Genomic DNA, 144,179 nt, shown 5'->3' on the forward strand with positions numbered 1-144,179 from the left:
TTAATGAGATAAATAAGTGATTAATTGAGTGATGATTGACCATTATTGAAGACACCTGATGATAACAAGCAGAATCACCAAAGGAGAAAATCACAATTTTTAAGCCACCATCATCGAGGTCAGGGTTTATTTTAGTTGAGCTCTTGACCCTTGACTTTTTAATATTAGATTTTGTTTGGAGTGTTTTAATTGCATTAAAACCAACCAGACAAGCAAAGTTAGATTGTTTTCACATAATAATTACTTGATCTGAAGCACTGAACTCATTTAGAGCTCAATTTCTGAGTTAGATTTACATTATTGATTACAGCAGCACTGTGATTCTATAGCAGAAGATCAGCTTTTACAATATATATATATTTTTTTAAGTTCTGATTTAAAAAAAAAAAAAAAAAAAACTAATTTAAACACACAGACATCAAGAATCAGTCTGTGAATCTCAACAGTGGTGAAAATAATAAACCATGTTGCAGTGCATTCTGGGTGCCACCAATCAAAATTCATCCATGCCTCCCATCATGCATTGCTGCATGAATAAATTATGAGCTGAATTGTCTTAGTAATTTCCTTTATTCTCACCATTTTATTTTTTCTGTTTTTATGTGACTTTTTAGTAGCTTGTTTTCTAATGTTCAGAGTTGATCTGTTGATCAGAATTTGTTGCTTGTCACCATTGTTGAGATTCACAGGCTGATTCTTGATGTCTGTGTGTGCCTAAATTTTTTTTTTTTTTTTTTGTGGTAAGGACAATAAACTCTGTATTGTAAAAGCTGATCCTCTGCTGCAGAATCACAGTGCTGCTGTAATCAATAATGTAAATCTAACTCAGAGATTGGGCTCTAAATGAGTTCAGTGATTCAGAACAAATAATGATTAGGTAAAAACATGACCAACACCACCATCTTTTAACTTTGCTTGTCTGGTTGGTTTTAATGCAGTTAAAACAGCCCAAACAAAATCTAATGTTAAAAAGTCAAGGGTCAAGAGCTCAACTAAAACAAACCCTGACCTCGATGATGGTAACTTAAAAATTGTGATTTTCTCCTTCAGTGATTCTGCTTGTTATCATCAGGTGTCTTCGATAATGCTCAATCATCACTCAATTAATCACTTATTTATCTCATTAATGCTTCAGTGGGTGGAATAAAAATATGGCAGGACTTTTACTCTCTGACCCCTGAATTACCCACCTCTGCCAAAGGTACAAAACTGGTCTCTTAATGTACAAATCACAAGGGTACAAATTTGTACCTTTGTACCATTGTACCCCTAAAGGTACAATTATGTACTTTTTTTTCCTGAGAGTGTATTTTACCAGTGGATTATTTTTTTCTCTAGTGCTGAAATGTCTTGCGGTGCTGGTGAAAAATAAAGCTAACACCACTTAATTTCGGGTTAAAATGTGTTGTTGAATCTTGGATTACTGAGAGTGTAACAAGTATAATATTACCCAAATTTCATTATAAATGCGTTATATTACTGCGTTACAGCAAAACATTACATATTACTGTAATATAATTACTTTTGTAATGCTTTACTCCCAACACTGGTCCTGACATTTGCTACAATTTATTTAACCAAAATCTGAATAGATCATTTGAAATGAATTGAATGTAGAAGAGAAAATTCTCCAACACTGCTTTTCAACTATTAGGCCAAAAAGGGTTTAGAAAGTGTTTTTTTTTTTTTCTTCTTCTTCTTCTTTTCTCTGTCAGTCATACAGTGCACCTCTTATTTTGATGTTATTTTGATTTTACTGAAACATAGTCAAAAATGTTTGTCAGTCCCCCAAGGACAGAAGTAACAACATTACACAATGTGTGATGATTAATTTCCGATTCCTCAATCATACTTTTCTCATTAAAGCTACATGTAAATATGTAAAAGTACACTGGTAATAATTAAAACAAAATGATCAGCTACACAACATTATAGAGTCTAAATAGATGCTATTTTTTATTTTTATTTTTTTACTTGAAAGGATATTTAGTGTAGAAGAGGAAAGTCAACTGCGCCATCTCCTGGACACTTTTAGGCATTCAGGTTAACAAGCATCCAGGCCACCATAGTTATCATGCACTGATCACGCGAAGGGACAGCCAATCAAACCACCGCATTGTAGGGTGACTGTTCAAATAGAACCGTTAGTTTCGTTTTTGCTCAATCAGAAAGAGATGGTTCGTGTGTTGTTTTTCTGCTGATTCCTGTCGAAGTTGTGTGTGTTAATGACCAAAAGTAAGTGTTTATTCATCTTGTATAGTGTTGTTAATGTTGATTAAGATTATTTATCGAGTTGTTTATAAAAGTAGACGGATGCGCGGAAGACCCGCGGTCTGCATTAGCGATCGTTTATGTAAACATTAAGCACTCTAAACCAAATATGTGTATGTAGAATGATAATAATTCAAGTCATTAATGCGATTGTGAGATATTTCCGCCTAATTTAAAGAGTAGTTAATTCAGAAGTGTGGTTAATTTGCCAAACTTATACTTAATGTATACATTCATTTATATGCTGTTCAGTTTCGAAAGCGTATATGCTTAAGGATGCACATTGTGTATGTATATATATATATATATATATATATATATATATATATATATATATATATATATATATATATTGCATTACAGTACAGTTTACATCTAATGATGCTATCTGATAGTTTACACGTGATAATCTTATCCTGTTTGTTCCAAATCACTTAATTTATGTAATTTTATTTTTCCTTTCCTTTGTTTAGACCACACTTACAACCATACACAACCATGCTCAAGATTGTATATCAATGTAACCTGTGAACTGGAAGAACATTAAAGTAACCTAACTGGACTTCCTGTCTCCGTGTCCTTACCGACACTCCATGGCGATGACCAAGTTAACCTAAGAACTAGCACACCTTCCCTACAAAATTGGTCCTTCGAGCCGGAGGCGGGTCGTTACCATGGCAACTCCAGAGTCTGAAATCTCCAAATCAGCTCCTGCCTCATCCCAACGTCCACGCAGAGCAATCCAGAGGCCTGGCTACCTAGACGACTATGTGGTCAACTATGCTGGGAACCCAACAGGTCAGGCTTTTAAACCGAAAGAGAAGGTAATGGTGACTTCGACCCCCATCTCCACTCACCACCCATTCGGAACAGCTAGTTCATCAGAGGACTTTATGCTGCAGATAATGGAAATTACAAAGCAACAGAGCGAGACTGCTAGACGCCAAACAGAACTCTTAGAGAAAGTCCTGCTACACAGCACTCCTCAAGTATCTGCCCGCTCCTCACGAGCATCATCCCGGCATCAGACACCTAGGACCCAGATCCTGAAATCAGCGGAGAAGGGACAGCTGAAATCCGATGCCAGACCTGATGATGTTACCCCAGATCGTCATCCTTGGCCACAGACTACTAAACCCCAACCCACCTTTGTTGAGGAGCTTTCACAAGTGCTGAGAAAAACCCAAATCAGAGACACTCATTTCCAGTCACCAACTCCAGTGAGTAGAGAGACTAGCCTGTCGACACACCATTACACATCACCATGCTGCAGCTCCTTATCAGATCCAAATAGAACCCATGTGCATACCAGCTCAGAGCCCTGGATGAAACCATTACCTCCTCTCCCTGAACAGAGAACAAGCCAAACCACCCAGCTCCCTTTCTATCAAGTATCACCCCCGGAGCCTTATCCAGCACACAGTCAGTTTGCTCCAGAGACAATGCCAAGAACTTCACAACCAGTTACAACATCTCAGCTTAGGGCTGATGCTGTGCCCTACACCCCCCATCACTCATCATACTGGCTTCCAACCGTAGAAGGTCCCACCTTCCCAGATTTCATTAAAGAGGACAGAGCACAATACGTGGAACTTAGGATTGCTCTGGATAACCTACTCCACCCCCAATCACCAGAGCATTATAAGCACTCCATCCTTCTTAAGCATGTGAAAGTCCCTAATGCTCACAGACTGGTGCTGGCACATGCAGAGTCAGTTATGCCATACACTAATGCCCTGCAAGGCCTTGATAGAAGGTATGGTCGGCCCTACCAGTTTGTTCTAAAGGAAATAGAGGCTTTAGAGAACCTGCCACCTATCCGTGCTGGTGATGAGCGGGCATTCAATGACTTTTTCATCCGAGTTCAAGCCATAGTCGGTATGCTTAAAGCCCTAAAGGGGGATGGAATTGAAGAACTGCACAGTGGGTCAAATGTGAAACGCCTTCTTAACCGTCTTCCTCGTTCACAACAGACCCAATTCAGGAGGCATCACCTCAAGAGAAACCCAGATAAGACAAAGTTTTCACTCCTTGAGTTTGCAGAATGGCTGCAGCTAGAAGCCAACTGTATGGAATTTGACCCAATTGATGAGACAAGAACCACGAAGCGAGATCCAAGGGCAGCAATTCGTGGACAAAGTAAACAAACCACCATACTGCATGGCGTGGAACAAAGACAGGTCATGGAACCACTTACCAAAACCAAGGCAGTACATCCTAAAGTACCTACCAAGCCCAAAGCCATCTGTCCATACTGCAGTGCAGAACATTACCTCAGTCAGTGTACAGCATTTACAGCATTAACCAAAGAGCAAAAGGTTGGTTGGATCAAAGATAATAAACGGTGCTGGAAATGTGCACGCTCCCACCTGGCCAAAGACTGTGACCTAAAAAGGCCTTGCCACCTTTGCCAAGCCAAACACCTGTCCATACTCCATGACATTAACCAAAGAAAAGGTGAGGTTACCAGTGAGAGCAATAGCCTTTACAACTCCACTACAGAAACTCTTTACTTAGACCAACCTCGCTGCGGTGGGAAAGTGTTCCTGAAAGTTGTTAAGGTTACCATCCATCACCAACGCAAAGCTTTGGACACATTTGCTGTACTTGATGATGGCTCAGAGCGCACCATATTGCTTGCCACAGCTGCACAACACCTCAGATTAAAGGGCAAACCATAACAACTGAATTTACGAACGGTGCATCAAGACATCAGGACACTGCATGGCACTTCTGTGAACTTCAGTTTATCCACCCCAAGTGACCCCAGGAAAAGGTTTAACATTCAGGGGGCCTTTACAGCAGATCAATTTGGACTAGCAGAATACACCTACCCACTGAGTACCCTGCAGAAAAGGTACAGACACCTCAGAGGGTTACCAATCCCACCTCTGCTCAAAGCTTGTCCCTTACTGCTTATTGGTTCAGATCACACTGAGTTCATCACTCCAATTGAGCCAGTGCGACTGGGTCCACCTGGCGGTCCAGCTGCTGTCAGAACTCGTCTTGGCTGGACCTTACAAGGCCCCTCCAAACATCTGCAGGATCAGCTCTCAGTCTCACAGTGTTTGTTCACGTCTAATTGCTCCCCATCTGCAGAACTATTTCGTCAAGTGGAAAAGTTATGGCAGATGGACATCCTGCCTTACCGCAGTGAAAAGACGGTGATAAGGTCACAACAAGACCAAGAAGCACTGAACATGCTGGAGATACAGACAGTGCGCGTGGAAGTAGATGGAGTTGAACGTTACGCCACCCCGCTTTTGAGAGTTAAAACCATGCCTTTGTTACATGCTCCAAAGGATGCTGTGATGTGTCACCTCCGTAACACTGGACCTGGCCAAGGACCTGGAACTAGCTAACAGGTACCAAGAAGAGATTGAAAAACTGGAGAAAGCAGGTTATGCCACTAAAATACCATCTCAAGAAGCAGGTTTGTCTACAGAGTCATGGTATCTGCCCCACCATATTGTGACACACAATGGAAAACACAGAGTGGTGTTCAATTGCTCATACACCTACAATGGGGAAAACCTAAACAAGCAGCTGTTACCTGGACCTACACTGGGACCCTCTCTCCTTGGAGTGTTAATCCGCTTTAGAGAACATCGAGTAGCCATCAGTGGAGACATAAAAGGGATGTTCCATCAGGTCCGCCTGCTCCCTAAAGACAGACCCCTTCTAAGGTTCTTGTGGCGGGACCTAAATCCTAGAAACCCACCTGATGTTTACGAGTGGCAGGTCCTTCCATTCGGCACGACCTGTAGCCCCTGTTGTGCGACATTTGCATTACAGCGACGTTTTCACCCATTGTCAGCAGGGTGATAAGTTACGACAGTCAGTTGAACGCTGCTTTTATGTCGACAACTGTTTACAGAGCACCGCCTCCTCAGTTGAAGCCCGTGAGCTAATTGATGGATTAAGGTCCCTATTGGCTTCAGGTGGGTTTGAAATCCGTCAGTGGGCAAGCAATGAGACCTCAGTGATTGGCCATCTTCCCAAAGAGGCTAGATCAGAGAGCACTGAGTTGTGGATTTCCCGCAGTCAATCAGACCCTCAAGAAATGACATTGGGTTTAAATTGGCATTGCGTACCAGACACCCTCCATTATCGCCATCGACTGCTATCCTACCGCGAGGTAACAATGCGAAACATCTACCGGATCCTCGCCAGCCAGTATGACCCTTTGGGTTACATAATACCTTTCACAACCAGGGCTAAAATCCTAGTAAGACAACTGTGGGTGAAGGAACGGGAATGGGATGACCCCCTTCTTCCTTCTGAACTGCTGACGGCCTGGCAAACATGGGAAGCAGAATTGGAACATCTACCCCTGATCACCATACCCCGATGTTATGTGTCAGCAAAATGAGATGTTCCAGAGGTGGAGCGAGAACTTCACATATTCTGTGATGCCTCTGAGGCAGCCTATGGGTCAGTAGCATACCTCCGTATTGAACACCAAGGTCAAGTTGAGCTTTCATTCGTCCATGCCAGGTCTAGAGTATCTCCAAAAAGGCAACAATCAATGCCTAGGCTTGAACTCTGCGCCGCTCTCACTGGAGCACAGTTAGCCAAGCTACTCCATAATGAGCTCTCACTGGAGATCAGAAACACATTCTTGTGGAGTGACTCAACAACAGTACTCACCTGGCTAAAATCAGAGTCCTGCAGATTCAAAGTTTTTGTAGGCACCAGAGTAACTGAGATACAAGAACTTACTGAAGGTCATTACTGGCGCTATGTAGATTCAGAAAACAACGCTGCAGATGACATCACACGTGGCAAAACCCTGCTTGAATTATCCCAACCCAACCGATGGTGTAAGGGACCGGACTTCCTCTACCTACCACCTGAATCATGGCCAGAGAATCCTGCCATTGTACTGAATGAGGACCCAACTGAGCTTCGTAAAGCAAAGTTTTGTGGCCTCACTTTGACTGATCCTGGATCGCCAATGCCAGATGCTACCCAGTTCTCAACCTTTGAGGAACTTTCGGAAGCTACTTGCAGATCCATGCATGGGGTGGCGGGAGAAACAGGTGACCCAGGAGCACTGGAGTACCAGCAGGCAGAAACAAGTCTATTGAGGCAAGCCAAATTAGATAGTTTCCCCACAGAATATCAGGCTCTTACAACTGGTAAGCCGATACCTTCATCCAGCCGTTTGCTCACATTGTCACCAGAAATGGATGAAACGACTGCACTCATCCATGTAGGAGGACGACTACGCCAAGCGTCCCACTTGAGTTACAGTACTGCACATCCCATAGTTTTGGACCCAAAACACCCTATTACCCGCCTCCTCATAAAGCAATATGATACCAAACTCTGCCATCCTGGGCCAGAAAGGGTCTTTGCAGAAATTCGAAGATATTATTGGATCCTCAGAGGGAGAGAAGCAATACGGCGCCATCAACATTCCTGTGTCGAATGCCAAAGGTGGAGAGCAAAACCTAACATTCCAAAAATGGCAGAACTTCCCCCCGCCAGACTTCGCCTAATGAAACCAGCCTTCTATTCCACAGGGATAGATTGTTTTGGCCCATTCCTGGTAAAACGAGGAAGAAGCAATGAAAAGAGGTGGGGAATAATTTTTAAGTGCATGACTACCCGCTGTGTCCACTTAGATCTACTGAGTAACATGGATACAGACTCCTTTCTGATGGCTCTTAGGCGCATGGTTGCTCGACGTGGAACTCCTTCCGAAATCTAGCTGATCAGGGCACTAATTTCCGAGGGGGTGATAAAGAACTGCAGACAGCTTTCAGTTCCATGAGTCCACACCCACTGAGCAAATTACGTCCAGAAGACGTCTTTTTGAGGTCTTGTCTCAGGTTGAAAAGACGTCCACTGAGGGGCCAGAATGAAAGTTTTTATGACGTCTTTTTTTGACGTCTTCTGGACATCCGATATAGACGAACACGCAGAATCACCAAAGGAGAAAAATCACAATTTTTAAGCCACCATCGTGGAGATGAGTGTTTGCTTTAGTTGGGCTCTTGACCCTTGCCTTATTAATATTAGAGTTTGTTTGGGCAGTTTTAACTGCGTTATGATAGCCAGACAAGCAAAGAGAAATGAGCAGGTGTTGGTTATGTTTTCACATAATCATTATTTGACCTGAATCACTGAACTCATTTAGAGCCCAATCTCTGAGTTAGATTGACATTATTGATTACAGCAGCACTGTGATTCTACAGCACAAAATCAGCTTTATCAATATAATCTGAAGGCTTTCACATGCAAAAAAATCTTTCTTTTAGGCACACACAGACATCAAGAATCAGCCTGTGAATCTCAACGACGGTGACAAGCAACATATTCTGATCAACAGATCAACTCTGAACATTAGAAAACAAACTACTAAAAAGTCACATAAAAACAGAACAAAATAAAATATGAGAATAAAGGAAATTACTAAGACAATTAAGCTCATAATTTATTCATGCAGCAATGCATGATGGGAGCCATGGATGAATTTTGATTGGTGGCTCCCAGAATGCACTGCAACATGCTTTTTGATGGTCACCACTGTTGAGATTCACGGGCTGATTCTTGATGTCTGTGTGTGCCTATAACGAATATTTTTTTTTTTGTTCAGCACACCTTTTCTGGAATCATTTGAATATTGATAAAGCAGATCTTCTGCTGTAGAATCACAGTGCTGCTGTGATCAATAATGTAAACCTAACTCAGAGATTGGGCTCTTCATGAGTTCAGTGATTTAGGTCAAATAATGATTATGTGAAATCATAACCAACACCTGATCATTTCTCTTTATTTGTCTGGCTGTTATGACTCAGTTAACAGCCCAAATAAACTCTAATATTAATAAGGCAAGGGTCAAGAGCCCAACTAAAGCAAACACTCATCTCCACGATGGTGGCTTAAAAATTGTGATTTTTCTCCTTTGGTGATTCTGCGTGTTCGTCTATATCGGATGTCCAGAAGACGTCAAAAAAAGACGTCATAAAAACTTTCATTCTGGCCCCTCAGTGGACGTCTTTTCAACCTGAGACAAGACCTCAAAAAGACGTCTTCTGGACGTAATTTGCTCAGTGGGCATCTTCAAACCCAATTAGCAAAACAGAAGATACAGTTCAATTACAACCCCCCAAATGCCCCACATTTCGGTGGTATGTGGGAGCGTGAAATCCGCTCAGTTAAAACTGCCCTGCATACCATATTAGGATCTCAGACCCTGACAGAGGAAAACCTCAGAACACTCCTTATAGAAGTTGAGGCTATCCTTAATGCAAAACCACTGGGGTATGTCTCTTCTGATGTAGCGGATCTAGATCCGGTGACCCCAAACTACCTGCTGATGGGGCGGCCAGATGCATCACTACCGCAAGTGATTTACCCAGAATCCGAAATTCTTAGTCGGAAAAGATGGCGGCACTCACAAGTATTGGCAGATCAGTTTTGGACAAGTTTTATTAAGAATTACTTGCCAACCCTGCAACCACGTCAAAAATGGATGAGTGACACCAGCAACCTCACACCCGGGACTGTTGTGATGATAATTGACCACCAACTTCCCCGAGCACTTTGGCCCGTTGGCAAAGTAGTAACCATATACCCTGGATCAGATGGGCGTGTCCGTTCTGCAGAGATTGAAGTGAAGAACAAGCACTACCATCGACCAGTATCTCGTCTCATCACACTACCCGCCATCCCAGATTATGACCATGCAGCAGACTAAACAAGGAGGATAGAAAGTACATTTGCATAGCAAATGTAGGGGCGGCTGTAGAAGAGGAAAGTCAACTGCGCCATCTCCTGGACACTTTTAGGCATTCAGGTTAACAAGCATCCAGGCCACCATAGTTATCATGCACTGATCACGCGAAGGGACAGCCAATCAAACCACCGCATTGTAGGGTGACTGTTCAAATAGAACCGTTAGTTTCGTTTTCGCTCAGTCAGAAAGAGATGGTTCGTGTGTTGTTTTTCTGCTGATTCCTGTCGAAGTTGTGTGCGTTAATGACCAAAAGTAAGTGTTTATTCATCTTGTATAGTGTTGTTAATGTTGATTAAGATTATTTATCGAGTTGTTTATAAAAGTAGACGGATGCGCGGAAGACCCGCGGTCTGCATTAGCGATCGTTTATGTAAACATTAAGCACTCTAAACCAAATATGTGTATGTAGAATGATAATAATTCAAGTCATTAATGCGATTGTGAGATATTTCCGCCTAATTTAAAGAGTAGTTAATTCAGAAGTGTGGTTAATTTGCCAAACTTATACTCAATGTATACATTCATTTATATGTTCAGTTTCGAAAGCGTATATACTTAAGGATGCACATTGTGTATGTGTATATATATATATATATATATATATGTGTGTGTATGTGTGTATGTATGTATATATATATATATATATATATTGCATTACAGTACAGTTTACATCTAATGATGCTATCTGATAGTTTACACGTGATAATCTTATCCTGTTTGTTCCAAATCACTTAATTTATGTAATTTTATTTTTCCTTTCCTTTCTTTAGACCACACTTACAACCATACACAACCATGCTCAAGATTGTATACCAATGTAACCTGTGAACTTGAAGAACATTAAAGTAACCTAACTGGACTTCCTGTCTCCGTGTCCTTACCGACACTCCATGGCGATGACCAAGTTAACCTAAGAACTAGCACACCTTCCCTACATTTAGCATTTTAGCATAAACATATTTTAGATAAATGTGTGAGAAGCTTACCAGGCTCTATGACTTTACGGATGAACTTGTCCTTAAACACATAAGATAATGGACCATGGCCTTAAAGAAAAAAAAAAAAAAAGAAAGAAAGAAAGAAAGAAAAAAAAATAACAGTAAATCAGTCATTAAACGTTTCACATTTTTAACATACACTGTATATCAAAAGAAATTGAACAAACTTTCTCACACTTTTGTAAATCACATATATATATATATATATATATATATATATTAGGGATGAGCGAGTACAGCATTATCTGTATCTGTATCTGTATCTGTATCTGTTAACCATATGAATTATCTGTATCTGTATCTGTACTCGGAGTGGGTGGGGCCTAACCCGGAAGTAGGAGGGGCTTGTCTTGAAATGGGCGGGGCTTTAACCGGTATGTAATTTTAAGCATGCAATTGATATGGGTTGATCAGAAATTGTTATATTTATTGCTGATTAGAAAAAATATTTACCGGACAGCATCAGGATTGAGCTTCAGATCAATGGTTTTGATCACGATAGCAAACAAACTATATTACAGAACAAGTTTTGCAACAATGAAAACAAAACAATGCAGTGCAATTATGAAGTAAAATGTAATGAACAACATAACTTTCTTTTTTAACTTTTAATTTTTTTATGGTCAGTGTGATTTTTTTTATTTTTTTGGGGGGGGGGTTCTTTTTTATTTTTTTATTTCCACACCAGGTGTGTGTGTGTGTGAGTGTATGTGTGTGTAGCTTAATAATTAATTTGTAATATTTATAACACTAGCTTACTACCTTTATGTTTTTATGAAATACAGCAAAAACGTGTCAGACACTCAGTGTCTGGTTCATAGGCGCCGATTTATGTTTCTGCCGGTGGGTGCCCAGTGCCCCACATCCCCATTCGAATCTACCATCATATCGTTTTTCTTCATAAAGTTTAAAGAAGTTAATTAATAACTAGCTAGTTCGATTCTTATTTAACTCAAATCAACGTCAGCTTGATGTTTTATTTGCATTATATCCGTGCAGCAATATGACAATTTCGACCCAAAAGAACATTCTTTTCACGAGCGTTGTCGCGAGTCATGCTCTCACTTATATCTGGTGCAAGGAAAGTTTGAGTTGGAGCGCGCGCATCTGTCTGATCGAGAGCAGAGACATTTGTGCTCGCCATTGTTTGTTTGCCATTAAAATATCGCCATAGAAACGGCCTTAAATAAACTATTAAAAGGGTGAAGATCGTGTCTGAAAGCTACAATTGATTTTCAATTGGTTAAAATCAATGGAGAATATCTCGTATTTTTCCGTGGGTGCTCGACGTGTTTTTACACGGGATCGGCGCCTGTGGTCTGGTTACTGGTTAGAGACAGCTGAAGGTTTAAAAAAGAAAAAAAATCTCTGACAGGCAGAGACGCAATGCGAGTCGCATTCTATTCTACCAAGCAAGCACCACGTCTGAACGAACCCACGTTTACCAGAACTCTACTGGTTAGTAAGTACGTATTATTAACGTTACAACCCGAAGTAAAAAGCTGAAGAAACCCTAAACGTTAACGGAAAAGACCCGCGAACCCGAGTGACTGAGGGAGAGACCGAGAGCTGTTCTGTGTGTGACTGTGAGTGAGCGAGACACAGCAACACAATACATCTGTATGTGTGTAGGGGAGGGGCGCTGTGACTAGCCTATCACAGAACGCAGACACAATCAGCTACCCAATGATGATTTTCATTCAATCCGAGCACAGATATTGACTCGTATTACTCGTATAATACTCGTACTCGGCAGAAGTGCTTTATCCGTACCGGATACTCGTTTCAGCCGAGTATCCGGCTCATCTCTAATATATATATATATAAATCTTTTTCCTACTCACCTAAATTATAGCACAGAGCTGCAACTTGGACACACAGGATTTCTGTATCATCAATGTTGGTATTCTGTCCTTGTAAAATTTTGCCCAGGCATCCAGCTAAATATGCGGCACTTACAACATATAGACAAGACATTGTTTTAAAAATAATCATAATAATTATTATTTATTAATGATTTAATAATTTGGCCTATGCAAATTGAAAAGCTTCCCATCCACAAATAGTGATCTAAATTCAAAATTCTGGTGTCATTTTTTTATGAAATTACATAAAACACTGCTGAATGTGATAAAAGTGGTAGTATATGTTATCTGTGCAGTAACAAAGCCCCTGAAAAAGAGGCGCTTTTTGATTTTTATTGTTATAAATTATTTGAAAGTGTATAACTCAGTCCCTGAGTGCACTAGTTGTTTCCACTAGATGTCAGCAAACTCTGGAAAAAAATAATTTTGTGTCTATCATGTTGTCTGCAAGAGTTATTCAAATGCACCTAAAGGGAAGAATATATATATTTCCACTTAATGTAAAGTCTTTCTATACCCATATACAGTGGTATAAATGCAATATCCCAGTGCCATTTTACAGAAAACCCTTTGAAATTACATAAAGTACTGCTGAAAGTGATAATGGAATGTGTATAATGGAACGGAGTTGATAATGGAACGGAGTTGGAATGTGACACTTGCCTTTTTCTCTGAGTGATCATATTTCACTGTGTGATTCTTGGAACTATAAACTACATGGGCAGAATGAGTGATATATGACTTGACTGTTTTGTGAAAAATATAAAAAATACATTTGCGTTAGAGCTTAGATTCTCTGCCCGAGCCCGAGCCCGGACTCGACCCGACCCGGCCGATATTTCCCGCCAGCGTCCTCGGGCCGGGTCGGGTCGGGCCCTTGATAAAGCACATCACGTGTCATGCGCAGCGTCTCGTCCACTCGCACTCGCAGTCTCGCACGCGTGACGCATCACACCTGCTGTGCAGCTTAAGAGCAAAATGGAGCTTGAAGAAGCAAAGCAAAAAAATTAAAACAGGAGAATTAACTTTGAGCAAGTTTGGAGGAAAATCGGAGGTATGGAAACATTTTAAACTAGTCGTGGGGAGTGACAACAACATATGTGTTGGCTTTGTCTCGTGCATTAAATGCGGCACGCTGCTCGCCTATGACAGCAAAAAAAAAACAAAAAAAAAACGGGGACTTCTGAATAAACAAGCGCAGTTTACATGCTTCTTCCTTGTCCTATTATTCATTAAGATAATAATTAATAAATGCACGCACAATTATGAACTTGATAAATGTTACAGATGTTTTACTATGCACAAACAAATGCCTTTCAACTTACATGTGCAAAATTCAGAATTAAATGAATGTGCTGCAATTTGTACAAAAAGAGAGTCTACGTGTTTTAGCCATTAACATTTAGTTTCAAGTTTGTTAAGTTTTGTTTTGAAGAAAGATTTTTTTTAAAGTGAATTTCGTTTAGTATAAATTGTATCTTAATTTTAATACATTTTTTCATCAACCAATTGCCTGGATTTAATACATAAAAACAATACAGCAGACAATATAATAATGACAGGAGGCGCCGGCGCACTGCGGTCACACTTACACCATTTGAAACTCGTAACACACGCTGTCACCGAATTTACAAATGCACATCTTGCTTGTTGCTCACACACATATTATGCTGAAATAACAATATGTTGAAGTAACGTTATTAATAATAATTAATCTTTAAGAATATTTGATTGAATGCTGAATGCTGTGCTTGTTCAATTTAATACAATTAAAACTTTAATTGAGTGTATTTAATATTGAGTGGCCAATTTTTGCTCATTATTAATAGTATTTATATAATATATATATAGGGTTTAAATTGGGCTCGGGCTCATAATTACAGTGGACGCGTCGGACCGGGCCGGGCTCGGACACAACGTACTCGGGCTCGGGTAGGGTCGGGCTTGATTTGTTGGGCCCGATCTAAGCTCTAATTTGCGTAGAAAATTTTCTCGCAATCGATTTGCGAAAATTCGTAAATGGGACCAATGCAATTGTAAGCTTAATTTTACTGCTTTATGTATCATAAAACCAAAAGTTATGGTATTCTTTGTAAAGTTTAGATTCTAAGCTTTCAAATGATACCAAATATGGGGTGATACCGTATAAGGAAGCCTTATATGGTATCACACATTATAATGTGTGTAAACATTATAAGGTGGTTTTCAAACCCTTATACGGGTTGGTGGAGTTGAAGAGGATATGTAAATATTATGTGCAGTTGAGAACTATAATACTCATGTCAACTGGCTCAAATGGTTTTATGTCAGCCTGAATTATAATGAACACCCCAGCTAACAGAATTTTATAAGGTGTTTATAACCCAGCCAGCAGAGCCATGTGGGGCCCAAATGGGTTTGACCTGGGCTATCTAACTGGGACCCAGCCAGTTTTGCACCCAGTTTCCATGGAGGCCCCACATGGGTTAGCCCAGATGAAATGAACACTGCTCAGTGTGCACACTACAGGCTGTTAAATGAAACACAGAAACATGCTGGAGTTAATGAGATAATTAGGTGATAACGAGCAGAATCACTGAAGGACAGAGAAACAACAAGAACTACGACTTCAGCCACAGCCTTCGATGAAATCAACTGAAGATAAAAGACATTAAATCTCTGAAGATCTGATTAAACATCTCCACAAACAGCTTTACCAGCTTCACTTATCACTAACCAGACTGACTTTATTTCTGACATTCATCTACAAAAGTTGTTATTGAGAATTACCAGAGGTTTAGATGTTGATGATTTGTTGAAAATAAGTTTGGTTTGATGTCACCGTGATCGAGGTCAGCGCTTACTTCAGTTAGGCAGTTTGACTCTTAACTATAACTTTTAATTATTTCTCTGGCTGTTTGTTATGGCAAGAAAAACAAGAGACAATGTGGTCGGCTGCTAAATGATAAAAATATAGTCATCATTTAGAGGCTTAATTCATTGATCTAATGACTGAACTTTATATGAGCAAAATGTGATTAAATTTGTGCTGGATCTTTCCTTGAATTACAACAATAAAATTGTTTTAATCAGAAAATTTGAAAAACACATTGTTCACTAAACACTTCAAACCTCCTGCAAGATTCACTTACACAGACATCAAGAATCAGCGTATGAATCTCAACAATGGTGACATGCTTCATGCTGCAATGCATTCTGGGAGCCATGGATGAGTTTTGTATGAGGCACCCAGAATGCATTGCACCATTGAAGCATGTCACCATTGTTGAAATTCATACGCTGATTCTTGATGTCTGTGTGCGAGTAAAACTCACAGGAGCCCAAAATATGTAAATGGTGTGTTATAAATTGTTTGATGTTCTGATTAAATTCTATTATTCTCTTACTGTTGTAGAATCATAACAATAAAACGGAATTAATAACATACTACCCGTATAAACCTCCCACATAATATCAATGAGTTAAGCCAATATATGATGATTATATTCTTATCATCAATCAGCTTACAGCATCTGATTATATTTTCTCTTGCTGTTCTCGCCATAACAAACAGACACAGCTGTCAAGAGAAAAACTAATGTTAAAAAGTCAAGAGCCTGACTAAAGCACACACTGATCGCCACAATGGTAACATCAAATCAAACTATTACTTTCAAATAAGTAATCAACATCTAAGCCTCTTCTTAATTCTTAATACGAACTTCTGTAGATGTCTGACAGAAATAAAGTCAGTCTGGTTAGTAATAAGTGAAGCTAATGTTGTTTGTGGAGTTGTTTAATCAGATCTTGAGAGATGTAATGTATTTTATCTTCAGTTGATTTCATCCAAGGCTGTGGCTGGAAGTAGTTCTTGTGTTTCTCTTTCCTTCAGTGATTCTGCTTGTTAACAGCAGGTGTTCTTCACTAATACAAAATCATTATTCAATCACTTAATTATCTCATTACCTCGAACACTGATTAAGTGTTACATTAAACAGCCTGTAGTGTGCACACTAAGCAGTGTTCATTTCATCTGGGCAAATCCATGTGGGGCCTACATGGAAACTGGGTGCAAAACTGGCTGGGTCCCAGTTAGATAGCCCAGGTCAAACCCATTTGGGCCCCACATGGCTCTGCTGGCTGGGAAGGTATAATGTTCCTCAAACGTTCTTTCAACTTAATTTTGATCTTTAATTCAACATTGTAGGAACGTTGATTTGTAACATTCCAAGAACATGAAAATGTCCAGTTTCCTTAATGTTAGTAGAATGTTATTTAAAGGTTAGTATGATGTTCCTGAAACATTCTTTCAATCATTCAAACACCTGCTGTGAACAAACACTGAAAGAAAGAGAAATAAGAACACAAACTACAACTTTCTTCAGCCACAGCCTTAGATGAACTGAAGATAAAAGACATTAAATCTCTGAAGATCTGATTAAACAACTCCACAAACAGCATTAAAGGGATAGTTCACCCAAAAATGAAAATTTGATGTTTATCTGCACTCTAAACCCGGATTTTGTCTTAATGAAACATTTTAAGTGGTCATTACTGATTCTTTGTTGTTTTTGAAAAAGCATTGTCATAACTAAATCAAATTAGTTGTTTGCACTAATCAAACGAAATATTGAGTGCACTGATCATGTTAAGCTGTGATAACTCGGAATGTTACGCTTTTGCGAGGGAGGGAGGGGCTTATTGAAACAGGTGACTAACAGTGAGAGGAGCGCACTGTTTGAAAAGTCTGGTCGTCCTGCCGATGATGCACGCTAAACATGGATTTTTGAAAGAAGCTTTAAACGGTGAGTGTATAAATCTTATCTTTCTGACAAAGTGATTACCTCAAATCCGAGCTGATGTTAGTTGAACGCTAAAAATGTAGTGTTAATGTGCCAGTCGACATTGTTTTTTTTCTTCCTTCAGTTCACAGATTAACTTACGTTAACATTTAATTCGCTGTTTCTGTCAGGTCACAGTTTATAACGTTTGCCAGTGTGTTTCTGTATGTTAACAGTTTGCATTTCGTTTTTTTCCCCTGTCTGTTCATATCGGCATGTGTGAATGTATGTACACATGCTTGAGGCTAACATTAGCATAGCCTATGTCTCTTTGATGTATTATGGTAACGGTTCAAAAATTTGCTTTTTAAGGTCCATAAGCCAGATGGTGGACGCTGTCCTGCTATTTTTACAGGAGATCAGGTATGTTCAAGAGTGCTATTACTGATCTATCTTTCTATTATTATTTGATGTCATTGTTCAGTGTCATTTACACACCCTCATGCTTTCCCAGAAGTATATGACTTTCTTTCTTCAGATGAACACAAACAAATATTTGTAGAAAATATTTAATCTCTGAGTCCATATAATGCAAGTATACAGAACCGCCAAAGTTGACGCTTTTACAATCGCACAAAGCGAACACTATAATCCACAAAACCACAGTTGATGAATCAACGTCTTAGTTTGTATGAATTACCATTGTGTTCACTCTGTGTGGTTTTTGAAGCATCAACTACTGTCCCGTACACTTGTATAATATATAAGCTCACAGAAATGATTTATGAAAATCTTTCTTAGTGTTCATCCAAAGAAAGACAGAAATTCATAAACACCTGGAACAGTATAATGGTGTGTAAATGAGCAAATTTTCATGTTTGGGTGAAGTATCCCTTTATCTTTTCTCACACACAACATGGGTACCTTCAACCACAGTATAATTTAGTTTTTAAATGTACTGCTCTGTATTTTTTTTTATATATATATATATTGCAGGTGTTCGTGGAGTTGAACAGGATTGTGGGAAAGAACCTTAAGCAGGATTTCTATGAAAGCATTGATCAACACAGTCTTTATCTAACTGATATCTTTCGATCTAAGAGAGGGAATGTTGCACAGCTGTTGACCCAAACCAGGGTTAGTCCATATCCATTATACACTTGCAGTGTTTTTTTACAGTAATGAAAACGTCACAATAAGTGATACAATCAGAATTGTGCTTTGTTGGTTCAGCTATCTTGTAGATAATTTCTTGTTATTCTAGCTATGTAACTTTGTGATTTATTTTACTACCCAGTAGACATCAGTTGGCTCTTGAATTACGTCACTGGTGCTCAGAGGGCTCCCGATTGTCCTTGGTGACAACCCCACAAACTTCTTCAAAGCATGCTTTGTAAGTAACTTATTTTCTCAAAGGACCATGACAACATAATCCTTTTATTAATTGATAGTCCTTGTGTTTGATAAAATGTATGCATAGAGTTAGAGGGTTAGTTCACCCAAAAATGAAATTTCTGTCATTAATTACTCACCCTCATGTTGTCCCAAACCCTTAAGACCTTTGTTCCTCTCCGGAACACAAATTAAGATATTTTTGATGAAATCTGGGGGTTTGTGAACCACACATTGGCAGCAACGTCATTGCACCTTTTAAGGTACAGAAAGGTGCTAAAGATGTTACAATAGTCCACGTGACAGTGGTTCAACCTTAATATTATGAAACGACAAGAATACTTTTTATGCGGCAAAACAAAAATAATGACTTTATTGAACAATTTCTTCTCTACCCTGTCAGTTTCCTATGCTGTTGATGTAGGAAACGCATTGCAGCACTTCCGTGTTTACGTCAGAACGCCGACTCGGCACATGTGAGCATCACAATGCATGCGTGTGATGCTGACACAGGAGCTGGCCAATACTGAGTCAGCGTTCTGATGTAGAACCTGGAAGCGCTGCGTTCGCTATGTCAACTGTGCAGGAGACTGACATAGAAGAGAAGAAATTGTTGAATAAAGTTTGTTTTGTTTGTGCACACAAAAAGTATTCTCGTCTCTTCATAACATTAAGGTTGAATCACTGCAGTCACGTTTTTAACAATGTCTTTAGTATCTTTCTGGACGTCAAAAGTTGCAATGACTTGGCTGCCTATGTGTGGATCAGAAAAAATCTTAATTTGTGTTCCAAAGATGAACGAAGGTCTTACCGGTTTGGAACAACATGAGGGTGAGTAATTGATGACAGGAATTACATTTTTGGGTCAACTAACGCTTTTAAATCACTGAAACTTAGTAGCAAAAGGTCTTTCTAATCTATTTCTATATTCATAATCTGCTACTATTTATCTATAGTCATATTCTGCAACCAATTCACACATTCCTTATTTTCTCCATCTTTCTGTCTCATTACAAGACTATATTGTTTAACATTATTTATGGTTATGTAATGAGAAATGTCATGAATGTTCTCTGTTGTTAGGACTCTGATGGTGATCACTCATTTTGCCATCTTGAGTTTGGGATCCCCCTTGTTGAGCATGAAGGTGCTGTGCTACCATCTTCTCTTCATCTCAATCAAGCTTCAATTAAGATCATCATTGAGGGAGAAGTTGTGATGGAAGGTATTAAAGACTTGCCAACAGATGTGTGCATTCTCTTTGGACTTGCATATGCACTGTATCTCAGCTACCCCAAATCAACAAAGAACACATTCCAGTTCACCCAACAAGTACTTCTCATATTGGGCCACAGTGAACTAAAACCCAGCTTACAAACATAAAAAAAACTTACAATTTGATATTCACAAAGGAATTATAAGAAGTTACCATGTTTTTTGTTCTCTAGAAGGGTGAAGATTCTTGTTCAGATAGTCCAGTCACTGCAGTAAGTGCTCTAAAGTTTACCAGTGTTCTGCGCTATAAGTGTACTGTATATTTAAACGGAATATTGTTGCTCTATTGATAAGAGAAAAGTTGTCAACAGTTGGAGTGTGTGAGTGCGTGTGTGTGCGCGTGCGGGAGGGTGTGCGTGTGTGGTCTTTTTCTTTAATCTAATCTTATGATCACGCTCTGACAACGGAAGTGATGTCTAGCACTCATTGAAGTATATGCGCGAGACATCACTGCCGTTGTCAGAGCGCGATCAGACATCACGAGTCGAGTGATGAACACAGTTGGACATAGTGGTGTATTAGAGGTAAAAAATGATATAAATACTGTTCGGTTTCTCGCACAAACCGATCGTTTCGTGTCTTAGGACATCAATGTTTCGTCACGAGCTGCAGGGTTTAATTTGGATTTGTCTGTCGTGTTTTATTTACTCTTATAGTCCAAGTTCCCAATGACTTGCATTATATGACTGACAGACGGCAGCGGTTGGAGTTAAAAATCATAATTTGTGTTCTACTGAAGAAACAAAGTCACCTACATCTTGGATGGGCTGAGGGTAAGCAGATAAACATCAAATTTTCATTTTTGGGTGAACTATCCCTTTAAGCTTCACTTATTACTAACCAGACTGACTTTATTTCTGTCACACATCTACAGAAGCTCTTATTGAGAATTAACAGAGGTTTAGATGTTTCATTTGAGGTCACCATCATGGAGGTTGGTGGTTGCTTTAGTTGAGCTCTTGACCCTTGACATTTGTTGGGTCAGCAATTGCAAGTGATTGCACTTAAAGTGGTTTACATAACTTTTTTTTTTTTTAAATTGAAATGTAATATAAGAAAAGCTGAAGTGATTTGTGTAATGTTGTCCAAAATTATTTAGAAGTTAAAAATGGCACACTTAGACATCAGCACTCATCATACAAACTTCATGAATGGTCACAATAATAAAAAAAAAAGCTGCATAATTTATTCATGACGCAATGCATGCTGGGATCCATGAATGTGTTTTGTATGCTGGCATGAAGCATGTCACCATTGTTGTGTTTCATATGCTGAATGTTGATGTCTTCAAACAAAAAGTTAAGAATGACAATGTTATTTCTACACTCACATCAACATTCAGCGTCTGAATTGCAACAACAATATTACAAATATTCTTTTTCATGTTGGTTGAGTTTTATTTTTCTCAATAACATTTTCTTAAATCAGCAATTACAGAAAAAAAATATTTTAAACCACTTTAATGCTGTCATTTGTTTGTTATTAAAACAGATGTTGATCTTTATCAGTGCAGAAATGTTTTCTGAAAACATGCAACTGCTGATAAAGAAGCAACTCAACACTAACTCAAACACAAACTAAACATTTTCAATAAGACATCAACATCTAAACCTCTGTTAATTCTCAGTAAGAGCTTCTGTAGACGTGTGACAGAAATAAAGTCAGTCTGGTTAGTAATAAGTGAAGCTGGTAATGCTGTTTGTGGAGTTGTTGAATCAGATCTTCAGAGATTGAATGTCTTTTATCTTCAGTTCATCTAAGGCTGTGGCTGAAGAAAGTTGTAGTTTGTGTTCTTATTTCTCTTTCTTTCAGTGTTTGTTCACAGCAGGTGTTTGAATGATTGAAAGAATGTTTCAGGAACATCATACTAACCTTTAAATAACATTCTACTAACATTAAGGAAACTGAACATTTTCATGTTCTTGGAATGTTACAAATCAACGTTCCTACAATGTTGAATTTTAGATCAAAATGAAGTTGAAAGAACGTTTGAGGAACATTATACCTTATAAAAACGTTCCTGGAACGTCAAGAAAACTGGACGTTTTTAATGTTCCCAGAACCAACACTGAATATTTAGAGAACGTTCTTATAACAAAATTCTGTTAGCTGGGACTGTGTTCATTGTTGGCCAGAGAAGAACTGGCCACCAACTGAGCCTGGTTTCTGCCTAGTTTTTTTTTTTTTTTTTTTTTCCTCCATTTTTGTCACCTGATGAAGTTTGCATTCTTGCCACTGTCACCTCTGGCTTTCTTAGTTGGTCACACTTGATATTTAGGAGTCAGGGTCACCAAATAGGAGTAATTATATAAGCACAGTTTAGAAAAAGTAAAATATAACACAAATGCAAGCAGCCTGGCATTTATTTTTGTGCATCATATTTAAAGCTATATTAAAACAATACTGTAAAAGCCACTGTGCAAAACATACTGAACCCCAAAGACCCTAAACACTAAAAGAGTCTTAAATAATTACTAATATGGGGATTATGATACTTATGCAAGCAGCATATTTAAGTTTTTCATTTTCTTTAAAAAAAAAAAAAAAAAAAAAAGTTTTGGGAAATGTGAGTACTCAAAAAATTAATGAATCACCCTTACTTAATTTAACTAAAGAAAGATTTTTACACTGTTTAATTCAACTTAAATTAAAATAGTTTAGTTGGACCAACACAATTTAGTTAGAAAAGATCAAATTAATTTTATATTTAACTATTACATTTGTCAGACTATTTTTTTATTGGTGCAACTTATTAATATATTGAGGTATAATTAGTGATCATAAATTTAAATTAAGAAACAGAATATCTGTTATTACCCATAGTATATTTTATGCATAGCTGCCCACAGCCTAAGCACAAGCACCACTCTATTCGACACAGTAGTAACCACAGAATTCAAAAACAGAGGAACCCTTGCATCCACTGCCCAATAGGTACGTCAACAGAAACAACCTACACTCTCAGAAAAAAAAGTACAAAATTGTACCTTTAGGGGTACAATGGTACAAAGGTACAAATTTGTACCCTTGTGATTTGTACCTTAAGAGACCAGTTTTGTACCTTTGGTGACAATTTTGTACCTTTATTTAACAGTACAAAAATTGACCCTTCAAAAAGGGTACAAAATTGCCTTTGACAGCGTACAATTGTTGACTATAATGAGATATATATATATTTTACACACACACACACACACGCTGAATTAAAATCAGAATTTATTAAATCCTTTCATTTTCACATTTTATAACATTTCATTTTAAACACATTTTTAAACATTCCATATGAGTCCATCTTGCCGAGTGTTAAAAAGTAACACTGAAGCAGTGTTAAAGTTAATGAGATAATTGATTGATGATTGAGTGATGATTGACAATTAGTGGAGACACCTGATGTTAATAAGCAGAATCATTGAAGGAAAGAGAGAAAAAAGGTGTTAATTAATGTTTTATGAATGTTTCATTTCAAGTCACCATGAAAGAGGTCAGCGTTTGCTTTAGTTGGGCTCTTGACTCTTTACCTTTTATTATTAATTATTCTCTGGCTGCTCCAGCTTTGTGTTTGTAAAACACATTTGTTATAGTCAGAGAAAATACGATCTGGTCACAATATAATTTGATGATGATATAATCATCATGTGATGGCCTGATGTCGTTTAGAGTCTAAATCTCTGACTGTGTGCTTGATGTGTAGCTTTAGTATTAATGATTGTAGTCCTGTGATTTTACAGCTTGAGACCGAACAGCAGTATTCATTTTTTTTTTCTTTTTTTTTTTATAATAATACATTATGCACTGAAGCTTCAGTGTTTAAACACACACAGACATCAAGAATCAGCATCTGATTCTCAAGAACGGTGACGTTAAATAAATACAAAATACTGACAAACAGATCAACTCTGAACATCACAAAACAAGCTACTGTCACAACAAAACAACAGAAAAATAAAAGCAAACATGATCAATCTATGAAAATTACAGGACAATTCAGCTGCATAATTTATTCATGCAGCAATGCATGATGGGAGCCATGGATGAGTTTTGATTGGTGGCTCCCATCATGCACTGCAACATGAAGCACTTTGTTTGATTGTCACCATTGTTGAGGGTCATATGCTGATTCTTGATGTCTCTGTGTGTTTAAAAAAAAAAAACCTTCAGATCATAAAAGCTCTGCTGGATCTCAAGCGGTAACAGAGATTTACTATAAAGAAATAATATAACATCTATATCACCAGTTCATACTGGATGTCACCAATGAATCTGACCATTTCACAATGAGAAAACACAACCATTATGACTGTGCTTCCCAAAGCATTGTAAACCTAAATTGATCAACTTTGGCTCACAGCACTATTGGGAAACACAGCTCAGATCATAGTTTCTCTGGCCATAACAAATGTGCTTTACAAACACAAAGTTGGAGCAGCCAGAGATAAATTAATGTTAATAAATTGAGTCAAGAGCCCAACTAAAGGAAATGCTTTTCACCATCATGGTGATTTCAATCTAAACTTTCATTAAAACATTAACATCTAAACATCTGTTAATTCTCAATAAGAACTTTTGTTGATGGATGACAGAAATCAAATCAAACTGGTTAATAATAAGTGTAATAATGTTTAATGGCTGGAAGTCAGTTGTAGTTGTTGTGTCTCTCTCTTTTTCTCTTGTTGTTTCTTCAATGATTCTGCTTATTACCATCAGGTGTCTCCACTAATTGTCAATCATCACTCAATCATCAATCAATTATCTCATTAACTTTAACACTGCTTCAGTGTTACTTTTTAACACCCGGCAAGATGGAGTCATATGGAATGTTTAAAAATGTGTTTCAAATGAAATGTTGTAAAATGTGAAAATGAAATTAATTAAATGATTTAATAAATTCTGATTTTAATTCAGCGTGTGTGTGTGTAAAATATATATATATATATATATGTATATATATATAGCATTATAGTCAACGATTGTACGCTGTCAAAAAGCCAATTTTGTACTCTTTTGAAGGGTCAATTTTTGTACTGTTAAATAAAGGTACAAAACTGATCTCTTAAGGTACAAAACTGATCTCTTAAGGTACAAATCACAAGGGTACAAATTTGTACCTTTGAGGGTACAGCCCCAGTGACAAGCCATTGTACCCCTAAAGGTACAATTTTGTACTTTATTTTCTGAGAGAGTACAAAATTGTCACCAAAGGTACAAAACTGTTCTCTTAAGGTACAAAACTGTTCTCTTAAGGTACAAAACACAAGGGTACAAATTTGTACCTTTGTACCATTGTACCCCTAAAGGTACCCCTTTTTTTTTTTCTGAGAGTGTATTTGTGTTGAAACTACATGAATCAAGTAAACTTCAGTTTTAAATACATTAGGTAGGATGAACACAGTGAAATTAAGTTGTGACACAATGTTCCAAATCATGTTGTTTTAGCTCATTTTAATGAATTAATTAAATTCAAGAGGAAAAATGTATTTTTAAATGTATGCTTATTGATTGTTTAACTAGTTTTAAAAGGGTCCAAAAAAAAAAAAAAATATGATGCACTATGAAAGTTTTCAGTTTTAATTCATGTATGTATAAATTGCATTTATTAATTAAATTAAAAAGTAAAACCTTTTACTTGCACTCACACCTTACTCGAGTGAACTGTATATTTAAAACATTCCAAACCTTTACATGTCAAATAAAATCAAAGCTAAAAAAAGGGGAAATTACCCAATGGAGTGTTCAAAGCGAGTGTGAGTGGCGCCCGGATACACCAGATATGTTCCTCCGAGCTGTTTGATGTGACGGAGTCTCTGAAACTGAGGAGTGTCAATGATCTTCACCAGCAGGGGGTGCAGCTCAATTTGACCATGAATGGGGTCGTTGAAGATCTACAGGATAGAAAAAGGGCAAATATAAGTTCATACATTGGCAGGGCCAGTTTTAAATTAAAGAATTAAAGATTGAAAGGTCATTTCGACCATGTCTTAATCCTTTGTTGGAACACTTTCACTGCATGGTAAACTGCCATGTAATTTCAGGTTTGCCAGATGTATAAGGGAATATACCGAGTCAAGAACAGTAAATTTCCAGAAAAACCCAGATACCTGGCGTACACAGACACCACTGTCTGCTCAAACTGTGAGCACACACTGCAAAATCGAATTAGTTAGACATACTTAACAAAGCATGCAAATTGATTGCTTTAAAAAAAAAAAAAAACGAAGTGAAAATGGAATAGTGTTATACTGACAAATACTTAGTATAGTTAAAATGAAATAACTATTTAAAGGGATAGTTCACCCAAAAATGAAAATTTGATCCAAGATGTAGGTGACTACACTGTTAGACCTTGCTGTAGAAAAATGGCCAAATTCTGACAGTAACAAACCATTTTCCATTAAAACAGTAATATACTGTTGAAAACAATGCATTCTGGGTAATATTTGTCATTTTCGAGAAAATAGCCTACAGGAATATACTGTGAGTTAACATCGCTCAAAGTCGACACTCTGAGGCTGTGTTCTAAATCACACCCTATACCCTCATTCACTATTCCCTACATTAGTTCACTAATATAGCCCACTTGACAGAGTGAATGAAAAGAAGAGAGTGAATTCAGACACTGATGTGTTGTGTTTTCTTCTGAACTAATGTAGGGAATAGTGAATGAGGGTATAGGGTGTGATTTAGAACACAGCCTCTGAGTGTCGACTTTGAGCGATGTTAACTCACAGTATATTCCTGTACAGAGGTGGAAAGTCCAGGGGTCAGGGTTTTTTTTTAATATATATATTGAAAAAGCTGATCTTCTGCTGTAGAATCACAGTCCTGCTGTAATCAATAATGTAAATCTAATGGACAAAATTAAACTATGTCTTTATTCTTTCTCTGTGTGTCGTTTATCATGAGACTGTAGTGCTCACAAACATAATGAAAGTATTATTAGCCCTTTTAAATATTCTTTCACATTTCTCCCTTGTGCTTGGGAGTTTGTTGTAATTTTCTCTGTGCTCATAATAATATTCATTTTCCTGTATAATGAGTGTGTTCTATGTCTGTGTTTCATTGGTTGTTCTCTTCCCTCTTCCCCCCCTCTACACTCCCACTTTGCCAGAGCTTTACACGCCCATTTTTACAGACTTTTTCCAGCTCAGAGGTTTGAACGACCAGGATAAAACAGGGGGGTTTCATGGCCCTTTAAAAGAGTTATTAGGAGCCATAAGCTTTGAAAAAGAACATAAAGCGCTACTCACGTTGCCGACTTCAGACCTGAGGCGTGCACACAGAAAGCGGCCTTTCAGAAAGCATGAGATTGCAACATTGGTTCTCTTTCACTGATTATTGTGCTTGTAAATAAGTTAAAATGCAAGTCCTAACAAGTATCCACACAAACACTGCCGGTGTGTCTAAGTGAATGCTGTTAAGAACAGTTTAGAAAGAAATCTGGTGTGTTACAATGTATTGGATCTGTGCATCAGGTCTTAAAAAGATTTATGACTACAAAAGAAAAGAGAAATTAACCCACTGCTTGACTGAATAACTTTAATATATTTATTAAGAGCCAGTTAATCAGTTAATGTATAGAGTGCAGATTGAGCAGTTTTTGTTGCTGTTGTTGTTGTTGTTGTTGTTGTTGTTTTTACATTTGATTAATTAGATTCTTAATTGAATGCTACTGTTGTTAAATAGACATATTGGTGGATTCATGAGTTTTCCGAATCCTGATTGATTTGCACTGATTGTTTCAGAAGAGGACAAATCAGTGTCTCGGGACGAGAAAAGACTAGTCAATAACAAATAAAAAAGTGCTGGTAAAAACTTAAAGGCTGCATTATTTGCATTAGTTTCTAAAAACAGCAGTAATAGAGATGCTGTCCTTTTACTAACAAATAAACATAATATGTTACATTAAATATATTTACAATATGCAGAATTATATTTTTACCTTGTCTGAAGATTGACTACCTCTTCCGCCTCCATCTCCTCCTCCATCTTCGACATCTCCCCCTTCTACATCTCCTTCATCTCCTCCTCCTCTATCTTCTCCATCTCCTCCTTCTCCATCTCCTCCATCTCCTCCACCTCCTCCTCCATCTTCCACATCTCCTCCTTCTCCATCTCCTCCACCTCCTCCTCCATCTTCTCCATCTCCTCCTCCTCTATCTTCTCCTTCTCCTCCTTCTCCATCTTCTTCATCTCCTCCGTCTCCCTCTTCTCCATCTCCTTCACCTCCTCCTCCATCTTGTCTGTCTCCTCCTTCTTCATCTCCTCCACCTCCTCCTCCATCTTCCCTGTCTCCTCCTTCTCCATCTCCTCCAACTCCTCCTCCATCTTCCCTGTCTCCTCCTTCTCCATCTCCTCCACCTCCTCCTCCATCTTCCCTGTCTCCTCCTTCTCCATCTCCTCCAACTCCTCCTCCATCTTCTCCATCTCCTCCGGCTTCCTCTTCTTCTTCTAAAAAGTTGTGTGGTTTTACATTTTAAAGGCCACAATAAACTCTCAAAGTTAGGGGAAAAAAAGAAGTTTGAAATACATTTGTTGTGATATACTGCACACAGTATCTTTTTCTCTTCTTCTTGTTTCTCTTTCCTTCAATGATTCTGCTTATTAACATCAGGTGTCACTACAATTTGTCGATCTTCACTTATTAATCACTTAATTATTTCAACTTTAACACTGCTTCGGTGTTACTTTTAAAAACCTGTAGTGTGGACTAGTGCCATCAATCGATTAAAAAAATAATTTGATTAATCACACATTTTTTCTGTGGTTAATCGTGATTAATCGCAATTGAAAACACTTACATTTTTATATGTTTTTAATACATATAAAGACAAAACAAGACCATTCAATCAAGATAATTAATTAATTGTGTGACTACTGTACATTAACGATGAGCACCTGATGATAACAAGCAGAATCACCAAAGGATAAAATCACAATTTTTAAGTCAACATCATGGAGATGAGGGTTTGCTTTAAGTTAGACTCTTGACCCTTGATTTTTTTAATATTCGTCATAACAGCCAGATAAGCAAAGAGAAAAGTTGGTGTTGGTTACGTTTTCTCATAATCATCATCATCATTGCTCTTCTGCTGTAGAATCACAGTGCTGCTGTAATCAATAATGTAAATCTAACTCAGAGATTGGGCTCTAAATGAGTTCAGTGATTCAGATCAAATAATGATTATGTGAAAACATAACCAACACCACCTGATCGTCTTTTCTCTTTGTTTGTCTGGCTGTTATAACTCAGTTAAATCAGTCAAACAAAATCTAATATTAAAAAGTCAAGGGTCAAGAGCGCAACTAAAGCAAACACTGACCTCCATGATGGTGACTTAAATTTGTGGTTTTCTCTTTCGGTGATTCAGAACCGTTTTGGAACCAGGCTGAAAAAAAAACAAAAACAAAAAAAACCTTTTGTCCAGAAGCCATATCGTTTCATACAGTCATGTGACACGATAATATCGAGACAATTTTGCTATTGCGATACCAAAATTGATAATACCATTACATCCCTATTAATCAGCATATAAATCAAAGCTTTATAATGTTGAATGAAGTGTTGAACCCGCCAAGAGGTGCAAGCTTTGGAGGTGTTGATGGAAGCAATCTACTCCATCTGTTTTAACAATCATTATGAATGTGATCCAGATGTAGCCTTTGATTAAAAAGAAAGTGATTTCCTTAGTTTTTTTTATGAATCCCACATTCAAGTATTGACAAAAACAATGCATGAATAAATTGTTTTGTTGTTGTTGTCATTGTTTGTTTGTTTAAGAGCAGAGACTGTTCTTTCTTTTGATATATTATGTCCAGATATTTTTACAACAAAATATTCTAGGGGCCATGATTTTTTTATGAAAATCATCAAAAATGCTGGCAATGCTTGTCAAATAAAAAAAAAAAAAAAAATAAAAAAATGCTGTCGAAAAGCTAAGATCACGTGATAAATAATTGAAGCTCCGTGCAAGAACTGTTTCAGTTATTAACATAACCTCAGTTCCCCAAGATAACGGGAACTAGCACTCATTGAAGTATATGCGCGAGACATCACTGCCGTTGTCAGAGCGCGATCAGACCTCACAAATTGAGTGATGAATGCAGTTGCACATAGTGGTGTTTTAGAGGTAAAAAAATATATAATTACTGTTCGGTTTCTCGCACAAACCGATCGTTTAGTGTCTTAGGACATCAATGTGTCGTCACGAGCCGCAGGGTTTAATTTGGATTTGTCTGTCGTGTTTTATTTACTCTTATAGTCCAAGTTCCCGCTGACTTGCATTATACCACTGACAGACGGCAGCGGTTGGAGTTAAAAATCATAATTTGTGTTCTACTGAAGAAACAAAGACACCTACATCTTGGATGGGCTGAGGGTAAGCAGATAAACATCAAATTTTCATTTTTGGGTGAACTATCCCTTTAATGAGCGTGGCATTGACTTGGGTGCAGCCCAGGTGAAGTGGAGTGCTCGTCCGAGGAAAGCATATATTTTTTTTATAGAAATTTTGCACACAATAGAACTGATTTTCAACATCTGCCCTGTGAATTTTATAAATAAAACAGCATAAAATACTGAAAGCTATTTTAGCAGGCAAAGTATATCAATTTACTCCAGTACAGTACTTATCAATGGACTCCAACTAATCCAGCGTCTGTCAGATGTCAAATTTTGGTTTAAAATGAAAAATGGGTTGATGACTAAACCCAATGTTTGTTTGACATCAAGCTCCAACATCAGACAGACATCAAATTTTGAATGAAATAAATGCCACTCTGTATAAAATATAAATAAATAAATAAATAAATAAAAAACATGTAACACTGTACAACAAAAAACATTGTAATGCATGCCAAAACATTAAATCTCCGAAGATCTCAGCAGAGGAAGATTAAACAACTCCAGCTCCAGCTTACCAGCTTCACTTATTTATAACCAGATTGACTTCTAACAGACTGACTTTATTCCTGGTGATTATTGAAAGTTTAGTTTGATGTCACCATTACAGACTTCAGTATTTGCTTTAGTAGGGCAGTTTGACACTTGTATTTAACATTAGTTCCCTTTTGAAAGGGAACCTGCATTGCATCCTAGAACACTAATGTGGAATGCCTTAGTGGGGACCGGTGTCTGAAACGCTATCAAATCACAGCAATCGAATTGGTCGGCGACAGCCTATAATGTCACTACTATTGTGACCTGAACACACATAAGGAACGCCTAGAGAACAAGTCATCCTCTTTCGTCTTTCAGGGACTGTTTTGTTTGAAGTGCTATTCAAAGGTAAGAACGGCTGTTTACAGACGTCAAGTCAAGTCACCTTTATTTATATAGCGCTTTTTACAATGCAGATTGTGACAAAGCAGCTTTACATTGATAACTGGTACCCAAAACTCCAACAGGTGACATCAGGTGGCAAACAAGTGGCAAATAGGTGTTAAAATGGAGAAAAAAACCTTGGGAGAAACCAGGCTTAGTCAAGGGGGCAGTTCTCCTCTGGCGAACAGTGCTTTGTTATGATTCAGCTATCATAAGTCTGATAGGATCTCAACATTCAAAGTATTTATTTCAGTTCCATCCAGTTGAGGATCGTATTCATCACAGCGATTGTTTCCTGTGACTGAAGCAGATTTAAATACCTACACATGGGATTTGAACACCGACTGTAATCGCAGCCTGAACGCAACTGGCTCTGACTGGACGCGTTTAAGTGCGATCAGCCATTAGTATCAATTTACATTCATAATCGGCTTTACCATCGTTAAGTGTGTGCGCGGCTTTAGTGAGTGCATCCTTCAGACTGCAGAGTATGACAGGCCACTTTTACATTTAATCCTCTGCTCTTGAAGTCTCAGGTTGAGCTTTAGGTTACCTCTGTGAGAGCCATTACAAATTTAGTGATCTCAGCTCCCTCTATAAAGGAATTAGGGGATGTTTATTCTATGTTTGATGTATTGGGGCATTTAAACTGGGGCCCTGGAGCTCCCATTATTAGGGAAGGTTATCGTGGCACCCTTACTATGTGCCTCTTTTCTTTATGAGGCCTTAATAGCGGGTAGCATTAAGAACGAAATATCACCTGTAGTGAATGGCATGGCCTCCTCTCGATCTGAGAGTTGTTTTTTTTTAGGCCGCCGCTCATCTGAGCTTCAGGTAATTGATATGTCAGGTGTTCTGCCCTCTGGGGCCGCCCTGATAATCCTTCTGGGTTGAGTGGGCTGGTTTTCTCTTGTTAAATAGTCGTTTGTTGAAGCCACCGCTCTGCTGAGCTCCAGGTAATATCACGATTTGAGGTGTTGGCCTTTGTTAGGCCCCCTTGATACCTTCCCTAGGTCGAGTGAAGTGGTTTCCTCTCGGTTAGAGACTAGAGGGCAATATGCCTCCGCTCCCCTGAGCTCCAGATCAGATCATGACAGTAGGTGTTGGCCCTCTCTGGGCCACCCTTGACATCACCCTGTGATTAGCGAGAGTCTCTGTTCAAGGTTGCCGCTTCATTTGAGCTCTAGGTAGTTGATGTCTTTGATGTTGGCCTACTGAAAGGCCACCTTGACAATCACCCTATGATGAGTATGTTGGCTTCCTCTCATTTGAGAGTTTTTATTGAAGCCTCTGATCTACTAAACTCCAGGTAGTTGATGTCCTCAAGTGATGGCCTGTTAAGGCCACTTTTACATTCAATGTAAAAGCCGGCCTTCTTTATTTAGAGTTGTTAGGCTGAAGTCTCCATTTCACTGAGCTCCAGGAAGGTCATGAGTGCGTGTGTGCCGGCCCTTCTTTTGGGCCACCCCTATATCCGGCCTAGGCTTGTACTCAGGAATACGTCTTGTTTGACAGAGGCGGTTAAGCTGTAGCTTTCCGCCTTCTAGCATGCAATAGCCCTGAGTAGGCTACTCCTTGGAGAGCCTCTCTAGCCAAGACTAGCAGATAGTGTTCCTAGTTACGGCCTCTGCAATGTATCTAGGTTGAGCTGAAACTCCTCTTGATATTAGAGTATAGCAATATGCTGAGCTTCAGTTCCCTGGTGGTGTTAGGCACAGACAAATAGCCAGGTGTTGTAGGCTTTCGTTGAAAGCCTCCCCTGTGGTTGTCCTTGAGTGTTGTTAGACTTTTTCCTCTCGTTTTGAGCTTGGAGCATCTCTCCACAAAAAAACTCCTTGATTATTATCAAGTCGCGGAGTCAAGTGTTGCAGGCCCCTCCTGTGGAATTTCTTCCTGTTGGGGCCTCCATTCCTCCAGAGCTGAGCTCAGACAGCCTAAAAAATTCTCGTCTTGGAGCGAGAGTTTTTGCTCAGGTTTTTACATTTGAGCCTTTTCTCTGTTAGCTCATTTTGCTCACAGAGCTCTGTGCCCCATAATTGCCCAACATCAGTGATGCTCAGGTCGAGCCTGTCGAAGTTCTCAGGATGAGTTGAGCATGCTCCCTTAGAGCTCAAGCATCAGCCTCGGGCCTGTGGCTTTGTTATGCTAGAGTAGTACGCCCTGACTGAGGCCTCCTCAACAGCCCGGTTGCACAGTTTTGTACTTCCCTTGTTTTAAGGGTAGAAAGCGATATGCTGAGTACATGGCATGGCAATGTAAACAAGTATTCCAAACCTGCATACCTCTAATGGCTATCTCTGCTGGAGTTAGATTTGCTACCAAGTAGTTGACCCTCCTTGGGTCACCATGAAAGCGATCCTCTGGGTTGAGCTAGGTTCCTGAGTGCCCTAATTCCCTAGAATTGAGCAGATGGTTACAGGTAGCTCAGGTTTCATTGGAGCCTCCCTGATACTAGCCCTGGTCCTAGAGCCTGAGCCAGAATCTGTTTCAACAGCCTTGAACACAAAGCTTTGCAGGATGCTGATCTCCCGGAGCACGCAGATGAGACCCTGGCGTAACTACAGAAGGTCCTTAACAGTCTGGAACACGCAAACGAAGGTACCTTGGAGTGAAGGTTTGCTCTCCTGAGCTTAACCTTGCTGCAGATGTTGTTACTGTCTCGCTGGACAGAAAATCTGATGGCATTGGACAGTTTGTTTGTATTAGTCCACCAAGATCCAATCAAAATGTAGCAAACCTTTGTCCTCTGTTACGGACAGAGAGGGGCCTGGCCATAAACTGGGCCCTTAAAGGGACCCCTTCTTTTGAAGTTGTTGGTTCCAAGCCTTTGAGTGGCCTTGGTAGACCTCTAGATGTTTCTGGAGGCCTCTTTGAGGCTTATAGCTTGGGTGGTGGCCGTAGGGAATGCTGTCACTGACACCTTTGTGACCCTTAGGAGGAGTGTTTTTTGGCATGTCGGGTTAAATTGTTTCTGATTTGTCACAGCCATTCTTTGGCATGCACTCCCCTCAGCATGGTGGTGTGGGTATTTTGTTCCCCATTAGCGTTCTAGGACGCAATGCAAGTTCCCTTTCGAAAGGGAACATCTCAGGTTATGCATATAACCATGGTTCCCTGACAACAGGGAACGAGACATTGTGTCTCCCTGCCATACCTCGGGCTGCCTGCTGAACAGTCCCTTCATACGATACTTGTTCTCTATGGTCGGGTTGCACTAGTAGTGATGTCATAGGCTGTCGGCGGCCAATTTGATTGTCATGATTTGATAGTGTTTCAGACACCGGTTCCCGCTAAGCCATTCCCCATTAGAGTTCTAGGACACAATGTCTCGTTCCCTGTTCTCAGGGAACCATGGTTACATGTGTAACCTGAGATGTTTTTCTCTAGCTGCTCTAACTGTGTTTGTTATGGCAAAGACAGCAAGAGAAAATATGATCAGATGATGTTGGCTACGTGATGATGGTATTATCATCATATATTTTCCAGTATCTATTCTATAGATATAGGTATTAATTACAGTAAGCCTTTAATTCTACACTATGAGATCTAGTAATCAGATAATCTAAAGAAGTTTTAAAAATACATATTACACTAAACATTTTGAACTCCAGCATTTATTAGCCTCACTCAGACATCAATAATCAGCATATGAACGTTGTTGAGATTCATATGCTGTTTCTTGATGTCTATGTGTCTTAATAAGCTCAACACTATCTCAACATTAGATCAGTCTATTTTACTAAATTCTAACTACTATAACCAAATTTTACAATATTATCAAATACAGAAAAATCAAGTCATATTCTGGGAGTAAGCTCCAGTTTGCTCGCAACAGCAGCAAAATATGTAACAGCTTGCCACAATCTAAGAGAGTCAGTAATATTCTTAACATCTAAATGTATGTATAAAAAATATATTAATTTGTTTGTTACTATTTTGTTTATGTATTATATAGTCATTATTTGTTCATTGCTCATGTAATGGCTACTGCTTTGGCAATACTGTGTAAGTCATGCCAATAAAGCTATCTATCAAGCTATCTATCAATAAAGATAAATAGATAGACAGACAGACAGACAGACAGACAGACAGATAGATAGATAGATAGATAGATAGATAGATAGATAGATAGATAGATAGATAGATAGATAGATAGATAGATAAACACAGTAAAGAAACTGGAGTTACCTGAATAATCAATGAAGTCACATACATTGCACCACAAGTGAAAGCATTGCTCAGCAATCTGCTGGAAGTCCTTGAAACTGTTATCAGTGTTTTTATAGTACACCCTTACAAGCCATTCATGAAACTTATTTGGCTTAAGACTGGACACCTGCAGGGATGAGATAAACCAAATACAACCTGTTTACTAGCCTTTCTCTAACCAGGAAACATGTTGATCTACATGTTAATTCTCAATAAGAGCTTCTGTATATTGAGTTGTTTAATCCTCCTCTGCTGAGATCTCAGGAGATTTAATGTCTTCTTTTATCTAAGGCTGCGGCTGAAGTCAGTTGTAGTTCTAGTGTTTTGATTTTTTCTGTTCTTGTTGTTTCTCTTTCCTTCGTTCATTCTGCTATCTTCGATAATTCTCAATCCTCACTTAATTAATTACTTAATTATCTCATTAACTCCAACACTGATTCAGTGTTACATTTTACAGCCTGTAGTGTGCACTCTGAACAGTGTTCATTTCATCTGTTTGTAATAATATTTTACAGTATTGCTGTTTTTTCTGTGTTTTTGATATGCATAATGAACACACAGCATGATGAGCATGAGACTTCTTTTTAATACATTATAATAGTAATGCGTCCAATCTTTTGACTGCTACTGTTAATTAACCTCTTAACCGTCACAATCCCGTTGGTGGGACGCCTCCCAGCCAGCACACCCATGTAGGCTCCACATGGTTTAGCCCAGATGAAATGAACATTGTTCAGAGAGCGCACTACAGGCTGTTAAATGTAGTGCGCATCAGTGTTGGAGTTAATGAGATAATTAAGTAATTAATTAAGTGATGATTGAGAATTATTGAAGATAGCTGCTGTTAACAAGCAGAATGAACAAAGGAAAGAGAAACAACAAGAACAGAAAAAAATCGAAACATTAGAAATACAACTGACTTCAGCCGCAGCCTTAGATAAAAGAAGACATTAAATCTCTCCAGATCTCAGCAGAGGATTAAACAACTCCATATACAGAAGCTCTTATTGAGAATTAAGAGAGAGAGTTTTTTTTGTTGTTCATTTTTAATTAAATTTGTTTGGGTTTTATGTCACCATCATGGTGATGAGTGTTTTCTTTAGTTGGGTAGTTTGACTTGTCTTTGTAATGTTAGAGTTTTTTTCTGGCTGATGTAACTGACTTTTTTATAGCAAGAAGAAACAAGAGAAAACACAATCTGATGTTGTGGCTGCTTCATGACAGGAATATCATCATTGTGTAGTGGCTTAATTCACTGATCTTATGACTGAGTTTAATATGATCAATATCTTACTAACTTTGTTTGATTGTGATTTATGTAAAGATCCAGCACAGTTTCAATCAGAAAATCTGATTGAGCTTTAAAACAGATTTTACTCTAAGCACTTTAAACTATAGTGAGGTTTACTCACAAACATACATCAAGAATCAGAGTATGAATCTCAACAACGGTGACATGCTTAATGCCGCAATAAATTCTTTTGAAATTCATACGCTGATTCTTGATGTCTGTGTGTGAGGAAGATTTGCTGATTTTTTAGATTTTTAAAGTGTTTGGTGTACAATGTGTTTTAAAACTCATTCAGCTTTTCTGATTAAAACCGTTTTATCATTGTATTTCTAGAAGAGATCTAACACAAACTTAACATTTTATTCATATAAAGCTCAGTCATTAGATCAGTGAATTAAGCCACTACATGACAATTATATTCTTATCATAAAGCAGCTGATCACATTTTCTCTTGTCATTATTTCCATAACAAACAGCTACAAGAGCCTCAGAAAAACTAACACTAAAAAAAATCAAGAGTCAAACTGCCTAACTAAATCAAAGACTGACCTTGATCATGGTGACATCAAACAAAACCATTATTTTCAACAAATCATCAACATCTAAACCTCTGGTAATTCTCAATAACAACTTTTGTAGATGTGTGACAGAAATAAAGTCAATCTGGTTAGTAATAAGTGAAGCTGGTAATGCTGTTTGTCAAGTTGTTTGATCAGATCTTGAGAGATTTAATGTCTTTTATCTTCAGTTGATTTCATCGAAGGCTGTGGCTGAAGAAAGTTGTAGTTCTTGTTGTTCCTCTGTCCTTCAGTGATTCTGCTTGTTGTCACCTAATTATCTCATTAACTCCAACACTGATTCAGTGTTACATTTAACAGCCTGTAGTGTTCACACTGAGCAGTGTTTATTTCACCTGGGCTGAACCATGTGCTAAACTTAGGTGTGTGATCTGGGAGGCATCCGGCCAGTGCGACCGTGACAGTTAAGGGTTTAAAACTATAATAGGCCTATACAAAATTTTCTTCACATGTGCAATAATACATGCATGCATAAAATCACAAAAATCATGTTTTCTGTCAAGAGTGGACATTATATTAACGTAAATGCAGCTGATATGATCCTGTTATCAACATGTTCACAGAGGGTTTTTTTCATAGCCTACCTGACCGAAGGGCTCATTATACAGCTCATTATGTGAATCTTTTGTCTTCTTAGGTTTGAATCACAGAATTATTCATGAACATTCACGCCTCCACACATACTGTGTTTCTTGACAAAAAGTGTCTTACAAAATTTAAATTAAAATATTGTTTTATATGAACGAGTAGGCAGGATATTTTTTTTTTACATAATTTTGAAGCAAACATTCTAGTCTACAACCTCCAATACCCAAATGTCTTGTGAATATATATTTTTTGGCTTTATTTCAGTGACTTAAGTTTTTTGTTTTTTCAACAATCACCCATAAACGTTATACCTTCAAAAACACAAACATGTACATACATTTTCTCACATATTATGGTAGCCTAGTTTGTGCTGAATACAGTGTAATGACACTTTTTCCATTAATATGTTTATGAACAGCTGAAAAGAGCACAAATGTCAGGGCATGTCAAAACTTCTCCAGGGCCCCAAATCAGCCTCAGACTCCAGAGGGTTAATACTAACCAGATTTAATTTATGTCTGTTATACACTTACAGAAGCTCTTATTGAGAATTATTAGAGAGAGTTTTTGATGTTTTTTACATCATGTCTTTTTTTTTTTTTTTTTTTAAATGTTAATCATAAATTTAAAAAATGGTTTTAAGCAGGTGTAGTGAAAATTTTGAATTGGGTCAAATTCAAAAAAAATGTAACAGTCAAAATTAGAATTACAAAGGGGTGTGTGTGTCTTGCATTCTCAAAAATGTCCCATCGAACTGGTACTTTTTTTTTTATTTCCAAGGTTGGCAGGTCTGAATCTAAAAAGGCATTGCTCAAATCGCTTTATTTAATTAAAAGTAAAATTTATTCCTTTTCTGTGACATGACACTTAGGAATAATAATTCTGTATGATAAATGCTTGAGATAAGTGAGATTTCATACCTGGTACTTCTCAATCTTGAAAGCTGTGTTTAGGTTGCTCTTGCTGTAGAAATGAACATTATCAATGGGCTCATTTCCCACTTCACCAAAACCCATGTCAAGAACCTGAATGAGAAGACATTTCAAATAGGATAAGAGATTGAAAAAAAAAAAAGTTTTGATTTTGATTATTTTGATTTCTGTTTGATTTCCTTTTATTCTTTAGACATACATGAATGTCAAAATCTTCTGCCTCAAGATCTTGGTTGTAGAACGTGTTGTACTTGTCGACCATTTGCTGCCATTGTTCCAGCAGTTTTTCCTAAAGGTTTTGAAAGAATAAATGTTAAAATAAATGATAAAAGAGCAAAATATATTTAAAAGATTATTTATGAAGATTTTTTTAAAAATATGTCAAGCATTGGTAGGGGAGTGTGGGGTACAACCTAAAGCAGGGTTAGTTGTAACACGCATGGTTTAAATAATTCCACACGTGCTGGCATGATGAAACTTAAGGCGGGCGTACAAGGTGCGATTTTTGTTGTCGTATGAGCTCGCAGGTGATTTTTTTTTTTCAAACGCATGGAAATCGTTAATGCTCGTATAGCCTTGGCTCGTATCACGTGCGAGGAATTACGAGCCGAGCAGAGTGCCTTATGAGCACTTCCCGACCTCCTGATCATTTTTAAACATGTCGAAAAAGTTTGGGAGCTATCGGTTTGAATTTGTGACGTTTGCAGTTGAACAAGCCAATTTTTTTTTATCTACATGAAGTTGACCATCTAAAAGAAGAGAGTGAATTCAGACACTGAACACCCGATAAACAGAATCACTGAAGGATATTGCCAAACTGGTTTGTGAACTGGTTTGACACTCAGTGTGGCTGAAGTCAGTTGTAGTTCTTGTGTTTCTGCTCGTCTCTTCTCTTTTTTCTGGTCTTGTTTCTCTGTCCTTCAGTCATTCTGCTTATCAGGTGTTCATAAAGTGTCTGAATTCACTCTCTTCTTTTCATTCACTCTGTCAAGTGGACTATATTAGTGAACTAATGTAGGGAATAGTGAATGAGGGTATAGGGTGTGATTTAGGACACAGCCTTTGAGCGATGTTAACTCACAGTATATTCCGGTAGGCTACTTTCTCGAAAATGACAAATATTACCCAGAATGCATTGTTTTCTATGGTATATTACTGTTTTAATGGAAAATGGTTTGTTACTGTCAGAATTTGGCAATTTTTCTATAGCAAGGTCTAACAGTGCAGTTACTGATATAATTGGCAAAATTAATTTTTATGAATTTCTGAACGTTTACAAAATATTATTTCAAGAAATGTTCAGCATTTGTACTGGCTTGTCTATTTGTCTTGTGTTCTGTGAGAGCTGTGAGTGGAAGGAGAGGAGTGTTTTGTTCAGCTCTGTGTTTTTCTGAATGTCTGAATATGTTTCTTCTTCTGTTTGCCTGTATTGTTTGACCTCTGCTGTATAGCTATGTTTTGCAGTGTGTTCATTTTCAAACTACAAAATTTAAATTAGAATTTCTAAAAAACTGCTATTATTTTATATGAAAAAAATAAATAAATAAATAATTGTCTTTTTATTGACAAAATATTTTAGTTTGTCATGTATCTTTTTCGTTAAGATAAGATAACATTTTAAGCTGTCATATGGTCATGTTACAATGTGCCCCACATATGGGGCATGTTGTCACATTTTACATCCCTTTTTCAGAGTAGATTAAAAAAAAATAAAAAGTATACAGTGTATTAATAAAACAAAGCCACATATTTGTACCAGACATTTGTGAAATGAATGTGGAACAAAATGTTCATAATACATTTTCTCAACCCTAAGTAGATTTACACAAACTGAGAAAATCAAAAAGCATTAGGTTGTGCCCTGCTCTCCCCTACAATACAACAACGTGAATCTGATAGAACTGACACTTCATATGTGAACATCATAAAAAAAAAAACATGTATACTGGCTATGTACTACTGTACACCCAAAGCATTTTACAATCATATCAGGGGTCTCTCCTCAACCACCACCAGTCTGCATCATCCACTTGGATGATGAAACGGCAGACACAGCATGTGACATGATAATTCAGATATTGCGCATGTGACATGATAATTCTGTACCATAAATCTTTGAATTATGTGACAGAAGAAATTAATACCTGATACTTTTTCATCTTTAAGGCTTTAGTCACGTTTTGGACTACCATGTGTTGGTCTTCCTAAAGGATTCAGAAAAGCAATGATTAAATCATATAAACAAACAAGACCAAGACAGATAGGGAAGATCTTTAAATTTGTTTACCTTCAGTCATACATGCTGTGTACTCTGACTGCAAACTGACAATATATTTATTTGATGTTGAAATGATATTAAACATTTTTAAAATCCTGCTGTAGAATCACAGGGTTGATAACACAAAATACAGTGACTGATTCACTTAGTTTTGTCACAGCCATGAAATATTAACACCATATTAACACTATAACACAATATGTTGTGGCCACAAGATCCTATGTTGAGGGAGCAATATATATTTCTCATGGCCAAGAGCCTATACAATTTTTCATTTTTTTTCAATTCATACTGCTTTAATGGCATGACATATTTAGGTAAATATTGCCAAAGCATTTCATAAAGCGAATACAAACAAGAACACACACACACACATATATATATATATATATATATATATATATATATATATATATATTTCTTTTACACATATTAACAGTAATATGGATGTGTTCACTCAGTACCTCTTAGTGTTTGTGGCAATTATAAATACGGTGTGCTACTTAAGAGAAAGAAGGTCCTTCACCAAGTAATATTTTCAGTTTGTCAGTTTCATGGACTGACTGGAACTCTGGGATAATATGCTGTATTTGACATTACAGTGACTCTCTTAAGGTTGTGTATTTATCACAGTGGAGGAGGAAGTGTGCCTCCATCTCAACTGCCCCTGATCTACATTCATTACAGACTCACTCTTCTTTAGGTAACCTGTCTTGTTATGTCACCCTCTTTCTATGGCCAGCTGGTGGTCACTAAGTCTGTACCCAGCTAACAGAACATTATAAGAACGTTCTCTAAATATTCAGTGTTGGTTCTGGGAACATTAAAAACATCGAGTTTTACTGACATTAGAGGAACGATTTTTATAAGGTATAATGTTCCTCAAACGTTCTTTCAACTTAATTCAACAAAATTCAACATTGTAGGAATGTTGATTTGTAACATTCCAAGAACATAAAAATGTTCAGTTTCCTTAATGTTAGTAGAATGTTATTTAACACTCTGAGGTCTGAGGTATCGCCGGCGATACCACCGCGTTTTTTTTTCTTACCAGTGTGAAAGAGACTCAAAATACTCCGTCAATGTTGCACATACTATTAAGAGTTATACACCATTTTAATCTGTTGAATGTCTTCTTTCATTTGTGTACACTCAGAGTAAAAACAAAATGTTGTGCTTTTTGTAAAATAAAGAAAACTAACATGATGCGTGATCTCTCGTCTCCCTCTGAACGAACTCCAATCTGATAGTTCTCAGAAAATGAACTGTAACTTAGTGAATACTAATGACAAAAAAAATGACACTTTTGTCTAAAGAAACGTTGAAATGTCAGGTTTTAAATCGTGCAAGTCAAATCGAAAACAAACATTTTCTGTTTATGTAATCTGTATGAAAAGAGAGCCATGTCAGAAGTCTGTGATTCAGCTCATTATCCGCTAATGCGGCCACGCCCACGGAGCCAGCGCTATTCAGACGCAAATTCTGAGGCAACACATGCATACATCGTCTCAGTCGTGTATTTATTATCTTGAAAAGTGTTTATCTGGATGTAAAAGTCATGGTAAGCCAGCTCTAGAAGACATGCAGTTAGTTCCTGGTTCCTTTTCTTCTTTATATGGATTTGTGGCCTAAAGGTGCACAGAGAGCGCCCTCCGGCTGCAAGTATGAATTGAAAACACCTTTCCTGAAATGTCCTCTTCTTCTTTATAATAATTTGTGGACTAAAGGTGTACAGAGCGCCCTCCGGCTGCAAGTATGAAATGAAAACGCAGTATCCAGCACTCATAGTGATGAGAATAAATATAGAATAAATATTACTCCTCTGTATAGAAATTTGACATAAATATATAAGAATCCATCAATATTTCTCCAAATGTGCATGCTTTTAAAAGTATATATGAAATGCCATAGAGGTAACATAATTGTTCAGGCACTTTGCATCACAGAAATACATTATATTTTAAAGAATAATAAATAGAATACAATTATTTTAAATTGAGCTGAGACATGATCACAGAGGGTTTTTTCACAGCCTACCTGACTGAAAGGCCTCATTAATATGCAAGTCATTTTAGGTCATTATTATGTGATTCTTTTGTCTTCTCAGGTGAGAATCACCCATTATTCATGCAGATTCACGCCTCCACGCATACTGTGTTTCTTGACAAAGAGTGTCTTACAAAAACTAAATCAATATATTGTTTTATATGAAGGAGTAGGCAGCATAATTTGTACATAATTCTGAAGGAAAAACTCTAGTCTACAACCTCCAATAACCAAAAGTCTTGTGAACACAGATTTAATATACTTTTTTTTTTTGCCTTATTTCAGTGACTTAAGTTTTTTGTTTTTTCAATAACCACACATAAACGTTATTCCTTCAAAAACACAAACATGTACATACATGTTCCTCACATATTATGGTAGCCTAGTTTGTGCTGAATACAGTGTAATGACACTTTTGTCATTTATATGTTTATGAACAACTGAAAAAAGCACAAATGTCAGGGCATGTCAAAACTTCTCCAGGCCCCAAATCAGCCTCGGACTCCAGAGGGTTAAAGGTTAGTATGATGTTCCTGAAACATTCTTTCAATCATTCAAACACCTGCTGTGAACAAACACTGAAAGAAAGAGAACTAAGAACACAAACTACAACTTTCTTCAGCCACAGCCTTAGATGAACTGAAGATAAAAGACATTAAATCTCTGAAGATCTGATTAAACAACTCCACAAACAGCATTACCAGCTTCACTTATTACTAACCAGACTGACTTTATTTCTGCCACACATCTACAGAAGCTCTTATTGAGAATTAACAGAGGTTTAGATGTTTGTTTGAGGTCACCATCATGGAGACCAGGGTTTGCTTTAGTTGAGCTCTTGACCCCTGACTGTTGTACCATTATTCTACAGCAGAAGATCAGCTTTTTCAGTATAATCCAAAGGATTTCACAAAAGTTGTTCTGAATAATTATAATAATAAAAAAAAAACTTCCTTTAAGCACACACAGACATCAAGAATCAGTGTAAAAACAAGCTACTACAAAGTCACATAAAAACAGAAAAAAATAAATAAAATAAAAATAGTGAGAATAAAGGAAATTACTAAAACAATTCAGCTTATAATTTATTCATGATCACTGAACTCATTTAGAGTTAGATTTACATTATTAAAACAGCTTTTACAATATAATCTGAAGGATTTCTCAAAAGTTGTTCTGATCAAATAAAAAATAAATCAATAAATAAAAAATCTTTCTTTTAGGCACACACAGACACCAAGAATCAGCCTCTGAATCTCAACAGTGGTGACCATCAAAAAGCATGTCGCAATGCATGATGGGAGCCATGGATGAATTTTGATTGGTGGCTCCCAGAATGCATTGCGACATGCTTTTTGATGGTCACCACTGTTGAGATTCAGAGGCTGATTCTTGGTGTCTGTGTGTGCCTAAAAGAAAGATTTTTTATTTATTGATTTATTTTTTATTTTATCAGATCAACTTTTGAGAAATCCTTCAGATTATATTGTAAAAGCTGTTTTAATAATGTAAATCTAACTCTAAATGAGTTCAGTGATTCAGGTCAAATAATGATGATGTCAAAACATAACCAACACCTAATCATCTTTTCTCTTTGCTTGTCTGGCTGTTATAACTCTATTAAAGCAGACAAACCTAAATATAAAATCTAATATTAAAAGTCAAGGGTCAAGAGCCCAACTAAAGCAAAAACTCATCTCCATGATAGTGACTTACAAATTGTGATTTTCTCCTTTGGTGATTCTGCTTGTTATCATCAGGTGTCTTCAATAATGGTCAATCATCACTGTTAATCACTTAATTATCTCATTAACTTTAACACTGCTTCAGTGGGTGGGATAAAAAATATGGCAGGACTTTTACTTTCTGACCCCTGGACTTTACACCTCTGCTTCCAAATTAAAATTTTCTGATCATTTACTCACTCCATGTCATCCAAGATGTTCATGTCTTTCTTTCTTCAGTCGAAAAGAAATTAAGGTTTTTGTTGAAAACATTCTCGTTATAGTGGACTTCAATGGACTCCACTGTTGAAGGTCAAAATTACAGTTCCAGCGCAGCTAAACACAAATTATCGCATTGTGAGTGCTTCTGTCTGTCTTTAAAAAGCTTAAGCTGGATGTCCTACACCTTCCCTATTCAACTTACGGACGAAAGTGGCGCCACTTCCATTTTTTCCTTAAGTAGAATAGGGAAGGCGTAGGACATCCATTGAAGTTCACTATAAGTAGAATAATCCTGGAATGTCTTCATCAAAAACCTTAATTTATTTTCGACTGAAGAAAGAAAGACATGAACATCTTGGATGACATGAATTTTTATTTCAAAGTGGACTAATCACTTAATTATCTCATTAACTTTAACACTGCTTCAGTGGGTGGAAAAAACATATAGCAGGACTTTTACTTTCTGACCCCTGGACTCCGCTGGTTAGAACCAACGTTGGATTTTACAGTGTGTGAACGTAGCTCTAATAATGTACCTCTAATAAATCTTCATTCAGTCGGGCCTCTCCCACAAACTTTGGCAGCTGTCTGTTGATGATGTCATTTAGAATATCTTGGGCTTCAACCAGTTCAGGGTTTGAGTCTAACAGGATCTGATCATAGATGTGGTCTGTTAAAAAAGTGGGAGAATGAAGAGAATAAAGGAAAATAATTTAGTATCACATTTATGTATATGAACTAATTTGTGATATCTAAAATAAATGTGTCACTTGGTTAATACAAAATACTACCCAAAAGGAAGTATCTCATTCCCAGCTGACAGAATTCTGTTATAAGAACGTTCTCTAAATATTCAGTGTTGGTTCTGGGAACATTAAAAACGTCCAGTTTTCTTGATGTTATAGGAATGTTTTTATAAGGTATAATGTTCCTCAAACGTTCTTTCAATTTAATTTTGATCTAAAATTCAACATTGTAGGAACATTGATTTGTAACATTCCAAGAACATGAAAATGTTCAGTTTCCTTAATGTTAGTAGAACGTTATTTAAAGGTTAGTAAGATGTTCCTGAAACATTCTTTCAATCATTCAAACACCTGCTGTGAACAAACACTGAAAGAAAGAGAAATAATTCACAGCCTGAAATCAACTGAAAATAAAAGAAGACATTAAATCTCTCAAGATCTCAGCAGAAGTTCTTTTTGAGAATTAACAGGTTTAGATGTTGATGTTTTATTGAAAATGTTTGGTCACCATTTTGGTGGTCAGTGTTTCCTTTAGTTGGGCAGTTTGACTCTTGGCTTTTCATGTGAGTTTGTGCTCTTTGTAACCGTGTTTACTAAAACACATAATTTCCATTAAAAAAAAAATGCATAAAAAAAAAATGCATAAAGTGATCGAGCTGTGTAGTTTTCTGCCTCATAAAGCAGAGTAGTTTACTAATCTTGTTCTTGACTAAAAGTGGTAATTTGTTACTAAAATAGTATATTCACCAATAATACTTGTCACAGATCATGTTCTAATTTTGTTAAAAAAAAAAAACATAATGGGAAAGAAAGTATTTTGTCACACACAGACATCAAGAATCAGCATATGAATCTCAACAATGTTGACATGCTTCATGCCGCAATGCATGCTGGGGGTATACAAACTCATGAATCCCTTGCTGCATGAAAGCATTGAGGCATGAAGCATGTCACCATTGTTGAGATTCATATACTGATTCTTGATGTCTTAAAGATTTTTTGCAAGTATTGTTGGAGAATGTTACCTATTAAAAAACAAATAAACACATTTGGTCAGGAGTACAATTAGTAAATGATTTTGCTCTATGATGATATCTATATCACTTTATCACTCAGTCATCTTTGTTTCTGGTTTTCTCTGCAACAAATAATGTGTTTTAATAAACACTGTTAAAAAGACCACAAGCTCACATGAAAAGCCAAGAGTCAAACTGCACAACTAAAGGAACCACTGACCACCAAAATGGTGACCAAATATTTTCAATGAATCATCAACATCTAAAACTCTGTTAATTCTCAAAAAGAACTTCTGCTGTGATCTTGAGCGATTTATTGTCTTCTTTTATCTTCAGTTGATTTCAGGCTGTGTGGCTTTAAGTCAGTTGTAGTTGTGTTTCATTTTCTGAGAGTGCAAGAATGATGTTTGGTTTAACATCATTCTTGCACTATCAGAAAATAAAACACAATTCCATTGATTTTTTTGTTGTTGTTGTTGTTGTTTTTGTTGAAATTTCAACATTTTTTCAGCATTAATTGAAGGTGCAAAAGTGATATTGATTCAATGTGGTTAACGTTGATACATTAACATTGATTTAATATTGTTTCGACCATTGCTTGCTATCTGGGTAACTTCAGAATAGTGTCACCTAGATTTTTATTATTTTTTCTTAATTCCTTTTTAAAGAAGCATTTCTCTTGATTTCTACTCTTGCTTTAGCTGACCTGTGAGTTTGGTGTACTCCGACATGTCATGTATGGCATCTGAGATTTTGCAACCTGGCACGAGTTTTCTATCAGCTAGAACGAGAGCATCCTTAATCCTAATGCACAAAGAGAAATAAGCACACATCAGCAATAACAGTAACATCTAAAGAAAATATCAGGATACATTCAGAAAAACAGATGATCAGGGGCCTCACGTATCAACCCTGCATACGCACAAAAAACTTTGCACCGCATTGACGGCGTCAGTCAAACTCTCCCACTCATATTTTTTCCTTTTGTTATTAATTCCAGAGGACAAAGTTCCAAATAAAATATTTTTTCTCATTTCTACCTCCGATAGTAGCACCTCCAATTCACTTTCTGTAAAGTTTTGTTTCTTGCCGCTTGCTTTTGCCATTTTCTTACTGCTTTCTTTTGCCAAAGTGGGCTCAATACCATATTTAAATTGATTTAATTAAGGGAGGAGACTGGGTGGGGTATTGTGCTTGTGCATGTGCACTCAATATTACGTTAATTGGGATGTACAAAGAGAATATGTGCGGAATCCTTTGTACGCAGAGATTCATACATCTGTTTTTTTTTTTGTGCGTACACACATTTACAGCTTTGTCCATATGCAATGTTTTAGTATGAATTCAACGCAAGTCTTTGTACATGAGGCCCCAGAACAATCAAATCTGCTTTTGCACACAAAACCCACTTGACATCAATGATGAAGCCAATCTTGTGCTGAAGGGCTTGACGGTGAAGAGTGTATCGGGTGTGAAACATTCCATGTATATTATCTGCCACCTGTGAGTGAAACAAAGAATTTTGTCATCATTTACTCACCCCAATGTCACTCCAAAGACCAATGCATGAGAAGTTCAAGCTTCCTTGTTTACCCTATTTATTGTGTTCTATGTATGTCCTGTCTTGATTGCTCCTGTCTGCCTCGCTGCTCAGAGTGGTTTGCATCTGCAACTCCGTATAGCTTTGTTTTGAATCTCTTACTTTCATACATTGTTGCTTATATTATTATTACCTTATATCTAAAATTGCCTACCACATTAATCTGACGCCACTAGCTTTTAATCTTTTAATCTAAGTCGCTATTACAACGCGTTTGCATCTCGCTAGCTTGTTTACTTGTCATCAGTCTCTCGCATGCTCTTTTCTACGCGTTCATCAAACAGCTTTGGTAACTCGGATCAGTCTACAAACACCGAGTCATTCATCCTCTCCCGGTATTTTATCGTGCTCCATTTGTCACATGTTCAGTATAGCTTTCTCTGTCAGCAACGAGGGATTTACATGTCATAAATGTAGGAAAATAGTCAGGCTGACAGAGAAAATCTCAGAATTAGAGACACGCATCCAAGCTTTAATTGAGGATAGTAAGAATGCAGAGGATTCAGATACTGTTTTGGATGCGACTAGCTTAGTGAACTCTGTACATTGTTCGGTTCCGGCTGTAGAGCCCGCACAGCAGGGCACTTGGGTAACGGTGAGGCGGCCTAGCCGCGGAAAACACCACACTTCTGTTCCAGTAAGAACATCAAACAGGTTCTCCCCACTCAGTGACGCACCCACTGAGAATCCTGTTGAAAGTGCCCTAGTTATTGGCGATTCTATTACATGGAACGTGAAAATAGAGACACCAGCCACCATAGTCACATGTTTGCCGGGAGCCAGAGCACCTGACATCAAAGCAAATTTAAAAGTGCTGGCTAATGCTAATCGTAAATACTCTAAAATTATTATTCACGTTGACACTAATGATGTTCGACTTCGCCAGTCGGAGATCACTAAAATTAACATTAAAGAGGTGTGTGAACTCGCAAGTACAATGTCAGGAGAAGTAATTTGCTCTGGCCCTCTTCCTGTTTGTCGGAGTGATCAGATAGTTAGCAGATTATCATCACTCAATGGCTGGCTGTCTAAGTGGTGTCCGCAGAATAATATAGGTTTCATAGACAATTGGAAAAGTTTTTGGGGCAGACCTGACCTGTTGAAAAGAGATGGTATTCATCCGTCCCGGGATGGTGCTGCTCTTCTCTCTAGTAATATGACACATAGTCTTAGAGCTGAAACATGACAAACTGCGGCCCAGGACAGGAAAAAGCAGCAGACAGCCTGGTTAAACCGACAGTCTGCTACACTGTTAGACTTTGCTGTAGAAAAACGGCCAAATTCTGACAGTAACAAACCATTTTCCATTAAAACAGTAATATCCTGTAGAAAACAATGCATTCTGGGTAATATTTGTCATCTTCGAGAAAGTAGCCTACAGGAATATACTGTGAGTTAACATCGCTCAAAGTCGACACTCAGAGACTGTGTTCTAAATCACACCCTATACCCTCATTCACTATTCCCTACATTAGTTCACTAATATAGTCCACTTGACAGAGTGAATGAAAAGAAGAGAGTGAATTCAGACACTGATGAACACCTGATAAGCAGAATCAATGAAGGACAGAGAAACAAGACCAGAAAAAAGAGAAGAGACGAGCAGAAACAAGAACTACAACTGACTTCAGACACACTGAGTGTCAAACCAGTTCACAAACCAGTTTGACATTATTTCTTTCACACATGTACAGAAGTTCTTGTTGAGAATTAACAGATTTGGATGTTGATGTTTTATTGAAAATAAAAATGTATTGAAGTTTGCAGTCACCATCATAGTGACCAGTGTCTGCTTTAGCTGGGCTCTTGACTCTAACGTCAGTTACCTCTGGCTGCTGTAACTGAGTGTTTATAAAATACATTTGTTATGGCAAGAAAAAAAAAAAAAAAAAAAAAAAAAAAGCCAACAGGAAGTTGATCAGGTGTTTTGGCTGTTGTGATGTTGCTGTAATGCTATAATGCATAAAATATTTTGAGCTTCTGCATAACTCGGACAGCAGAGACATCAACAATCAGAATATGAATCTCAACAATGGTGACATCCAAAAGTTTAACGTTGCAATGCATGCTGGGTGCCAGCATAGTACAAAACTCCCAGCATGCACTGCAGCATGAATAAATTATGCAGCTTTATTGCCACCATTGTTGAGATTGATGTGCTGATTTTTGATATCTGTGTGTGTCTAAATTAAGCTGCAGCTGTTTTTTATTCATGGTGTTCAAAATACACTATTTTTAGCTGAATGTTGTTGGAACACTTGTTGTAGTTTCATAGTGGAGATAATGTCTGTTAATAATGTAACAATGGATAAAACACAGTATGAATTCAGTGAATTAAGAGATTATGTGATGGTTATGTCTTCACCAACACATAACTATCAGCACTCAACAACTTTTTTCTTTTTCACATTTGTTTCTGCCATAACAAACGTGATTTGCAAAAATAGTTTAAGCAGCCAGAAAAAAACAAAACAAAACAAAAAAACTGCTATGTAAAAAGTCATGGGTGAAGAGCTCAACTAAAGCAAACGCTGATCTCCTCAATGATGACATCAAACCAAACATTTTCAACAAAACATCAATATCTAAACTTCTGTTGATTCTCAATAAGATCTTCTGTAGAAATAAAGTTAATCTGGTCAGTAATAAGTGTAATAATGTGTAATGGCTGGAATATTTTTTTCCCGTTCTTGTTCCTCTTTTCAGTGATTCTGCTTGTTAACAGCAGGTGTTCATCATTAATGCTCAATCATCACTTTTATTAATATTAACTTAATTATCTCACTGCAACACAGCGTCAATGTTACTTTTACTCTGTAGTGTGGATACTAGAGGATGTTCCTGTGGGGTTGAAAGGGTTAAAGGTGTAAGATAAAAAGACACACCCACAAAATGTATTTTAGCAGTAACAAACTGTAAGTTAAAAAACAGTTACTGTAAAATTGAGTTTTGTGTGTCACCATTGTGCTGAAGAGTAGAGCCTGTGCTCAAGTTCAGGAGAAGATCAAGAGATGTTGGTGATGTGCTGCATGTTGTTTTATTTAACAGATGGTGACTGTGTAGTTGCTGATGCAGTGATGCACTGTTTATTTAAAATGTTTTTTTTTTATTGATCTTTAAAGAAATAAGTTCATAGTAATAATATGCTCATATTATTAGTACATAATAAAAATTTGTCTGTAAATTTAAATGGCACTCTGACAATTTGAGGCAGTTGGTTTCTGCATATGGAATGAGATGAGGTAACACAGGTTTTAATTTAGTGAATGGTATCTTTACAGTAACATACTGTAGATTACAGTAAATAACTGGCAACAGTGTTGCCAGTATTTTACAGTAAAAAAGCCTGGCAAGGTCTAACAGTGTAGCTGCCTCACGTTACAGAAGTCAGATAAATCCCAACACATAGAAACTCTCACACCTAGATATTATCACATAGAGACTGTGTCTGTACCCCGAATTAGTAAAAACAAAAAACTCCCAAACCCATTAAAGGGTAAACATTTAACTGATGTTCAACAAATAGAAAAAAGAGATAATAATGCTAAACAAATGATAAAGCTTGGATTGTTAAATATTAGATCACTTTCTTCAAAAGCACTTTTTGTAAACAATATTATCATAGACAATAATCTAGATGTGCTGTGTTTGACAGAAACCTGGCTAAAACCTGATGATTACATTACTTTAAATGAGTCCAGCCCTCAAGGTTATGATTATCGACACAATCCTTGTCAGAAAGGCAAAGGGGGAGGTGTTGCTGTAATTTATAGTAATATTTACAGTATCAGCCAGAAGTCGTTCAAATATAATTCCTTCGAAGTGATGGTGCTTTACGTAACATTATGTAAGTTGACATTTGTGCTGGCTACTGTATACAGGCCACCAGGACACCATACAGACTTTATCAAAGAAATTGCTGATTTTCTACTCTCAAAAAGGATGTGTTAATTAATAACACATTTTTTGTGTTATGGGTATTTTAACACATTTTTGTGTCAATTTAAGTTGATCGTGTAGAGAGAGAGAGAGAGAGAAACAACACTGTGTGCAACACAACATGTGTTAACTATCATCCAATCACATTGCTGCTACGTCACTCCACAAGCCGTTAAGCAAGTTTGTGCCTCTTTCTTCATCGGTGGATGACTTGTGTTCATTTTGACACATTCATTGTGTCAGGAAGGTGATCTGCTGTTAACAAGCAGAATCAAAGGAGAAAATCACAATTTTAAGCCACCATCATGGAGATCAGGGTTTGCTTTAGTTGAGCTCTTGACCCTTGACTTTTTAATATTAGATTTTATTTGGGCTGCTGTAACTGAGTTATAACAGCCATACAAGCAAAGCTGATCATGTTTGGTTATTGATTGGTTGTGTTTTCACATAATCATTATTTGACCTGAATCACTGAACTCATTTAAGAGCCCAATCTCTGAGTTAGATTTACATTATTGATTACAGCAGCACTGTGATTCTACAGCAGATTCTAAGATCAGCTTTATCAATATAACCTGAAGGATTTCTCAAAAGTTGTTCTGATTTAAAAAACAAAAAGCTCTTTTTGATTTTGATTGGTGGCTCCCAGAATGCACTGCAACATGCTTTATTATTCTTACCAATGTTGAGATTCACAGGCTGATTATTGATGTCTGTGTCTCTAAATGAAAGAGCTTTAAAAAAAAAAAAAAAAAAAAAAAATCAGACCAACTTTTAAGAAATCCTTCAGATTATGTTGATAAAGCTGATCTTCTGCTGTAGAATCACAGTGCTGCTGTAATCATTAATGTAAATCTAACTTAGAAATTGGGCTCTAAAAGAGTTCAGTGATTCAGATCAAATAATGAATATGTGAAAACATAACCAACATCACCTGATCATACTTTCTGTTTGCTTGACTAGCTGTTACATCAGCCCAAACAAAATTAATATTAAAAAGTCAAGGGTCAAGAGCCCAACTAAAGCAAACCCTCATCTCCATGATGGTGGCTTAAAAATTGTGATTTTCTCCTTTGATTCTGCTTGTTAACAGCAGATCACCTTCCTGACACATTCACTGTGTTAAAATCATTGACTCAGTGAATGTGTCAGAATTAACACAACAAGTGTTGTCCCTAAACTCACACACTGATGTGTAAGAATTGAACACATTTTGAGTCAGTTTTAACACATCCTTTCTAAGAGAGTGTATTGCATTCATTTTAACTGGTCAAAAATAGCACATCTATGACACAAATTATGTGATTTATGACACATTAGTGTGTTAAATATTTTAACACATTGCCTGTGTTAAGAAGAATAACACACTGGTTGAGTTAAAAAAAGTAACACAAAATGTGTTGTCCTTAACTAGACACACGGATGTGTTAAGATATAACACAGGTTGTGTTGTTTTTAACACATCTGTTTTAAGAGTGTACTAGCTACGGATTAAGTCCTTGATGTTGATGATTTTAATATCCATGTAGATAATAAAAAAGACTCATTGGGATTGGCATTTAAAGACATTCTAAACTCTATTGGTGTTAGACAACACGTGTCAGGACCCACTCATTGTCGTAATCATACTTTAGATCTAATATTGTCACATGGAATCGATACTGATGCTGTTGAAATTCTACAGCAGAGTGACGACATCTCAGATCATTATGTACACTGTTAGACCTTGCCAGGCTTTTTTACAGTTTTTAATGCAAAACGCATCGTTAGTGATCTTATGTTCATTATAAAACTGGTGGGACAGATTAGACTATGGCGGGTCACCACTGTAATACAATTGTTTGCATACATTTGATATAGACTGCAATAAAGCAGGACAATCAATTTAAAAAGGCTATTGTATGTGCTGGAAGTCTTCGACACAGACAGCTTTTTAATCATGTTTATTGATTAATGTTTAATCAAGCATAACCTTTACTAATTGATTTGTGTGAAGTGTGAACCTACTCCTGTCCTTTACATAATCATCAGACGATCTCTTCTCGATTAACTGTAAAGCCGCAAGATGCGTGATATAACAATAGATGGCAGTAATGCACAATTTTAGTTCGTGATCTGAAGACGCTGTGCTGCTTCATTGAATTGCAGGCTCGTCAGAAAGCAAAACAGAATGTAGCTTGTAGCTTTTGGTCGCACTACACCGCTACTTGCTGGTAAAAGTAGTTAACTACTGAAAAAGCTACAGTGTTTTAAAAGTAGCTGAACTACATACAAGCTACTGAAAAATGTAGTTAAACTAGTAGTGCCGCTACATGTAATTAACTACTCCCCAACACTGATGACTTCAGTATTCTTTTAAATAACTGATTACTGAAACATTGCTGGATCTCATGCTTTTAAACCACAAACATAGTATAATAAATTCAAATATAATACTCATGAAATCAAAGATTAGAGACAGAAAAGAGATCAGTGAATAAGACAAGTCCAAGATGATTATCACAACAGCCAAAAACCCCCGAACAACTTCCTGTTGGCTTTTTTTTTTCTGCCATATCAAACATGTTTTATAAACACTCAGTTACAGCAGCCAGAGAAAACTAATGTTAAAGAGTCAAGAGCCCAACTAAAGCAGACACTGGTCACTACGATGGTGACTGCAAACTTCAATACATTTGTATTTTCAATAAAACATCAACATCCAAATCTGTTAATTCTCAACAAGAGCTTCTGTACATGTATGAAAGAAATAATGTCAAACTGGTTTGTGAACTGGTTTGACGCTCAGTGTGGCTGAAGTCAGTTGTAGTTCTTGTGTTTCTTCTCTTTTTTCTGGTCTTGTTTCAGTGATTCTGTTTATCAGGTGTTCATCAGTATCTGAATTCACTCTCTTCTTTTCATTCACTCTGTCCAGTGGACTATATTAGTGAACTAATGTAGGGAATAGTGAATGAGGGTATAGGGTGTGATTTAGAACACAGCCTCTGAGTGTCGACTTTGAGTGATGTTAACTCACAGTATATTCCTGTAGACTATTTTCTCAAAAATGACAAATATTACCCAGAATCCATTGTTTAATATGGTATATTACTGTTTTAATGGAAAATGTTTTTTTAATGTCAGAATTTGCTCATCTTTGGTCTAACAGTGCAGGTATTTCAATCATGTAGTTACTTCTGGTTATTGTCATGTTTCCTTTGGTTTGGATGGTCTACCTTAATAGATTGTTTGTTTGGTTTTTGGACCCTCATTTAACCTATATTCCAGCCACTACAGCCACAGCCAAAAGTGATTTAACAAATACCTTGTCTCTGAAGCAGATCTGTTTTTCCCCGTCCACTTCACACACTCGTGCAGATTTTAGCAGACGCTGATGGTCAAAGCTGTTTGGAATGCCAAGATAATGACAGTCTCTGTTAAAAAAAAAAGACAAAAAAAGAGAGGAAATAAACTGATAGCTGATGGAGCAAAACATGGACCACATTGTGTATGTCAGTTCTCCAATTTGTCTTAACTTAGCCTGTTCTCATGATGGCAATTGCCTGTACTAATCATGTATATATATTGTTTTATTATAGGGACGGTCACTGCAAGCCCCCAGTGTATAATAAAAAAATAAAAAAATGAACATACTTTTAAAATACTTTTTTAAATAAAACTTATTATTATTATTATTATTATTATTATTATTATTACTTGTACTTACCGTGCCAAATAGTCCCATTTATCCACATCAATGCCATTCAATTTATTTGCTACAATCTCATACAGGAAAGACTTATTCGGTGGCCGCTGTAAGAAGAAAAATATTTTGAGCTTAAGCACTGTATCCTGATAAACACTAGCTGTAACAGCACCTTCAACTTTTTACCTGACATCTTGAAGTTCTGTTTCCCTTAATTAATTCCTCAGTAAAGGGAATGTCATCATCTAGATTCAGATCATATTCCTTCATAACCTTGTCCAGTCCATTCTTGCTTCTCATGTAGTGAAACATCTTAACAGATGCATCCTCATGCTTGAAAAGATTAACATAAATATACATCAGTGTAATAAGAAACTTAACACAGCCATAAACTACAATCTTGCTTAGAATGCTAATTTTCTTTTTAATTTTAATTTCATCCAAAAGCAATTTGTTGATGAATGTTTAGAGCATGGAAATCATGGTTATTCTCTATTTTGGAGGTAAACATACTGAATGTGTATGTAGTATCTGAATGTGCTAATAGTATCTTTGTGGTAAATTGTACATTTCAACATGTTTCAACATTCTCATCCCCCCCACAAATAACTGGAATGTTATTTTTTATTACTTGGCCCACCCGACCCACTGATTATTCACATAACTACTGGACAGAGTTTGAGTACATGTATATAGATCCCTTTCGAAAGGAAACTCGCACTGCGTCCTAGAACGCTACTGGGGAACGCTCTCACGTGACCAGTGTCTGAAAGAATCTGTCCAATCTCGACAATCCTATTGGCTAGCGACAGCCTATGATGTAATGCAGGTGTAACCAGGAAGTATAATAGGGGCACCTGGAGAACATGTCACCCTCTTTTCGTCTTCAGGGACTGTTTGTCTGTAGTGATCTGTTCAATAATAACAATAATAATAATTCCTTACATTTATATAGTGCTTTTCTAGACACTCAAAGTGCTTTACATACAGAAGGGGGAATCTCCTCAACCCCCACCAATCTGCAGCATCCACCTGGATGATGTGACGGCAGCCATTTTGCGCCAGAACGCCCACCACACACCAGCTTATTGGTGGAGAGGAGTCAGAGTAATGAATCAGTATATGGGGATGATTAGGAGGCTATGATGGACAGAGGCCAATGGACAAATTTGGCCACACACATGACTTGTGCACAGTAAAATCCCCAGTGTTAAATTAACACCCAAAGTGTACATATGAGTCCATTTTACCGGGTGTTAAAAAGTAACACTGAAGCGTTAAAGTTAATGAGATAATTGATTGATGATTGACAATTAGTGGAGACACCTGATGATAATAAGCAGAAACACTGAAGATTCCTTGACCCTGATCTAAAGATTGTAAAATCACAGGACTACAATCATTATTACTAAAGCTACACATCAAGCACACAGTCAGAGATTCAGACTCTAAATGACATCAGGCCATCACATGATGATTATATCATCATCAAATTATATTGTGACCAGATCGTATTTTCTCTGACTATAACAAATGTGCTTTACAAACACAAAGCTGGAGCAGCCAAAAAACAATTAATAATAAAAGGTAAAGAGTCAAGAGCCCAACTAAAGCAAACGCTGACCTCTTTCATGGTGACTTGAAATGAAACATTCATAAAACATTAATTAACACCTTTTTTCTCTCTTTCCTTCAATGATTCTGCTTATTATCATCAGGTGTCTCCACTAATTGTCAATCATCACTCAATCATCAATCAATTATCTCATTAACTTTAACACTGCTTCAGTGTTACTTTTTAACACTCGGCAAGATGGACTCATATGGAATGTTTAAAAATGTGTTTCAAATGAAATGTTGTAAAATGTGAAAATGAAAGGATTTAATAAATTCTGATTTTAATTCAGCGTGTGTGTGTGTAAAATATATATATCTCATTATAGTCAACGATTGTACGCTGTCAAAGCCAATTTTGTACCCTTTTTGAAGGGTCAATTTTTGTACTGTTAAATAAAGGTACAAAATTGGGGCTGTATTCACAAAACATTTTATCTTACCACTAAGAGTTCTCCTAAATAGCAGTAAAAGTTCTTAGCTAAGAGTTTTCTCTTAAAACCTATTCACAAAGCTGCTGAGACAAACTTTTACTAAGGAATAGACTGAAGTCTTAAGCTAAGAGTAAGGGCGGGGTTGACCTCGTTGCTATGGAGTAAACACACAGTGATTGGATGATGGGGGAGGAGTCAGCGATTTAATCATAGAAATATTGTAGAATGAGGTGCCATGTTTCCATATTAAAATAAAGGTTTTAAAATACAAATGTTGCATTATTCAAATAAATATTTTTTAATAAAAATGTTGCCATAATCAAAATAAAATGTTGCCATATTGTTGAAATAAAGGTTTTAAAATGTAGGCTGTGTCACTAATTAAACTAGTACATACAGTTAATTGTCCACCTCTTGGATGTCTTCATGTCAAGGGAATGCAGAATTCAAGCGACAAATTATATTATATTATTATATATATATTTTTTTTACTCTATTCAATCATTTGTAAGTGTGAACTCATGAAAACCATTGCCACAGATAATCAGACAATATTTATTTATTTGATAAAGTTTTTTTTTTTTTTTTTTTTTTTTTTTTTTGGCGTCTCATCGTAGATTCAAATCTATAAATCAAAATGTATTGCATTTATGAAGAAAAGGTTCAGCACCCAAGCCTCTATCACTATTCCCTCAATGGTGTTCAGTGTCTTTGGGTGGATTAGGACTGTTTGTGATTTGGTCTTAATGATTTAGGAGTCCTCTTGTCTACTCCTAACGTTTCACAGATTTAGGAGCTAGTTTTAGCGCTAAAATGCTTTGTGAAATACTCTTAGAGGAAAAATTATTATTATTTTTAAGAGTTTCTCCTAAATTGGCAAGTTATGAGCTACTTTTAGCCTTAAGATGTTTTGTGAATATGGCCCCTGATCTCTTAAGGTACAAATCACAAGGGTACAAATTTGTACCTTTGTACCATTGTACCCCTAAAGGTACAATTTTGTACTTTTTTTTCTGAGAGTGTATAATGTCAAGAAAACTGGACGTTTTTAATGTTCCCAGAACCAATACTATTTAGAGAATGTTCTTATTACAAAATTCTGTTAGCTGGGTTCTTGCTCTGAGGACCATAGACAGGGCCAGAAATCTAGCATCACCCCTCGGGCCCCTCCTCCTCAGAGGAGTAGGTCGCAGAGAAGGCGAGAAGCTAGGAAAAAGAAGCTGGATCTGAGAGAAGTTATATAGTGCAGGCATTTTGAACGCCAGTGAGTATTTCTTTCTTTCTGAGGGTTTGCACACTCCACCCTCCCCTCTTCTTCTGTCCCTCTGTACCCTTCGTCCCCACAGGCACTTTTACATTGGTCCCGAGGCTAGGACAATGATGAGTATGTTCCCTGAGCTGGAACATTTCTGAATGTCCGGACCAGGATTCAAAGAGAAGCGTACCCTTTTTAAACTGCATGAGTATGGCAGGCCACTTTTACATTTATAAGCTGGCCCTTGTTTCTCTGTCTCAGGTTGTTTTTTGTAGGTCGCCTCTAATTATAAGAGCCGTTGCTTTTGCATTGACCTCAAAGCTTTTGGCTCTTTTGACCCTGCTTAAGGCTCTTTGGGGGACAGTTTTTTTTTTTTTTTTTTTTTTTTTTTCAGAACAAAGCTTTTATGTGGCAAGCCATTTTTATGGTTATCACATTTGCCGGAGTCACCTCTTTAGTTGAACTTCAGCAAAGTTCACGATTCAAGTAGCAGGCTGTTCTTAAAGGATTTGGCCTCCTTGCTAACCTTTTTTTAGGTTGTAGTGAAGTGGTTTCCTCTCGTTTTGAGAGTCTAGGCGATATGCTCAAACCTTCTGCTCCCCTGGGCTCCAGATGTATCATGACTTTAGGTATGGCCCTTCTCTTTCATCGCCCTGCAATGCGTGTTGGCTTTAAATGGCCTCCGCTTTGTCTAGGGTTTGGTGTAGTGTGTAGACATTTCTTCTGTTTGTCGCCACCCTTTAGGCCACAAGTGGTTTTCCCTGTTTTAACATACCTACCTGCTCATGTCATAAGAGTCACTAGGCTGAGTTTTTTCTCCTGTTACCTTTCTAGTCATGATGAGGTGTTGGCCATACCATGGGGCCACCCTTTTAATTCTGGCCTAGGTATATTTAGGAATACGTCTGTGTGACAGAGGCAGGTATTGCTGCTGCTTTCGCCTCCTGGCATGCAGTAGCTACAGTAGGCATTTTTTTCTGTAGAAAAAGGCCTCTCCAGCTCTGATACTGCGGATGGTGATCCTTGTATGCCTCCTCTATGTTAGAGTCGTCCCAGCCGGGGCCCGCCCTCTGCATTGGGCAATAAATGTGAGTAGCAGGCCATCCTAACTTTCTTCTGCAAAGTGAGTTTGTGGCCTCCTCTGTTTCGGCCTAGGTGAATGTTGCTCCTCTTAATATCAGAATAGATGCAATATGCTGAGCCTCGGTTCCCTTTTTGGTGTGTGGGATAATCAAACACTTGGGTGTTTTAGGTTCTGTCTTCAACCTCCCTTTAATGTCTTGAGTGTCGTTGGCTTCCTCTCTTTACTGAGACTTGATTACGATATGTTGAAGCCTCCGCTCGTTAGAGCTAGCTGTAACCATATCACTTCAGCCATGTTTTGTGCTCCTTGGGGTTTCCAAGTCACTAGGCAGAATTGTAGGCCTCTATACTATTGTCTAGGCCTCTTTTTGCCTGAGTGTTTTAGACGCTTTCTCATCTACATTGGCTGGTTTTTGTTTAGGTCTGCACCCTTGATTTCTAACTCGGGGGTTTTCGCTTACTCCTAGCTCTTTTGCCCCGATATGCCTCACGCCACTTTGGCTTAGGTTGAGCACATTCGGTACTCCCTTCCTTCATGTTGGTTGAGGTCCCTTGGAGCCACTGCATTAGTCCCAGGCCTGCGGCTGTGTCTGGCTAGGGTTGCAGGCTCTACCCGGCCTCCTCATTAGCCCGGCTGCACGGTTTTAGGGGTTAATAGCTATTTGCTCAGTATATAGCCCATGTTGGCAATGCCAACGAGTATTCCAAGCTTGCTTAGCCCTGGTGGCTCTGGCTCTGGCTCTCTCTCTCTCTCTCTCTGGCTCTCAGGTGCGCGTGCCAGAAGGGAGCGTGAGATTCAGTGAACTGCGAACTGCGATTCAGTGAATAGAGGGTATGCATCGACGTCACTTTCCTGCCGAAAACGTGCTCCCTCAGCTGGACTGAGTGGCAAAAGAACCAGCTGCGTTACTGGATTTAATAGGGGAAACTGCGAAAACGCGATTAAAACTAACGAATACACTAAAGGTTGGAATTGAAAGTGTTCCTTACAACTTGTCAAATAAACCTAATCCATGGATATCGACATGCAGCCATGAGTCGTGTTTCCTGACATTTATATGTGCCTGATTTCGACGGCGGGGAAATACATAAAGCAAATCTGCCTGTGAATATTTTATATAACTACAATATCGGTAGGTTTAAATCTGCGTAATCACTTATATCAATGTTATACCATCATATTGTCCAGCCCTAAAACATATGTTTTATAGTATAGTTTTTGTCAGTGTTGCTGTTTAGTGAAAAACACCCAATTATGCAGAATATAAGATGTAAAATATTTAATTGATCAGTTGTCAACACAATATATAACAATAACATATATACGGTATGATTTTACCTCAAAATCCAACAATTTGACACGAAATGATAACTGCAAATCCACGTTTCTCTGCCTGGAGTCGTTGCTTTCTGCAGTTTTTAAATATATACCTCAGTTTTTGTATCAAAGCTATTTGTACAGTCAATCACAAGGCTCTTTCCCATTTTGGATGTGTTTTGTGTGTTTTTCACGACATTCACGCTGAAAACCAATGCTGCCGCTCAAGGGGCTCGCACACCGGACGTGAAGCTCAGTGCCGCGCTGCGCTGCGACACGTCTTTCAAATTCGAACGCATCGTTTTATATTTTTTCTTTGAGTCGTAGCTGGGCGCAGCAGACAGGCGCCGAGTGTACGCTGGTGTGCGTACACTCATAGAAAACAATGTGTCCGGTGTGCGAGGCCCTTCAGTCTTTTGCCACTCAGTGGGCGTGACCGCAGTCATAACGGTCGACGGTGACGTCACGTGCATACCCTCTATACTTAGTAAGGAGGCCATAATAATTTTTGACTCATGGCTGAAGTTAAGTTTCTCCAGCTCTCCCCAGGTTGGCAAAAAAAAGTATCTTAAAATGCATCAGATTGATGCTTTAAAATATGGAATATTTAAATTTTTCTTACGGGGGAGCATGCCCCCGGACCCCCCTACAGGAGTAATATCCTTCTCACCTTTCTCACCCCTGACCCGTTTTCATGCCTGGTTGTATGTTCTGCTTGGTTGTTTGCCCCAGGGTGGGACCCCTGTGTTCTGTGTTGGTCCTCATACAGACTTCCCACTGTGTTGTAAAACTCTTGTCAGAGTTGTCAGAATGTTTTGTTAACTTTTTCTTTAAGTTATGAAAACGTTATTGAACGTTTTTTAAACATTTTTTTTTAAACTCTTTATAATGAATTAAAAAAAACCCCTAAACATTAATAATGCAAAACTAATAGTTAATACATTCATAGTTTGAGACATCTAAAGCAAACGCTCACCTCCATAACGGTGACTTCAAACTTTATTATTTTCTATAAAACACCCACACAGAAGGCAATGTTCTCGTGACCTTGTGCAACTTTGCCTAACTTTGCCTAAAAGTGACAAAAATTCTGACATTTTACAGAGCATTTGGGACATAAAACATCCTCTTTTGGTAATACAGTGCTGCAGTTCAAGGTTCCTTATATGATTTTAGGGGGACATTCCAATTTTATGGTCACATAAGAACGTTACAATGAGGATATTTGGGACATTAACTGAACGTTGCCACACGGTCCTCTGTTGGTCATTTAATAACGTTCCCGATATGAGTTTAGGTGGACGTTCTTTTTTGATTATTTTATGGTCGCACAAGAATGTTACAAAGAGGACATTTGGGAAGTTAACAGAACGTCCTATAGAAATAGTCCCCTAAAAATTCCCAGAATGTCCTGAATGTTCCCTGTTCCCAAATAACGTCCCCCAACCCTTATAAGAACTCCACATTGTGACCGTCTCTGAACGTTCTGGGAACATTACTAGACCACGTCCTTAATACTAGTGGATGTTTTGTGAATGTTCTGGGAACATAAAATTTCTAGCGGGGTAAACTGTCACCTAGTAACGCTCCCAGAACATTCAGAGAAGGTCAGGATGTGGCTTCATGTTCTCTTCGGTTCTATTTAAAAAAATGAAAAAAAAAAAAAACATTCCAACTAACATTTCAAAAACATTTAGCAAATATTAATAACATCATAAAGACGCTACGGCAATGTTGTTCTAAAAACATTTTCTCTCAATGTTATGAGAATGTTTTTAAGTAAAAATGACATTGTATGGACGTTCCATGAACATTGTTCTCACAACGTTTTCTCTATATAATGAGAACATTCATTAAGTACAGATTACAATGTAAGGACATTTTTTTATAAACGCTGTACTCAGAACATATGATAACATTATGAAAACATTCAGCAAATAATAATAACATTAAAAGGATGTTCTGAGAATGTTATCCAAAGAACGTTTTCTCTCAACATTATGAGAACATCAGTCAAGTACAAATAACGTGATAAAGCCATTACAAGAACATTGTTATGAGAACGTTCTCACTCAACATTATGAGAACATCAGTCAACATGATAAGAACGTTCCAACAATGTTGTTCTAAGAATGTTTCCTGTCAACATTATGACAATGTATTTTAACTATGAAAACATTATAAGAATGTTCCTGAAACATTATTTTAGGAATGTTTTTTTTTTTCTAACATTTACATAACTTTTACATAATGTTAGTGAAAGTTATGGAAACGTTCCCTGTTAGCTGGGATGGAGCTGGTTCTTTGGTCTGTGTTTGGTTGTAGGCTCCTTTCCAAGCCTCCCAGCCGTCTGCTTAGCTTGGTCTTGCTCGCCTCGGTTGAGTCTGTTATTACCCTCTTGTAGGGTGTTTTGTTCAGAGTTCTGCACTCCCGAGCGTTATCACTGGTAGAAGGCTTCTCAGCCTCCCAAGAGGATCAGTTATTACTAGGCTGTAGTTTCTACTAAGGGAGTTTGATGTTTACTCCCTTTAGACCGACTTCTGCAAAAGAAGCTATAGCGACTTTTTTTGGCTTATGTAGAATAATAGCGTAGAATAATAATAGCGTCTTGTTGCCACGCCTCTATTGTGCCTGTTGTCAGTCCCTTCAGACGATAAGCGGAAGACATGTTCTCCAGGTGCCCCTTTTATACTTCCTGGTTACACCTGCATTACGTTATAGGCTGCCGTCGGCCAATAGGATTGTCGAGATTGGACAGATTGTTTCAGACACCAGTCACGTGAGGGCGTTCCCCAGTAGCGTTCTAGGACACAGTGTCTTGTTCCCTGTTCTCAGAGAACCAAGGTTACAGTTACAGTTGTAACCTGAGATGTTTTCAGTACTGCTGCTGTATTGGGTACTATTGCATTTTTTTTTTATAAGAGTTACCTGTAAATTCATCAAAAAAAATATTATAGAGTTATGATGCTTACCTCCCATTTGTCATCTGAGAATTAAAGAAAAAGATTAAAATTAAAATGAATATAGTCTAGCTGACACAAAGGGAGAAAACCCCTGATTTGTTCTATTAGGACTGAAACCACAAACATACATTACTGAATGATTAACTCTCTTTTGTTTGCGCACACACACACACACACACACACACACACTATTACACTAATTGATTTTGCATTGATAAGGGATAACGCAAACTATGGAAACATTTTATTAAATAATCAATGAATTCAGAACATATTAAAATGCTAAAGCTATTTCTAAACCATGCCTAAACTCTTGGCTAAAGGGTAATGTCCGCCACAACCAGCTAAACTGTGTTATGAGTTTCTGGCAAGCTGCGTGCTGGGTAACAAGTGCACTCGCAATGCTGTAACCTTCCCAACTGCCCAAGTAAGCAGTGTAGTATTTCGTACCACATGGACAGAAAAGGCAGTGCTTACAATGTGAATAGGTCACTTCAGCCGGACTTCCTTGACCTTTTCTGTTCTTCTGTTTTTTGTTTGTTTGTTTTGTGTGTGTGCTCAAAATCAGAAGGGGCATGGCAAGTTCTTCTGTGCCATGATCCATTAGGCCAACCTCTGCCTGCCATCTCCCCAAAACAGACAACGAGCTGCTCAGAGTCTCACATACAGTTCAAGTAAACACATAGGGAGTGTACTGGGCACAGCAACAAAAAGGCTGTGTCTGCTTCGTCTCAAGGCAGAGCTTGCAATTTCACCACTTCCCACATAGCAACATTGTGTTGGCCTAGATCTGGCCCATATCTGGCACATGTTTGCCAGATCTGGGCCACAAGAAGGCCACAGCAATGCCACATGTCAGCCAAGAGCAAAGAAATAAACCAGAACTGGACCTTATATGAGCCACAGAATGAGTGTATTATATATTAAATATAGAGTCATCACAGCCCTAATAAGCTGTTAACAAGCAGAATCACTGAAGGAAAGAAGAGAACAGAAAGAGAGAAGCAGAAACACAAGAACTACAACTTTCTTCAGCCACAGCCTTAGATGAACTGAAGATCAAAGACATTAAATCTCTGAAGATCTGATCAAACAACTCCACAAACAGCATTACCAGCTTCACTTATTACTAACCAGACTGACTTTATTTCTGTCACACGTCTACAGAAGCTCTTATTGAGAATTAACAGAAGTTCAACTCTAATGTGTTTCATTTGAAGTCACCATAATAGTGATTAGTTGTTCCATTAGTTGGGCTCTTCACTCTTATACATTTGCCTTTTTTTAGCTGTTGTGACAGTGTTTGTGAAACACATTTGCAGTAGCAAAAGAAGTTAAAGCAAAATGACATCAGATGATGATGGTTGTCTGTAGATTGTTTTGTGGTCATCATGAAATGGCCTGATGTCATTCAAATCTAACAATTGTATTGTGCTATTAATGTGTTTACATTATAAACTCTGCATTATACAGCATGAGCTCCTGCAGCAATCAGAAGATTTTAACAGACATGAGCACTAAAAGACATGATGACACACACAGACATCAAGAATCAATGTATTAATCTCAAATATGGTGACAATCAAAAGTGCCATGCTGAAGTGCATGCTGGGTGTTTTGTTCTCTGCTGGTACCCAGCATGCATCCAGAGGTGTAAAGTCCAGGAGTCAGAAAGTAAAAATCCTGCCATATTTTTTATTCCACCCACTGAAGCAATGTTTAAGTTAATGAGATAATTAAGTAATTAATTTAGTGATGATTGACCATTATTGAAGACACCTGATGATAACAAGCAGAATCACCAAAGGAGAAAATCACAATTTTTAAGTTACCATCATGGAGATCAGGGTTTGCTTTAGTTGAGCTCTTGACTCTTGACTTTTTAATATTAGATTTTATATTTAGGTTTGTCTGCTGTAACTGAGTTATAACAGTCAGACAAGCAAAGAGAAAAGATGATCAGGTGGTGTTGGTTATGTTTTAACATAATCATTATTTGATCTGATTCGTTCAGTCACGCATGCACAATATTCTATAGGTTCTTTACTGCTAGTAGTAGTTCACCTGTTTCAGTCAATGCAGTCTGAGCCGGAAAGAGAATTGATTAGTTCTTTTCGTGAGTCTTTCTGGTTTTGAGTCGTTCCTTAATCACGTGACATACCCATACACTATGCTGTGTGACCCAAGCACATTATATTTCTAAGTAAATAACTTTAACTCTCCAGTTTTATTTCAGTTTGGGTTACAACGGTTAAAGCTGAAGTTATCATAACCTTGATGTTTTAAACTAACATTAATAATTCAAATTCAAAATGTTATTTGCTTTTAATTTATGTCATTATGTCCTTTTTGAGCAATCTTCTTATACATATATTAGACCAATATGTCAAGTCTGCCTAGGAAAAGCAATTATTATAACAGCAAACTCAAAATTGGAGTAAAAATTAACAAACTAGGCTATAAATACTTTGTATTGTAGGCTTGGATTATTATATTATTATATAGCCTAGAGTTTATTTACAGATAGACAGTCAAAAAGATAAATATAATCAATATGTTATTTATAACAGGGCTTTATTTATTTATAAAATAATAACACACCACAGATCCTCAAGAAACAGTAACAAAAACATAGTGACAGAAATGTCAGAAATAGCGTATGGGTCTGTCACGTGATTAAGGAACGACTCAAAACCCGAAACACTCATGAAAGAAATAATCAATTCTCTTTCTGGCTCAGACTCCATTGGTATAGCATACAGGGCTGCTTGTCACGTCATTAAGGAATGACTTAAACTCAAAGACTTGACAAGAGGTGAGATGAGCTTAAATCTTAATGAAGACGCAGGTAAAGAATGAATTAATCTTTTCTGTATCTTATAGCATTGTAGTTTTGTATTGTTTGTAGTGTGATCAACGTTTGCATAAGTAATATATGTGTTGTTGAAGTAACACGTAACATTTCAATTACATTTTGCTAAAATGAACGCAATGACTCGAAAAAAGATTTGTTCATTTTGCTGAACGAGACTCAAAAGTCAGAGTCGGTAAAATGATCCGAACTTCCCATCACTAGTAGCTTCAGATCACATGCTGAATCACACATGCGCAGTATCATCAGCTCACCAGTTCTCAAATTGGACACGTCCGAAAGAAGCGGTTCTTGGTTGTGTACTGATGATCCGAAAACTGTTGCAACCGATTCTACTCGAGAACGAGATTGAGATTCGAGAACCGCGAGAGCGATTCAAAAGGAGTTGCTTGTTTGCTCTCGCTGTAGTTTGATTACGTCATTTTTTATCTTTATATCACCTTGTTTAGAAATTAAATAAGCTGTCCATGGAATATTTATGAAACAAATAAATGTTTCCAATCTTTAAATAAATAAATAAATAAATAACTTGAAAGCACAACTGCACAACTTTCACTATATTGCTTTTTAAATAACATTAATATAGAAAAATAAATTTGTAGAACTATTTCTGAACATTAGTTTGATATATGTACAAAATATTATGTTGGCATGTAGTTTATTATGTACAGTATTATGTACAGTATTTTCTGCTATTAATCTGCTATGGTGTATTTGGAAAAGCACAATAAACATTTGTATTTTTAATTAAGTCATAAACATATTCCCAGTATGTTTCATATTATCACACTGTCCGATGACTAAACTTGACTAACGTGCTTTTCGTTCTCTTGAAAAGTTAAACGCATGCGCAGTATCATCAGCTCACCGGTTCTCAAATCGGACTTGTCCGAAAGAAGCGGTTCTCGGTTGTGTACTGATGATCCGAAAACCGTTGCAACCGGTTCTTGACTCGAGAACGAGAATGGTGACAGGCCGTGTATGTTTGCTCGTGTGCGCAGCGCATGCTCACTCTTATCAGCTACTCTGCTGCTCGTGTTCATCATCATCAGTTCTCTCTTCACAGCAGATTAAGTCACTGTACTGTTGGAGTAACTGAATATCTCCGGGATATTGGTTTATTTCGAGAGGTAGTGTCAGGCACGTCAAAAAGTGAGTAACTTTAGTCATTTGTGGATTCGTGTTTGCTAACTGGAGATGCGAACTGTTTGGAGCGATTCAGACCGATTTGGTGAACTGGTTCAACCAATTCACTGAAAAGAACTGGTTAAAAAGAATAATGTAAATCTAACTCAGTGATTCAGGTCAAACAATGATTATGTGAAAACATAACCAACAACAACTGATCATCTTTTCTCTTTGCTTGTCTGGCTGTTATAACTCAGTTACAGCAGCTCAAACAAAATAATATTGAAAAGTCAAGGGTCAAGAGCCCAACTAAAGCAAACGCCAATCTCCACGATGGTGGCTTAAAAATTTTGATTTTCTCCTTTGGGTGTCTTCAATAATGGTCAATCATCACTCAATTAATCACTTAATTAACTCATTAACTTTAACACTGCTTCAGTGGGTGGAAAAAATATATATGGCAGGACTTCTACTTTCTGACCCCTGGACTTTACACCTCTGCATGCATCCCACTTTTGATTGTCACCATTGTTGAGATTCATATGCTGATTCTTGATGTCTGTGTGTTTCTAAGACTAATCTTTAGTGCTTGTCTTTTAAAATCTTCTAATTGCTGAGATAACACAGGTTTTGTAATGTAAATGTAATAGTAGCACAACACAATGGTAAGATTCAAATGACATCAGGCCATTTCATGATGTTCTCAAAACACTCAACAAACAACCATCATCACCTGATGTCATTTTGCTTTAGCTTCCTTTGTTACTGCAAATGTGTTTATTTAAAACTTTGGGCAAGTAGCTTAGTCGGGGTCTCAAGATTACTTGAGAATATGCTGGACCAAACTCAAGGCACATTTCACTGACAAAGAATGCCTGCAGGTTCCAGACTCTTTTGATTGAAGTGAGCGGGGTAAGGAGTGCCATCTTTAATGAGAGGGTGACTAACTCTAGTGGATCAAAAGGAGCTCCCTGTAGATCCAGCAAGACTACAGACCCAGCTAACAGAATTTTGTTATAAGAACATTCTCTAAATATTTACAAACACTGATCTCCATAATGGTGGAACTAATTTTCAGTTTTTAATTTACTCTTTAATAAGACATCAACACCTAAACCTCTGTTAATTCTCAATAAGAACTTTTGTAGACGTGTGACAGAAATAAAGTCTGAGTGTCGACTTTGAGTGATGTAGACTCAAAGTATATTCCTGTAGGCTATTTTCTTGAAAATTACAAATATTACCCAGAATGCATTGTTTTCTACAGTATGTTTCTGTTTTAATGGAAAATGGTTTGTTACTGTCAGAATTTGGTAATATTTACAGCAAGCTCTAACAGTGTAAGCTAATTATTGTCGAAAACCCCACTACTCTGATAGCTCACTCCAGTGAACCACAAACATTCAAATAACTGAAATGAGGAAACTCAGGCACTTACTTGGCCGGACTTCAGGGATGAACATACCATCAAACAAATGAGAGAATGGACCATGACCTAACACAAAAATAAAGGGAACAAGATTAGCACTGTGTATGTTTGTACAGGTTACCAGATTAAAAAAAATAAAAAAAATAAAAATAAATTACTGTGAAACCCTTAACCTCTTAACTGGCCTCCCAGCCAGCACACCCATGTAGGGCCACATGGTTTAGCCCAGATGAAATGAACATTGTTCAGAGTGAACACTACAGGCTGTTAAATGTAACATTGAATCAGTGTTGGAGTTAATGAGATAATTAAGTAATTAAGTGATGATTGAGCATTATTGAAGATAGCTGCTGTTAACAAGCAGAATGAACGAAGGAAAGAGAAACAACAAGAACAGAAAAAAATTGAAACACTAGAACTGAGTTCAGCCGCAGCCTTAGACAAAAGAAGACATTAAATCTCTCCAGATCTCAGCAGAGGATTAAACAACTCCATATACAGAAGCTCTTATTGAGAATTAAGAGAGAGAGTTTTTGTTGTTGATGTTTTATTGAAATTTGTTTGTTTTTTATGTCACCATCATGGTGATCACTGTTTACTTTAGTTGGGTAGTTTGTCTTTGTAATGTTAGAGTTTCTCTGGCTGCTGTAATTGAGTTTGTTATAACAAGAAAAGCAAGAGAAAACACAATCTGATGCTTCATGATAAGAATATAATCATTGCGTAGTGACTTAATTTTCTGATCTCATGACTGAATTTAATATGAGTAATATCTTACAAACTTTCTTTTATTGTGATTCACTTAAAGATCCAACACAGTTTTAATCAGAAAATCCAAATGAGTTTTAAAATAGATTGTACACTAAACACTTTAAACTACAGCGAGATTCATTTACAAACATACATCAAGAATCAGCCTATGAATCTCAACAATGGTGACATGCTTAATGCTGCAATGTATTCTTTTTTGAATGATGCACCCAGAATGCATTGTGGCTTGAATCATGTCACCATTGTTGAGATTCATATGCTGATTCTAGATGTCTGTGTGTGAGGAAGTTTTGTAGGAGTTTTAAAGTGTTTAGTGTACAATGTGTTTTAAAGGGGTGGTTCAGTGTTTTTTTTTTTTTTCTAGGCTTCATTGTGTTTTTGGGGCGCAGTTTAACATGTCTTAATGCTTCGTTTTTTTGAAAATGCTGTATTTTTCATGTATTTTACCTTTATTCTACACTTCTGATTCCACTGTCATATGAATGGCTCATTTGATTTTCTGCTTCTATGAAGCCACTCCCTTCGAAATACAAAATGTGCTCACATTGGTTAGCAGGTTGGTAGCTGGCCCAGTATATTGTGATTCGCTGAAGCGTCCGGAAACGCCACGCCCCTTACCATTTGTTGCTTCAGTGAAAATATAAATAATGGCGTCTATATTGCTGTATCAAATTGAGCCCGAATTAGACTCCGATGAAGAGGGTCAAGCTGCAATCGTGGCTTTTAAAGGACGTTTATGCATGGTATTTCATTTTTTTTTATTTGTGTCAAAGTGTTTAGATGCTGTCACTGCTGTTTGATAGCTTTCAATATCCAGTTTTACCCCGATTAAAGCTTTACTGTAGCCGAATACATGACTGAGTAGCAGCATTTTTGTAAAGGTAGCGTTTAATTTATAACATGAACAGCTGTTTGTCTATGAACATAGAAGTTTGTTGGCATTTGATGGAGAAGTATGCACTAGAATTTAGCTAACTGGCTAGCGAAGCAAAAACAAGTTGCTCTTTGTATATGTCCTTGATGCAACCAAAAATAACAACAGAACTATACGTTTAAAAGACATGTACAAACAATAAAACATACTTATAGTTTGAAGCCAATAAACAGCAGCTTCTGCTTATAAAGTAGGAACTGCTTCATCTTTCAGTAAAAGCCTTTGTGCAAATCCAGCATTGAACTCGTGTAGATTCTGGAAGCTGCTTCAGCACCGCATTATAGACTCTCAGAAAAAAAAAAAAAGTACATAATTGTACTTTTAAGGGTACAATGTTACAAAGGTACAAATTTGTACCCTTGTGATTTGTACCTTAAGAGACCAGTTTTGTACCTTTATTTAACAGTACAAAAATTGACCCTTCAAAAAGGGTACAAAATTGCTTTGACAGCGTACAATCGTTGACTATAATGAGATATATATATTTTACACACACACGCTGAATTAAAATCAGAATTTATTAAATCCTTTTCATTTTCACATTTTACAACATTTCATTTGAAACACATTTTTAAACATTCCACTTGAGTCCATCTTGCCGGGTGTTAAAAAGTAACACTGAAGCAGTGTTAAAGTTAATGAGATAATTGATTGATGATTGAGTGATGATTGACAATTAGTGGAGACACCTGATGATAATAAGCAGAAACATTGAAGAAACAACAAGAGAAAAAGAGAGAGACACAACAACTACAACTGACTTCCAGCCATTAAACATTATTACACTTATTATTAACCAGTTTGATTTGATTTCTGTCATACATCAACAAAAGTTCTTACTGAGAATGAACAGATGTTTAGATGTTAATGTTTTAATGAAAGTTTAGTTTGAAGTCACCATGATGGTGAAGAGCATTTCCTTTAGTTGGGCTCTTGACTCTATTTGTTAACATTAATTTATCTCTGGCTGTTCCAACTTTGTGTTTGTAAAGCACATTTGTTATGGCCAGAGAAACTATGATCTGAGCTGTGTTTCCCAAAAGTGCTGTGAGCCAAAGTTGATCAATTTAGGTTTACAATGCTTTGGGAATCACAGTCATAATTAGGGTTGGGTATCGTTTGAATTTGAACGATTTCGATTCCGGTTCTTTTAATAGGCAGGGTCAAAAAAAGTTTAAAGATATTTTAAATGAGCTAGCTAACCAAGGGTCTTTCTGAAGGAAATAGTCTGACCTTCTCCATCAATTTTAATTCTTTGAACTTTTTACTTTTTATGAACTTTACTATGAATTTCTCACAGGGCTGTTTTCAACTACAATATAAATATTATAAATTATGAATATATTGAAAACACATTTACACATGAGTGTATGGCTGCATTTACACTGCAAGTCTTAATGCACAAATCCGATCTTTTGACCATATCCGATTTTTTGGCCAGTGTGTTTACACTCACTTTAGATGCGACTGGTATCGATATCTGTGTTTACATTAGGCTACTTCCTGCCCCAAAATGATCGTCACTGATAGTTTTAAATGCACATAGTAGATCCTCGGGTTTTGAATGGCCGTGCTATTAAAATTATTTATATAATTCATGGAGTGGCCATGATTAGCCTGTCAGAATGGATAAGTTAACAGCTGTCATGGATGTATTGCAGCGCGAATTCTGACTGGACGGATATAGACCGGAAAATAAAGGTAATTTGTGTTTGATATTTTATCTACATTTATTAGTTTTAGAATTCCGTTTTTTGAATGAATTCGAGCGAGCAAGGGAGAGAGCGCGCGAAGCTGCTGAATATATGTGTGTGCGCAATTTCTTTCATGTTAGACAAAGTTCCCACATTAATATTGAGCTGCGAATTTTTAGTGCGAGTGCATACATGCACGTCTGCTTCATAATACAACATTGAACCTATATTTTAGTGAGCAAACGTGCCACCCTCGCCGTTTGATGGCTTGGAATTACAATAGCAATCGGATATGCGTGTTTAGACATAGGTCGCATGTTCAGAGATCGGATATGTATCGGATTTAAAACCACATTTGGAAGTGGCTCAGATCGGATACAAAAAAATCGGATCTCGTGTGGATTGCCAGGCTGGGGGTCGGAGCCAGAGGAAGAGGCAGCGGAGGACGGTCGGCGCAGCGCATCAAAGAGATTTATTTATTTCTACTCCATGAACTCGGAGGTGCTTTATCATGTTCGACGTGCACCCTCCTATGCACGAAACAATCTTGCCGCAAATGTTGCATTTTGCAGAGATTTTGTTCTATTTAGAAAATTGAAGCCACACTTTGGACCGCCGACGCACGCTATCCATGTTCGGCTCGCTCGGTTATGCCAACACTTTCGGTGGACGCTTCTTCGTTGGTGTTAAGCGGTTTCTTCTTCCAGTCGGCGGACTGGGAATCGAAACTAGGAATCGAAATTTAAACTTTTGAACGATTCCGGGAAAATCGCAAAGTTAGTCCCGGTTCCAATCGATACTCGATACCCAAGCCTAGTCATAATGGTTGTGTTTTCTCATTGTGAAATGGCCAGATTTATTGGTGACATCCAGTATTAACTGGTGATAGAGATGTTACATTACTTCTTTATAGTAAATCTCTGTTACCGCTTGATATCCAGCAGAGCTTTTATAATCTGAAGGGTTTTTTGAAACACACACAGACATCAAGAATCAGCATATGACCCTCAACAATGGTGACAATCAAACAAAGAGCTTCATGTTGCAGTGCATGATGGGAGCCACCAATCAAAACTCATCCATGGCTCCCATCATGCATTGCTGCATGCATAAATTATGCAGCTGAATTGTCCTGTAATTTTCGTAGATTGTTCATGTTTGCTTTTATTTCTCTGTTGTTTTGTTGTGACAGTAGCTTGTTTTGTGATGTTCAGAGTTGATCAGTTTGTCAGTATTTTGTATTTATTTATCGTCACCGTTCTTGAGAATCATATGCTGATTCTTGATGTCTGTGTGTGTTTAAACACTGAAGCTTCAGTGTATAATGTATTATTCTTAAAACAAAGAAAAAAAGTCATACTGCTGTTGGATCTCAAGCTGTAAAATCGCAGGACTACAATCATTAATGCTAAAACTACACATCAAGCACACAGTCAGAGATTTAGACTCTAAACAACATCAGGCCATCACATGATGATTATATCATCATCAAATTATATTGTGACCAGATCCTATTTTCTCTGACCATAACAAACGTGCTTTACAAACACAAAGTTGGAGCAGCCAGAGATAAATTAATAATAAAAGGTAAAGAGTCAAGAGCCCAACTAAAGCAAACGCTGACCTCTTTCATGGTGACTTGAAATGAAACATTCCATAAAACATTAATTAACACCTTTTTTCTCTCTTTCCTTCAATGATTCTGCTTATTAACATCAGGTGTCACCACTAATGGTCAATCATCAATCAATTATCTCATTAACTTTAACACTGCTTCAGTGTTGCTTTTTAACACCCGGCAAGATGGACTCATATGGAATGTTTAAAAATGTGTTTAAAATGAAATGTTGTAAAATGTGAAAATTAAAAGGATTCTGTCACGCCGGAGGGAGCCATCACCGGAATATTGATCAGTTGCCATTTGGACTACGTTTCCCATGGGCCCTCATTCCTGGGACTGATTGCGCACGCATCTGCACTGCATCACACTTACACTATTTAAGACACACACACACTTTGTGAAGTCTTGATTTGCCGTGGTGATAAATTCTGATCGTTTTCCCGTGGACTGCTATCTGTTATCGTTTGGACTGTGTATCTCTTGAGATCCTACGCTGCCTGCCCTGAACTTTTCCTGTTTCCTGGACTTTGATTGTGTTGCCGCCTGACTTGATCCTTGCCTGTACCCTGACTCTGTTTGTCTGCCGCCAGCCTCGACCCTTGCCTGTCCCTGTTTATGCCTCTGCCTTTGCCCTGTCTGCATTGTAAGTCATTTTCTAATAAAAGCTGCTAATGGATCCACATTCTGTCGACCCATCATTACAGAAGACTTCGCCGCACAGCGATCCAGCAGCCCTCATGCAGATTTCCTCAGAGTTAACCGCTCAGGCCAACCAGCTAGCGGTGCATCAACATCAGCTCAACCACTTAACTTCCCTTACTGAAGAGCTGGTGAAGACGCTACAAGACCTCCGTCTCAGCCCTGCCGAAGCCGCTGCGCCGCCGCCTGCGGCTCCCGCCAATCTGGGTTTCGCGGTCTCCCCTGCTGTCAATCCTCACCTAGCACTCCCAGAAAAGTTTGACGGCACACCCGCCAGATGTAAGGGGTTCCTTCTCCAATGTTCCTTGTTTATCAACCAGCAACCATCTCTGTATCCCACCGAAACCAGTCGGATTTTGTTTGTGTGCTCCTCACTCACTGGCAAAGCACTGGATTGGGCCACCGCAGTGTGGCGAGATGATAGTTCCGTGTTCCCCACCTTTCAAGAGTTCTTACGAAACTTTAAAGAAGTCTTTGAACATCCCGAAGGAGGCAAGAGCCCTGGCGATCAGTTACTTTCTCTCAGCCAAGATAAACAAACAGCCGCCAAATATGCACTACACTTTCGCACTTTCGGCCGCTCAAACTAATTGGGTTGAGGACACTTTCAAACGGCTATTCCAAAGGGGTCTAACACTGGAGCTACAAGCTGAACTCGCATGCCGGGATGAGAGGAGATGTCAACTCCACCTATGTCTCTATTGCGGTCAGGCTGGCCATGTCAAGATAAATTGCCCCGTACGACCTCAATCCTCCAGTTCCAAAACGGTGAGTTCTCCACATCACTCTAATTATTCTTCCAACTGCTTCAAAATTCCAATCCAGATTACTGTTAATGGCCAAAATCTATACACTCACACTCTGCTGGACTCTGGAGCTGCTGGAAATTTCATGTCAGACTCATTCATCAAAGACCATAACATTTCTCTAACTGACTGTAATTCCCTGTTGACAGTGGAGGCGCTAGATGGGAAACCCATCGACAGAGGCAGAGTGGCCCATATCACCACTGAGCTCGCTTTGCAAGTAGGAGCCCTTCACCATGAACAAATCCACTTTTACGTCATTCACTCCCCCAACAACCCTGTGATTCTTGGTTTACCATGGCTCAGAACTCATAACCCTCACGTTTCCTGGAAAGATGGTCAGATTGTACAATGGGACGCTAACTGCCATAAAAGCTGCCTGAAACAAATCACCCCTCTACCAGTTCGAGCTGCTTCACTCCACGAAACTGACACTAAAAAACTCAACATACCTGAAGAATATGCCAATCTGGCCGTGGCATTCAGTAAAAACAAATCCACTGAACTTCCTCCTCATCGTCCCGGTGACTGTGCCATCGACCTGCTGCCTGGTACCACGCCTCCGAAGGGCAGGATCCTTCTCCTGTCACAGCCCGAATCCGCAGCAATGAAAGCATACGTCGAGGAGGAATTAGTTAAAGGGTTTATCCGCCGTCCACTTCACCAGCAGCATCAGGGTTCTTCTTTGTCAAGAAAAAAGACAGCGGCTTAAGACCCTGTATCGATTATCGTGGATTAAATGATATCACTGTCAAGTTCCGGTACCCCTTGCCTTTGGTCCCCCAGCTCTTAAACAGCTCAGGCAAGCCGCATTCTTCACCAAGCTGGACCTCCGCTGTGCATATAATCTAATCCGTATCCGTGAAGGAGATGAATGGAAGACAGCCTTTTCCACAGCCACCGGTCACTACGAGACCCTCGTCATGCCTTTCGGGCTGTCCAATAGTCCCTCAGTCTTCCAGTCTTTCATTAATGACGTCTTCCGAGACATGCTCAATCGCTGGGTCATTGTCTACATAGATGACATCCTCATCTATTCCAACTCCTTCGAGGAACATGTTCAACACATACGGGCAGTACTTCAGAGACTGATTCAACATAAACTATATGCAAAAGCAGAGAAATGCAAATTTCACCAAACCTCCACAACATTTCTGGGCTATGTGATCAGCCGTGAGGGCGTGGCTATGGACGACAGTAAGGTGAAGGCAGTACTGGAATGGCCACAACCACGCACATTGAAAGAATTACAATGATTCTTGGGGTTTGCCAACTTCTACAGGCGGTTTATATTGAACTTCAGCGGCGTTGCAGCCCCATTAACATCTATGACCAAGCGGTAGTCCTCGCGCCTCATCTGGTCTTCAGAGGCGGTACAGGCTTTCCAAGAGCTAAAGGAGCGGTTCACCACAGCACCCATTCTCCGTCATCCAGACCCCGAACTTCCTTTCATTGTGGAAGTGGACGCCTCCAGCACGGGCATAGGGGCCGTTCTTTCTCAACGCCAAGGTAACCCAGAGAAAATGTACCCTTGTGCCTTTTACTCAAGAAAAATGTCGGCGGCGGAACGTAATTACGATGTGGGCAATCGAGAATGATTGGCCATGAAAGCGGCCCTGGAGGAGTGGCGTCACTGACTGGAGGGAGCTAAACATCCGTTCGTCATTCTCACGGACCATAAGAATCTGGAATTTCTGCGTTCTGCCAAACACCTAAATCCACGACAAGCTAGATAGGCTCTATTCTTTACACGCTTCCAGTTCACGGTAACTTACAGACCAGGCTCAAAAAACACCAAGGCGGACGCGCTGTCACGGCAACATGAGGAGGTGGAACGGACAGAGAACACAGAGAACATAATCCCTGACACCTTACTGCTCGCCCCTGTTCAGTGGGACATTATCACAGAGATCACCCATACCAACGAACAGACCGCACCTTCTCCCAGCTCATCTTCGGGACAGGCTACTTCATCATGTACACGACTTTCCAAGCTCAGGTCATCCGGGGGTTACAGCCACTCTTCATCTGCTGCAAAACCGGTTCTGGTGGGACTCCATGCTAACGGACATCCCTCGCTTTATTGTCAACTGTACACTCTGTCAGACCACCAAGGCTTCACACCAAGCACCAGCTGGATTATTACAACCTTTGCCCATTCCACAGCGTCCCTGGTCTCATTTAGCCATTGATTTCGTCACTGACCTTCCCGAATCCCAGGGCCACACTACCATTCTCACAGTCATCGACCGCTTCTCGAAAACATGCAGACTAATTCCACTGGCCAAACTACCCACAGCATTCGAGACAGCCGAGCTTCTAAGCAATTATGTATTCCGTTTCTATGGTTTACCTGAAGACATTGTGTCAGACAGGGGCCCACAGTTCACATCTCGCGTCTGGTCATCCTTCTTCAAGAACCTCAATATCAACGTCAGTCTCACTTCAGGGTACCATCCAGAATCCAATGGCCAAACAGAACGCATGAACCAAGAACTAAGCAGATTTCTGCACATCACCGCTCCCTTCCTCCGGACCACCGGAGGGAGCATCACCGGAATATTGATCAGTTGCCATTTGGACTACATTTCCCATGGGCCCTCATTCCTGGGACTGATTGTGCATGCATCTGCACTGCATCACACTCACACTATTTAAGACACACACACACTTCGCGAAGTCTTGATTTGCCATGGTGATCAATTCTTAGCGTTTTCCCATGGACTGCTATCTGTTATCGTTTGGACTGTTTATCTCTTGAGACCCTACGCCACCTGCCCTGAACTTTGCCTGTTTCCTGGACTTTGATTGTGTTGCCGCCTGACTTGATCCTTGCCTGTATCCTGACTCTGTTTGTCTGCCGCCAGCCTCGACCCTTGCCTGTCCCTGTTTATGCCTCTGCCTTTGCCCTGTCTGCATTGTAAGTCATTTTCTAATAAAAGCTGCAAATGGATCCACATTCTGCCGACCCATCATTACAGATTTAATAAATTCTGATTTTAATTCAGCGTGTGTGTGTGTGTAAAATATATATATATATCTCATTATAGTCAATGATTGTATGCTGTCAAAGCCAATTTTGTACCCTTGAAGGGTCAATTTTTGTACTGTTAAATAAAGGTACAAAATTGCAAAACTGGTCTCTTAAGGTACAAATCACAAGGGTACAAATTTGTACCCTTGAGGATACAGCCCCAATGACAAGCCATGGTACTCCTAAAGGTACAATTATGTACTTTATTTTCTGAGAGTGTACAAAATTGTCACCAAAGGTACAAAACTGGTCTCTTAAGGTACAAATCACAAGGGTACAAATTTGTACCTTTGTACCATTGTACCCCTAAAGGTACAATTATGTACTTTTTTTCTTCTATTATCTTTTGATGCTTCACGTCGCACTGCTCGCGTCCGGTGTACACAACTCTTCCATGCTCAAGCAGCAACATTACACACTAACTAAAGTTAAAAAAGTGAAATTGCAATGAACCACCCCTTTAAAACTCATTCAGCTTTTCTGATTAAAACCGTTTTATCATTGTATTTCCAGAAGAGATCCAACACAAACTTAACATTTTATTCATATAAAGCTCAGTCTTCTTATCATAAAGCAGCTGACAGTAGCTGATCACATTTTCTCTTGTCATTACTGCCATAACAAACAGCTATAACAACCAGAGAAAAACGAACACTAAAAAAGTCAAGAGTAAAACTGCCTAACTAAAGCAAAGACTGACCTCGATCATGGTGACATCAAACAAAACTATTATTTTCAACAAATCATCATCATCTAAACCTCTGGTAATTCTCAATAACAACTTTTGTAGATGTTTATCAGAAATATAGTCAGTCTGTTAGTAATAAGTGAAGCTGGTAATTCTGTTTGTGGAGTTGTTTAATTAGATCTTCAGAGATTTAATGTCTTATCTTCAGTTGATTTCATTTAAGGCTGTGGCTGAAGAAAGTCGTAGTTCTTGTTGTTCATCTGTCCTTCAGTGATTCTGCTCGTAATCACCTAATTATCTCCAACACCAATTCAGTGTTACATTTAATAGCCTGTAGTGTTCACTCTGAGTAGTGTTCATTTCATCTGGGCTAAACAATGTTAAATAATGTGCTAAACATAGGTGTGCTGGTTGGGAGGCGTCCGGCCAGCGGGACAGTTAAGGGGTTAAAGAAAGACTAACTGCATCATGCAACTGCAAACGGGCCTTATAAACACACAGTTACAGAAACCAGAGAAACAATAATGTTATAAAGTCCAGAGTCAAGAGCCAAACTAAAGCAAACACTGGTCACATAATGGTGACTTCACACAAAATATTTTCAGTAAAAAGTTGTGGAGTTGAGTGGCAGCATTGATTTTCAGTGTTAATGCCATAAAAAACATACAATACACATCTAAAAAATGGAAAGAGCTTTGAGATTGATGGTACAAACATATTTGACAAGAATCTATAATATAGTATTATAGTATTTATAAAGTGTTAACAGGCAAATTTGTTTTATGTATTTCCCTGGCATCAAAATCATACATGTAAGGAAACATGATTCCTGGCTGCATGTTATGGAAGCACTAAACAGCCATGTTCTCTCGTGATCATGACTTAATTTTCTTGTGAAGTTGTGTCATAACTTGTATCTTTTTTATTTGATGATTGAAAAAAAAAATGAAAATGTCACAAATAAATACATAAATATTTTCATGAAGCCACTTTTAAGCCTTGCCCTTCAGAGCTTCCAATAAATTCAGAGATCGGGGGAATTAAAATGTTACAATACAAGATAAATATTAATTGCCCCAAAATATGCTCAATTATCTACTTTTTCATAAATAAATAAATAAATAAATAAATGTTTTTTTTTAATTAAAAAAAAAAAAAAAAATTATTGGCTTGCAAAATGGACATGAATGCGTGTGTTCTCACCCAAGTCATGGCACAGTCCAGCAATCTGTACACATAGGGCATCTTGTTTTGTAATGTTGAGCTCTGGCTGATTGTCACGTAGGCTTTTGAGAAGACATCCTGCTAAATATGCCACACTAAAACACACAAAGAAAATATTTGTTTGTTTGTTTGTTTGTTTTTATGGAAAACCATAAGCTTTTGCATTATTTTATTAATTGTTTAATTTGTCTAGGCAAGAGCTCACCAGCCTTAGCCACCATGTGGATTGAAACTCATTGGCATGGATAAGTGATAGCAGAATACATTTATTTGTATTTAAATATAAATCCCTGTGTGCCCCTGCTATTCAAAACCTCGCTAATAACTCAAATCAAACCCAAGAAAAAAAAGCAGAAATTACCCAATGGAGTGTTCGAAACGAGTGTGAGTGGCGCCTGGATACACCAGAAATTTTGATCCGAGCTGTTTGAGGTGACGGAGTCTCTGAAACTGAGGAGTGTCAATGATCTTCACCAGCAGGGGGTGCAGCTCAATTTGACCATGAATGGGGTCATTGAAGATCTACAAGATATAAAAAGGGCAAATATTAGTTCATAAACCTGAATTTATTATTAAATATTTGTCCTCTGAACTTATGGAAAAGAGATTCTGAGATTCATATAAAGAGAGGCATATGTATTTGACCAACTGTACAAATGGTCAGATGTGAATGAACTACACTCTTAGAAAAGGTGTGTTAAAACTGACTCAAACTGTGTTAAATTCTTACTCATCAATGGGTGAGTTTAGGGACAACACTTGTTGTGTTCATTCTGACACATTCATTGAGTCAATGATGTTAACACAGTGAATGTGTCAGGAAGTTTAACCAGAGGTGTAGTCAAGACCAGACCCTCCAAGACCGAGATCAAGACCATTCAAGAGGGAAGTTAATGAGATAATTTAGTCATTAATCAAGCAGTAGTGATGAACACCTGCTGTTAACAGACAGAATCATTAAAGGAATGAGGAAAACAACAACAAAATAAAACACCTGTGCTACTTCTGAACATGAATATCAAATTTGCAATGATCTCTTTGTCAAGTCCAGTCAAAAAACATCACTTACACATCAATGCTTGTGATTTGGGACAACACTTGTGTTCATTTTGACACATTCACTGTGTCAAACACAGACATTCAGGATGTGTCAAAAGCATTTGTTAAAAAAATGACTCAAATGTGTTAAATTCTTACACATCAATGTGTGAGTTTAGGGACAACACTTGTGTTAACTCTCAGGGGTCTGAGGTTTTTTGGGGCCCTGGAGAAGTTTTGACATGCCCTGACATTTGTGCTTTTTTCAGTTGTTCATAAACATATTAATGGAAAAAGTGTCATTACACTGTATTCAGCACAAACTAGGCTACAATAATATGTGAGGAACATGTATGTACATGTTTGTATTTTTGAAGGAATAACATTTATGCATGGTTATTGAAAAAACAAAAAACTTAAGTCACTGAAATAAAGCCAAAAAATATATATTAAATTTGTATTCACAAGACTTCTGGGTATTGGAGGTTGTAGACTAGAGTTTTTGCTTCAAAATGAGGTAAAAATTATGCTGCCTGCTTGTTCATATAAAACGATAGAGAGATTTAAATTTTCTAAAACATCTTTGGTCAAGAAACACAGTATGCATGGAGGCGTGAATCACCATGAATAATGGGTCATTTACACCTGAGCAGACAAAAGAATCGCATAAAGAGCTCTAATGAGCTGCATAAATAATGAGCTCTTTTAGTCAGGTAGGCTGTGAAAAAATCATGTCTCAGCTCATCATGGTGTAAATCAAACATACAGAAAAAACTGCAATACTGTGAAATATTATTACAATTTAAAATAATGGTATTCTATTATATTCTTTAAAATGTAATGCATTTCTGTGATGCAAAGTGTCTGAACAGTTATGTTACCTCTATGGCATTTCATATAGACTTTTAGCTTAAAAGCATGCACATTTGGAGAAATATTGATGGATTCTCATATGTTTGTCAATTTTCTATACAGAGGAGTAATATTTATTCAATATTTATTGTCTTCACTATGAACGCTGGATACTGTTTTCAATTCATACTTGCAGCCGGAGGGCGCACCTTTAGTCCACAAATCCATATAAAGAAGAAGAAGAACCAGGAACTAACTGCATGTCTTCTAGAGATCGCTAACCATTGCTTTAACATCCAGATAAACACTTTTCAAGACAATAAATACACGATTGAGACGATGAATGCATGCATTGCCTCAGAATTTGCGTCTGAATAGCGCTGGCTCTCTGGGCGTGGCTGCATTAGTGGATAATGAGCTGAATCACAGACTTCTGACATGGCTCTCTTTTCATACAGATTACATAAACACAGAATTTTTGTTTTCGATTTGACTTACACAATTTAAAACCTGACATTTCAATGTTTTTTTTAGACAGAAGTCTCATTTTTTTGTCATTAGTATTCACTAAATTACAGTTCATTTTCTGAGAACTATCAGATTGGACTTCCTTCAGAGGGAGACGAGAGATCACGCATCATGTTAGTTTTCTTTATTTTGCAAAAAGCACAACATTTTGTTTTTACTCTGAGTGTACACAAATAAAAGGAGATATTCCACAGATTAAAATGGTGTATAGCTCTTAATTGTATGTGCAACATTGACGGAGTATTTTGAGTCTCTTTCACACTGGTTAGAAAAACAACACGTTGGTCACGCCGGCGTGACCGCCGACCCGAGAGTGTTAATTTTGACACATTCGTTGTGTAATGATTTTAACACAGTAAATGTGTCAGTCAGGAAGGTGATCGGATGTTAACAAGCAGAATCACCAAAGGAGAAAATCATGGTTTGCTAACGTTGGGCTCTTGACCCTTGTCTTTTTTTATTATTACATTTTGTTTGGCTGCTTTAACTGGTTTATAAGTGACCGATTTTAGCCGCAGCAGGGCGCTTTATATTCTAGAGAGCATTTGATTGGACAGAAAATGTGATGAGAAGCTGAAGTGCAGCTTGATGCCATCAAAATTGTTGAAATGAGAAACTGTACGCCAAAAAACCTTCAATTGTGATTTCATGGCGACTTTAAAGTCCACTAGGCTGTTGGGTGCTATTATTTTGGGTTTAAATGAGTTTTCATGAACCTATGTAAAAGGATGTAATAAAGTGTAAATGCCTACACATACAGTAGCTTATTTTGTGGATAAACTCAATGTATTCCACAAATTCCACATAATTTATGAATAAACAAAAAATCCAATTTGTACAAAAATACAAACAATACAAACTAGTTAGCGAGTCACGTGACTTTTGGCACAATTTACTCAGGCTCCAGTTTCATTTTCTTACAAATTCTAACAAATTTCAGATTTTCTCTCAAATGAGGCTTGGCGACTTCCTATTTCAAAACAGTAGATGGCACAGGGCTGGCACATGTTTATTGACATGATGTTCTCCTTTTTTTTTTTATTCTAATGATTTACTTGCCTTCATGATGTCCTCTGTATGTTTCAAAGAATCTGGCTGCCTGATGTTTTCCAAATTTCAGCTGTTTCCATTTGTCATTTTCCTGTGGAAAGAGTGCAATTTTATCCCTGTTTGAAATATTGTGTTCTGTATTTTGTTTCAGCTACACTGTTAGACCTTGCTGTAGAAAAACATCCAAATTCTGACAGTAACAAACCATTTTCCATTAAAACATTAATATACTGTAGAAAATAATGCATTTTGGGTAATATTTGTCATTTTCGAGAAAGTAGCCTACAGGAATATACTGTGAGTTAACATTGCTCAAAGTCGACACTCAGAGGCTGTGTTCTAAATCACACCCTATACCCTCATTCACTATTCCCTACATTAGTTCACTAATATAGTCCACTTGACAGAGTGAATGAAAAGAAGAGAGTGAATTCAGACACTGATGAACACCTGATAAGCAGAATCACTGAAGGACAGAGAAACAAGACCAGAAAAAAGAGAAGAAACACAAGAACTACAACTGACTTCAGACACACTGAGTGTCAAACCAGTTCACAAACCATTTTTTTTTTTTTTTTTTTTTTCGCAAAGCATTGCTGGATGCCAGCATAGTACAAAACTCCCAGCATGCACTGCAGCATGCATAAATTATGTAGCTGAATTTTTATTAAGTGTTTAAAAAAGTTCTTCACTGGTCTGTTAATGTAACACAAGGGATTAAACACAGTGAATGAAGAAACTATGTGATAATTACACATTTTCATCAATACATAACTGTCAGCACTTAATGACCACTTTTTTCCCTCCACATTTGTTTCTGCTATAACAAATGTGGTTTGCAAAAACAGTTAAAGCAGCCAGAGGAGAAGATAAAAAAAAAAAATGATGTTAAAAAGTCAAGGGTCAAGAGCTCAACTAAAGCAAATGCTGATCTCCTTAATGGTGACATAAACCAAACATTTTCAATTAAACATCAACATCTAAACTTCTGTTAAGATCTTCTAGAAATAAAGTCAAACTGGTCGGTAATAAGTGTAATAATACTCTTTAAAGATAATAATCTTTAAAGATAATAATCTTTTTTTCTGTACTTGTTCTTCCTCTTCTCTTTAGTGATTCTGCTTGTTAACAGCAGGTGTTCATCATAAATGCTCAATCATCACTTACACAATCACTTAATTATTGCAACACATCATCAATGTTGCTTTTACTCTGTAGTGTGGACACTAGAGGATGTTCCTGTGGGGTTGAAAGGGTGAAAGGTGTAAGATAAAAAGACACACCCACAAAATGTATTTTAACAGTAACAAACTGTAAGTTAAAAAACAGTTATGTACTGGCAACACTGCTGCCAGTAGTTTACTGTAAAATTGAGTTTTGTGGGTCACCATTGTGCTGAAGAGTAGAGCCTCTGCTTAAGTTCAGGAGAAGATCAAGAAACATTGATGATATGCTGCATGTTGCTTCATTTAAGAGATGATGATTGTGTTGTTGCTTATGCAGTAAAAATCTCTTTTTAAAATATTTTCTGTAGACTCCAATGAAATAAGTTCACAGTAATAAAATGATTAATCACATGATTAAAATATCATAAATATTAGTTTATAAATTTAAATGGCAGTGGGACAATTAAAGGCAGTCGGTTTCTGCAAATGAAATTAGTTAAGGAATTTTAATTTAGTTCATGGTATCTTTACAGTAACATACTGTAGTTTACAGTAAATAACTGTACAATCAACAGTAAATCACTGGCAACAATGTTGCCAGTATTTTACTGTAAAAAAAAAAAAAAAACCTGGCAAGGTCTAACAGTGTATCTAATAACTTATAAACCATCTACTAATGATCTGTTTTATTTATTTCATGATTTTAACATTTTTTTTAAGATAGGGCCTAACTTACAACACATTTGTAAATTGTTAGCATAACAGTATTAATCATTTATGAACATATATTGTTATGTTTTGTAAATTATTCATTAATCATTAACTAATAACTTATAAGTGTTTCATAACTGAATTGATAAAACATTCATAAAATGTTAACATATTACTTATTAATCATTTATGAATGTATAGCCATGTTTTGTAAATGATTCGTTAATCATTAACTAATAATTCATAAATGACTTATAACTGAAGATTATTATAAAAGGTTACCCATAATTTTGTTATTAGAACATTCTCTAAATGTTCAGTGTTGGTTCTGGGAATGTAAAAAATGTCCAGTTTTCTTTTTTTGTAAGGTATAATGTTCCTGAAATGTTCACAGCAAAATCCCCAGTGTTAAATTAACACCCCTCAGTGTCCATATGTGTCCATATTACGGGGTGTTAAAAGTAACACTGAAGCAGTGTTAAAGTTAATGAGATAATTAAGTGACGTAAAATGATGCAACGCTAAAAAAAAAAAAAAAAAAAAAAAAAAAACCGTTTTTTACAGAGACCGTCACTTCTTCAACTAAATTTGTGCCCTTATGTCTCACAAAACATTTTTAAATCCTGCAGTACCTTTTTATATGGTATTTTTGTACAAGGTTATATATTCATCTCGAAAAAATGTTTAACCTGCAATATGCACTTTCAGTTAAAGTTAATGTTAATGAGATAATTAAGTGATTGAGTGATGATTGACCATTATTGAAGACACATGGTCTTAAGCAGAATCATTGAAGCAAAGAGATAATTAATAAATGTATTGTTTCATGGAATGTTTCATTTCAAGTCACCGTGATGGAGGTCAGTCTTTAGTTGGGCTCTTGACTCTTTACTTTTTATAATAAGTTTTTTTTTTTTTTTCAGGCTGCTCCAATTTTGTGTGTGTAAAGCACATTTGTTATAACAAGAGAAAATGTAATCTGATCACAATATGTTTTGATGATGACATTATCATCATGTAATAGCCTGATTCACACTGTCATTGTTAACTTTGTTTAAAACATATTTTGTGTAATTTATATTCTGACAGACATCATTCTTAGACCAGGCGTCTCAGACGTTCTTATTACAAATTTCTGCTAGCTGAGTTGGCTGCATAAAGCCATTTTTGTTCCTTTTGTTTGTGTTGGATGGATGGGGACAGGGAAAGTAGATTTAAATTGGTTTATTTGTATAATAATTAAGTCATATTCTAGATGAGTGTCTAACACAAAATATGAGATGGGTATATTTTTAGACAACCTTTACCAAAAAAAAAAAAAAACATTCTTCTGATAGATTTCAAGCTTGTTGTTACCCTAATAATACATTAATGAAAAGATGTTTTTGAGGATTAAAAAACAATCCTGGAGAAGTATGCTCAGACCCCTCTAAACAGGCTTAGCCTCCCATCCATGAATCTCTAGTGATGTCTATTGAGTACATTAACCTCATTTCAGTACACCATTCACATGGCAAAATAAATAAATACATACATACATAAATTCTTATAATGTGCAATTTAAAAATAATAATTGCACCAACTTATTTTATGCATCTTCAAGCTAACTATAAACTATTACAAATAATAATAGTAGTGATGATAGGTCACCCTTGATTACATTGTACATTGTCAATAATATTAGGTGAAAAAACTTACCTTCACTTTGTCACTCTTTTGTTGTTGTCTTGCTCATGTGTCATTGCCAAATGAGGATGATGGTAAAGAGTTTTTGTTGAAATGTGTAGAGGTTTTACAGGTTCACAGACTCAGCCCACTACACCACGTTATCAGGAAGTTCAATGGCTATATATTTTGAGGGGTGTGTCCATTTTGATGTCACTGATCAATTGTTTGAAATGCTTGAGTAAAGGCAGGTTTTGATATATGAATTTAGATGATATTGTACCAATAAAAGTTTTGTTTAAGTGAGTATATTCAGCAGATTTAGTACAAAACACTTGAATCCAAGACATGTCAGACATTGGTAAAACATAGTTAAAACAATTTATTGTGTCAGCAAATATCATTATCAGCATTATTCTTTTTATTATTATTATTATTAACTTTTACATACATTATTTAAGCCAACAATTTGTTTGTCAGATCAACATTTGATCTAAAAATGTATTTATTCAAATAAAATGAGAAAGAAATTCTAAAGGTATATTTGAAAAAAAAAAAAAAGTCCTACAAAAGAAAGAAAGAAAGAAAGAAAGAAAGAAAGAAAGAAAGAAAGAAAGAAAGAAAGAAAGATCCCTTCATATTCTAAAACTGTATTTGAATATTCAAAATATTGAACCTGCAATTTATGTGTTTTTTTTTTTTTTTTTTTTTTTTTTTAAGATTTCATCAAAAAATAAATGGTAATTGCATTGAATTAATGTTACAGTGTGATGTTGGTTCAACATCATGCTTGCACTCTCAAAAAATGAAACACAACTACAACTCCCTTCAGTCTAACACATTACTTGTTGGGAAGGAAGCCAGAAACAAAGATGATCAGATCATATAATTTTCATAAAGAAAAATGATTGATGAATCTAATCACTGACATAAAGTGTTTATTTGTTATTAATAGATTTTCCCCAAGTGTACTGAGATCTTTGTTAATTTTTTTTTCTAAATATTAGATTAGAGACACACACAGACATCAACAATAAGCATATGAATCTCAACAATGACATGCTTCATGCCGCAATGCATGCTGAGAGCCACCATAGTATACAACTCATGACTCCCAGCATATATTTATTATATTTTTTCAATAAAACATCAACATTTAAAACCTCTGTTAATTATCACAAAAGAACTTATGTAGATAAATGACAGAAATGGAGTCAGTCTGGTTTGTAATAACAGAGATTCAGAGATGCATTTGTTGATGCATTATCATTGTTTCAATGGTTGTTTGCTATCTGTGGTAGGCCTACACCCAAGCTTTACTCTCAGTAACTAAATCACTACTGTCTACTCTGTTGGAAAGAAAAAATATCAGTTATCGACATCCATCAGTCCTACACTACCAGGCAACCAGATAAATTGTCTTTAATTCATTCTATAACTAAAATTATTTTGTAACTATATGCCTATATTCTATATAAGAAAAGAAAAGAAAAGAAAAGAAAAGAAAAAAAAAAATGACGCCACCATGAATAAGATCAGCGTTTGCTTAAGTTGGGCTATGTTAGATTTTTCTTTGCAACAATGCATATGTATGCTGCTTTTATATGATGATGTAGTCATTGTGATATTCCTGGATTGCATCCAAAGAAACTGCTCATACATTGTATCATTTATACTTTTTGGTTTTGCATTACCAGCCCTGTGAAACTAGAGCATGAGGAGAGGGGAAAAAAAGCATTGCAGCGAACAGACATATTGAATAATTTTAAAACTGTGTAATAATAAAAAGTTGAACTACTGCATCACCTAGACACACACAGACTTTAAGAATCAGCATATGAATCTCAACAATGGTGATTTAAAAAAAAAAAAAAAAAAAAAAAAAAAACGCTTCATGCTACAATGCATGCTGGATATCACCATAGGACAAAACTCCCATCATGCACTGCAGTATGAATAATTATTGTCACCACTGTTTAGGATTGTATGCTATATTTTCATGTATAAGCCTCAACGGTAATAGTTACTAATTTTTGCCACTGAAGAGTTAAGAGTAGCATGGAATTTTTTTCTGTGTTGGAAAATCAAGAAACCAGAAAGAAAGAGACCTCTTTGTGATTTCCTTTGAAATGGCTTTCAGCAAATTTCAAGCTGATCTCCTTCAGTCTTTTCATTCAGCAATGTACAAGTGTTTCTTGTGAAACACTATTGCAATTGCTCAAACACAAACAATTTTAAAGACATAAAAGGGTCAAAAGCCCAACTAAAACAAACCCTGACCACCACGATGGTGGCATAATTTTTTGACCAATAAAACACCAACATTTAAACCTCTGTTAATTCTCAATAAGAAATTATTTAGACATGTGACAGAAATAAAGTCAATCTGGTTAGTAATAAGTAAATCAGATCTTCAGAGATTTAATGTCTTTTATCTTCAGTTGATTTCAATTAAATGGTTTTGACTGAAGTCAGTTGTAGTTCTTGTGTTTCTCTTTTTTTCAGTTATTCTGCTTGTTAACAGCAGGTGTTCATCAGTAATGTTTAATCATCAGTTAATTAATAGCTTAATTATCTCATTAACTTTAACTCTGCTTTAGTGTTACTTTAACACTATTTAGAGAGGGACCATATGTACTCTGAGCAGAGTTGATTTAACTCTGGGGATTTTACTGTGTATAAGTCACAGAGAGGAATTATATGTCAGTAGTTCAGCTGTCTATGGGAGTCCAAAATTATCTTTACACCATCTCTGAAAGCACTTCTCCGCCTCTTCCACCTTCTTCTTCTCCTCCTCCTTATCTTCAGCTGTCTGATCATCAGTTCTTCTGTAATAAACTCTGACAAGCTCTTCATTGAACCTCTTCGGCAGGAAACTGGACAGCTGTCAATACAAGACAACAATCACACCATGAGTTTTCTAAAGATACTTGATCATGAAGTAAATGAACTACAATATAAACTTCACTGAGCCCAACAAGACAAAGCTCAAGCTTCAGTCCAGTTGGTTTACTAAAAGCACATCATTAAGGAATGAATGACACCCATTTGTAAAAAATAAAAAAAAATAAATAAAAATAAAACATAAAAATACAATGGTCTAAAATAAAACATGATTACCTGATAATCTTTAATGGTAGAAGCTTCATTGGGTTTCCTCTTGCTGTAGAAATAGACAGAATCAATGGGGTTTTTGTCCTTCATGCCGTGATCCAGATCAACCACCTGAGTAAGAGATGAAGTGATCAGCTTAAGGAATGAATTCACTAAACAGTTGTATGTTTTAATTCAGAGCAAAACCTGCTTCTTAATCACTTTATATCTAGTTTAAGCACCGAATAACTACATAACTTACATAAACTGGTAAATCTTCAGCATTCAGATAAACGGTTGGGTTATCAAGCTTGTACTTCTGTACTGTGGCTTTCCATGTTGTTGTCAGCTCTTCCTGAATTTTCAGATTTGAAAGGGTTAGTCAAGTACTGTACAGTTACTATACAGTAAATACTGTCTTAATAAAGTCACATGTCCATTGATTATGGACACTATCAGTCACTAAACCAACCTATTTTTCTATTCTGACCTTTGACATGTTTTTCTCAGTCAGGCGAGCTTCTCCCACAAACTTTGGCAGTTTTCTTCTGACGATCTTGTCCAGAATGTCTCTGGATTTCTGCAGGTTTTCAGCAGTGGAGGACGAGATCTGCTCAAAGATCTCATCTGACAGAATAAAAAGTATTAACAAATGAATTTCTTCAGACCATTACATTATTTTACTTACAGATAAAAATGGATAATGATGCTTTCAGCTGACCTGTGAGTTTGCTGTATTCCTCTGCCGTCTTTATGGCTTCAGAAATCTTCAGCATATCTTCAGGTTTTCCTTCATGAAGGTCACGATCGGCTAGCACGAGCGCTTCAGCAAACCTGACACATAGAAAAACAAATGAGTTAGTGTGTTGTACACAGCAAAATCCCCAGTGTTAAATGAACACCCAAAGTGTACATATGACTCCATCTTACCGGGTGTTAAAAAGTAACACTGAAGCAGTGTTAAAGTTAATGAGATAATTGATTGATGATTGAGTGATGATTGACAATTAGTGGAGACACCTGATGGTAATAAGCAGAATCACTGAAGAAACAACAAGAGAAAAAGAGAGAGACACAACAACTACAACTGACTTCCAGCCATTAAACATTATTACACTTATTATTAACCAGTTTGATTTGATTTCTGTCATACATCAACAAAAGTTCTTATTGAGAATTAACAGATGTTTAGATGTTAATGTTTTAATGAAAGTTTAGTTTGAAGTCACCATGATGGTGAAAAGCATTTCCTTTAGTTGGGCTCTTGACTCAATTTATTAACATTAATTTATCTCTGACTGCTCCAACTTTGTGTTTGTAGAGCACATTTGTTATGGCCAGAGAAACTATGATCTGAGCTGTGTTTCCCAAAAGTGCTGTGAGCCAAAGTTGATCAATTTAGGTTTACAATGCTTTGGGAAGCACAGTTGTGTTGTGGTTGTGTTTTTTCATTGTGAAACGGCCAGATTCATTGGTGAAATCCAGTATTAACTGCTGATAAAGATAAGTTATTTCTTTACAGTAAATCTATTGAGATCCAGAAGAGCTTTTATAATCTGAAAGTTTTTTTGAAACACACACAGACATCAAGAATCAGCATATGACCCTCAACAATGGTGACAATCAAACAAAGTGCTTCATGTTGCAGTGCATGATGGGAGTCACCAATCAAAACTCATCCATGGCTCCCATCATGCATTGCTGCATGAATAAATTATGCAGCTGAATTGTCCTGTAATTTTCGTAGATTGTTCATGTTTGCTTTATTTCTCTGTTGTTTTGTTGTGACAGTAGCTTGTTTTGTGATGTTCAGAGTTGATCTGTTTGTCAGTATTTTGTATTTATTTATCGTCACCGTTCTTGAGAATCAGATGCTGATTCTTGATGTCTGTGTGTGTTTAAACACTGGAGCTTCTATGCATAATGTATTTTACTTAAAAAAAAAAAAAAAAAAAAAAAAAAAAAAAAAAAAAAAAAGGTCTTACTGCTGTTTGATATCAAGCTGTAAAATCACAGGACTACAATCATTAATACTAAAGCTACACATCAAGCACATTTAGACTCTAAAAGACAACAGGCATAATTTGATGTTCATAAAATTATATTGTGATCAGATCCTTTTTCTCTGACTATAACAAAAGTGCTTTACAAACACAAAGTTGGAGCAGTCAGAGAAAAAATAATAATAAAAGGTAAAGAGTCAAGAGCCCAACTAAAGCAAACGCTGACCTCTTTCATGGTGACTTGAAATGAAACATTCCATAAAACATTAATTAACACCTTTTTTCTCTCTTTCCTTCAGTGATTCTGCTTATTACCATCAGGTGTCTCCACTAATTGTCAATCATCACTCAATCATCAATCAATTATCTCATTAACTTTAACACTGCTTCAGTGTTACTTTTTAACTCCCGGTAAGATGGACTCATATGTACACTTTGGGTGTTCATTTAACACTGGGGATTTTGCTGTGTACCATGTATGCTGTGGAAATTTAAGTGAAGTGGCCCATGGTCAGAGACAGATTCAGATGTCCTGCAGGCGTCTCGACTTTGTTGTTTTGTTCAATAAAGTCTAATTTTGACTTCTGGAACTCTGGAATTCTTGAGCTTCATTTGCAAGAAAGAGATTATTTTTTTTCCTCAACACTGTCTCACTAATGACATGAACACATGAACTTCATCTCCATGTAATAATAATTTTTTTCTTCCATGTTTTAATTTAATCAGTAAATCTATGTTGTGCAGCACTATGTTTGCCAAAAAATGGGTTTGTTTAATTTTAATTTGATTAAAAGATAAATTCATGTTTTATGCCTTCACTTGATTACCAGAATAAAATACACAACAGAAAATTATTTTTAAAAAAAAAATCATGATTTCAATTGATTAGATATGATTTTTGATTAATCAAATTTAAGTTAACCATTAAAATTGAGTCTAGAAAAATTAAAACAGGGGGAAAAAATGGAATTTGGGAGAAAAATAATCAGATTTCATAGAGCCCTCGAGTGCAGTCAATGGTCTAATGCAGAACTTGTGTAAGGTCATGTAAAGAATAATAAGGATGTTAAATTGTGTACAGCGGGACGTTCACTGCAAACAGAGACTCACATTTCTTCAATGATGTTGCAGATCTTGTGCTGGTAGGCCTGGCGATGGAGAGTGTATCGGGTGCGAAACATGTCATAAACATTATCTGCCTCCTGTTAGACACACAAACACCAGTGTCACAGATCCCATGATACAATTACTAATTCAACAGCTTTTCATCTTTTTTTTGATTTTTCCAAAGAAACAAATCACCACATTTTTAAACACACAGCTGATCAAAAAAGATATTATGAAAATTATATAAATAATGAAGTGTACATTTTTGGGTTGTATCATGTACCTTGTCCCTGAAGCAGATGTGATTTATCCCATTGATTTTACACACTCGAGCAAACTTCAGCAGACGCTGATGGTCAAAACTGTTACGAATGCCGAGGTGATGACAGTCTCTGAGAAATGAGTATCAAATACAAAAATAAAATACAATGGACAGATAAATAATATATAAATGTCAGCTTGGCTCTGTTACATTAGTTCATAGGTGCCTTTATTTTAAATGGACCTACTGTGACCTACAAGAGATTAAAACAAGGCTGAATTCAAGCTGTGAATATGGTCTTATTTTTGCTACTATGTGTTCTTGTGTTGCATCAGCCAATCAAAATGTCTAATAATAATTACCGTGCAAAATAGTCCCATTTGTCCACATCAATGCCGTTCTGTTTGTTTGCCACAATCTCATATAGGAACGATTTGTCTTTATCTCTGCCCTCGTATGTCCACTGGAAAGAAAAGCATGTCTGTTTCACTTCAACATTTTCCACTAAAGGTATCATTCAGTTTTATTAACACATCTGTAGTATCAGAATGAACCTCAGCAGCTGAAGCTTTTGCCCCTTCGATTAACTCTTTAATGAAGATGACGTCTCTATCATCCAGTTCGTGCTCTTTCAACACATCTTCATTCTCAGCCTTCAAACTCTTCACAATGTCATCAAACATCAGCACTGACATCTGCTCATGCTGCAGTAAAGACACAAAGACAGATGAGATCTTAAATACATCAAATACAGAGTCCACACAGCAAAAACCACAGTGTTAAATTAACTCTCCTGGGATTATATGAGACCATACTCAAGAGTGTTAAATGAACACTGAAGTAGGGTTAAAATTAATGAGATAATTAAGTGATTAATTGAGTGATGATTGACCATTATTGGAGACACCTGATGATAACAACTTAAAAAGTCAAGGGTCAAGAGCTCAACTAAAGCAAACACTGATTCCCATCATGGTGACTCGATTGTGATTTTCTCCTTTGATTTTGCTTGTTAACATCAGTATCTTCAATAATGGTCAATCATCACTAAATTAATCACTTAATTATCTCATTAACTCTGACACTGCTTTAGTGTTGGTTCTGGGAACATTAAAAACGTCCATTTTTCTTGACGTTACAGGAACGTTTTTATAAGATATAATGTTCCTCAAACGTTCTTTCAACTGAATTTTGATCTAAAGTTCAACATTGTAGGAACATTGATTTGTAACATTCCAAGAACATGAAAAAGTTCAGTTTCCTTAATGTTAGTAGAATGTTATTTAAAGGTTAGTATGATGTTCCTGAAACATTCTTTCAATCATTCAAACACCTGCTGTGAACAAACACTGAAAGAAAGAGAAATAAGAACACAAACTACAACTTTCTTCAGCCACAGCCTTAGATGAACTGAAGATAAAATACATTAAATCTCTGAAGATCTGATTCAACAACTCCACAAACAGCATTACCAGCTTCACTTATTACTAACCAGACTGACTTTATTTCTGTCACACGTCTACAGAAGCTCTTATTGAGAATAAACAGAGGTTTAACACGCACAGTTCCTGCCAATCTCATGTTAATCTTGAGTACCTATAGAGTAACAATGCATCCTTCAAATCTCCTCAAATCTCTTTAGTTTTATCATATTTATAAAAGATAGACACTCTAAACTTAGTCTTTCCAGAAAAAAGATGAGCTCCTGGTGTGCCGAGGGCAGAGTCAGGAGTGTGCGCAGCTTTTGCATAGAGATTGTCTGCAGGCTGTGACATCATTATAAATATAAAGGGAACAAAAGCATTCATGTTGTTTACATTATATGCACTTGCGCCGATTGCCAACAAAACACAGACATCTGATGCAGCTTTACTCAACACCACGATCTGCAAATCCAGCTCTGAACTGGGACTTGTTTACAAAGTATTCATCACCGAATTACTGGGAACAAACAAACATACGTGCTCAACTCTTTTGCTGCCCCAGAAAAACAAACTTCATCCTCTGTTCCCTTGACACTGGGTTCTTTTGGAAACTTTTAATCTTTCCCTCACAACCAAAAACACTCTCCTTCGGTGACAGGAGCTGCGTCTCATTTCAGAGGCTGTGTCCTCCGGAGGTCACATTTGAAGGCTGAATACTTCATCAAGGATGTCATATTTAAGAAAAGTAACTGTAATAAAACTGACTGATATTCATTTTGAGGTGTGAAATACTGTAATTCCTTTCTTACTTTGCAATCTAAAGGTTGTTTTTCTTAAACGAGACTGATGATGTATGCAGCCTTCAAAGGGTGCAGACCCTGAATTGGGACACAGCCATTGTTGAAAAATCTCTCTTCTTCCATATCCCAAACGAAGCGTGTTGATGGGTGTACTCTTGCTCTTGTTCTGGGTGATGTGTGTGTGTATGTTTATCAGAGAAAAGTGCCTATACAAGGAATTTTACTCTTTATTACGTGATAAAGGCCATACCTGAAAAGTGAATTTGCATGAGTTTGCAGAAGTTGTATATTTGCCACAGAAATACACCGTCATACGTCCAACTCGTGTTTTGAAACTTTGGCCATGTTAAACATGACAATCTGATGTCTAAGTGTGTCTTATTCAACTTTCAAATAGTTTTGGATGATCTAACACAAATGACTCAAACATTGTTTGAGTTTATTACTTTCTTTTCATAAAACCTTTCTTAATGTCAAGAAAACTGGTCTGGAACTGGTCAAGATTTTTTTTTTTTTTTTTACATTCCCAAAATCAACACTGCATATTTGGAGAATGTTCTTATAACAAAATACTGTTAGCTGAGTTGGCTGCATGAGCAATGTGTTCATTCTCACCTTCCACTTCTCGGGGATTTCATCAGGCAAGCCTAAGAATAAGAAGCAGGTCTCAGATGATTTGTAAGTCATATTTTGCACATTACTGAACACTTTCAGGTTCACTTATTAGACATGCACACACAAAACAGAGTTTTATTTATTTATTTATTTCAAACATAATGACATGACTAAGAATTTTTCCACAGATCCTTCTGATTAGAATTAATTTCACACTAACACACTTACCTCTTATTTGTTTAATCTTTTTGGCTTTAGGAATAACCAGACCATCAAATACATGGGAATATGGACCATGACCTAAAAATAGATAGATAGATAGATAGATAGATAGATAGATAGATAGATAGATAGATAGATAGATAGATAGATAGATAGATAGATAGATAGATAGATAGATAGATAGATAGATAGATAGATAGACAAAAAGTTAAATATATTAAATGCTTAAATATGTTTCTGTTACTGATGGTTTATATCTACTTTGACATTTATTTTAAAATATATATTTTTTAAACAAATAATTACACAAAGTAATCAGCAGTACTTAAAAAAAATAAATTAACACAAACATGTGATGATGATTTCAATAATAAAGTAATAAAGCATCAGTGTTACTCACCCAAGTCGTGACACAATCCAGCGATCTGAACACACAGGAAATCCTGTTTGGTGATTTTGAGCTCCGGCTGATTGTCATGAAGAATCTTGACCAGACAACCTGCTAAATACGCCACACTAACACACAAACAACACCACTTCATGACCACAAACACTGAATCCAGCAAAAATATTTTTGTTTACTTGCATGTCATGTGACCGTTACCATCATCAGTGAACCATGAAAATTTATTCTTCTTTCTTTTATGAACCACAACAGGAGAAAAAAAAAAAAACAGCGAATAGCGACCAGAATCCAGCTTTTAAAAAAAGACGCAAAAGCATCACAGAATGATCCCATGTAACATGTGTCGTATATTCCAAATGATCTGGTGTATAATATATGAAATTGAATGTATTCTTAAAGAAAATAAAAATATGAGCTTGACCGTTGTTCTTCTGTGCTCAACTGTGCATTTATGAGACACTATTACCGCCACAGTTGACTCCGACACCACAAGTTGTGAGAAATCAAGATTCAGAAATGTGCGACACAGAATTCAATCCATGTACCTTCTTCACTGGGGTGAATTTATCCGTTGTGTTTGTCGCAACAAAAGTTATTATATCAAATGTCATTCTGACTGTCAGGCAAATGGAGTCATGGTCCAGAGATTTTTAAGATTGTACACGGATAGTTTTTTGGGAGGCATTTCTAGGCATTGCATTTCATGTCGCGTATTGATTAATCTTGATTTCTAACAACTCCTAATGTGTTTTTCTGGGCTAGAGGACACCGACTGTGGCACTAATAGAGGCACATCTCAACAATTTGAACCATGTAGTCACAATGTAAACAATGTGAAGTCCCAGTGATATACAAGTGTAACCTAACCTCAAACTATGGACACAATGTGAGGGCACTCCAGTTAGAAATGTTATTGTTGTAATAATGTTTGGAGAACATTATGTTATGTTATTGTAATGTTTTTAGTTGCTAGTTTTATATTTGTTACAAGATTAGTATCTCAAAAGGTTCATTAAAACATTCTAAACATGTTTAGTGATAACACTGATGGAACATTATGTCCTAACATTCAAGTTTTAGCAGGAACAGAGGTGGAAAGTCCAGGGGTCAGAAAGTATGACAGAAAGTATGATGTTGTGTCTCTCTTTTATTCTGTTCTTCTTGTTTCTCTTTCCTTCAATGATTTTGCATATTAATATTAAATGTGGATTGTAATTCTCCACCATCAAACTGAAATGTAACACTTCACATGATGTATGTGTTTAAAAGTTTCTTTCATTTCATGGACATAAGCATGAATGTACTTACTACTTTATATGACCAAAAATTTCAGCTGTGAATATAATAATATCTCACCCAAGAGAGTGTTCAAAGCGATTGTGAGAAGCTCCTGGAAACACCAGATATGTTCCTCCGAGCTGTTTGATGTGACGGAGTCTCTGAAACTGAGGCGTATCTGTGATCTTCACCAGCAGGGGGTGCAGCTCAATGTGACCATGAATGGGGTCATTGAAGATCTACAGTTCGCAAAACACACCGGATTATCACACTAACATGTAAGAGATTTAGTTCAGCATTTTTTTCCATGAAAGGTGCTTTCTGTTATCCACGAAATATAAAGTACATTCATGCTTATGTCCATGAAATGGAAGAAACTTTTAAACACATACATCATGTGAGGTGTTACATTTCAGTTTGATGGTGGAGAATTACAATCCACATTTAATACATATCAGCTGTGAAAAATGAAAAGGCAAGTGAAAAGTTAAATAACATTCATGATGTAATGTTCATGAGTAGTTCACATACCTTCATTTGTTTTTTTGAGAAGAATAAGGAGTATTTCTTCAAGATGTCTTGCAATTCATCATTAATGATCTCCCATAACTGTTGTTTCTCAGGCTCTGGAAAAAATCTGACATTTTATATCCTCAGTACAAAATATATTATAATTAACTATATATATATATATATATATATATATATATATATATATATATATATATATATATATATATATATATATATATATATATATATATATAGTTATGGAAGCCTAAAAAAAAATCAAAAAATCAAAAGTCAAGAGCGCAACTAATGTAGACGAAGATCGCCATAATGGTGACTTTAAACCAAACTATTATTTTCAATAAAACATCAACATTAGAACATCAGAAGTGTCAATTCTCAATAAGAACTGTACATGTATGACAGAAATTAAATCAATCTGGTTAGTAATAAGTGAATCTGGTAATGGTGTTTAATCATAATGACCATAATGATTTTGATGTTTAATCAGATCTTGAGAGATTTAATGTCTTTTATCTTCACTTGATTTCATCAAAGGCTGTTGCTGGAAGTCTGTTGAAGTTCTTGTTTATTTTTTTTTATTTTTTTTTTTTTTTTTTCTGTTTTTGTTGTTCATCTTTCTTTCAGTGATTTAACAACAGGTGTTTTCTTCAGTAATGCTCAATCATAACTTCATTATTCATTAATGAGTAATCAAATCTCATTAACTTCCCTCTTGAATAGTCTTTGTCTCAGTCTTGGAGGGTTTGGTCTTGACTACACCTCTGGTTAACCTTCCTGACAAAATCGACACAAAAAAATGTTGTCCCCCAAAACTCACACAATGATGTGTAAGAATTTAAGCCAATTTGAGTCAGTTTTAACACATTCTTTCTCAGAGTGTATAGTGGATGTGAATGGGGCAAGACTTTACAGAAATGTGCAGCTTAATTAATTTATTTATGTTAATTTTAGCATTAGTATAAATGTTTCCATACAAAATATGTACTGTTAAGTTTTCTAATTTAATATTTTATCAGTGGGACTAGTTTTAGGAAGTAGTTCATGTGGATGTTCTGATGGTGCCCTTCTGACGTAATTCCTGTGGGCGTTTCTTTTGTAAACAGCTTCCTTTCTATCTTTGTCAAATCTATTGCATTCACTGGATTTTGTGTCATCTCAAGTCAAGTTGTGGTCCAAAGAAACAAATAACTTTATTTGTATGTATTAACTAAATGCCTTAGACATGAACAATAATCTTGTGATTGACTTTTTTTCTTGGTTTGTAAATCATAAGTAACAGATGGATATTACTCTAAACACAAATACGGAAGTAGGAGATAGATGTATCACATGACCTTCAGTTGATTATATACATACACACATTACCATATGAAAATGGGTTGTGTACGTGAACTGCAAAATTAAATCAAATCACATATGTCTTCCCTTACCTTCACTTTCTTCATAGGACTTTTTTAGATCCTGAAGACTTTTCCTGTGATCAGAGAGCGTTTTTTTGGTTTGTTCAGAATGAAGCATCTTCTCTTTTGTCTTCTTTTGGTGGATTGTTAAAAACTCAAATGAGGAGGCAATAAAGATCTGTACAACTGTGTACAGATTTCATAGATTCAGCAACTCAACTCACTGGATTACATGATGAGGAAAGACTTGTCATGAAACTATGAGGGTGTGTCTCAGACAAACGTTGAGCTTTAGTGACGGGGAATGAGTCGAGGCAGAGTGACTGCTGCTGGAAACACATTCAGCAGGTGCCGATCACACAATATTTACTGTATAGTTCTTGTTTATGTGTCTTACAACTGCCTTTGGTAGGGGAGCCTGTTTAGCAAATATATGCAAATGTAATGCAAACATTGCATAATAAAATATGAAAGTTAAAGGGATAGTTCATGCAAAAAATAATAGTCATCCTTTACAAGTCCCCTCATGTCATTTCGCATCTGTATCAGCTTCTGTGGAAAAGATATTATTTTCTTTCTTTTTTTCTTTTTTTAATTGGGTCCAGTGTTACACTTACACCAACATTCCTCAAAATATCTTCTTCTGAGCCAAAAGAAAAGACATGACAGCAGTGATATAACTGAGGGAAGGGTCTTCTACATTGTAATACTGACTTTTCCATCAGACATCAAAATCAGCATTTATAGATCCAAGTGCTTCTGATAAAAACTGTACATGTATGTAACAAGTTTGCTGGGTTGATAGATTTTTTTCACATTTAAAATCTTTTGCCATCTTGTTCCTCGTTCATGTTATGCCTTTGCATGATTTGAACCGAAGCATGTTCAAACTGTAAGGTGTGGAAAGTTTTGTGTGAATGATCACATAAATAGAATAGAAATAAAAAAAACATTCTGTGGTTGACTTTCATGAAGTATCTGTAGTGAAACAGGTTCTGTTTGAAGAACAGGTGGAGCAGCTCTAGTAGATGAACAGCTGGTCTTTGTGTTGTGTTGTGTACACATTTATTAATAGATGCAAAATAATTTCAAAATGAAGAAAGCTTCTGTGTCGTGACATTCTAAAAGCAATCACGTCTCCGGCCTCGCTCCGTTCCCACGGCTCTTGGCTTCACCCTGCTTACCACAATTACTTTTCTTTCTCTTGAAAACTCTAGAATTCCTCAATCATTTTATCATTCATGCATTCATTTATACTGATACAAATACAACGTGATTGATTTATCTTTGTAGAGAATTCACTCAAAACAACAACCATTTCTTTCATTCAGATGCCTGAACTTTGGCATTAATGTGGTGAACAGTTGATGTGGAGTTTAATTGTGAATCTACTCACTCTTATGTCACTCCCAACCGAGTCTGTCTTTCTTCAGTTGAGTAATATTCTGACCGATCCTTTTTTATTATTATTTACTGTTGATTATACAGTTATTTACTGTAATCTACAGTATGTTACTGTAAAGATACTATAAACTAAACTAAAACTCATTAATAATTTCATTTGCATAAACCGACTTCCTGAAATTGTCCCACTGCCATTTAAATTTATACACTAATATTTAAATATTTTAATCATGTGAGCATTTTTTTTACTGTGAACTTATTTCATTAGAGTCCAAAGAAAATATTTTAAACAAGGAGATTTTCACTTCATTAACAACAACACAACCATCATCTCTTAAATGAAGCAACATGCAGCATATCATCAACATTGCTTGATCTCCTCCTGAACTTAAGCACAGGCACAATAGCTGGCAACTGGCAACAAAATACTGGCAACAGTATTTTTTCTTTAACCTTTTCAACTCCACAGGAACATCCTCTAGTGTCCACACTATAAAGAGTAAAAGTAACACTGTTGCTGTGTTGCAGTAATTAAGTGAATGTGACTTTGACTATATTTCAGTATTCGACAGATGTTTTAAACTCTCTGAGACGGTTGGCTATCAAATGCATAATAGAATAGTTTGTTCTGTCATCATGTACTCACTGTCCTGGCAAACATGTATGACTATATTTCTTTCTTCTGTGAAACACAAAAAAAAAATTCTAATGTTTATACTGTGAAAGTCAATGGAACCTTGATCTTTCACGCTCCAGAAAGGATTTTTTCAATACAACTCCACTTGTATATTCTTCTGAAGTACAAAAACAGAGCAATATTTATTTATTTGTTCTAAAATCAAATCAAAACAACACATGCATATGCTACATCCAATACAGTGACACAAACCTGAAATGTGAAGGCAGGCAGCCCGAAGCATGGCAAGGAAACGCAGAGTCTCGTTCCCTGTTCTCAGGGAACCATGGTTACATACGTAACCTGAGACGTTCCCTTTCAAAAGGGAACTCCACTCTGCATTTGCAGCAAACGCTTTGGGGAACTATATACCCACGCCACCATGCTTGAGGAGAGTGCCTGCCAAGAAATATGGCTGAGAAAAAGGCTCCAGAGCAGTTAGAGAACTGCTTGGCAACTCCCCCTCGTGTCACACCAGGCTGTCAGTGACAGCATTCCCTTTGGCCAACAGCCCAAGCTGAACTTCAAGAAGGCCTTCCTCAGAGGGTCTACAGAAGCTGCTAAGGGGTCTGGAACCAGCTTTTCCAAAGAGAAAGTGGTCCCTTTAAAGGAATGTGGCCAAGGAACCAAAGGGAACCTCGGCCAGTCACTTACAGGGGAACAAAGTCACCCCCAATGCCACCAGGGAGGCCAACCTGTTCTTGTCAAGGAACAGACTTAGTTCTGGCCAACCCTGTCTGAATACAGAGCCTCTAAAATGTTTTTTTTTTTTAAAGAAGATAGTAAGTAAGAGTGACTGCAAAGAGGCAGAAACCAACTCAAACCCACGCGTAGAGACGGGCATCCTGGAGAGCAGAACTCAGCTATGAACCCTCATATCGAGGGAAGATAATCCGCTCATTCTAGGATCTACCCAGTGCTTAATTAACACACTGAGGAGGCTGTGTGCTAGAGAACCCTGATATAGGGGAGCACAAACCAGCCTGGGGCTGAATCTTAGGAGGAGGCCTGATTAAGGCCTACCACCATGATCAGCTTAGGGAGCTAAGCACTATTACAAACACAACCCTGAAAGGGAAGTACAAAGCTCACCTAACAGGTCGGCCATGCAATGGGCACATACTCATGGAGGCCAAAGAGGGGCCTACAGCATGATAGTAGCTATATGTGAAACAGAAGCATATTCAGAAAGTGGCCTGATAGAGCCACTCTTAACGTCTGTCTTTGCTGGGGTAGACAGACAACTTCAATGGCAGCATAGGAGGCTGCAAAGTGCCCACATGACAATCCTCCTAACACAATCCAATGAGCAGTGTACTCGGTAAAAGCACCTTTTACTCTTTAAAGCAAGAGCAGTACAGCGTACGCTAACACGCATTAAGAAAGGCCTGGATGGGCCTATAACCTTAATAGACGCATGGCATCAGCTCGTGACAGTGTTTAGGTCCCAAGCACTGTAAACAACCCGCCAAAGAGGAGGTTGGGTCTACCACTTGGGCCCCTGGCCAGCGAAAGTGTATAGAAATAATTCTCAAAGAGGAATACACCCAAACATACTCCCGTGTGTTCAAAAAGGCGGCCCGCAGGCCTAGCAACCTCTAGGACACACGGCCGTTGCTAGGAGCACAAGAGATCTACCCTAAGCTCTAGGTGGCTCTTAGCTCAATTAGAGTAGAAATAAGACTCAGGGAGGCAAATGTACGTTAAACCGAACCTCAGTAAGGTTTCACTACCATACTCCACCTGAGATGCTAGCCACTCAAAATACTCAGTAAAAGCACCTTGTTACTCTCATAGCGAGAGGAGTACATGACTGAACTCCCTATGTTGCACCGGAGGCTGAAGTAGGCCTACCCAGTAAACATATGGCATCAGCAAGTGGCTGCCATAACCAGACCACCAAAAAGCTATTTCTTCCTCAGAAGAAATACATAGAATGCTGCCACTCAACGTGAACAGGCCTGATTAGGGCCTATTCGTTGGGGTGGGGTGTGGCCTTTTGTGGTGGTTTACCTTACCTGACACAATCCAACAAGCAGTGTACTCAGTAAAAGCACCTTTTTACTCTTTTACTTTTTACAAGAGGAGTACAACGCATGCCAACACGTATTAAGGAAGGCCTGAAAGGGCCTAAAACCTCAGACACATGGCATCAGATCGTGTCAGTGTTTAGGCACCAAAAACAATAAACAACCGGAGCAAAGGAGGTTGGATTTATCACTTGGGCCTCTGGCCAACCAGAAGTGTATACAGAATTCTCAAAGAGAAATATACACAAACATACACCAGTGTGTTCAAAAAGGCGGCCTGTAGGGCCTAGCAACCTCTAAGACACATGGCGTAAGATTAGTGGCTGTTTCTAGGAGCACAATAGATCCACCCTAGGCGCTAGGTGGCTCTTAGCTCAACTAGAGTAGAAATCAGACTCAGGGAGGCATATGTAGATAAAACATAGAACCTGCGGTAGGCTACACATTCCAGCAGGCAATGTACCCTAAACATGTGACTAAAGGGAACCAAACAAAGCCAACAAGGTCTAAGGGAGGCTATAAGGACAAGCAGACACGTGGCAGGGCCTGTGGCAGTGTAAATATGTGAGCAAACTATGATCAGTTGTAGAAAACAACTGCTAACTAGAAGGAGGCTAAATATCATAAAACCTACAATCCGAGTTATATGCAACATAGCTGCTAACAAGATCACCAGGGAGCTTAAATAGATACCTACCTTCCTCAAAAAGTGGTTCTAACTCCCCTGAGTATGCAGTCCAACAGGTGATGCACTCAGTGACACAAATAAACCTCTTAACTAGGGAATATATAGTCACCATCCTCTCAAATAGAGGCCGCTTTACAGCAAAAAGGGCCTACTATTATGAGAACAGGTGATAACCTGTGGCAGCATAAGTAAGCTCAAATATAAATGAAGGGCAAAAGTCTAGAACTCAAAGTAACACAAAACTTTGATATACATGCTGTTAAAAGGAAAAACACTCTCATACAGATTCTCAAATCTGTTCTAAGCCTTAGAGAATGAAAAACTAAAAAACTAGCATCGTCAATTCAAACTTGATAAATACAGATATCAAGTGGCTCAGAGGAAATTCATTTCCTTTAGCATAAAAGTTCTAGGAAGTGGGGCGTAGCAATACCTGCAAAACTTATCTACGCAAAGATAAGGGCCTACCACCTGAGAGACAGCATCAGGGAGTCAAAAACAGTCTACAGCCTACCTGTTAATCTCACAATTGCACCTACATAAGCAAGGGGATAATGGGCATATGGCCTAAACAACTCCCTCGGAGGAGGCCAGAACTAGGAAATATACAACCTGACAAGGGATAGACACGTAAGGTTATGTAAATAACACACCTAACCTAGCTCTAGCCTAGCTGCTAGCTGTTGTTGTAACTTAGTTATAACACTCAGATAAGCAAAGTGAAAAGATGATCAGGTGGAGTTGGTTATGTTTTCACATAATCATTATTTGAATCACTGAACTCATTTAGAGCCCAATCTTTTTGTAGGCCCACACATACATTAAGAAAAATTACTAAAAAGTAACATAAAAACAGAAAAAAATAAAATAGTGAGAATAAAGGAAATTACTAAGACAATTCAGATCATAATTTATTCATGCATCAAACACTGATCCACATGATGGTGACTTAAAATTGTGATTTTCTCTTTTGGTTATTCTGCTTGTTAACATCAGATCACCTTCCTGACACATTTACTGTTTTAAAACAATCACACAATGAATGTCAAAATTAACACAATGAGTGTTGTCCCTAAACTCACACACTGATGCGTAAGAATTTAGTCAATCTGAGTCATTTTTTTAACAAATGCTTTTTGACACATTCTTAATGTCTGTGTTTGACACAGTGAATGTGTCAAAATTAACACAAGTGTTGTCCCAAAACACAAGCTCTGATGTTTTTTTGTTTTTTTTTTTGACTGGACTTGACAAAGAGACCATTGATCATTTGATCTTCATGTTCAGAAGTAGCACAGGTGTTTTATTTTGTTGTTGTTTTCCTCTTTCCTTCAATGATTCTGCTTGTTGACAGCAGGTTTTCATCACTACTGCTTGATTAATGACTTAATTATCTCATTAACTTCCCTCTTGAATGGTCTTGGTCTTGGTCTTGGAGGGTTTGGTCTTAACTACACCTCTGGTTAATCTTCCTGACACATTCACTGTGTTAAAATCATTGACTCAATGAATGTGTCAGAATTAACAAAACAAGCGTCGTCCCTAAACTCACCCATTGATGTGTGAATTTAACACAGTTTGAGTCAGTTTTAACACATCCTTTCTAAGAGTGTATGTAATTGTCATGGGTGTTTTTGGTTTTGTGTTCGTGTTTTTGATTTCATGTCTTTTATTTTGTAGTTTGTTTCATGTTGCTTGTTTGTGTCATGTATTGTAAATGTAACCTGCTGTCGGTGAGTGTTTTCGTCAAGTCTGTTCAAGTAAGGTCTGTTCATGTTTATGTCTGCACTAGTCAAGTCAAGTCAAATCAAGTCAAGTCTGTGTTTCTGTTCCTGTTCATATTTTGGATTATTTTCAATAAACTGCACTTGGGTTCATCATTTCACTACGCTCACCTCCAGTAGACTCCATCCTTCGTTACAGTAATCCTGAAAAAAAACAACAACAACAAAAAAAAAACATTCCTGTTAAATGTGTTGACATGGGCATCATGTTTTATAAACACAATTCTGATTATATTATCAGAGAACAATGTAAATTTATGGCGTTTGTATGAACACAGCAACATCTGTAAAATTAACAGCAAATCTATGATTTTACCGCTTGAGATTCAGCAGTGCTTTTGTAAAAATAAAAAAATAAAGAAAACACACACAGACATCAAGAATCAGCGTATGAACCTCAACAAGAGACAATTCAACTTCATATTTTTTTCATGCAGCAATGCATGATGGGAGCCATGGATGAGTTTTGATTGGTGGCTCCCATCATGCACTGCAACATGAAGCATTGTCCATTGTTGAAGTTCATACACTGATTTTTGATGTCTGTGTTTGTGTTTTTCTTCTTTTTTTTTCTCTTTTTTTTAATAAAAAGAATATAAAAGCACTGCTGGATCTCAAGCTGTAAATCTCATCATTAAAATATAACCATTATGACCATATTTTCTCTTGCCATAACAAATGCTTTACAAAAAAAAAAAAAAAATGTTACAACAGTCAGAGAAATACTAATATTAAAAAGTCAAGGATTAAGAGCACTAATCACTCAACATCAATTGTCACTACTAATGGTCAATCATTAGTCAAGTCATCTTCATTTATATAGTGCTTTTCACAATACAGATTGTTTCAAAGCAGCTTCACAGTGATAAAAGGAAAAATAATAAACAGATATTGTTTTGGCTTCACAGCAGCTCTAAGAAAATATTATTATCAAGCTAAAGTAGGTTTTGATTGAATCACTTCTGTTGTAAAAAATAATTATTAACTTAGGGGCCGCTTAAATGACACCTTTCCTACTGAAAACCAAAGACCTTTAATGCCGTTCATTTACGGGTTTAGCCTATGGCTTTGTGCATTTAAAAGTGTTTGTGTGCAGAAGCTTAATCTTTTTTAAAACTTTATATTGCCAAATTACTTATCTGGTCATTACTCAATCATCACTTAATTATCTCATTAATTTCAACTTAAGAGTCATTTTAACATATGTACAGTGATGTACAGTGTGGGTGTTTCATTTCTCCGGGTGTGTGTTCACGGTGTGTGTGTGTTCACTGCTGTGTGTGTGCACTTGGATGGGTTAAATGCAGAGCACAAATTCCAAGTATGGGTCACCATACTTGGCCACATGTCACTTTGACTTTCACTTTCACTTTCACTTGTTTGTGAATTTGTTTGTTCATTTGTCTTTTTCTCAAATATTCTAATGTGAGGTGCTGAGCTTCAGTTGGATGTGTATTGATATTGATCACACACTTCAGAAAAAGAAACACAAACACCTAAGAATCCAGTACTTCTGTTTAATGAAGGACCAGATAATCAGCTGTGCTTATATTTCCATTCACTTTCATAGCTACTTTACACTTTGTGTTTTGTCATTTGTCAGAGTAAAATGGACCTAAACTATTAATTAGTTAAATAAACTGAGATAAATAAAATACAGTGCATATAAAAGGGAAGCATCTAATGAGTCTTTTGAACAGAACTGTCGCTTCTGTAACCTCATACCGTGTTGCACACAGAGGCAGTGTTTTCCGCTGGCACATATGATATATATTTTTTTTTCATCACACAGTCACACTCCCTACTTTTGTTTCCACATTACACAATTTCCTAATATACACAGTGTCAACAAATGAGAACAGTGTATTCCATCAAATAAAGACTTTAACTCACTTACATACATTAATCAGACTATAATGCTCTATGAACATATTGTACAAGAAATTAAAGTATCTGCCATACCTCTTCTATAAACTCTTATCAACAGCATCATAACAGTCATCAAACAATGACATAATGTTACTGGACACAAACACCTTAAGCAAATATTATTCAGCTCTCTCTACAAACAACATTGAGCACTGTATGTACAAAACTTTATAAAGAGATGAAGACATTTCTTTTTTAAACAAGTAAATGTTTTTGTATCTGTTATTTCTTGAATAGTAAATTGTTCTTTGGGTTTTATTAGACAACATTGACTTGGACATATCTGCATTACATCTAAACACTGAAATATCACAGGCCTTTATATAATATATTTCAAAGAAAGCATTTCATTTCTAATCCAGATGTACACTGTAAAAATAAATGCCAGGGAGTTACAGGATTAAAGAGAACTATTTTACAACAAATTATAGAAAATGTACAGTGAAATAAAAGCATGCCGGGTCATTTTCTCATGATTTACTGCTAATCGACATCAGAATGATGCTGATATCACAGTACTTTACTGTTCTTGTTTTACTGTGAGTGCAAGAAATTATATTGTTTATTACTGTAATTGTTTCAAAGTCACCGTAATGGTTATTATTGTTCATTATCTTGGGATCTTGGACCTTCTAATTTCATGTTCAAATTTCTGATCTAGTCAGAAGTGTGACAAATTAATACATTTGTTAAAACAATGACAAACTAGAATATAAAATAAACTCATTGTTTGATTTTGAATAAGTGAAACTATACTATTATCAGTGTTATTTCAGCATAAAGATTAACCAATATCTTATTTCAAATTCATAATTGTTTGTAGATAGATATTTCAGATGGTGTAAAGCAGATGCTGAGATTTAATGTTAAAAAAGGTTTGACATCATCTTACAACACAAGATTTATTTCTACCATCAAATAACAGACATCAATACTTGACATACAAAACACAACAATGATGACACTCAATAAAAGATAATAATAAAACAGATCAGTTCTGAACATTACAAAATAAACAACACAAACGGCTAAAAGTGAACCAAAAGTAAGTTGAGCAGCACAGATAAAACCAACAAGAATCAAGAAACTCCACAGCATCATCTATTCATGCCGCACTGCATGCTGGGTACCTTCATAGTACATATGCACTGTAGAAATCAATTTTTTTTTTCAATACTGTAAGCTCACTTTTACAGTACAATATTATAAACTTGACTGAAATTGGCAGTAAAGTACTGTAACTTTTTTACAAGAAATGTCCAAGAGCACAGATAGATACAAGAGAAGTCCTACTGTGAAATTACTGTGAATGTAATGAAATTGTTAACTTGGAATATACTGTAATTTCACACGAAATGTTTCACAGTGTAAGAATGGTTCATTGATTGCTTTTCAAAGCCTTTGTGTTCAGAACTGAAAGTGACAGAAAGAACAAGAGGAAAGATGGAGATAAACATCCACACATCAGGACGAATTGGCATGAATTCAAATATATCTTGTCCTTGGGGCAGTTTCCTCACAGGATCTTTGTATCTGATCTAAACCTAATGTCCAGTGTTTGCATGTGATTTCCTCACACAGTAATACAGTCCCATACATTGACCTGCTGAGCAGCCACAACTTTGACAGTCAAACTTCTGAGAGCATGCAATGCAAATATTTAATTTATTAATCAAATGTTAATTCTCCTGAGGATGAATGACTGCTGTTTGAATTGGTGTGTGTTAAAGGAAATGCATGATTATACATGTAAATATAAAAATGAGCTGCTGGACACATCTGACCTCCATAATTCTCTCATGTCACGCATCTGCTCCAGTCTCTGCTCTGAAACAATCCAGTGATGGCCTTAAAAACATGTCTTACATGTTGTTTCACATTATTATTATTATTATTATTATTATTATTAGATATGCTTTATAGCTCAATTTGTGATACAATACGCATACAAATTGTGCACTTTCTTCTTTAAACAAACACATTTTATGTGTATTTCCTGCTGTCTGGAGCCAAATATTCCACAAGACATCTAAATGTGTCAAGTCAAGTCACCTTTATTTCTATAGCACTTTTTACAATGCAGATTGTGTCAAAGCAGCTTTACATTGATAACTGGTATATAATTTTGGCTGCACAGCAGCTCTTAAAGAATAGTGTCGATGCAGGCAGATCAAAGCACTGTTGAATATCAAATGTCAAGTCAAATATCAAGTGTGATTGTGTGTGTCAAATGTGTGTGCCTGTGGTTTAGAGGAGCATGTGTGAATATTTTATATGCTGTTTGTGTCTGCTGAGGAACATTTGTAATGCGGAAGATAAAATGCCTATCTTTGTGGAAAGTGAGAGTCTTTAAAGAAGCTGAATGATGCAGGTTTTTCCTCTTGAACTTGTACTACAGAGACCTCAGGTTCACACAGCTCAACTCTTTATGGTTAACAAGCACTTTATATTGCTGAGATAAATCGTTACATCAATCATCAATCATCAATTTCAGTAGAGGCTAATTTTGCACAGAAGAACCAGTTTCTTTCCAGATTTGAATGTATTTGTCATGCATGTGTGTGGACTGTGTCACTTTCTTCATTTTCAAGAAACATCACACATTATTTTATTTACTCTTTTGTACCATATTTACAGGATCTACAGCTCAACCTGTATTTGAATATGTCATTTACATACATGAAAATTTAATTTTAAAATGTTCAATCAAAATATTTAAAATATTCATTAAAAAACACACTTTAAAACACCAATACGTGCGGGCATCAGTGAAATTTGAGTTGTCTTTAACAAGGACAATTAGGTAGTATTTTTACTCTTTTTAACTTTGGCTGCATTTTTTTACTCTATTAAATCACAAGTAAGCACTGGAATAAAATCATGGGTTTGCAGTAATGCAGAGAAGATCACACATATGCACACAAGTTAAAATCAATTTATAAAAGACAAATTACTCATTCACTTGGTTTGTAATAAAACTACAGAAGTGGAAAGTAAGCATGTTCACACTAATATTGCAACATAAATTATACTGTACATGACAAGTGTTAATTTAACACTGTACAGTAGAACAGTTGGGGTGCAGTCGTGGTCTAATGGATAGAGAGTCGGATTTGTAACCCAAAGGTCATGGGTTCGAGTCTCAGGTCCGGCAGGGATTGTTGGTGAGGGAACTGAATGTCCAGCGCTCTTTCCACCCTCAATACCACGACTGAGGTGAAACCCTTGAGCAAGCCACCGTACCCCCAACCGCTCCCTGGCTGCCGCTGCATTGGCTGTTAGACATCCTACTGTTAGACATGCAAACATAATTGTGTAAAAGTTCCCATAATGCAATGCTCACATTAAATCCCACGTTTATTAAGATTTTATGATTTAACGTCAAGCATGCAAAACTTGGGCAAACACAGACAACTCTAGCATTGATAACTCAACCCTGCATTCTATTCATCATAAAACTGAAACACAGTCAACTAAACACAGGTCACTTTTAAATTGTTGTAGGGCTGTCAATCAGCACAACTGTGGTGTTTTTTCAAATGTGAAGATACTGTTTTACATGGATTTTCACACATGAGTGAAGTACAGAACAATGCTTATAAACATTTCATTTGCAGATATTTTACACTATTTCTGAATGTAATAATAATATGCATCATGTTCAACAATGCAGTTTTGACCAATGTGACTTATTTTCTGGAAACCCTAGTGTGTGAGATTATCATTTTTTCTTTACAATAATCTTTGCTACAAATGATGTGTTCTTGCAAACACTGTTACAAAATAACTCAAACTGACCAGCTAAATAAAACACTGATCATCATAATGGTAACTAAACATTTCCAATAAAACATCAACACCTATCCAATTCATCAGGTCTTTCTGTCTGATCCAGAATTGTTATTCCTAGCCCTAACTAAATCAATATCATCTAAAAAATAAAAGCAGTCATTCTACACTCACATATTTTTTTTTTTCTCCTTTTTGACACAATTTGTATTGTGTTGTTCAAACTGAAATGCAAGTCAAGTCAGCAGCTCTTCAAGAATAGTGTCAATGCAGGCAGATCAAAACACTGTTGAATATCAAATGTCAAGTCAAATGTCAAGTGTCCCCAACTAAGCAAGCCAAAGGCAACAGCGGCAAGGAACCCAAACTCCAACAGGTGACATCAGGTGGCAAACAGGTGTTAAAATGGAGAAAAAAACCTTGGGAGAAACCAGGCTTAGTCGGGGGGCCAGTTTTCCTCTGGCGAACAGTGCTTTGTTATGAATCAGGTTGCTATCATAAGTTTGATAGGATCGCAACAGTCAAAGTATTTATTTCAGTTCCATCCAGTTGAGGATCGTATTCATCACGCCGGTATGGACTGTCTGTTGAGGAACTGTGCTACTGGCTGTCGTGTCGATGATGTCTTCACAATGGATGATCCAGTCGACTCGATCTCTGCTGATACTTCAGGGCTGCGTTGTGGTCGTGTCAAGGCGCAGATCCTTGGTCTCATCTGGATACGGCCCAGATCCGGTTGACTACGGTAAACCTCGGGATAAACAGAAAGACTAATATTAGCGTAGATGCCATTCTTTTTCTGATGTAACGAGTACATCTGGTGTTATAGGAAGTGTTCCCGGTTCCGGCTGACCTAATTTATGCAGCCTAATAATCCTTTAACGGATTTGAAAATATAAATTGATAATGTGTTATGTGTATGCCAGGTTAAAGAGATGCGTTTTTAGTCTAGATTTAAACTGACAGAGTGTGTCTGCATCCTGAACAATGCTAGGAAGATTGTTCCAGAGTTTGGGTGCCAAATAGGAGAAGGATCTACTGCCTGCCGTTGATTTTGATATTCTAGGTATTATCAGCTGGCCTGAATTCTGAGATCGCAATAAACGTGAAGGATTATAATGATTTAAGAGCTCGCTCAGGTACTGGGGAGCTAAACCATTTGGTGCTTTGTAAGTAATTAGCAAGATTTTAAAATCTATACGATGTTTAACAGGAAGCCAATGCAGTGATGACAGAACTGGGCTAATATGGTCATACTTCCTAGTTCTAGTAAGGACTCTAGCTGCTGCATTTTGTACAAGCTGTAGTTTATTTATCAAGCGGGAGGAACAGCCACCCAGTAGAGCGTTACAGTAATCTAGCCTCGAGGTCATGAACGCATGAACTAACTGTTCTGCATTCTTCATTGAGAGCATATGTCGTAGTTTAGATATATTTTTAAGATGGAAGAATGCAGTTTTACAGATGCTAGTAACATGGCCTTCAAATTAAAGATTGGTATCAAAGAGCACACCCAGGTTCCTAACTGACGACGAAGACTTAACAGAGCAGCCATCAAGGGCCCTATTTTAACGATCTAAACTCAAAGTGTAAAGCGCACGGCGCAGGTGCACTCAGGGCGTGTCCAAATCCACTTTTGCTATTTTAACGACGGAAAAACGGTCCGGTCCGGGGCGCATTTTTGAAATGGGTTGTCCCTATTCTCTTAATGAGTAATGGGCGTAACGTTCAATAAACCAATCAGAGTGTCATCTCCCATTCCCTTTAAGAGCGAGATGCGCTCGCGCCATGGCGTATTGCTATTTACATGGCGGAAAAGCTGAACGCTTTTCAAGCTAAGAAACCGATCTGCTCGTGCGCAAAGTTAAAGCGTGGGATAAAAGCTCCGTGCGATGAGTCAGTTAATATATATGTGTGTGTATATGGCACAATTGTTCAATTAATTAGCCAATTTCGTTCATCATTATAAGTAGTAATAGGCTGAATTGAAAATAGGTAGCCTAATTCTAATACACGCAATGACTATTCATCATTACATTTTTATATTTATGTAGCCTACACAATAATATTCTTTTACACTGTAATCCTTTTGTTTTTAATATTTGGCATGTTTGTGTGATGCGCATCCCTGTGTGTAATAAGCAAAGTCAACGCGCACTGTGGACGCGCCCAGAGGCGCAGTTTCTACCAACGCGCTCTAACAAAAAAATATTGCGCCATTGACTTTAGACTTTAGACCAGGTTTGAGTTGGTCTATGGCGCAGTCTATTTTCAGCTCCTTAAAATAGCAATGCGCGGGCAATGCGCCTGAACACATCTCTTTTTTAGACCAGCACGCCCATGGGCGCACTAACTGGCGCAAATGCATTTACTAATTTAAGGACGTGGCGCTGAACAGGAAAACGCGAACGGCACCGGACGCAAACTAGCAAACACACTTGCGCTGCACCTTGCGTCGCATTGCGCGGGGTGTATTATAGGGCCCCAAGTGTTAGACAGTATTCTAGGTTATTGCGTGAAGTAGTTTTCGGTCCAAAAAGTAGAATCTCTGTTTTTCCTGAATTTAGTAGTAGGAAATTACTGGTCATCCAGTTTTTTATATCAGCTATACATTCTGTTAATTTTGTGAATTGGTAAGTTTCGTCAGGGCGTGAAGAAATATAGAGCTGAGTATCATCAGCGTAACAATGAAAACTAACGCCATGCTTCCTAATGATATGTCCCAAGGGTAGCATGTACAGAGTGAAAAGCAACGGTCCTAGTACTGAGCCTTGCGGTACTCCATATTTAACTTGTGATTGATATGACATCTCATCGTTTACTACTACAAACTGATAACGGTCAGATAAGTATGATTTGAACCATGCCAATGCAGTTCCACTAATGCCAACATAATTTTCGAGTCTATTTAATAGAATATTGTGATCAATAGTGTCAAACCTATATATATACAACCATGATCTGATGATAAGAGCAAATCATTAGTAACTCTAATGAGAGCAGTCTCAGTACTATGGTACGGTCTAAACCCTGACTGGAAATCCTCACAGATACTATTTCTTTCTAAAAAGGAACATAGTTGTGATGAAACTGCCTTTTCTAGTATTTTTGATAGAAAAGTAAGATTTGAGATCGGCCTGTAATTGACTAATTCTTTAGGATCTAGTTGTGTTTTTTTAATAAGAGGTTTAATAACAGCCAGCTTAAAAGTTTTTGGTACGTATCCTAGTGATAAAGATGAATTAACAATATTAAGAAGAGGATCTATGACCTCCGGAAGCATCTCTTTCAATATCTTAGTCGGAATAGGGTCTAACATACATGTGGATGATTTTGATGATTTAACAAGTTTAGACAATTCTTCCTCTCCTAAAGCAGTAAATGAATTGAATTTTTCTTTAGGGACACTACAATGCACTGTCTGCACAATACTGCAGTAGACGGTTGCATGGTTATAATTTTCTCTCTAATATTATCAATCTTGCAAGTAAAGAAGTTCATAAAGTCATTACTGCTATGCTCTTTGGAAACATCAGAAGTTGAATTTGACTGTTATCTTGTTGAGTGATCTGTAATCAATACAAGGCTGCAAGCCTCTGTCCTTCTTGGCAACAAAGAAGAAGCTGGACGCAGCGGGGGAAGTAGACAGGCGTTGTAACCTTGTGATAGAGCCTCAGTGATGTATTCTTCCATGGCCCTCTCCTCCGGGATGGACAGGGAATAGATTGTCCCTCTGGGCACTGGCTCACCGGGGATGAGATCTATGGCACAGTCCCATGGCCGATGGGGAGGCAGCTTGGAGGACAGAAGCCTTCTTCGGACAGAAGACGTCACTGAAGTGGGAGTAACAGTCAGGAATATCAATAGATCGTTTTTCCAATGGACTCTCAATAGATGTAACACATGACAAAATGTTCAATTGTCAATACAACTGAAAAATGTGAGAGAAGATCTCATAAGCTCACTTAAAGGTGCCCTAGAACCCTTTTTCACAAGATGTAATATAAGTCTAAGGTGTCCCCTGAATGTGTCTGTGAATTTTCAGCTCAAAATACCCCATAGATTTTTTATTATTCAATTTTTTAAATGCCTATTTTGGGGCATCATTAGAAATCCTGCGATTCAGCGTGCTTCCCCTTTAATTCTCGCTCTCCCCGCCCCCAAGCTCGCGACTCTATGATACATTGCATAAACAAAGTTCACACAGCTAATATAACCCTCAAAATGGATCTTTACAAAGTGTTCATCACGCAGCATATCAGATCATGTAAGTATAATTAGTATTTATTTGGATGTTTACATTTGATTCTGAATGAGTTTGACAGTAGCCTATGCTGCGGCTAACGGGGCTAAAGCTAACATTACACACTGTTGGAGAGATTTATAGAGAATGAAGTTGTGTTTATGAATTATACAGACTGCAAGTGTTTAATAATGAAAATAGCGACGGCTCTTGTCTCCGTGAATACAGTAAGAAACAATGGTAACTTTAACCACATTTAACAGTACATTAGCAACATGCTAACGAAACATTTAGAAAGACAATTTACAAATATCACTAAAATATTATGTTATCATGGATCATGTCAGTTATTATTGCTCCATCTGACATTTTTCACTGTTGTCCTTGCTTACTTACCTGCATAAAGTCTGGTGATTCAGCTGTGCACAGATTCAGACGTTAATACTGGCTGCCCTTGTCTAATGCCTTGAACATGAGCTGGCATATGCAAATATTGGGGGCGTACATATTAATGACCCCGACTGTTGCGTAACAGTCTGTGTTATGTTGAGATTCGCCTGTTCTTCAGAGGTCTTTTGCACAAATTAAATTTACATAAGAAGGAGGAAACAATGGAGTTTGAGACTCACTGTATGTCATTTCCATGTACTGAACTCTTGTTATTCAACTATGCTGAGGTAAATTCAATTTTCAATTCTAGGGCACCTTTAATAAATTGATGTTTAAATTGATGTTTAAATAAATTGAGTTTCCTAAAATGTTCTTGTTTGAACTCATCATTATGGTGATCCATTGTGCTGTTTTTTGTAGTTAGAATATTCTAAATAATATGAGAAAATATATATATTTTTGAAAGTATAGTTTTTCCATAAATATAGCACATACAACGCCGTTGTAACAACGGTACCGAAACCGTGACTCTAAAACTATGAAACAAACCGAACCGTTTGTTTTGTGTTTGTGTTGTTTTTGTTTGTGTTTCTGATACTTTTGATATACTTGAGTTGAGCATTGGAAATATATAAAATATAAATATTTTAACGTGAATATGTATCTTTTATTATCCCTTCTTAAAATGTGTAAGCCAATTTTATATTTGTCTTTGGTGTGGTAGTATAGATGGTCTATTCCTAGTGAGTTTTTGAGGGTTTATTTATTTATCCATTCATATTATGAATGGTAGTCTACCTGTTACATCAACTAACAGGGTTACCCTATAAGTTTAGCAGGCTGGTGGACACATGAATTTGGTGGTGGTGACTGCAGCAGCAGAGGTGGCCTGGGGTGGAGTCAAATTCCCGGCCTGATTTACTGTCCCAGTCCGCCACTGCCTGTCCATCACGAAAAGATAAAATTATTGATTTATGCTACGGCTCCATCCCCAAGGCATACTCATCTAGTGCCAGGGCCCCCCTGGGTGGCTCAGATCACAACACTGTCCTACTAAGACCCACTTATAAACAGGTTTTGAAAAGGGTTAAGCCTGTGGAAAAGCAGATTCAGGTGTGGGATGAGGACAGTATAGAGACGTTGAAAGGATGCCTGGAGTGTACAAATTGGACCATTTTTGAGGACTCTTCAGCTGACTTGCACAAACAGACAGATGCTATTTCAGGCTATATAGACTTCTGTGTGAGTGTGGTCATTCCAACTAAATTCATTAAGGTGTACCCAAATAACAAACCGTGGGTGACGAAAGAACTAAAGGACATACTAAATGAGAAAAAGAGAGTCTTCGCTTCAGGAAGCTTACAGAACAGAAAAGATATGCAAAGGAAGGTAAATAAGGAGATCTACAAGGCCAGGTGTCAGTACAAGGATAAGATACAGAGTACCCTGGCTGCAGGAAACTGGTATGGACTGCATGGACTGGTATAAAGTTGATGGCCAATGCCCCCTTCAAGACAGGGAAAAAAATTGACTTCATGGATGACGCAGCATCCCTTGTTTTGGCCAACAACTTAAATGAATATTTCACCCGTTTTGAAACAAATGATAATGATAATATCTCTGCCTGGCAACAGAGTGTGATGGACGATGCTGGGATGGAGAGTACTTTGATTATTAAGAAGGAGATGGTCCAGCGAGTGTTTGAGAGGACTAACGTACGAAAAAGCCCGGGGCCGATTAACATTGGAGGCAGAGTGCTGAAGTACTGTGCGGCCCAATTAAGTGGTATTTTCTGTTCCCTCTTTCAACGTTCAATGAACGCCCAGGTGGTTCCACTGCTTTGGAAAACAGCAGTTGTGAACCCCCTTCCCAAAGTCTCCCATCCATCCTCATCCAAGGATTACAGGCCTATTGCCCTCACCTCTCTTTTAGTTAAATCACTTGAGCAGATCATTAAAACACACATCATGAATTCCTGTAGACATGCTCTTGACCCTCTACAATTTGCTTATAGACTTGGGAGGGGGACAGACGATGCTATTTTAGTGCTTTTAAATTATCTGTATACACACCTGGAGGGTTGTAAAACACATGCTCGCATTTTATTTGCAGACTTTTCATCAGCATTCAATACAATCCACCCACAAATTTTAGCAAACAGACTTAGAGACAATTTCCAACTAAACTCAACACTAATTAAATGGATCTTGGACTTCCTGAGTGGGCGGCCACAAAGAGTAAGGATGGGGAATACATTATCTGGGGTCCGCTTCACTTCAGTTGGGACACCACAGGGTAGCGTCTTGTCACCACTATTATATATATTGTACACTGACTCTTGTCGCAGTAGTTACCCTGGACGTTATATAATTAAATTTGCAGATGATACTGCTGTGATTAGTCTATTGGAGCGAGATGAAACTGAACACGGTCCAGTGATGCATGAATTTGTTGACTGGTGTGAAGCCTCCCAGTTGCATTTGAATACGTCCAAGACCAAAGAGTTGGTTTTTGATTTTAGACATGGGGCTCCCTCACCCACTCCAACTCTGATAAAAGGAGAGGAGATAGAGATGGTGACGGAGTATAAATATCTCGGTCTTATCATTGACTGTAAATTATCCTGGGATCAGTGTGCTGATGCCGTTTTTAAAAAGGGTCAACAACGTTTATATTTTCTTAGAAAACTTAATTATTTTAATGTTGATAACAAAATGTTGTCTCTTTTTTATAAGTCTTTTATTGAGAGTATTCTCTCTTACTGTATTGTATGCTGGTATGGACATTCAAAAGAATCATTGGTAAACAACAGGTAGACCTGTACCAACTATATCTGACGAGATTGGTACAGAAGGCAGACAAGGTTTGCATGGATACAACCCATCCACTTTCAGTGGAGTTCAGGCGTCTCCCTTCTGGTCGTAGATATAGATACCCTAAGGTTAGAACTAACCGAGCAAAAAACTCATTTATTTCCATGGCAATAACCCAATTAAATAATGTATAGGGAGGGGTATGACTGGAGAACATATGTGATGTAGTTTTTTTTTTTTTTTTTTTTTTTTGATATTGTGTATGTGGATAATGTTTGTGTTGTGGATTATGTGTCAATATGTCTGTACTGTAAAACAAATTGACATTAAAGTTTGTTAACTAACTAACTAACTAACACAGACTTCAACATTCAGCCTGCAAAACACAACAATGGTAACAATTAAATTTTAATTAAAGTAAATTAAATCAAGTACACTCTACAGTTCTGTTTTAGTTACTAGAACTCTTGTGTAAGTGAACTATATTAACTAAGCATTTGTCAGTACAACATACTATTCCTATTTCATTTTACTTGTTTTTTTTTTAAGGCAATCAGTTTTAGGTTTTACAGTGCACTAACAGATCTCTCTCTATATTAATATTGAGCAAAACACATGAAATAACATTTCTCTGAAATGTTCTCTTGAACATTTATTCTCCTTTAACCCAGTGTTTCTCAAAGTGTGTATGTGCAATATATATACACAATAAAGGATCAAACTAATGCTAGAATATATCTGCAGTATATTCCCATATATTTGTGTTCTGTAAGGGCTCCTGTCTTTGTGCCTCCATTGTCTTTTCATGAGAGAGAAATGTTGAGGGTGAAGGCAAACATCATAAAAGACTTTTGTCTCTTTGTCAGAGTAAATGAAGAGTCGACCAGTTACTGTCAGTCTATTTATTCAATCAAAAGAAAACACACAAGTATCGCGCAAAAGTAACTTGCAGCACTTCAAATGGTTTATTCTTCTTCCAATAAATCACTGTGTTTGTATTTGTCCTCATTTATAAGTTACTTTGGTTAAAAAACAAATAAACAAACACATGTAAATATAAATGAGGTGATGTTTGACCCATTTAACCTCCATAAACTCTCTCATGTCACTCATCTGTTCGAGTATCGGCTCAAATTCAGTGATGGAAACATGGATGTGATGAGCAGAAATGTTATATTAAAGGCTTTATAAAGCCAATCTGATGGAATTCTGCTTAAGCAAATTTATATTATGAAGAGATGTGTTTTTAAAGAAAAGCCAATTCTTCTGTAGTATATTCTGTCCTGTCATGTTTTATCTGATAGTAAATTGTTATTTTGAGTTTTATTGTTTGAATGGGATCTGTCACTGGATCATTTCAGATCACAAGTCTTTATATCAAACAAGGTTTCAAAAAAGACTCTCTTATAATAAAGACATATTTGTGTAATGAAGATGTGTGCCTTGAATTCACTCAGCTGTGTTCACAATCACTAAATCAGCAATACACTTTTTGCCATGAATTCACTGCTTTTATGATAAATTATATTTGTAAAAATTCTTAATTTGATATTTAAGAAAAAAAGAGGTGTAAAGTATTTGAGTAAATGTAATTATTGTACTGAAGTATCTTTTTGGCTACTTTGTAGTTATACTGAGTAAGATATTGGCAACTTTTACTCTCTACTTGACTACATTTTTAACAAGTAAATGTACTTTTTACTCCACTACATTTGTGATGAGTAATGCAATTACACATTACATTTTTCATGGCAGCTAACTTTTCCTGCAGCAGTTTGTTTCTGATATAAGAAGTGATATCCGCATCTACACTGCGTTCCAAATTATTATGCAATTGACATATCAGTAAGATTTCAGTACAATAAACATTCAGATTTTAGTTTTTCTAAGAAAATGTTTGTTTGTTTATTTATCCATGTCTTTTTAGATAACTGGTATCAATCTCAGACAAAATAATTTGCCAGGACTACTTAGGTAAATGGAAACCCTACTTAAAGAGGTTGTTCCACATTATTAAGCAAGTCACAGTTCTCATGCAATATGGAGAGGAAGAAAGATCTTTCTGAAGATGAAAAGCATGAAATGGTGCAATGTTGTGCAAAAGGCATGAAAACAACTAATACTGTGTGAAACTGATTGGAGATTATCGAATTATCATAAGATTTGTGAGTGATTTAGAGCACAGCAGAACTCGGTCAGATAAAGGCTTATTAATGAAAGTTCCTGTCAAATAAATGTATTTTATTAAAAGGGCAGCTATAAAAAAAGCCAGTGTTGAGCAGCAAACAGGTATTTGAAGCTGCTGGTGTCTCTGGAGTCTTGAGAGCCTCACCATGCAGGCTGGCAGTTGTGCGTAAAGATGCATTTTAGACACCACTAACCAAACCTCACAAAGATAAACATTTACAGTGGGTTTAGAAATACATTTTCAAACAGTTTTATTGCTGTCGTGTTTTTTTGCAGCATGGGATAGTGCATAGTGCATTGTACAATAGTGCATTGTACTATGCACTATCCTCCTTTTTATACCATAGCTGAAAATGGCCAGTTATGAGCTCCACATATCTTGCAAAAGTCATTTTAATACCTTCCATCTCACTTCCCAATATTCCAGCCCAAATCATCACCCACCAGCTCCTTGCTGACGTCGCAGTCTTGTTGGAATGTGGTGGCCATTCACCAACCATCCAGAAATCCATCCATTTAGACCATCTATTGTAGTACGGCATTAGTCAGTGAATAAAACTATTTAAAAATGAGTCTTCATGTATTTCTAAACCCACTGTAAATGTTTCTCTTTGTGAGGCTTGGTTTGGAGTGGCTGAAATGCATCTTTAAGCACGACTGCCAGCCTGCATGGAGAGCTTCTTGAGACTCCAGAGGCACCAGCAGCTTCAAATACCTGTTTGCTGCTCATCACTGGCTTTTTTTTTTATAGCTGCCCTTCTAATACAATTAATTTTTTTGACAGGAACTTTCCTCAATAAGCCTTTATCTGACCGAGTTCTGCTGTGCTCTAAATCACTCACAAATCTTATGATAATTTGATAATCTCCATTCAGTTTCACACAATATTAGTTGTTTTCATGCCTTTTGCACAACATTGCACCATTTCATGCTTTTCATCTTCAGAAAGATCTTTCTTCCTCCCCATATTGCATGAGAACTGTGACTTGCTTAATAATGTGGAGCAACCTCTGAGTAGGGTTTCCATAGATCTGGCAAATTATTTTGTCTGAGATTGATACCAGTTATCTAAAAAGACATGGATAAATAAACGAACAAACATTTTCTTAGTAAAACTAAAATCTGAATGTTTATTGTACAGAAATCTTACTGATTTGTCTCTTGCATAATAATTTGGAACGCAGTGTAAGGTCATTGAAGATACTATATCTTGTGCTTTTTGCTTTTACTCACCCAACATGTCAACAAGGACACTTAACATGAATGTGAGTCCATTAGCAGGTAGTTTCTGATCGCAGGTGTTTGATTTATGAGATGAGTTCATGACTGCAGCCGGTGATGAGGCTCAAACCAGCACATACAGTGCAGGAGACTTTGACTATTTAATTTTACGTAACATTGTCTTATTTATCCGCTATATTGACAAGACCTCATGGCCTTTCTGTGCACTTGAGCTCAACTGAGACTTGAGAGTTTGTAGACGTTTAAAAGGTTGTTGTGTCGACCTTGATTTATTACAACATTAAGGTGTTCAATTTTATTTCGATTTTAGAAAATAAACTTGATTTCTCATCTTACAAATCAATTGTTTCTTATTTTCACCGGCATGTCTCTCAGGTGTTGAGGACTAGAGCATCTCTGAGCACATTCAGCATGAGTAAAATACTTAAGTACCCTTAAAATCAGATACTCTTTTATTCAAGTCGTATTGGAATTGGTGAATTGTAACTTGTAACTCCACTTAATGGAGTCATTTTCACTGTAAGGTATCTGTACTTTTACTCAAGTTTAGTTTTCAGGTAATCTTTAAACCTCTGAAGAAAAATGAATAAGGGAAAAAGTCTTATTTTATAAAGTTTAATATTATCCATACTCCATTTTTCTCCCATACTTTTCCAAACTGGGAAGGAACCCTGAATAAAACTGAGAGTAAAATAAGGCAATGCAATGTATGAATCTTGAGTGATTTGAAGCGTCTTCTGCTTTGTGTTCAGAACGGAGAAGAAATGTAAAGTGACAAAGATGGAGGAGTTTCCTCAGTTTCCTCACAGCTTCACCTCTGTATCTGATCTGCCCTCAAAATGCATACTAGTGCCCTGTGAAAATATAAATCACTTATTAATGTATATAATAATAATATTTTCCATGATATTACTGCTTGTTATTATATTCAAAAACTTAAATGCAATGGAAAGGTGACCATTTACGAACAATTTATAACTGATATTAAAATGCATCAAAAGTAAAAACTTGAAAGCCATACAAACTATTCAGCTGTTAACCTGTTAATGTCTTTCTGAGCTGATGGATCTGAACTTACACAGTTTTAGTTCATGAATGATTTGAAATGCAGATCTAAAGTTGAACACAGGAAACACCGAAGAAACACTTGGAAAAATTAAAGTGTATAAAAATGATAGGAGTTTAAGTTAACTGTAACGCAAGTGTACTGAACTAAATATTTTTATTTCATACAGTATATATTTCACAAAATAATTTGGAATCTGAAATTGCTAGAAAAGCTGTTTGAAGCTGATATCACAAAAGGTTTTAAAGCACCGTTTTAAATGCAGTGTCCAATTTCAGAATAATTTTGAATGTTTCGGCTTTTGAATGACACCATAAAAATATGTGAGCAAAATCAAGCACGCCTGACAAATAATTGTACAATTGCTGTACTGTACTGTAATGTAGTACATATATATATATATATATATATATATATATATATATATATATATATATATATATATATATTTGCCAGACATGTTTGGTTATATGTACTCGTGATTCTCAATAAAAACAATGTTAATGGTGACCCCAAACCAAACTGTTAAATTTGATCAAATATCAACATTAACTAGAGCTAATATTCTTTACATGTATGAAAGAAATAAACCCAAACTCACATTTATGCTGAGCACAATATATTCAAATAAACACACAAACTCAAAGAGACAGACTGTGTTCAAGGCTCAGTGAAGGGATTTAAAGGATCTATTGTAGCTTCAGCCTTCATTCATCGAGAACTCGAGTGCCTTAAACCAACAAATGCAAACTGAACTGAAAACTGAAACAATGAATCAGGGAAATGAAAACACAGAGTAATGGAGGCCTCTGCTGGTCACTGCAGGAAATCACACAATAATTCATCTGATCATCTGATGTAGAGCTTAGATTCTCTGCCCGAGCCCGAGCCCGGACTCGGCCCGACCCGACCCGCGGGCCGGGTCGGGCCGATATTTCCCGCCACCGTCCTCGGGCCGGGTCGGGTCGGGTCGGGCCCTTGATAAAGCACGTCACGTGTCATACGCAGCGTCTCGTCCACTCGCGCTCGCAGTCTCGCACGCGTGACGCATCACACCTGCTGTGCGTGTTGTACTATTCAGTAGCTTAAAGCCTCGTTTAAAGCCTCGTTTACACTGCACGCGTGCGGCGCGTCACGGCTGCGACGCGGCTACCGGAGCTGATACGCGGCCACTCTAGTCAATGCTCGTGTTTACACCAGCCGCGCCGCAGTGCGTTTGAGAAGCGTCCCAGAAGCGGCTCACCGCGCCGCTTCGCTAAAGACAGGCGCCTCGCCTATTTTTGACGGACGCCGCGTCCAAGACGCGCAGCTGAAATACAAAATAAAGTCAAAATAATCACCCTGAGTAAACTCCCGCTCATATTTCACATTAATACGATGCCAGAAACTGACGACAAGAGATTCGAACTTGAAATTTCTTGGTTTTTGTTGTGTGTTAACTTCATCTGTATGGCTACAGCAAAATAAAGTATGGCATAGCAATAAACACAATCAAATCGGACAAAATATAACCATTTAGCCATTAAAAACATGAAAAAATTAACGAAAACAATGTTTGCCAGGCAAATCTAGTGGTCTCGCGAATCCAGCCGCTTCGCTTCTGAAATGCTTCTGGTGTGAGTTGACACCCCTCAGAAGACGGTACAAAACCTTGTCGGAGCCGAAACGAGGCTTAAGTACAACATGGAGCTTGAAGAACCAAAGAAAAAAATTAAAACAGGAGAATTAACTTTGAGCAAGTCTGGAGGAAAATCGGAGGTATGGAAACATTTTAAACTAGTTTTAATAAACAAACAACGCAGTTTACATGCTTCTTCCTTGTCGTATTATTCATTAAGATAATAATTAATAAATGCACGCACAATTATGAACTTGATAAATGTTACAGATATGTTTTACTATGCACAAACAAATGCTTTTCAACTTACATATGCAAAATTCAGAATTAAATGAATGTGCTGCAATTTGTACAAAAAGAGAGTCTAGCTATAGCCTAGGTGTTTTAGCCATTAAATAAGCACATTTAGTTTCAAGTTTGTTAAGTTTTGTTTTGAAGAAAGATTTTCATTAAAGTGAATTTCGTTTAGTATTAATTGTATCTTAATTTTAATACATTTTTCACCATCCAATTACCTGGATTTAATACATAAAAAGCAATATAGCAGACAATATAATATTGACATGGAGGCGCCGGCGCGCCACGGACACACTTACACCATTTGAAACTCGTAACACACGCTGTCACCGAATTTACAAATGCACATCTTGCTTGTTGCTCACACACATATTATGTTAAAATAACAATAGGTTGAAGTAACATTATTAATAATAATTAATCTTTAAGAATATTTGATTGAATGCTGAATGTTGAGCTTGTTCAATTTAATAAAATTAAAACTTTATTATAATTAAAATAATTTAATATTTAATATTGAGTGGCCAATTTTTGCTCATTTATTAATAGTATTTATATAATTTATATAACTGCGCAGCTCCCCCCTGTAGCCTATGATCTAGCACAGCAGCACCTGCGTTAAAAAAAAAAAAAAAAAAATCTGGCGCCGCCCCTGGTTATAACGGCCCACGTATTAAAAATGGTCGGGTTTAAATCGGGCTCGGGCTCATAATTACAGTGGACGTGTCGGGCCGGGCCGGGCTCGGACACAACGTGCTCGGGCTCGGGTAGGGTCGGGCTTGATTTGTTGGGCCCGATCTAAGCTCTAATCTGATGTTCATCTGTGGAATACTGCAGAAACATCATATACAGTAAATAACATCACAACTATACACATAACATCACAACTATACAACCACGGCAAAAATGACAAGCAGTTTTCACTTGTTAAGAGAAAACACTAAAATAGAATATGTCCATAAACTTTATTTTACAATATTCAATATTTTATTTTCAAGATTTCAGGTTAAAAAAGACAAATACATAAACAAATGAGTAAATTTGTAGTGTTACTACTGGCCCAGGAATGTTATAGTTTACAAAAAAAAAAAAAAAAAAAAAACATATTTAAACACAAAATACTAAAATGTACAACAACTAAAGTACTACAACTTTTAACAAACAATAATAACAAAAATTACAATTAAAACTGGAATTATAAAAATAAAAGTTGATTCAATATATTAATGAAAACTATAATCTCAATCGGAGGGAGCCGTCACCGGAATATTGACTTGTTCCTATCTGGACTACATTACCCATAGGGTCTCATTCCTGGGACTGATTGCACACACACCTGCACCACATCACACTCACTCCATAAAACACTCACACACGCATCCATGCATCGCGACGTCTTGATTTGCCTTGGTGATCATTTCTGAGTGTTTTCTTGTGGACTGTTACCCTGTTATCGATTGGACTGCCTTACCTCTGTGAACCTTTTGCTGCCGACCCTGATCTCTGCCTGTTTCCTGGACTCTGTTTGCTTGCTGCCTGCCACGATCCCTGCCTGTTGTAAGACCTTGTTTCATTGCCACCTGTCTCGACCCAAGCCTGTCCCTGTTTACGTTACTGCTTTGTCCCTGTTTGCATTGTGCTGTCTTGTCTTAATAAAGACGCTGCAAATGGATCCTCACGCTGTTGACCCATCATTACAACTATGAATAAATGTGTATTTAGTGCAGTGACATTTAATCAGTCAATAAAAATATTATGGATAAAATTATATCATTTCAAAAGGACATGCGTATAGAAAAAAACACTCCAAAAATATATTAAATTGCAGATTAATTGCTCACATTGTCACTTAATGTGACTTTGTCTTTGAGACAAAAATAACAATGACAAATGTTGTTTCTGCATCCAAAAGCGTGTTAAACACTTATTTTTGCTGTTAATTCAACAGGCTAAATATATTTAATTTTGCTTTCATGCTAGAAATATGTTTCTACATCAGAAAATGATAAAAGAAGATAAAAAGATAAAAGAATTACATTTATTAAATGACTGACTATTAAACCACCTGAATAAGAGATTAAATGATTAGCTTGTGTAGATGTGAAGGTAGAGGTGAAGTGCTTGCTATATAACTTACATAAAGTGTCAAATCTTCAGCGCTCAGAGTCGGATCAATAAGATTAAAGGGTTAATTCACCCAAAAATGAAAATAATGTCATTTATTACTCACCCTCATGTCGTTCCACACCTGTAAGACCTTTGTTTATCTTCAGAACACAAATTAAGATATTTTTGATGAAATCCGATGGCTCAGTGAGGCCTGAGCAATGACATTTCCTCTCTCAAGATCCATTAATGTACTAAAAACATATTTAAATCAGTTCATGTGAGTACAGTGGTTCAATATTAATATTATAAAGCCACGAGAATATTTTTGGTGCACCAAAAAAAACAAAATAACAACTTATATAGTGATGGTGGATTTCAAAACACTGCTTCAGGAAGCATCGGAGCACAATGAATCTTTTATGTCGAATCATGATTCAGATTGCATGTCAAACTGCTAAACGGCTGAAATCACGTGACTTTGGCGCTCCGAACCGCTGATTCGACACGCTGATTCATAACGCTCCAAATCTTCTTTATGGCTTTAGAAATCTTCAGCATATCTTCAGGTTTTCCTTCATGAAGGTCGCGATCAGCAAGTAAGAGCGCTTCAGAAAACGTAACACATAGCAAAACATACGAGTTCGTATTTAAGTTTAATTTGTACATAGTAATGCAGAAGTCTTTGCAGTGGACCACAGGTATAATTTTAGCAGCCGCAAGATCATGAAATCAAATCGAATCATAAACAAGTGAGTCACTGAATCATTCAGTCAAATGATTGGATCAAAATAGCTGATTCATTCAGGGAGCAAGTGATTCTTCATGTCTGTGTTTGTATCTAACCGCGAATATATTTAGAAATCAAAATTCAGAATGTTTGATCTGTGGCAAGAAGGTATTGTTGCTGAAAGTCTATTAACAACAAATAACTACTTTTAGTCAGTTGTGACGTCAGTCAATCATGTTTCTTGTAGTTGTAGTTCTTGTGTTTCTCTTTTCTTCAGTGATTCTGCTCGTTATCAGGTTAGATATTGATTATTAATCACAAATATAAGTAGAAAATCCACAAATCTTTGGAATACTCATTTCAACATACTACGATTTGGGATGCACTAATTCTTATTTCCCATCATCAGTTTGAGCTACAGGATGTGTAGTATTTACACTTGGTTAAGTTTCTTTGCTAAGAAAGTGTCTTTTACGCAGTTTCTGACCTAAGGTTGATACCTGCCCCAAGAATTATTTTTAACTGACCTTTTCTGTGGCAATATATTTGTATTTACTCAAATCAGGCACCTTGTCTCTGAAGCAGATGTGGCTGAAGAAAGTTGTAGTTTGTGTTCTTATTTCTCTTTCTTTCAGTGTTTGTTCACAGCAGGTGTTTGAATGATTGAAAGAATGTTTCAGGAACATCATACTAACCTTTAAATAACATTCTACTAACATTAAGAAAACTGAACATTTTCATGTTCTTGGAATGTTACAAATCAACGTTCCTACAATGCTGAATTTTAGATCAAAATTAAGTTGAAAGAACGTTTGAGGAACATTATACCTTATAAAAACGTTCCTGTAACGTCAAGAAAACTGGACGGGTTTACGTTCCCAGAACCAACACTGAATATTTAGAGAACGTTCTTATAACAAAATTCTGTCAGCTGGGTTCTGCTTCCTCTTCTCGTTTTTGGCCTCCTTCTTTGAGATTGCAAACCTTGAGTGATCAAATCAGCCATATCAACTCTAGTTCTCTAGGTTCATTTGACAGAAACTCCATCATTAGGCATTTGTCAGTAGAGTTCATTTGTTTGATTCAACATAACATTTCCCATATGACTCATATTTTATATTGTAAATCTGCTGAAGTGACGAGAGCACTTTGCTTTATGAATAGAGTGAAATTGAATGCTTTGTTTACCTTTTTTTTTTTTCTTTTTTTTTTTTTTTTATAACAAAGGGGTGAGTGTACAATTAGTTCATCACCAAAAAGAAAAAGAAAACTATAGTCTTTATATATTTATATTAAATATTCTATGTGACAAAAATGCATTTCCATTTCATGCGTTTCCATTACTTATTTGCATTTACACCATTTCTTTATAGTTTTTCTTTTAATTCAGTGATAAGGTTTAGCACTTTCTCATATGCAACAGATTAATTAGAGACACATGAAGCAAAGACACTTGTACACAAAATAAAGGAAAGATCACATTTATTACAGTAGATAAGAGATAATAAATCACTGCTCCACCATTGCTGTAAACACAACACAGTTATTTATTTAGGTTATGACAACAAACTGAAAAACAAAAGATTTTTTCATAAATAACTTTTTTTCCCAGAAATAACACAATAAATATGTATCTGAACTGAATAAAGGTCAAAGGTTAAGATCTAGAAAGCCTCTGTATACAATTTAATCCCAAAAAATGTGTAAATCCTCAAAATCTCTCTCAAGATCAGTAACAGATCTCTACTCTACACACAACTAAAGGAGTGAGATAATATTAAATGATCCATCAGTTACCTGTATTTATTGTTATAGCACAACCCTTCACCATCCTCTATAGTCAATCACTCATTAATGTCTATCTGACATCAGCACCACATTGTGTGAATAATAATAGCAAGTAAATAGAATATAAATCTGCTATTTTGCCCAAATTTTCTACCATATTTGTGAACTAAAACATCCCATTACCAGCACTTTAAGTCTATCCGAGGTCAAAAGTCCCCATCTACCTTAATTTAGCAACTTTGTTTACTTTGATTTGGGTATTTTTTATGATTTCACTTGATCATCACTGATTTTTCATTGCACCACTTAGTGTCCTATGTTTTGTCATCTGTCATTAGGTTTATTCAGAAATAAGCTCATATGCACACATGTGTGGCTTCAGTAGCAATCATAAGAGTACAGCATTAATAGAGGTTTAGAGCAGAGCTGTCAATCACTCGTCATCATTTAATCGTGATGCTACATGAATTCAACTGAAGATAAGACATTAAATCTCTCAAGATCTGAGTAAACAACAGTTTTTATTGAGAATTAACCGAGGTTTAGATGTTGATGTTTGTTTTGTTTGACATTACCATGATGGAGATCTGTGTTTGCTTTAGTTGACCTCTTGACCCTTGAAAATGTTAATGTTTCAATCCTTTAAGGCTGTGATTGGAAAACAGTCTTTGTGTTTCTGCTCATCTCTTTCCTTCAGTGATTCTTATTGTTAACAGCAGGTGTTCATCAGTGTCTGAATTCACTCTCTCAAGTGGTTTATATTAGTAAACTAATGTAGGGAATAGTACATGTATAGGGTGTGATTTCAGGCAGTCTCTGTTTGTGGACGAATATGTTCATGGTACTCATAAATATTGTTTTTTAAACAAATGGTTTAAGGCAACCGGTTTCCTCAAATGGTTTGAGCTAACTTAAATGGTTGGGTTTTACAGTGTAGACTATGTAAGTTAATAATATGACCATGGTGATAAAACTTGTTTGGTTAATCTAAAAAGATAAAACATCCACACATTGAGGAAGTGTCTGAACCAGTACTCCTCACGAGATCGCTGTCCTTGACCTGATGTGAGATCTCACTGGGTTGTGTTCTGGAACATAAGATGAAAGATATCATAATTTAAACACACAAACATATGATGACCCTGTATACTCACATGTACATATGAACACATATATTGAGAGGGTTTTAACGTATGAGAGGGAAGGTCATACCTTCAGTGCCTTCCACTCATCAAAGCACTTCTGAGCTTCCTTGAGCTTTTCTTCTGGGCCTTTATAGTACACTCTAAACAGCTCTTCATAAAAATCTTTTGGCAGGAACATCTGTCATTACAAGAGTCAGAAATTAATGGATTTATGATTCACTACATAGTATGTACTGTACTGTATATTATTTTCAACATGTTTAATACATGTTTTTCATTACAGAGGCTTCAAAAAGACAGAATGAGGAATACACAATGGAAATAAATATGACTTTACTTGAATTGAGAAATCTTGCAATAGTTTACCCTTTTTCAGGCAGTACATGATTGTTAGGAATGAGTGGGCTTCTTTGTGTAAATCATTTGTTTGTAAACTTAGTTGGTAACTGAATATGTATTTTTAATATTTCAAAGTCACATGGTACCTGATCAGTAATCAGGAAGGCTTTGTCAGGGTCCCTCTTGCGGTAGAAATAAACACTGCCCATGGGGTTTTTAGCCTTCATGCCAAGATCTATATCAACCACCTGAATAAGAGAAAAATCCCATTTGAATAAGTTAAGAGATAACTTAAACTGAAGAGATCAAGAGATGCGGATTAAAGGTTTATTTTTGAACTTACATCAATCACAAAATCATCAGCGTTCAGATCTTGTTTCTTTTTCTTATTCCATTTCTCCACTGCTGCTTTCCAGTCATCCTTTAACTTTAGGAGGATCAGAGAAAATCATCAGTAAAATACACCAAATGGCAAAAACTAATGGCATGAATAATATTTCAGCTTGTATAATACCACTTATACTAATATCTGTAATATCTGATCTTAAGCTGGTATTGTGATATTTTGTCTCATTATAAAAACAGAAAACAATGTTACAGAATATATAATGAGCTAGGCAGTTTATTTTAGTTTTACTCTGTCAAATACCTCTGAGACGTCTCTTTTCTCCAGTTTGGCCTCTCCCAGAAACTTTGGCAGGTCCCTTTTGAGAATTTGCATCACTTTTTCTCTAGCATGCTGAAGATCTTCTTCCTGAAGGATTTCTTGGGCAGCCTGAAGGATTTCTCGTGCTGTCTCTGTTTTTTTGTCTTTTTCAAGTTTCTTTACATCTTTTTGGATTTTCTCTGCAGCTTTTTGAAGTTTTTCTGCACCCGTTCTGAGTTTCTCTGCAGCAGTTTCAAGTATTATTTTGTCTTCATCTGGCTTTCTTTTGTCATCTTTTAGATCTCTTTGGGCATTTTCAAGTATCTTTTTGTGATCATACTCAGAGTACAATATTTTCTCAAGAATATGATCTGTTAGAAAAGGAAGAACATAACTATTGTTCTTTCACATTTTAGTTGAAACATTCCTAATAACAAATCCATAAACAACTTTCTGAGTAGAATATAGATACATCATTGTACCATATGTGGATTTAATTCCCTCTCCCTCCCTTTTCCTTTTCTTTTAGTCTCATACACAAGCTTCCCACTGACCTGTGAGTTTGGTGTATTCTTCCATATCATTTATCGCTTCAGAGATCTGCAAATGGCCATCAGCTTTTACTAGGGCTTCTGTAATCCTAAAATGCAAAGAAAAACAAGTATATATATGTGTTGTGTATATTACAGGACCTATATTAAATAACTTGCTTGATGAACACAGTGTACTAAATTTTCCAATACCAAGCCATTTTAATATCTGGAAACAGGACACAAAAATATGCAGGCAACAACAAAAATATACATGTATCACAGCTATAAAAGAAATAATATAATTTTGAGGTATAATGTAACTCTATAGTCAGTCAGCCAGCTAAATAAATAAATAAATAATCAGCTGCAGTCATTATACAGAAATGTATTATTTCTGTGATTGACCATTATATCAAGTATTTCAGAGAACCTACTTAATTTGTGACAAAACAAACAAACAAACAAACAAACAAAAAACCCATAAAGCTTACATGGTTTCAATAATATTGACAGTCTTGTGCTGGTAAGCCTGGCGATGCAGAGTGTATCTGGTGCGAAACATGTCAAAAATATTATCTGCCTCCTGTTAGAGAAAGAACAATGCAGCAGACAAATATTATATTATATTATATTATATTATATTATATTATATTATATAGATTTGTACCACAAGCTCATGATTGATGTTAATGAAAGTTGTTATATTTAATCTGCAAATGCATAAAATGAGTCAAAAGATGCCGTAGAGTCATAGACTGATTCATTAAAATTATAATATACTACAATATAACAATATACCTTATTTAACAAGCATTTAAAAGTCCAAAATTCAGTGGTAAACTTTTTATTTTTTTGCAAAGTGATATGTAAAGATTGATGAGAATAAACGTATTAAATGTACCTTGTCCCTGTAGCAGATGGATCGCCTCGTTTTTACAGCCTCATCATTTATCTCCACTTCACACACTCGAGCGAACTTCAGCAGCCGCTGATGGTCAAAGCTCTTTGAAATGCCAAGATGATGACAGTCTCTGTGAAATAAAATGATGATTCAAGTACAATGATTCAGATTTAAAGAATTGTAATTTCTTTGAACACTCTGATCTTCCCCACATGCTTGTAGTTGTTTACAGTGCCCCATTATGGATTTTTGTAAATTATCTTTCATGTAGTGTGTAACAGCTCTCAGTGAATGAAAACATCCTGCAAAGTTTTAAATCTGAAAGTGCACGTATATAAAGTTATTGTCTCTTAAAAGTAAGAGTGGACTCTGAGTCAATTAAACGAGTCATTCATAAAACAAATTCCAAGCCGTTTAATTGTGACATCACAACGAAACATTAGCATATTGCCCGCCCACTTATTGCGCGCACAGACACCATGGAAAATTCATTTTGTTCAACAATACTACAGCAGTACAATCTTTTGTTGTGTTCCCGTCATTTTACTGACGACTGCTTCTCGAACCTCGGGGAGTTTAACGCACAAAACGCTTGGTCTGAAAATATGGATCAATGCCCAGTTTATTTGGACCAGCTTGCTCCTCTGAATCTCAACCTGTAAGTATGATTAATAACTGATGTTTATATTTTCTAGCGATCTTTGAAAATTCATAGCTTTGTATGTTATGTGTAACTTACACCATCTGTACGTCTCCTGCTAACCGGCTGACTCACGTTTCTGTAGTTCTGCTATTCAGATGTGGGTCCAATATTGTCTAAAAATTTGTCCAGTCTGTCTTATTACTTGGAGTAATGATCGAGGATGGAGCACGACTTTTGTTTACAAAGTGTAATGCATTATCAGATATTGACATTTGTGCTCAGCTAACATGAGTTTACAACATACAAAAACTGTTTTTTCCTCTGTGTTTTTATTATTACAGTAGAGTGGAGCTCTATCTGTATTGTAATAGGATGTTAAGATGCTCGTCTGCGCTAACTAGTTGAAGTATTCTTTCTGTAAAGAGTAAACACTCATTGTAATGTCAAACAATGATATAGCCATTTTTCTATGTTAATAGTTATGGTGAAAAAGTCTGTACACATCTGGCCTAAATGTTTATCTAATGTTAGAGGTTTTCAGCTTCTCTTGGCATTCTGATACAGTTCCCACAGCTGCACCTACATAAAGTGATGCAGTGATGCTGCTATCATATCTTATAAATTACTAAGGTGACACGCACAGAGAAACGTCACTCTCCAGTCGTGATTGAGAATCAGTTTCTGGTTGATCGACTACTTCAGACGTTTCATCATTGGACTCGGGCTTGAATTGATGCAGTAAAATCAATGTGATCTTTTCTGTCCATACATTGTATACAATGTCTTGAGAATTGATAGCCATCATTCAGTTATGGCAATGGGCGTGCGGTGTGTGCAGTAGACCAATCACAAAGTATTGGGCCATCTGACCAATCAGAGCAGTGTAAGCTCGCGGGAAGGAGGGGTTTAGAGAGACTGATTCTTTGAACTGCTTCAAACAAATCGTTTATGAACTGAGGTGAAATTACACTCTCAAAAAGGATGTGTTAATTAATAACACATTTTTTGTGTTATGGCTATTTTAACACATTTTTGTGTCAATTTAAGTTGATCATGTAGAGAGAGAGAGAGAAACAACACTATGTCCAACACAACATGTGTTAAACTATCATCCAATCACATTGCTGCTACGTCACTCCACAAGCCGTTAAGCAAGTTTGTGTCTCTTTCTTCATTGGCGGATGACTTGTGTTCATTTTGACACATTCATTGTGTTATGATTTTAACACATTAAATGTGTCAGGAAGGTGATCTGCTGTTAACAAGCAGAATCAAAGGAGAAATTCACAATTTTAAGTTATCATCATGGAGATGAGTGTTTGCTTTAGTTGGGCTCTTGACCCTTGACTTTATAATATTATTTTGTTTGGGCTGTTGTAACTGAGTTATACAGACAGACAAGCAAAGAGAAAAGATGATTAGGTGGTGTTTGTTATGTTTTCACATAATCATTATTTGTCTTGAACTCATTTAGAGCCCAATCTCTGAGTCAGATTTACATTATTGATTATAGCAGAAGATCAGCTTTTTCTACATAATTCAAAGGTATTTCTTAAAAAGTTGTTCTGATCAAAAAAAACAAAAAAACCTTGCATTAGGCACACACAGACATCAAGAATCAGCCTGTGAATCTCAACAGTGGTGACAGGCAACATATTCTGATTTTAGAAACATTAGAAAAGAAGCTCCTAAAAAGTCACATAAAACAGAGAAAGAAAAAAAAATAGTGAGAATAAAGGAAATTAAATTAAGACAATTAAGCTCATTATTTATTCATGCAGCAATGCATGATGGGAGCCATGGTTGAATTTTAATTGGTGGCTCCCAGCATGCACTGCAACATGCTTTATTATTCTCACCGTTGTTGAGATTCACAGGCTGATTCTTGATGTCTGTGTCTCTAAATGAAAGAGCTTTTTTTTTTTTTTTTTTTTATAAATCAGAACAACTTTTGGCAAATCCTTCAGATTATATTGATAAAGCTGATCTTGTGCTGTAGAATCACAGTGCTGCTGTAATCAATAATGTAAATCTAACTCAGAGATTGGGCTCTAAATGAGTTCAGTGATTCAGATCAAATAATGATTATGTGAAAACATAACCAACACCACCTGATCATCTTTTCTTTTTGCTTGTCTGGCTGTTACAGCAGCCCAAACAAAATCTAATATTTAAAAAGTCAAGGGTCAAGAGCCCAACTAAAGCAAACACTCATCTCCATGATGGTGGCTTAAAAATTGTGACTTTCTCCTTTGATTCTGCTTGTTAACAGCAGATCACCTTCCTGACACATTCACTGTGTTAAAATCATTGACTCAGTGAATGTGTCAGAATTAACACAACAAGCGTCGTCCCTAAACTCACACACTGATGTGTAAGAATTGAACACATTTTGAGTCAGTTTTAACACATCCTTTCTAAGAGTGTGTATTGCATTCATTTTAACTAGTCAAAAATAGCACATCTATGACACACATTGTGTGATTTATGACACATTAGTGTGTTAAATATTTTAACACATTGCCTGTGTTAAGAAGAATAACACACTGGTTGAGTTAAAAAAAGTAACACAACATGTGTTGTCCTTAACTAGACACACGGATGTGTTAAGATATAATGTGTTGTTTTTAACACAACCTGTGTTATATCTTAACACACCCGTGTGTTAAGTCATCCGCCAATGAAGAAAGAGGCACAAACTTGCTTAACAGCTTGCGGAGTGACGTAGCAGCAATGTGATTGGATGATAGTTAACACATGTTGTGTTGGACACAGTGTCGTTTCTCTCTCTCTCACACACACACATTAGTGTGTTAAATATTTTATGCCTGTATTAAGAAAAAATAACACACTGGTTGAGTTAAAATTAACACAAAATGTGTTGTCCTTAACTAGACACACAGGTGTTTTAAAATATAACACAGGTTGTGTTGTTTTTAACACATCTGTTTTAAGAGTGTAACCTGCTGTAGGAGACTCCCAAAACAGTATTACTTCAACAATCTACAATAATAATACAAATGATAACTTTGCATAGTGTTTATGCTTAAGATAGATGATTAAGATTATGATTAAGATTTGTAGAATTACACTATGACAACCAGGTCTCATGTTTATTCAATAATGCAAATCAGTTCACTAGATAAAATAATTGTAAGATAACATATAACTTGTTTGGTTTTCTTCCATTTTTATGCTGAAGCATGTGTATTGGATGAAGTGCTATACAAATAAAACTGACTCGACTTGACCTTGAAGCATATGTTCACTAATCAGAAGAAAGTTTCTCAGGGGCAAATACATTGTTAGGCTACTACAAGAAAAAAAAAAGAATATTTTTTGTTTCCATCATAATAAATAATGAGTCAACCCATCCATGGATATCCAGCTGTTATTTCCTGTCCATCAAAACTGCATACAGCATATGGGTCACACAAAAATATTATTAAAGAATTGTAAATACATATTCACCGATCAAAATAGTCCCATTTGTCCACATCAATTTTGTTCCTTTCATTGGACACAATCTCATACAGGAAAGCTTTGTCCTCAGTCCTGCCCTTCGCTGTCCACTGGAAGAATGAAAACACTTTTACCAACTATTAAACATTTACTTACTGAAAGTTGTCTGCAATCACAGTAAACATGTGTTAGTACCTTTGTCGTTGATGTATCCACACCCTTAATTAATTCTTTAATAAAGGATAGGTCATTTTGATCAGTTTTGAATTGCAGTCCATATTCTTCCATCAGCTGCTGCAGTCCATTCTCTTTCACCAAGTGCTCAAACATCTCAAATGAGGCTTTTTCATGCTGAAAGTAACAACCACACACACACACACACACAGACACACACAGACACACACACACACACACACACACACACACACACACACACACACACACACACACACACACACACACACACACATTAATGTACAAATCAAAAAACAGTGAACAAACATATTATAAATAGAAATAATCACAGTCATGTGTTCACAAACATAAATGTATCGAAATAAAATAAGATTTTCTTCATAGATTTCAATGTCTTCTTTTGCTTTTCTTTTTAAATTTTAACTCTTAAACTCTGTAATATTTAAGAGAATACTGAAGCTTTAGTCTTTTGTGTTTTCATTGCATGCTGACACAAATTGCAAAAATTTAACAATAAAGGCAAAGTAAACATGAACATTTTAATCTGTGTCTCTGTTAATAACACACAGTACATTGGACCAGTGTAAAGTTTTTTCCTTTAGTTTCATTATTAGAGTTGAGTAGATCGTGGAGCATGAGGTTAAGTCAGTAACATCCTCAGATTGTGAACGGATCTGCAGTCATAATGAGTTTCTGCATTAACGGTCTGTTTAAACCCTCATTAAAGAATAAAGAGCGTCTCATTTGCTCTCAGCCTGAAGTCTTGTGTATGTAGTTTAACGTACCTTCCATTCGAGATCTAGCAAAAAGAAGAAGAAAAAAAACAACACTAATTATATAGGAAATGTTTGATATGTACATTGTGTTTTTTTAAATAAAGCTTAATTAACAACTAAAGACCATAAGACGGTGTCATTTGCATGACATAATATCACATTAAAGGATTAGTTCACTTTTAAATAAACTTTTCCTGATAAATTTACTCACCCCCATGTCATCCAAGATGTTCATGTCTTTCTTTCGTCAGTCGAAAAGAAATGAAGGTTTTTGTTGGTAGCCATTGAAATCCACCATAAGGAGAAAAATCCTGGAATGTTTTCCTCAAAAACCTTCATTTCTTTTCGACTGACGAAAGAAAGACATGAACATCTTGGATGACATGGGGGTGAGTAAATTTATCAGGAAAAGTTTATTTAAAAGTGAACTAATCCTTTAAAGGTGCACCAATTAATTTAATTTGGTGCTCTGGACTGACACCTAGTGGCATGAACAAAAGTGTTACACTAAATCAGTGTTAAAAATAAAACATCTTTTATCTGTGTATAATGTGAATGTTCATTTTAAACATATCTTCAAACAGTATTAAATTCTTCATATGCAAAACTTTTTAATGTGGAAAAGTTACTGAGGAACTTTTCAGGAACTGTTTGTCCAAAATTAATTCATTTACTTTTACAATTAGTCCTTTATCACAGTGGTTCTCAACCCTGTTCCTGGAGCCTTCTCAACAGACACATTTTAAGTCTTTCTTTGTCAGGCACTTATTTAAAGTTTTGGGGTCACTAACTAGGGGGTCGAATCAGGTTTGTTTGATTGGGGAGACATTCAAAATGTGCAGGAAAGGGTTAAGAACTATGCTAGATGCTTCAATTTAAATGTTTTAGAGCATCTTCACACCTTAATAAAATAGCAAACTTGTAACAAAGACTCTTTCCATACAAAAGCAGTTCCAAAAAGCAAATGCTACTCTTTATTAACTAATAATCAGTGTGAAGATCAGGATTAGTCCATGTTCATATCCAGAATTCAGAAATGGAGATGATATTGATGCAGAAACACAATTATTTCTCACGTGTCAAAACTTAACATGTTGGAAGAGAAGCAATAAATAATGACTTCAGTACAGTACAACAGAATAATTGCTGATTTAAACGCCCAACTCCAAGACTAGAGAAGTTAGAAACTCTGATATTTACCAGGCTTGACTTTACGAATGAAGAGCAGATCAAACAAATGAGAGAATGGACCATGACCTTAAGAATGAAAAACAAATGTAAAATTAATATCTGTATAAATAAACATCATTCGGTGGGACCACTAGCAGTTGACACATCCACACCCTTATGGGAAGAACATATATTTCCATATATTTATGATCAAATTGGTTGGTAGCATTTTACAATAAGGTTTAATTTGTAATTTATTATATTATTTATTTGTTGTTGTATTAACTAACATGAACTAACCATGAGCAATACATTTGTTGCTGTATTTGTTGATCTTTGTTAATGTTAGTTAATAAAAATGCAGCAGTTCATGTTCACAGTGCATTAACTAATGTTAACAAATACAACTCTTGATTTTAATAATGTATTAGTAAATGTTGAAATTAATAAATGCTGTAGAAGTGCAGTTCATTATTAGTTCATGTTAACTAATATAGTTTATTAATGTTAAACATTTGTCATATATTTTTCAATACATGAAAAGTGGAAATTTATTATTTATACACAATTTATTATTCCAAATATGTTTCAATATATTTAAACAATTTAATACATTGATCATAAATATATGAAAATATATTTTCTTTCTGTGGTGGCAGATCCATCACTGTCCACTGTTTTATTACAAATAAATTGGCTTTTAACATATTGCCAATTTCACTTTAGGAATGGTTGCTTTTACCGGCAGCCAATAACTAGAGTGGAAATGTAAGGGAGGTAAGCACAAAGTTTCAGAAACACAACTATAACAATAACAATACAGAGGAATGATATAGTTGAACATTTTTTCCTGCTGAATGATTAAATCACTGACATCAGAACCCATCTGATCAGAAAGCAAAGCAATGACTAAACGTCTAATATATGGTTCAAATGTTTTATAATGTTAACATTTTGATAACGCATGGGTATAGTCGTAAAAAAAAAAGAGTCGTAATCGTCGCTAAATGGCCTGACCAGACATACACATTAACAAAGGAACATATATTATACAGATTATTCAAACTTATTGGCATTTAATTATTTTAATGATTAAATCTGAAAGACTAAACTTACATTAAAACATTTGTAATTGGTGCAGAAGGTATGAGTTTACTTTTTCAATGCTTTTATACTGGTTTGGCCAACAGGAGTCACCAGAGATGTGACATTCATTTTTTTAATTCACTTTAATAACTAATTTTTTAAGTAATCCTGTTTAATTTGAATCCATTTCTCCCATAGCTACATTCTTCTCTTTACTTTAAAAACGTTTGCTATCTTGCCAATTCACCCTTCACAGGAGCTGTTGATGTTCTCAAGACATGAAGTAAATGCACTCATTTTCAT

At 36.8% G+C, this 144,179-nt stretch overlaps 2 protein-coding genes and 1 long non-coding RNA gene across 3 annotated transcripts; all 3 read right to left on the reverse strand.

Annotated features, from left to right (window-relative positions):
* Positions 1–28,309: 28,309 nt before the first annotated feature.
* LOC125271517 (deoxynucleoside triphosphate triphosphohydrolase SAMHD1-like) lies at positions 28,310–85,529 on the reverse strand. Its single transcript, XM_048195553.1, has 14 exons — positions 85,524–85,529; positions 82,408–82,568; positions 82,026–82,141; positions 70,585–70,641; positions 65,156–65,169; positions 56,671–56,812; positions 56,501–56,618; positions 56,099–56,207; positions 48,665–48,756; positions 47,962–48,059; positions 46,030–46,163; positions 39,423–39,512; positions 39,212–39,316; positions 28,310–28,753 (listed from the first exon to the last, which is right to left on the reverse strand). The coding sequence occupies exons 1-14, from the start codon at positions 85,527–85,529 to the stop codon at positions 28,310–28,312; spliced, it is 1,686 nt and encodes a 561-aa protein (XP_048051510.1).
* A 6,246-nt stretch (positions 85,530–91,775) lies between these two features.
* On the reverse strand, positions 91,776–102,430 carry LOC125271120 (deoxynucleoside triphosphate triphosphohydrolase SAMHD1-like). Its single transcript, XM_048195099.1, has 15 exons — positions 102,231–102,430; positions 100,798–100,892; positions 100,345–100,505; positions 98,983–99,098; positions 98,589–98,660; positions 98,361–98,392; positions 96,076–96,225; positions 95,884–95,984; positions 95,543–95,651; positions 95,263–95,354; positions 92,871–92,983; positions 92,640–92,776; positions 92,412–92,504; positions 92,177–92,281; positions 91,776–91,940 (listed from the first exon to the last, which is right to left on the reverse strand). The coding sequence occupies exons 1-15, from the start codon at positions 102,316–102,318 to the stop codon at positions 91,776–91,778; spliced, it is 1,629 nt and encodes a 542-aa protein (XP_048051056.1). The 5' UTR covers positions 102,319–102,430.
* A 30,227-nt stretch (positions 102,431–132,657) lies between these two features.
* LOC125271194 lies at positions 132,658–134,878 on the reverse strand. Its single transcript, XR_007185535.1, has 4 exons — positions 134,808–134,878; positions 134,611–134,712; positions 134,193–134,303; positions 132,658–134,068 (listed from the first exon to the last, which is right to left on the reverse strand). It is a non-coding gene; the product is annotated as an uncharacterized LOC125271194 (long non-coding RNA).
* Between the last annotated feature and the right edge of the window lie 9,301 nt (positions 134,879–144,179).

The sequence above is a fragment of the Megalobrama amblycephala genome, linkage group LG7 (genome assembly GCF_018812025.1).
Source record: "Megalobrama amblycephala isolate DHTTF-2021 linkage group LG7, ASM1881202v1, whole genome shotgun sequence".
NCBI lineage: Eukaryota > Metazoa > Chordata > Actinopteri > Cypriniformes > Xenocyprididae > Megalobrama > Megalobrama amblycephala.

Excerpts from the sequence above, each read along its gene's own strand:
- LOC125271120 (XM_048195099.1), bottom strand. The coding sequence starts at position 102,318 with ATGCTTCATTCTGAACAAACCAAAAAAACGCTCTCTGATCACAGGAAA. Across the intron at positions 96,226-98,360 it reads AAATCCCCGAGAAGTGGAAG|CATGAGCAGATGTCAGTGCT; the intron begins GTGAGAATGAAC and ends TCTTTACTGCAG. Across the intron at positions 92,282-92,411 it reads CTGAAGATTTACCAGTTTAT|GTGGTTGATCTGGATCACGG; the intron begins GTAAGTTATGTA and ends TCTCTTACTCAG.
- LOC125271517 (XM_048195553.1), bottom strand. Across the intron at positions 46,164-47,961 it reads GGAGTACACCAAACTCACAG|ACCACATCTATGATCAGATC; the intron begins GTCAGCTAAAGC and ends CTTTTTTAACAG. Across the intron at positions 39,513-46,029 it reads TGAATGAAGATTTATTAGAG|GAAAAACTGCTGGAACAATG; the intron begins GTACATTATTAG and ends CAAAACCTTTAG.